Source organism: Dunckerocampus dactyliophorus, chromosome 3, assembly GCF_027744805.1.
Source record: "Dunckerocampus dactyliophorus isolate RoL2022-P2 chromosome 3, RoL_Ddac_1.1, whole genome shotgun sequence".
NCBI classification, from domain to species: Eukaryota; Metazoa; Chordata; class Actinopteri; order Syngnathiformes; family Syngnathidae; genus Dunckerocampus; species Dunckerocampus dactyliophorus.
The window spans coordinates 19,202,398-19,346,576 of record NC_072821.1 but is presented as its reverse complement, the minus strand read 5'-3'; the positions used below and the strand labels follow the sequence as shown (position 1 = coordinate 19,346,576).

The following is a 144,179-nucleotide window of genomic DNA, read 5'->3' as shown; positions in this document are numbered from 1 at the left end:
AGGTAGCTTTTAACCCAATTCAAAACTAATCCTCTAATTCCGTACCTTTCTAATTTTGAAATTAAGATATTGTGATTAATTGTATCGAAGGCTTTTGTCAGATCCATGAATACAGCTGCTGCGCATCTACTATTGTCTATAGCAGTAGTGATTTCCTCCGTGATTTCGATCAGTGCCATAGAAGTTGAAATGTTGGCTCTGTATCCATATTGACTGCTAGCAAATAATTCATTCTTATTAAGTACTATTAAGTATTAAGTTCTTATTAAGTATGACCTCAGTACGCAGTACTGAGGTCATTAAATGAGACAAAGTTGTTTCCTTTTATGATATTTTTCATGGAATTTCCTTTTCCTTTTTGTGCCATGTCGGCAAATACAATGGTTTCTTTTTAAGCAAGATGTCAGGATTATTCCAGATGGGAGTGTATTGGCAAGGAGTGAGCGAGGACCTAGTTATTTTTTTTTAATTCCCACTATGCTGTGAGAGTGGTGCTTATATTTATACATTTAAAACAAATATTTTTTTGAGGATTTGGCTAATGAGGACCAAGTTAAAAATGGGGATTTCTTGGCTAAGTGATTATTCAATATGTAGCCATAAATAATCCAATGGGTTAGGTTTGATCTATTTTAAAGATATACTGTAGCCTGTTTGCAAGGAAGTAGTTGGAGAAATTTGGGAGTTGGGCTTGTTTTTCCAAAGAAATTTATTTATATATGAATCTAATGCCTTGAACCATGTTAAAGAGGGTTTGGTGGGGATCATGGAAAACAGATAAAAAACCCTTGGTAAGATCATCATTTTCATGGTGGATACTCTGCCCATAAGTGAGATGGGCAAGGTTCTCCAACGCACAAGATCATCCAGATCAGGTCTGACAGGTTGGAGGAAATGTTAATACCCAAATACTTTATGTTCCCTGAACACAGTAGTATGTGCTCTGGAAACCAAAATTAATGGGCAATACTGTGGATTTAGACCAGTTAATGTAGTAGTCTGAGAAGGTGCTAAAATTGTTGATGAGTGAGATAGATTCGCCAGCATAAAGGCTTATCTTATGATGAACATTTATTGTGTGGAACCCTTTAATATTTACATGTTGTCAAATTGCGGCAGTCCAATGAAGATAGGAAACAGTGAGGGAGAGAGTGGACAACCTTGCCTAGTACTTCTTTGCAAAGTAAATTCTGGAGAGATCTGATTATTGGTCCGAACAGAGGCCTTCGGGGTGCTATATAGTATTTTGATCCATGTTCTAAATGAGTCTCCAAAGCCAAATTTTTGTATGGTTGCGAGGAGAAATTTCCAGTTTACTTTATCAAATGCTTTTTCAGAATCTAATGAGACAGTTGTGGTTTCTGAATTATGGATGATAGAATGATCAATCAGATTGATTAAACAGTGTACATTGCTAGTTGAGAGTCTCCCCTTGATAAATCCTGATTGATCAGGGTGTATAAAATGGGGGGTAACTTTTTCCAGTCTTCTAGCTAATACTTTGCATATTATTTTAAGATCTGCATTAATTAGTGAAATTGGATGATAACTGGAAGGTAGTGTTTGGTCCTAATCCGGTTTCAGCAGGAGACTGATTATGGCAGAGTTCATGTTTTGGGGCAGGCGTGCACTTTCTGTAATTTCCAAAACCATTCTAAGAAATATTGGGGCTAGTAATGACCAGAATGCTTTATAAAATTCAGCAGACCCGTCAGGTCCTGGTGCTTTCTTATTTGGCGTCCACTGTATAGCATCATGAAGTTCTGTTAATTAAATCTAAGTTTGTCACCTGTTCTTTATTTAATTTGGGTAATCTTATGGTATTGAGAAATGGTTCAATGTTTGGGAGAGATGGGTTAATCTGAGGTGTATATACATTTTATATATACAGTCCCTAAAGACAGAATTAATTTGCTCCGGGAAGTGAGCGATTACCTCTGATTACCTCTCCTCAAATGAATGAGATAGAGCTTTTTTCCTTTTTAAGTTTTAGTTGGTTAGCTAAGTATTTTTAGTTGGTTGGCTAAGTATTTTAGTTGGTTAGAGAATTATTTACTATACTTACTATACACAATTTGGCTTAGGCTGTGACATTTGTTTTAAAAGTCAAGAGTACCCATTTACATATTTTTGATCATCAAAAAGTCCAGGGAAGATAATCAACTGTCATAATTTATTACATTTCTTAAAAGTGAAATTATATCCTACATACTTTTTATTTTGTACTTACTTTTTATCGTTATGTGTTTGAAAGGCTTAATGTTGGACTTAACATTTGAAGCCGTCGTATGAGTTGATGTGGTCCAACACTCGTGTAAATCTGATAAAAAATTGAAGAGGAAGAAGTAATCTACCTAACAAGGCATAAAAAAATGGATGGATGGAATAGAAGGAGCGAGCTAGCTAGCTTGCTGCTAGCTTTCACTACGCAATACTTACCAGAAACGCAATCGGTTCTGCGCATGTGCAGAACGTGTTTTTTCGGCAGTCACATGTTAGGCATGTGCAATGTAAACCATCCATCGATCTATTTTACGGCAGCAATATACGACCCGCGCACTCCCAAAACATTATTAAGATTTGAGAAATTACAAAATAATCTTTTTTTTCTTGTATCATATCCATGGTGTACGTGGATAATTTATAAGCCCTCATTTCTTGGTTCTTAGTCTTGGTTGGATTTTATGTTTTATGATATAGATATCGACCGATATTATATTTTTTATGACAATATCGGGCCGATAATATCGGTGGGCCGATATTATGGGACTTCCCTATTTAATATAGTTGATTAGGCAAACAAAAATTGAAACAGAGGACGACAATGCACATTACAGTCCGAGCTGCACCACGGATATGAGGGAACAATTGATGGGCACAAAAGAGTAGCAAAACACTACCTGAAAGTCAGGCGGCCTACTGGATGAGCAGTTAGTTTGGCAGGAGGCAAACAGATGTCTTGGAAGACGAGGTAGAATGAAGCGTGGCCAGAAGCGTCCAAACAAAGGAATAATCCCTTTGCTGCCGCAGCTGAGGTGAATAAGAAGAGGAGTTGATGGAAGGCAGCTGAACAACCACTAACAATACAGAAAAATAAGAAAGAGGCAAACAGGTGTCACTGCAGAGCATGACGCAAGGTACTCAAATTACGTGAGGAATCATTTCATCCCTAAATACTACTAATACTTTCAAGACTGATTATCGATTGTTGCTTTTTGTTGCCAGACAACCTATAAACATGTGATGAACACTATGCATAGTCTTATCCTTGGCTTCTGTGAGGAATTCTATTCAGTTTTGTAAATGATTTTTGCACAATACCACAACTTTAGTGGGTGATTTTTCACAGATGAGGAAGAAGCTATATAGCAAGAGATCACTAACAATAGTGGCTATCTCAAATACTGACTCAAACACTGTGTCCACCAAGTGTTTGAGGAGAGATTTTATTGATGATGTTGACGACATCGTGGCCAAAACACTTGATCAGGATGCACCGAATTGGAGTTGCGCATACATTTCCTAGCCAAGCTCTAATGGGTACAGTTCTCCTCAACCAATCTGCTTTCAGGGATGACTTCTCCAGTCAAGCACACAACAGATTATGAATGATACCTAGAAAAGACATACAGTACGTAGCTGACATAAACTGTGAAATCACTACATTTTTCTGCAGTGTGACATTTAGAACTGATGTGTTAATAACGTGCAGCATATCCAGTGCATAGAAACTACAGAACTGACAGTTTAGCTAATGACTTTAATGTTTATGAGTTAACAAAAGGATAATTTCTGCTTAGATGAGAAATAAATCTGTATATTTTTCTGTGCCAGTGAAAAATTGCTTCCAGTTTAGATTTGTCAGTTATCAGTTGCATTGGGAGGCAAGAGTGTGCGCTGCATGCAAATCACCAGGATGCCACTGCCTGGGCTCCAAGGAATGGTAATGTGAGCATTTATTTTGAATGCAATTCAGATTTGAGAGAAGCCCACACAAGCATAAACTCACACCTAGTGAGGTGAGGGCTGTCATTCAGATGCATCTAAACCAATCAGCATCTGACAGGATTGGAAACTTTGCCCTTGCAAAGTCAGGTCCTACTGTATGTCTCTCTCAGGTAGATTTGCAAAAATGTTTTCTTATAATTTATTTTGCCCTAAGAGACAGCTCATTTCAATAATGGTACATAGGTTTTCTGCAAGCCATCCTAACACTATTTTGAATTGATCATATCTGCAAATTACACAGATATTTGAGATACCTTTTGATTTCATTCCTTGCTTGACTTTTTTTCATTTCCTTTACCTCCATTGAAATACAACCATTACCATTATCATTACTTTTGGGGGAAGCTGGAGCCTAGTCCAGCTTATATTTTGTGAGGCACACCATGGACTGCTCACCAGTTAATCATGAAGAAAACACGATGGGAACTAAAGTTACTTAAAATTATTTGTATTGTAATATCCGGGCAGTGTGTGCGTGGGCTTACCATTATGCCTTCGTGTCGAACGTCACCGTGAGTGAGATAGTGGTTCGAGTTGATTACCCTCTGTTCTTTTGTGCTGTGTGGGTGAGTGTTTGCTAAGCTGTTATTAGTAAATAAACTCCCTTAAGCAAGTTAAGTTTGCCTCTGACCATTTCCTGTATGACTCAAGCTCACCACAGAATGTTTTGTTATTATAAATTACATGACCAGAAAACCCTATGAATAAACACAAGAAGAGGAGCCACGCCTCTCTTGGGCATTGGACACTCAGGCCTCTCCCTGGATGCAGGCCCGGGGGAGGGTCTTGCAGGCCAGCGCCTGGTGTTCGGGCCTTCACCCATGAGGCTCGGCCGGGCCCAGCCCAAAGAAGCCACACGGGATCTCCCCCCTGTAGACCCACCACCTGCAGGGGCAACCATAAGGGTCCGGTGCAATGTGCTTTGCGTGGCGGTCGAGGGCGGATGCCTGGGCGACCTGGTGATTGGCCGCCAAATCTGGTTCTTGGGACATGAAATGTCACTTTTCTGGTGGGGAAGAAGCTGGAACTTGTGCGAGAGGTTAAGACATTCTTACTAAACATAATCGGACTCACCTCGACCCACAGTTTGGGTTTTGGAACCCAACTCTTTGAGAGGGGCTAGACTTTGTTCTACTCTGAAGTTGCTTCAGGGGAGAGGAGACAAGCTAGTGTGGGCTTATTAGAAGCCCCCGGCTCAGTGTCTCCATGTTGGAGTCATCCCCGGTGAACCAGAGTGTCATTTCCGTACACCTTCTGGTTGGGTAAAGGGTCCTGACTGTTATACAGCAGTTCAGAATACTCAGCCTTCTTGGAGTCTATCAGAGGGGGTGCTGGAGAGCACCACAGCTGGTGACTCCGTAGTTTTACTGGGAGACTTCAACGCCCATGTGGAGAAAGAGAATGTGTGACCTGAAGGGGCGTGATTGAGAGGAACGGCCTCCCCAATCTGAACCCATGCGGTGTAATGTTATTCGACTTCTGTGTGAACCACAGTTTGTCCATAACAAACACCATGTGCGAACATAAGGATGTCCAGAAGTGCACTTGGCACCAGGACACCCTAGGCAGCAGGTCTATGATCGACTTTGCAGTCGTGTCATCAGACCTATGTCCGCATGTTTTGGACTCGCAGGTGAAGAATACCAGCAGGCCAAGCGGCACGCAGCTGCGGCGGTGGTGGAAGCAAAACCTCAGGTGTGGGAAGAGTTCGGTGAGGCCATGGAGGACGACTTTCGTTCCGCTTTGAGGAGGTTCTGGCCGAGGTCTGACGCCTCACAAAGGGGAAGCAGTCCTCGGTCCACACTGTTTACAGTGGAGAGGCTGATGACACAAACGTGCAAACACTCCCCGGTGGAAAAGCTCCAGGAGTGGACGAGTTTCTCCCTGAATTCCTCAAGTCTCTGGATGTTGAGGGACTGTCTTGGCTGACACGTCTCTTCAACATTGCGTGGAAGTCGGGAATAGTACCTCTGGATTGGCAGACCAGGGTGGTGGTGGTGCCCCTTTTCAAGAAGGGTGACCAGAGGGTGTGTTCCAACTATAGGGTGAACACACGCCTCAGCCTCCCTGGGAAAGTCTTTTCCGTTAGACCTCAGCTACAGGTGGTGCATTGTGGTTTCCGTCCCGATCTTGCAAGGGGACTGGAGGGTACATGGGAGTTTGCCCAACCGGTCTACATGTGCTTTGTGGACTTGGAAAAGGCCATATCCCTAGTGGTGTCCTGTGGGGGGTGCTCCGGGAGTACAGTATTGGTGCCATTTGGTCCTTGTACAACAGGAGCAGGAGCCTGGTTTGCATTGCCAGCAAAACAGACTCCTGCATTGCCAGCAGTAAGTCAAGCATGTTTCCGGTGAACATTGGGCTCTGCCAAGGCTGCCCTTTGTCACTGTTCTGTTCAGAATTTTCATGGACAGAATTTCTAGCCACAGCCAAGGCGTCGAGGGAGTCTAGTATGGGGGGGTTAGGATTTCGTCTCTGCTGTTTACAGGTCCTGATGTCCTCATCAGGCTGTTGACCTTAAGCGTTTACTGTGGCGGTTCGCAACTGAGTGTGAAGCATCTGGCATGAGACTCAGCACCTTCAAATCTGAGGCCAAGGTTCTCCATAGGCAGATCGGTGCAGCGTTTGTGGTCAAGAAAAAGCTAAGCCGGAAGGCAAACCTCTCAATTTACCGGTCGATCTATCTTCCCACCCTCACCTATGGTCAGGGCAAAACTCAGATGGCAGGGATTAAATCAGAAAAATCAGTTTTTAGCATAATAACAATAATAAAATAAGCATCATTGTTAGTCAATACTAGACCATAATACTGTATCATAAATATCTGTGCTAATTTATTACTATGCAGTTGTCGACACAGATTAATAGCATACCATGTACAGCAAACCCTTGTTTATCACAGTTAATTGGTTCCAGAACCAACCTTGATAAGTGAATTTCCACAAAGTATTGTGTAATTATTTATAAACTGAATATTTTCGTAGAACATAGAATACCTATTTTACAATCTTCTCTAACATTGTTAGAGTCCTCTACACATGAGCTAACACCCCTATAACCACCTTTACACCTGTATTACCTTATATAGTGGACATAATAAGAGTAAATGAGCCATTTAAGACATAAATTACACTTGTGGTCATGTTTCCTAGGGGCATTGAATGATGGACAGAAAGTGATGTTGGCGGTTCAGAGTTGAAATTTTAGCTTGGCATGGGTTACGGCCGCAACGGTAGACCGTGTTTTTATTACACATTTTTATGAGGGATGTTGTGAGATAATTCAAACCTGTAATAAAAGCCTGTTGTTCCGGTGATCTAGGTTGGCTTTTGTGTGTGTTACCAGTGACATGTATTACAGTGACATTACTGACACCTAGTGACCAGTGTAGAATACTACATATCATTCACAGCGTCTTTGAATGTCTTATACTAGTATTCGTATTTTTGTACAGATAGCCATTGGTATGCTTGAAAATGCTTAATTTTAGGCAAACAATACGTAAAATGTACTTCAGTATGCACATTTTTTGGCAAATTAATATATTTTTGAAAAACAATGTTATTGTAATGCAATAACAATGGCTTGCACACACCAAATTAGGTAAAAATCACAATGGTCAAGTTTTTTCATTGTCAGTCCAAATGAGTGTTACATGAAAGAACTAGAAGAAAGAAAATTCTGTTGCTCTGGTACTGTTGAGCCGCATGCTCTCTTTTGGTGATCTTCAAAAAGTAAATAAATTCTAAAATTAAGTATTGTAACACCATTGCACACATCAATATAATATTGCATAAACTGTACCGTTTATCAATCTGATAGCTTCAGGGAAAAAGGTGGACATAAGGGATCCCTCGTGATGGTGGAAACCCTGCTCCTGCACTGGCTGGTGTAAATGTCACACATGAATGGCAGGGTACAATCAATAGTTTTCTTTGTGGCTTTCACCACCCTCTGCAGTGCCTTTCTGTGTGGTACAAAATATTGAGCTTTTGGAGTTACAAAGTAAATATTTGACTGCTACCTAATAAAAGGTGCTATCTGTTCTTAGCTTCTTAGCTTCTTAGCTCTTTCAACCAAAAACTATAAGAGCATGTGTTATTATAGCATTCTTATAGTGTTCACTTATAGTGTTCACTATTGTTAACATATGTCACCAATGGTGGTTTCGGAGAATGGAAAGAATTTGTTTTTCACAATTAAGGGTTAAACTAAACTGAACTGAACTGAGATTTGTCCTTCGGCCCGAAAAGGGGTGTGGCATGACTCATATACACAAACAGTCTTAGCGAAGCTATCAACAACTGGATGCCGAGGAAGAACGTACAAGAGAAAGCAACCAATTTATAACGAGTAGACAAAGCGAGACATAAACTAGAGTAAATATTGAAGCTGCTTTGTAGGTGGAGACATGTTACATGTACTATATTGTTGAATTGTTAAGGAAAATCATAAGCTTTTCCAAATACTGCTTTTGTAGCATAACGTTATGTTGCTACTGATCCATATTATTACTAAATAATCTTTTTGTGGATTCCACAAATACGAGTCTTTGCTGTTGTTATGATAGGACATGCATTCAATGATAGCTAACGTTAGTAGCTTAACAATTTGCTATCATTAGCTGAGAAAAATGTTGTGACATTGCTGGCGTTGCATAGTGTACCTAAAACTGAATAATAACAGACGTTGTAAGAATTTAGGAATTTGTTAACATTTCCCTTTTGCTTTCCTTGCCAGTCAAACTGACACCTTTTTCTTGGCTTGAATCTGTGCGGATTGAGTGTGTTCATGTGCTAAGTTTTCTTATGTTGTTTATCCATTACACGCGCTAACATTGTAGCTGAGTTTAAAGATGTTAAAACACAAACAGCCACAGAGTCAGTGGGATACAGCTAGAGTAAAACCACTGCGCTAAAGCCTTGAAGTAGGAGAAGATTGGCAGCTGGTGCAGTGGGACTTTAAAAGATGTTTTTGGTCTTTGAGTATGATCAAATACTTATCTTGTCAACTGTCAATATAAGCATTGGAGTGGTGGGTAGTCTGAGATGATGTGGTAAGTGCCAGTATTCTGAACATAGTAGTGAGTTGTAAACACAACATGAAAAATATAAGGGATGTTAAAAACGGCAGAGTGCTGAGTGAGTTGAGACCCAAAATATCAGTGTATTTCTTTTCATGTAGGACCACTAAAATGAATGATAACTGTTGTAATCCCATTGAAAAAAACAAAAAACAACCCTATGTTCACACTGCAGGGTATGATGCCCAATTCAGATTTTTTTTGCAACAATCCAATCTTTTACGTGGTCGCTCACATTATCAAAAAAAAATGTGACTTGTAAGTGACACGGATGCGCAAAACATGATGGAATGACATGCTTACGGAAGTAAACATTGCCTCACTTTGTGCTCTCTTTAGCGCATTTGTGGCAATTTCAAGGATTTTGTGCATTTTTTAACCAAAAAATTCACGTAGCAGATAAAGAAGAAAGAGGGCAAGACTTTTGGCTACGGCAGTTCATGGAGAACTTGCTACATTGCCTGTTCCGAAAAGCGTGTGAGTGGATGTCGCAGCCAGGAGTGGTGGGACATTGACCTGAGCAGCTTCATTGACAGATTTTAAAAATAATTTTTGGATGACAAGAAGAACGTTTGCCTACATCTGTGAGTAACTTTATTCAAGTCTCTCACGGCAAAACACGCCTTTTGATGACATGTAGGTCAGATATATGCAACCTGAACGTTCAGACTGCAGTAGATTGGATACATGGTGGATTCATATCTACATAAAAACGAGTTGCATTGGAAAAAATCAGAATTGTACTGTTCACACTGACATGAAAAAAATCTAATACAGGTAACATACAGTATGAGCAAAAGTTTGGAATTGACCTGTAATGTGAACGTAGCCTTGGTATCTGTAAGTGAAACATACAAATGCCAGACTTGATCGCCGGAACAACAGTCTTTTATTGCGGGTTTGAACCATCTCACAACAGGCATAAAACTCCCCAATGAAAACACGGGCTACTGTTGTAGCCGTAACCCAAGAAAAGTTAAAACTCAACTCTGAACCCCCGACGTAATTTCCTGTCTGCTCGCCCGACACTCAGCTCCCCTAGGGAACACATTATAGCAACACCCCTGAGCACAAGTCTTATTTTTGTCTAAAATTGCTTATTTACTCTTATTATGTCTACTATATCGGGTAATACAAGTGTAAAGGTGACTATAGAGGCTTTAGTTCATATCTAGAGGCCTCTAATAATGTTAAAAAACGTATTTACAAGGTCGTAAACAGGTTTGCTCTCACTCCGAAAATATTCCATTTAGGAAATCCTACTTTGGGGAAATTCATTTATCACGGCCGAGTCCAGAACCAATTAACCGCGATAAAAGAGGGTCAACTGTATTACAATTCTTCTACTGACTGACTTTTACAAAAGACAAGATATCTATCTATATATGAGAGAGTCACATTTGAAAAAATCTGAATTGGTTTCTTCACGCTGACATAAAAAAATCGGAACTGACCTGCAGTGTGAACGTAGCCTCTGAGTCTCAAGGTCAGTTTATAATTTAATTTAAATAGGAGTCGATACAAACAATTGCAATACCAGCTCTGGATTGAGCGATTAGGCCAACAAAGATTGTTTGAGATATTAAACTGGCTCCAGTCAGTATCAGTTTGGACAGCTAATCGCACCTTAGACAGAGATGAAAAAAGTGGCACATCTCGGAACTGTGTGTGCGTGAAAAAAACAACAGGGTGCATCTTTTCCAGGTGAAAGGTCTTCTGAATGTGTGATCTCTCTGTGGTGCATACAGTAAGCATATTGCCTTACTTTGTCGACAACAGAGTGGAAAATGTTCCATTCCTAGCAGCCTCCCTGTACTGAGGTGCCCGTTAGTCACTCAAAGCTCGTGACCAGTGTGCACTGAGTTACAAGAGCTTCCAAAAACACTGAGACATTACACCTTTAATCCAAAAGGCTTCTTCAATTGTAAACTGTAGGTGTGGAGTTCCCTCTTTATATGTCCCTGGTGGGTGTGTCCTCTGGGGGTGGTCATCACACAGTGTTGTTGTGGTGGTCGGTGAGGCCTGTCAGCGACCCTCTTGCATAGCAATATGTTGTTCACCTAGCTGGTGGCAAAACAACTTGTTAGTGACAATTGTTCCCCTAGAATGTGACAATCTTTGGGGGAGAGATGTCAGGACATGATTGTACGCAGACGATAGGTGATGGAGCAATCCTTCTCCTCTTTTGAGAGATGGCCTTTCAAGTCTTCAAACAACAAGTCCAGCTGCCTCGATTCAACCTTTTAGAGACAAACAGCAATGATTATAAAACACATAATGAGTGAAGCGTGGGATTTTGGAGGAATAACGCATCTCTTATGTCATGGGTTGTAAAAGAGAGATTCACATGTAGTGCTTTTCAATAAAAATTGGTGGTTATAGATGGTGCTGTTATGAAAGAGAAGGGGGGTTCAGGATAAACCTGCTCACTTGCTTGGGCTTTGCTCTCCATTACCATAGTGGTGCAGTGTTCACAGCAGCACCCACATTTACCTCGAACATCAAAGAAAGGACTCTTTTCCCTCTCTTTTACAAGAGATGGGAGGAAACAAAGCTTGCGTTGCGGTGTATGAAGAAGTTTGTTTGTGGGCTGGGGTGGTAATGTGTAGGATATACTGTTTTCAGTTGCTAAGTAACTGTCAGAAAAAACATCACAACAGAGAGGGCATACAGAAAAAAAAATAAAACTCCAAACTCTCCACAAAATATAAATGTATATGAAACAGAGAGAACACATTCTGCGACCATCATTTTTTTCCAGTTCAGGAGCCATTTATGTACAATGTACAATACTGTACCACATTGCAACTAAATATTTTTAATACACTTTACGATGATGTCCTTCTGATTCAGGGAGAGAAATGGGGTACACATGTACTGTATGTGTTTGTGTCTTGTTATGTTCTTTGATTGCTGGATTATTGTGTTCCGATTATTAGATTATATATACTTGAAAAATAGATGAAAAATAGCCTTTTGGGTAATTCTGGCATATTGACAGAAATGTCTATTAACATTCAGTGTCCCTGTAAATAAATAAATGAAATAAACACCTTCAATGCTAGTCAGTCACAGGGCTGATACAGGCACAGTACTATTCACAATGACAAGCTATTTAGAGTCCTTCATCACTTTAACGTACTTTTTTTTTTAAAACTGTGGGGAAGCATGAGTATGTGGATGTGAGTCCACTCAAGTACAGGAGTACATAATGTCAACACTAAGAAATTAACTATACAGTCGTCCCTCAGTACATTGCGGTTCGAACATCGAGCCCTCACTCTATTGTGGTTTTGCACAAAGTAATTAATAAATGATCACTGTTTTGTGGTTGAATACGGCCTGTGAACAGTAAAAAAATAAATAAATAAATGCACATTTAAGCAAATTGGTTTGGTTTGGTTTGGTTTGGTTTAGTTTATTTGAACATGAAGGTTACAATGGAATGCATCTCATGAAACATTCTTTCACAGTTCCACAGTTCCATGTCCAAAAGGAGTAGGAAGAAGCAAGGCTTATTTAATCCTACCCCCCGTCTATTCCACATCTAGTACAGCACCTGTTGTTCACTTCTTGCATTCCATGTCATGTTTTCTATGATAATCAGAATAATAATACACAATAACAGTAAGAAGACAAAAAATGTATATATATAAAATAAATATACTGTAAATGATAAAAAACACACTTAAAAAAAAATGAACCTGACAGAACAATCATTGTGATGATCAAGACTCTTCTGATTGTATTTAGTAAACACCAACTGTTTGTATTTTTTTTTGAATTTGCTCATCTCTGTACATTGTTTGAGTTCCTTACTCAATCCGTTCCATAGTCTAATTCCATATACGGAAATGTTGTGGGTTTTCAATGTATGTGGAGTGATTTTTGGTCAAGACCAAATTTTGCTTTATTCAATATAGAGATATTTCTCGCCACCTTTTGTTGTATATATTTAATATGAGATTTCCAACTCATTTTTTTGTCTATTATGACCCCCAGGAATTTATATTCTTCCACTTTTTCAATGCCCACTCCGTTAATTTGTATTTGGTCGTATATCCCCCTTCTGCTATTTCCAAATAGCATTATTTTAGTTTTACTTAAATTCAAGGATAATCTGTTCGTGTCAAAACCATGACTTTAATATGACCATTTTATCCTTGACCTTTTTAATGAGTTCTTGTGTGCTTTTGCCAGAACAAAAAGCAGTAGTATCATCAGCAAATAAGACCAACTTTAAGTCCTTTGTCACTTGTCGTTGATATACAAATTGAACAGTTTTGGTCCCAATATGGACCCCTGGGGTACTCCACACGTGGTGTATAAACTCCCAGATGTGGATTCTCCTAGTTTTACAAATTGTTTCCTCTTTGCTAGATAGCTTTTAAACCAATTCACAACTAATCTCCTAATTCCGTGCCTTTCTAATTTTGAAATTAAAATATTGTAATTAATTGTATCGAAAGCTTTTGTCAGATCCACGAATACAGCAGCAATTGTACTTATTCTTGGCCTAAATCAAACATTTCCAAGCATAAAAATGCCTAAGCGAACTAAAATACACATACAAGACAGAAGAAGAATTGTAATTGTGAACGTAGTACTGTATTTTACATTGGCCACTAGGTGTCGGTGTTCGGTGAGACGAGGGCCAGATTTGCCCGCCAGAAAAGGTTTAACTTATCTGACAACTAATCTCAGCTCAACTAATCTCACAATTATAATAACAACACGGGCTACTGTTGGGGCCATATTTACGCCTTAAATGGCTTATTTACTCTTATTATATGTATTTTATTGGATAGTACGAGAATAACGCCATTTAAAACCTCCATTACAATACATTGATGATGAATAGCCACCGCAAGAAGAACGCTGTCCAGGAAAAAACAAGGAACTTCTAGCGTGTGCGTCTATGTTATCTTATTCATGCTTAATGTCTTATATTCTGATTATATCTACTGCATTGGGTAATACAAATGTAAAGGCGACTATATGGATGTTGTTTCATGTCTAGAGGGCTCTAATAACGTTAAAAAAAATATTTAGAAGATGGTGAACAGTATGGTAAGATGGTTTTCTATGTCATAACTATGCAGATGTTTATATTATTTATATTGTATTTATTTTGCGGCCAATTAATTAACTGCGATAAAGGTTTTGGTTTATGTATGGTACAAAAAATATGCACAGCTATTTTCATGAATTTTATGTACCTTTTTATTCTATTTTATTCTATTCTAACCTTTTTTCCAGCAGCATAATAAGTAGAACACTGATGTGTGTGTGTGTGTACAGGGCATAACTCACAGTTGGAACATGATAAGTAATAGAATTTTAGTGAATCAAAAATTGTATTTAATTAAATTCTGACAAATTTAAAATTTGGATGGTTTAATTAGAACTGGCGTTCACGCAGTCCTCTTCATCATGCCACACAGATCTCAACACTATGTGACCAAGATGACACCCAACAATCAACCATCAGTAGTTCGCCATTGTGAGGTTCCAAACAAGATGCTCCCAGAAGAAAGCAGTCACAGTGCCCAGTGCGCCACCATCAGGCTGTTGAACAGCAAACTATGCAAAAAACACTGAAACACCGTACAACCAGACATGTACACCCAAAAGGCCAAGCCAAGCCCACCCACAGAGGCCATCATGAAATTCCAGCCAAAAGCCAACATCCCAAACCCACGGCGTTCAGTGATTTGACTAGTTTTGGTGCATAAAAATAAAAACTAGCAAAGAAAAAATTATAGTTGTAACATACTTAGTGTGATTTGTACAAGTATTTGCCACATACAGACACAGGTTTGCACCATTGGTGATACAGTATATGTTACATACAGCAGGCAGTTCTTTGAGCACACATAATAACAGATTACTTTGTACGTTATCACTTCTTTCCACTTAACTTGTCAGGATGACTCGCGTACAGATGCTGCTTTAAGTTGCATTTTTAGAGGTGATAATCGCTCACATGGTTTACACAGTGTGTTGTTCTTTGTCTAGCGTCAAAATGTGTCCATATTTCGACTCTTTTTGTTCTCCCAGCCGTAGCCATACTGCAGTGTGTAACTTGGTTTTAAGGTGAAAACTACAACAGCCCTACCTCATAAACTCAGTGGTTCTGATTGCATCTCCTCCATAACGCACTCCTGCTCCCTCTTCCACATGTAGCTAAAATAGCCGTTCCTAACTTGTCCTTACCATCTGCAAGATAGAATTATGATTAGAGTGCATTTTTGTCAACATTTTCATCTCTGTCAGTTGAGTTTGTTTTGTCATAGTTTTTACCAACATGCATTTGTTTCGATTAGTTATTGTCTCATTTTTCATCAGGGGAAAAAAAGTTTGCCGAAAATGATTATGAAAATTATTCGTCAACAAAATTAACACTGGTTGGCAGGGCGACCTCAACGAGCCAGGGCTCCCCCAGGTCTGGTGTGGATACTATGTCGCAGGAACGTGAATGGGCGAGGTGATGGTTGTATGGTTTAGTGTGTATGTTTGTTGTCATAATGTGGGAAGTTAAGTAAATGGTGTTAACCATACAACACCTTGTGGTTATTGACATAAACACACACACACACACACACACACACACACACACGCAGAGATTAGTCGCCACTAGATGGTGTTAATGTTTCTTCTCTCAGTTTCACTGGATTTCTTTAACCATTTAAGATTATTAGCGCATTCGTTAATAGAAGAAATTTTTTTTATCAAGGTATCAGATGCTCTGAAAAAAAAATCATAAAATACACTGTATGTCTAATTAAAGCAACATGTTGTCTCTGTAGTTGCACAAAGAACAACAGTTGTGTGTTGTTGCTATGGACAACCACATATTAAAATATGGTGTAAAGGGTAGAGAGTTCACGTTTTACTACAATTGATTGGTCCCGTGGAGATCTACGAACACTGGGAATAGGTGTAGGAATAGCGTGAATTGAATACAATATATCACTGTAAATAAGCAATTATGTCATTCATTTCTCAGTAAAAATCAGTGTGAGTAACACCGGCATGCACGTCACATAGTGAGATGGGTTGTGTCCTGCTGTTGTGTACGATAATGATGAACACATCTCATATGTGTATATGCCTCTGAGAGCCTACAAACATGCAGCTCTGATGAAACCGGGTCTCCATTCTTTCTGATTCACTGCTGAGCGAAAACATGGCATCCATCCGGGAAGAAGGGTGCATTTTTTTCAGCTCCTTTGATATCACCTGGAGGCACGGTGGGGTGGGGGTCATATTTTTCAAGTGGAAAATAAAAAATACCTTCTTCAAGGGTAAGAAAAAGAGTGTTAAGAACACATGCACAGAAAAAGTGTGTTTATTTTTATCTGAAGGAAAGCAAATAAATAAAAGTATATATATTTGGTTTACCTGTTCTCAGTAGTACCATCCTAATGAGATAGTGGCCTCTATGTCATACTGCATGTTACCAGACATTTTTGCTGGGTTTTTTTGTAAGGAAACATCGTGAGGTCACACGATAAGCTTCTTGGCCTTTTGTGGATTGCAATAGTAGAGCTAGAGTACTGCAAAAGTCCCCTCCTAGCTGTCAATCAACAGTCATACCCTAACACAGTATGCAACCTTGTTTTTTTCAAATGATTCAGTTGTCAACGAAAATTTTTGCCAAAATTTTGCCTTCGTTCTCATACACTGTCTCAATTGTCATACAACATTGCTTGTAAAAAAAAAAAAAAAAAAAAACAGTTGTAAAAAAACTGAAACTTGCGGTTTTAATAACGTGAATGGAGGACTCCCAGCTATGTTTGTTTATTCAGCCATCTTGCATCACACAACCAACACCAAGTCCTGCAATAGAGTCGTCTGTCATGTTCCGCAGGAAAGGAGCGAGCACTTCCTGTCCTGCGCTCTTACTTTGGCGGGCTGCACTTCCTGCTGGGAGGAAACTGCAGCCGCTTCACTTCAGGTGTGTGCTGCGCAGCTGGCAGCGATTAACATCAGTGGGGTTTAAAAGCCCAGCCCCGCTGGTTCATTGCTTCTATTCATCTCGCCTGTGCTGTTGCGTGAGAGGTTTACCTACCTGCTACTACTACCATTTTTGTTGATTTCGCAGAGCCTTTTCCTCTGTCACCCTTTTTTAGTTCCTGCATAATTGTGAGTACCTGCACCTGCTTGTGCATCATCAAAGATTTTTATTTGACGTCAGCCTCCCTCCGAGAACTGAGCTCTGGGATCCTCTGTCTCCCTCTGGTGGCCAGAGTCAGCATATGCTGCTTGTCCTCCAATGAAATGCTTGTAACAAACACATGCATTATGGGAAAACTATAAACTGGTATTAGTACATGTTTGTATATTTCGTGAGTCAGACTGTTATAGTTATACTGTTGTATATACTGACTTCCTGCGATTTCCAGTGGGTTGACAAGCTTGTTGTGAGTGTCAAATAAAGAGCTGCCTGGTCCTCACGGTCTTGTGTGCGCCACAGTATGCCATTACATGACGTGGACTCGTACAGCTTATATACCGATGGCTTACATATGTGCAAATTTGTTTTTTCCTCTAAATTTAGTGGTTGCAGCTTATACACCAGAATTTATGGTAGATTGCAATATATTGTCATATATTTTTAAAATATTTTTTCATTCTATTTTTCTTAAAAGTTATGTTAAAATCTCGTCTTGTCTTGTATACTCAGTCTCCTGTATCGTCTAATCTTGTGAACTGACTGGCTTGTGACACACCTCGCTACTGTCGATGCACACTGTACGGAGCTGAAGACGAGTGACGGCGATTGTTGTTTAGCAGGCAATTTGGCATTAAAAACCAATATAATTATTCCAAGATTTGTAGAGACGCTGCATGCAAAGACAACCTTTTGAATTTATTGTTGCACGCTACAACAAATAGCACAATAGACACCTAGGTAGCGCGTCATAACCAAGCCAGTTAGGAATTAGGAAAAAGCACTAGGCTGGCTACTATTGACAATATTAGAAGAAATGTGGATTTACTTACTGAAATCTTGTCATGCTGGTCCTACCTCTTGGGGGTTTTGGACTTTTTTATACATATGCGGGGCAGTATTTAAACATTTCTCCCATGAAGTTTGCCGATCTGACGAGGCGAATGGTGTCTTTAAGAAATGTTAACAAGCTTACTCCGTCTTCTCAAGCGTTCCAGCAAAAGCCTTCAACACAACAAGCAGGCATAATATAAAAATATATACAAGGTTACATGTAATTGATAGTGCTAGCCCCCCACTACAAAATAACAAATATATAAATATATAAATATTTTTAAAAACTGAATTGACGATAGGTCGTCACAAGCGAAGCCAGCGTGTGTGATCGCTGACGTTTCAGTCTCATTCGACTTTGTGGCATCTTTGTTTACATTTGACTCTCACTGCTTCTCTGAGCTAGCTAGTCGCCGGAATTCACTGAGAACTGGAGCAGGGACTGCATTAGTGAATGGGCACTTCAGTGTGGGACGGTCCAGTGTAGACGTCACTCGCTCCGCCTCCTCCAAACCTGCAAAAAGTGCCAACATTTTAAAAAAATGGTAAATATTTCATTATTTGAGCACACATCTAACACAGAAAACTTGCCTTTCAGTGTTATTTTTCACGGCGGAAATAACAAGATTAACAGTGTTTTACTGTCATGACCACTGTAATAAAGTCTGTTGTTCTGGCAATGAAGTCTGATGCTTGTCTCACCAAACAATTACTGACACCTAGTGACCAATGCAGAATATTACATTCACAATTTGAATTGTCTTCTTAATGGCTTATATTTGTATTTTAGTTAATTTAGCAAGTTTTATGCTTTAAAATGCTTATGGTACAAAATACATATAATTTGCTTAAATATGCATTTTTAAGTATGCACTAATAATAGGCTGTACTCAACCACGAAACAGCATGATTTATTAATTAATATATTTTGAAAAAAACATAATAGAGTGAAGCCGCAAAATTTGAACTACAATGTGGCAAGGGTGTCACGTTCCGTGTCTGTCGCTTCGCTGCCGCCTGTCTGCTATCTCTTGCAGCACACTGCTGACTTGCGTGGGAGGAGCTACCGGTACATACCTGCAGACAATTACTCTCCTGGCTCATTTAAGCTGTGGTGTTTGGCATTGTTGTTGCCAGATTGTTCCCTGCTCATCGCCTGCTTCCTGCTCCTCCCAGCCTCATGTATTCTTCCTTGTTCCTTAGCTTTCTGGATTGTGAGTACACTCGGTCCCCAACGTACGAACATCAGACTAGCGAACATTCGCGGATACGAACACAAGCCGACTGGTCTATACTTTATTTCATTTTGCCTTGTACTCGCTCAACCAGTATTTATACTGCTACTGTACATGCTTGACCAGTAGAGGGCACTGTGACACTGCTAATGCAGCCTTAGAGCTAATTAGCCCAACAGAGGAAGAGTTAGACGCTGGGGAGATACAGTGTAAAGCTAAATGGAAAGCTAAATTATACAACCCGGACAGAGCGTGTGATTAAAGTTTATGAAGAGTTAATAGGCCTGCTTAATTCTACACCACCCACAGAACACTACCTCTTTTAGAAGAGTCTAACGACGATGACGATTTATCGTTTTTTTCAATAACTCCTCCTCCAACTCCACCACGACGACATATGCTCGACCACTCCTCTTCAAAGGTAAATAACATTTATCATTACGTATTATTATATCATTTTTATTATTGTTTTTTTCATTAATTATCCTCGTTTAATATCACTACTGCATCCAAACTCATATTTACATACATACACATATGCTGTATATGTATACACGTACATGTAGTACCTATATCATTGGCAATATTACCTTTTCCCCTACTTAAGAACGATTTGACATAAGAATGGTCGTCTGGAACCAATTGTGTTCGTAAATTGGGGACCTAGTCTGTGTAGGCTCTCAGTCGTACAGGAGTTGTCCATCGAGGAAAAGGCTTCTTGAGACGTCATCTGTACTTCTGTGTAGAAGGTGTCGGACGTTTCGCTCCTCATCCGAAGAGCTTCGTCAGCAAACTAATAAGTGCTGGTAGCTTAGGCCTTAAATACAGTAAGAGTGGGCGGAATTGGTGTGCCAACACCCTCCTCCTATTGGTTCGTTACACTAAGCCTGGGCGGAGCAGTGGTATAATCCGAATCTGTACATGGAAGAGATGGAGAAACAGGCTCTCACATCCTTCTCAGGGACAAAACCAAGGCACTGGTTTCGATACGTGGATGACACCTTTGTCATAATCAAAAAACAAGAAATTCAGTCTTTCACAGATCACATCAATGCGGTGGACACCAATATCAAATTTACTCGCGAGGACACTAAAGAAAACCAACTAGCCTTCTTAGACTGCAAGGTAATTATAGGAAAGGACAGACAGCTACTTACAGAGGTCTTTAGAAAGGCCACACACACTGACCAATACCTGCTTTTTGAATCAAACCATCCACTACAACATAAACTAGGGGTTATTAGGACCCTCCAACATAGAGCGGAACAAATACCAACTAGTGCTGAGGGAAAGAAAAAGGAGACACAACATGTCCAGAGAGCGCTCTCAACCTGTGGGTACCCACGGTGGGCTTTTAACAAATGTCAAAAGAAGAGAGTAGGGAAAGAAACCCAAAAGCCCACAGAAGCAAAAAGGAGAGGAGTGGTAGTCCCTTATGTAGCGGGGGTCTCCGAAAAACTCCAGAGGATCTTATGGCAACACAAAATTCCTACCTATTTCAAACCAGTAAATACCCTGAGACAAAAATTAGTGCATCCTAAAGACAAGGCTCCAAACCAGAAACAGAGCAATGTGGTCTATTCCATCCACTGTAAAGATGAGGAATGCAAAGAGCACTACATTGGGGAAACTAAGCAAATGCTCCAAAAAAGGCTTTATCAACATCGCAGGGACAATGCTAGTGGTCCTCAATCAGCAGTACATCTACACCTGAAAGCTACCAATCACTCTTTTCAGGACAGCGAGGTAAAGATTTTGGCCAAAGAAAACAGATGGTTTGAAAGAGGAGTAAAGGAAGCTATTTTTGTCAAACAACAGAACCCATCATTGAATCGGAATGGTGGTTTGAGGTTTAATTTGGACCCTGTGTTCAGCAGGTTACTGAGACCAAAACCCACAGCTCTTAGTCTTGCAAATGAGGTGAAGGCAGGGCCGAGCCAGAACAATAGATGCTAACAAGCCAGTATCAGAGTCGTTCATACCCAATTCAGGGAGCGACACTTCCCTTTTATCGTAGGTGTGAATAACAGGATAGGATTATACCACTGCTCCGCCCAGGCTTAGTGTAACGAACCAATAGGAGGAGGGTGTTGGCACACCAATTCCGCCCACTCTTACTGTATTTAAGGCCTAAGCTACCAGCACTTATTAGTTTGCTGACGAAGCTCTTCGGATGAGGAGCGAAACGTCCGACACCTTCTACACAGAAGTACAGATGACGTCTCAAGAAGCCTTTTCCTCGTTGGGGACCTAGTGTATTTTCCCTGCTTGGCTACCTCGAGCAGCGGTTTACTTTGAACTTTGGGTATTGCTTATTCCTGCTTAGGTTTCAACAGTGCTTTTTGTTATTTGCTATTGTTCTCTTGCTTGGTTCTCAGCAGCATTTTTTGTTCTTGTCAGATTTGTACCCGCTATTTCCGTGTCTAGCAGCGCTTTGTGTTTTTTTATATTTTTTTCTCTGGCGTGGCCCAGTGTGCTTGTGTTGTACTTTTACCTTTTTGTTATTTTTGTATTCTGTCTTTTAACTCCGTGGGAGGAGTTTTTTTTGTAATAAACTTTTGTTACACAGATTGTCTCGTCTCTGCATCTTGGAATGCTAATAACTGGCTTTGGCCACTCATGACAGAGGGACGACAAATACTAATCCAATTATTTGGACTGTAACGTGTGTGATGAAGTGAGCAGAGTTATCGATGTTTTATATCAAGTTCACTGATAAAATTAATCCCAGGTGTACAAAGACAGTACCACAGGACTGTAACTCACCTCACCTTTAATGTGTGTGTCTAAGAGAAGTGGTGAGGGATAGGAGGGGCTTTGGTTGAGATCTGTCTGTCTCCATGACATCCAAGCTGACCAGAGTCACCACTGACCAGATGTGGATGGCTTGATCAAGTGGAGCACGATCAGACCACCCACTTGGGCTGACATAAGCTGTAACGTCTAAGCGTATTAGGAGGCAGGGGGCCGACTGGGATCATGTAGACACTTCAGAGTAATAAACTCATCAGGGGAGAGACAGATACACCTGTTCTCTATAGAGTGACTGTGGTAGAGGGTGCAGCAAAGAGGGGAGTCAAGAAATAGACAGGATGACTGGTCTGTAGAACAAAAGTACAATGGGAGTGAACCAAAGAATGAGGAGACAAATCATCTCCCTCCACATATAGCAAGAGCTCACGTCAAATATAGACACCTTACTAGGTCACCCATATAAAAATATTAGCAATCCTATAAAACGTCTTTCTGAATTACCAGAACTAATGCAGTGACCTATATGATTTCATTGTTTTGATCTATTTCTATGTTAAGTAGTTCACATTCTTTTTTTTCTACATAACCAAATTAATTACTCAAAACAAGTAGCAAGTAGTGCATACATACCTTTGCATTGTAGATGCAATTCAATGCTCTCATACAAAATAATACATTCATCTTACTGGAAGTCAGTCATAAACTAAGTGAAGTATCAACTTTCATGTCATGTACGCACATGAAGACATTATGTTGTGATTGCACTGTGTTATGTCAGTGACCTTCAGTCGAGGTAGGCAGCCTTTTATTTTGAGAGCAATGATGGGGAAGAATCACTGTCCTAAGACATTCATTTGTGCCATATCCCATCAATTGTTTTACAACTGCTATAACTGCCTTTCGTGCTTGAATCAAATCAAACAGCCTAATTAACATGGAAAAATAAAAATTTAATAGAGCAGATAGTTTTACATTGTTAGTCTAATAATGGATGTATTATGCGGTTAATAAACAATAATGAACTCCACCGTCTGTGCATTGTTTCTCAAAGGGCCTCCTCTGTCATTCTGTTTTGTCATTTTTGCTATCTAATAAAAACATGGTCGTTCATTTAATTAATCTCACAAGGAAACAACAACAAAGTAAAGGGAATTTATAACTATACAATATATTATCCTTGTTAATTATAACTCAGATATTCAGTGATCACTTCAGTCATCATCTGTTAGGAGATTAGTATTTTTAATCACCTGATTCAGTAAAAGGAATTTTTTTTTTTCAAGCAGAAGGCACTTTGAAGAGAGCAACAATTGGTATCTGACATCATAAAAACAATACTGCTTTGACGTTATAATGCTATAATGTGTTGATGTGTATAACCACCAGCAGGAAAAAAAACTGCAAAGGCTGAATACCTGTGTCCTACAGATGGTGTTAATGTGCACCATCTTCGATTGATAAGCTTTCCTCAAAATTAATGGTATATACCCATTCCAGGGTTCTCTGGTTGCTTGGAGCATACCAGTATGACCTGGCACCAGATCCAAACTGCTAAGAAGGATAAAAGAGACCTCCATGTAACCTTCCTCGACTTGGCTAATGCCTTTAGATCAGTTCCCCACAACCTCCTCTGTGAATCCTTCAACTTCTTCAATGTTCCATTATCCATCACTGCTCTAGTGAAAGCCTACTTTGAAGACCTGCAACTGTGCTTCACAACAGCCGACTACACAACATCATGGCAGCGTCTAGAAGTAGGCATCATGGCAGGCTGCACAGTCTCACCCCTAGCATTCACAATGGCCATGGAAGTCATCATCAGGGCCTTTACATCGGTAGTGGGAGGTGAGCAAACAAAAAATGGAACCCGCCTTCCACCTGTCCGAGTATTCGTGGATGACATGACCACGCTGACCACTACTGCAGCATGCACCAGGCGACTACTTGGAAAGCTGCAGGAGAACATCAAATAGGCCTGGATGAACATCAAGCCAAATAACTCATGAAGCATTTCAATAGTCAAGGGAGAGCTTAAGAACGTGAGGTTCTGCTTTGGTGACGACCCAGTACCGATGGTGTCAGAGAAAACCGTCAAAAGCCTGGGCAGATGGTAGAATGTAAGCCTCAGGGACCAGGTGCAGGTATTAAGGCAGGACATCACCACCAGTCAGGACACTATCAACAAGACAATTCTGCCACAGAAGCTCAAACTCTGGTGCCAACAATTCGGACTACTCCTTAGGGTAATGTGGCCACTCACAATCTACGAAGTTCCAATAACAACGTATGTGAAGAAGTGGCTTGGGGTCCCATGCTGTCTGACCAACATTAGCAAAGGAGTCCTTGAACTACCTATCACGAGCCTCACTGAAGAATACAAGTACTCTAAAGTGACGTTGAAGGACTCCAGAGATCAGACCATTAGCAATGCTGTACCACCTCTGTTAACGGGACAGAAATGGATACCATCAGACGCAGTACAGCATGCTATGTCAGCCCTGAAGCACGATATTGTCGGACATGTCCAGCTGGGAAGAGAAGGATTTGGCGTTGCAGTGACTAAACCAACTTGGCACAAAGCTTCAGCTTCACAAAGGAGAAAAATGGTGGTAGAGGAAGTGCACCGTCAGGAGTTGGCTGAAAGAAGCACAAAGGCTGTGTCTCTTGCCAAGCAGGGACAATGGATGACGTGGGAAGGCGTGGAGAAGAGAAAGCTCACCTGGAGGCAGCTCTGGGAAATGGAAGCAAATAAAATCAGCTTCATCATAAGAGATACATATGATCTGCTCCCCACCCCAAAAAACCTTCACCAGTGGTATGGCGAGGACCCAACCTGCGCACTCTGCCCAAATTCAGCGACTCTCAAACACATCTTGACCAGTTGTAGGACCAGCCTCACACAAGGCCACTATACCTGGAGGCACAATCAGGTCCTCAAGAGTCTGGCAGCAGCCCTTCAGAGCAAGAAGAACATCATCAACTCCTTGCCCTTGAGAGCTGCCAATTCCATCTCTTTGCCACATTCGTTTGAGAGGGACAGAAACAGCCTAACCACCCAGCTACCAAACTAGAAACTTGACAGCTGATTGGCCATGGGACACAGGCTCCTGCTTGATCACCCTGTAGTTGGCCGCTTTTGATGTGTTGAAAGGCCGAAACAGTCACTGATTCAAAGGTACACTACTAATGATGTGTCCCAAAATTTACATCCTTCCCTTGGCTGAGATAAAGTTCCCACACCCACTCTCAATATTCTCGCCTCATGTGATTACCATCTATTGACACAAAGGAAATTTTTCATCAACTGGAAGAACGTACTAACTCCACACAGTTTGTTTTTTTTTTTTACTTTATTTACACGAGACAAGTTATCCCCAAGGGATGGCCACAAGTCAACCAAAGCCTCCACACCTTGGAAATTAGAGGGTGGAAGACCACCCTGTGTCTTGATTGTTTTTTTTTTACGTAAAAACAATGTAAAGTAATACAGTGTATGATTGGACATATAAGCTATATCAGGGGTGTCCATTACGTCGATCGCAAAGGTAGTGTTAGTCACGTGTCACCTACATCATAACTGTCACTTCATAGATGTCATATGACATCAGTCAGCTGACATTAAGCCCTCTCCTGATTCGCTTTGTGCCACGGCGGCAGCATAAAAAAGTGGAGAACAGACGTCGGCAGGCATAATGCAACTTTCATTGTTATTATTCCGATTACGGATGAACTAGCTCAGCGGTCAGATGCTATCTATAACTAAATTTATCCGTTCACTTGTAACTGCTACTTATCTAAAAAAAAAAAAAAGTCAATTGTTTCATGGCTGGGCTGTGTCATGAACTCTACTAGTATAGAAATGTGTTTCCATGTTCGTTTGTTAAATGGCTATTTCATGATGAATTGGAAAATGTGTCCATTGCTGAAAGCTTTTTAATACGTTGCCTTGACTACGGCTGCATTGTCTTTTCCATAATCCTTTTAATTTCTCGTATACAGTATCTGTCATATTGTATAGCAAATGCTAACTGGACGTAAAACATGATGAACGCTGAGCTTCTCAGAGCCCGAGATGGTTTATGTGGCTCTAACATGTCAGAGATGTACTTTGGTGCAAGACCATGAAAAGACTTGTACACAAGTAGAGCTGTTTTAAAGTCTGTTCTCTGATCGACAGGAAGCCAGTGCAGAGATGTGAGTATTGGACTAACATGCTCATATTTCCTGGTTCTAGTCAGGACTCGAACAGTAGCATTCTGGATGTACTGCAGCTGTTTACAGCCCGGTGAGAAGGCCGTTACAGAAGTCTAGCATGCTGGAGACAAAGGAACCCCACAGGTCATAGCCATTTGGTCTGAGACACAGTTACCAATTGCAACAAATTACTTCTTGTCCTCCAAATAGGACTTGAACCAGTTTAGAGCAGTACCAGAGATTCCCATCCAGTTTTCCGACCTCTGTAATAAGATCACATGGTCAACTGTGTCGAAAGCAGCGCTCAGGTCTCGCAGAACTAAAGGTGAGACTTTGCCTGCATCTGTGTTCAGACGGATACCATTTGTCACCTTGATCAGCGCTGTCTCAGTGCTGTGGTAGGGCATCATGCCTGATTGGAAAGTATCAAACACATTGTTAGAGAGGAGAAAGTCAGTAAGCTGCTGGTATACAACCTTTTCTAAGACTTTTCCCAAAAATAGCAGGTTTGATATGGGCCAATAGTTGTTCAGTACTGTGGCATCAAGACTGCTTTTCTTCAGAAGAGGCTTAATGACAGAAGGTTTTAGGGCCTTTGGAAATGTTCCAGTCTGAAGTGAAATGTTACCTAGATGAGTGAGTTGTGGTAGCAAACTGATCAGCACAGACTTTAGAAATCTTGTTGGTAATTCATGAAGGAAGCACGTTGATGGACTGACACTGCAGATGATCTCTTCGACTGTTTTGTCAATGACAAGTGTGAAATGTGTCAGCTCGAGGTGTCTAGCTGGCTGCAGAATAGTTATTTATGTTGTGGAAATTATTGCATTTTTGATACCTTGAACTTTGTCGTGAAAGCAAACTCATTGCACTTAGATGTATAAATGAGTTGTAAGGGCAGTGAAATTGGAGGGTTTGTTAATCTGTTAACTGTAGCAAATATTACACAAGAGTTATCACTACAGTTGGTGATGTTACATGCCGATGTACGTGCTACTACATGCTGGCTACATGCAAAAATGGGGATAATCGGAAGAGACAAACCCGCAGACAGCCCGCATAGCCCGTAGGAAGAAAACTGGTATGCAAATCATTTTGTGCGTACACGCAGAAAAACCTTGCACGCAGCCAGGTCGCTAGAGCAAGGCAAATGAGGAGGTCAAACAGGTCAAAGAAAACACATAAGTTATCAAAAAAAGCAACATCCACAACATTCACATTTGAAATAGCAACACCCTTAGTAATGATCAAATCAAGAGTGTGCCCTCTACTATGGGTGGGCTGAGTCACGTGCTGAGTTGGACCAAGCATGTTACGGACAGCAGTGCATTCTTTAGCATGCCTGTCATGAGTTACATCCACATGCACATTCAAGTCCCCTGTAATGATCAAACAGTCAAAATTAGTGCATACAACTGAAAGTAATTTAGTTACATTGTCAATAAAACAAATCTGTGGTGGTTTGTAAATGGTAATATAAAATATGGAAGTATGTTTTAACACCATTTTGAATGACAGATACTCAAAAGAAGAAAAAAGCCCAAATGACAATTTTTCAATCAGGATAGCATTAACTGTGTTTTTGTTGAGCCATGTCTCAGTTGAAAACATACAAGATTGTAAAAAGAAATAAAATCCATCCTTTTTTTATACCGCTTATCCTCACTAGGGTCGCGAGAGCATGCTGGAGCCTATCCTAGCTGACTTCGGGCAACAGGCGGGGTACACCCTGGACTGGTCGCCAGCCAATCGCAGGGCACATATAGACAAACAACCATTCACACTCACATTCATACCTATGGACAAAGAAATAAAATTCTTAATTACAAATTATTTATTACTTAAAGATCTGACATTGAGTACAGCATGTTTAAGATTAGCTACAGTTGAACTGGGCGCTGTGTCCTTGCAAGGGATGTGGATTAGATTGCTTTGATCAGACAGTCTAACTGTCCGTCTGTAGTTACTGTATTGTTTTAGACGATAACTACTGTCAAACCACCTGTCTGTCAAACCTGGGCCTCTGGTTGATATAGGTTTAGCAACGCAGAGGCCCTTAGTGTCCTAGACAACAGCATTGGCGCTGTTGGGAATAACAGCTATGGGCAACAATGGTGAGGGCTGAGCTCGGGGAGCTATGGTTGGTGGAGTGAGCTGAGGAGAGGGGCCCGTTTCTTTTTTGAGGCTGGAATCATTCATCTTGCCATGTCTGGAGTGAGTGGAACCATTTTAATCTCTCATTTTACTAAGCTTTCAAGACAGTCAGAACATTTCATGGGTGATGGTAGAGACAGGAACAGTAGTGAAGCATTTCTGGAGAGTGTAGATGCAGCATGTCGGTCACAGGCCTGTGGTTAAGGTGAAGGAGGGGCCGCTGCATCTGAAACCGGAGGTCTGGATTCTGGAGGAGCAGCTGTGGTTGCTGTGGCTGAATCCTTTGCTGGGTCCTTGGGTGGCGAGGCAAGAGTTCTTCTCCCGCTCTTCTTCTCATTTCTCGGTGGCAGCACAGGATCTGGTCCAGGCTCACTGCGATGCATCAAAGCGTGGAGGAGGTTATCCGTCAGTCGTCTCACTCCACCTCTGTTCAGATGCGGGCCTTTTCCTTTAAACAGATCCTCTCTTTGCCAGAACAGATTGAAAGTCTCAATGCAGTGCAGTCCTCTGCACTTACAGACTTTGGAAAACCATGTGTTCACCTGAAGCAGCCGGCTGAATTTGTTCATCCTCCTCTCGATGTTTGGGAGAGGTCCACTGATGAACGCTGGTATTGCCACTTTATCAAGACTCTATCTGTTTATGTTTACATTAGATATGGTTCCATCTCCAAGTACTTAAACAGCTCATTTTATAATAAGTGTAAAATACTTCCAGTCAAACAGTTTCTAAAGAACAATAGATGGAGAAGAGAACAAGAGAAATGTTGGTCTTCCTCTATGACAATGGATTTCAAAAGCACTACAGAGTGTTGTCGCCACCTATAAGAGTATTAACAGGATAAATCATACTGCGAGTGGTTTTAAATAGCGGTGCTCCGATCTATTGGCCACTGATCAGTATCGGTCGATTTCCGTGAAAAATCACGTTATCGGCATATGCCGATAAATGCCAAATGCCAAAACAACAAGACATCCTATTTCAGTTTAATTGTGGTTTTCAATAAATTACTTTTTCAAAAGGCTTTTTGTCTCACTCCCACTTCTTGTTTTTGCATATTGTAGCTCTACTTAAAACCTCATTAAGTCCAAATGTGCAAAATGCTAATTATAGCAATTTTTTAACTGGTCTTAAGATTTTGATCAGGAGTGTATATTGAGACCGAGTATTTGACTCGTTGCCGGGTGATTGCAAAAATGTTGTAATAATTGCCACATATAGGCATCCAATTATTCTGTCTCTTATCCTTTGCTGGGCTGCAGATAGCCTCTGCCACCCATTGTTGGACAGGAGAAGAGTGAACATCCTGAATGAAGGGTTGACATCAACACTGTATATAGAGATGCAGGATCTCATATAATTTCAAACCAGAGATAGCAGTGCATATTTTCACTCCTAGAAAAAATATTCCTGGTTTTTCTTGCAGCTCTTCATGTGAAATGTGTCATAAAAATGTGTTTCAGGAATTTTAAAAAAAGCTACCGTCGACCAGCTTTCAAGAGGTAGGAATACAAACAGGGCATCAAATGTCCTTTCCATCCTTTTCACCCATTGCAGAATTATTTAATTTTCACATGTACAGCCAGTCATAACTATGAATGCCTTTTCTGGGAAGAACTGTGTAAAAATATACGTCATTATCCCTATATTTGACATTTGTGCCTACTATGTCTGTGACAGGCACTATTTGACTCCCACTTTCAAGCGTGAGCAAAATATATATCCATCCATTTTCTATACCACTTGTCCTCATTAGGGTTACGAGTGAGCTAGAACCTATCCCAGCTGACTTTGGGTGTGAGGCGGGGCACACCCTGGACAGGTCGTCAACCAATCACAGGGTAGATATAGACAAAAAAAACAGCATTCACACTCTCATTCACACCTATGGACAATTTAGAGTCTCCAAATAACCTAACATGCATATTTTTGGAATGTGGGAGGACATGCAAACTCCGCACAGAAAATGTTGCACTTTTCTCATTGTAAATATATGGTGTTGTTCATTAATGGCATGGTAACAATACATTTGGAACACTCACAGACATTCACAGCCAGATAAAGAATAAAATACAAATAATACAACACATTTATCTCAACCAACAATGCAAAAAGCAATCTCTGAAGAATGCTCTGAAGATGTCAAGCTTTTTCAATTGTTCCATCATTAGTTGATTAATAATGGTAAATTCTGTTGTGGATTTAAGCTCACTTGACAGTGTTCACCTCTTCTTATTTAACCTTTTTCACAGTGACACAGTAAAACATATTAAACATACAGTAATAAATACAGTCGTAAAGATGCTATTGAGGTTGAAATTGCAATGGCATTGAAGGCACTTGCCTAAAAAAAAAATAGACTTGTCTTTCAAGCTCTATTTATATTCGACACACAACTACTTCCCTTCCGTACCTTTTCATGTGAACAGTGCAACGCCACGACTGTCTTTGAGAGAAACTGTCACAATGGGAGCAGCGATGTTCACATTTCATGATTCTTTATAGCCTTTCTGGAAGAAATACTGTTTTGTGCCATACTTCAGGATGGATTTTATTTTTGAACTTTAGCTGAGTATCATTTTTGCCAATAGGCATGTTTGCGCAACACTATATACTTGTACACACTCTTGGCTTTACTTTTTGCATCAAATATCACAGCCGGCCTCATCAGTCCATGCTCAATGACAAGGTGGGACAAACACTAGTCTGACTAGATAGGCAGAGGTGGGAGAAAGTCAACATTTTGCAAGACTCAAGTAAGTTTCAAGTCTTTAATCTCAAGTCAAGTCTCAAGTAAAGACACAACAGGTCAAGTGAAGTCTGAAATCAAAGGCTTGAATTTTTTTTTAAATCCTTACAAGTCATAAGCACGGTTTAGTGTTGACCAAATAAAATGCCACTTTAATAATTAAAAAATGTATTTCATTTGACAAGTGCAATGAATGTATTTTGAAGTATTTTATTCTTTTAATAAGACCAGTGTGACAAGACGTCACGGAAAAAGAGTGCTGACAGCAATCAGGATTTAGCCACTGTAAACCACACCTTCGTTGTTTGTTCTTAATGCTGATTGGACATTAACAGATGCATTAAATGAGGCAGTTCGTGTGGGAAAATGTGTTGTTTCGACATAACGATTACATTAGTTGAATACTTTGAATGGGAACACACTTTACACGCTCACTAAAAATCTCAGGTATTTTGAAGTCATCAGACTTAAGTCTGATCTAAGTTCCGAGTCATTGATGTCAAAGTCGAAGTCGAAGTCGAAGTCTTGATTTTGTCAAAGTTATCAAAGTCAAAGTCAAAGTTATCAAAATTGTGAATCGATTCTCGAGTCCAAGTCCCATGACTGGACAAGACAAGAATGGTTTCACTCTTTTGTGGTGTTAAATGTCATTATGATACAATGGAGTGGGGCCTCTGCCAACCAACGACGACCGTTTGGGTGGTATCACCCTCGTTAGCATTCCACTCAGGTGGGATGATGGTCATGGACCCACCTGAAACCAAGGTGGTTCTTTGTTCTTTGTTTGTTAGAGGCTAAAACACTGAATCTTTTAGGAAGGGATGAAAGAGCAGCGCTGCATCTGGGGTATGTTGGCTTTTCTGGACTGTGACGTACACATTGGAGATGACAGGGGCCTTCATGTTGGTGTTTTTTACAGATAACCCACACACACTGACCAATACCTACTTTTTGACTCACACCACCCACTGGAACACAAAATGAACACAAACTTATCAACAACACAGAGCTGATAATGTTCCCACCAGCCCACAGGCCAAACAAAAAGAGCACAAGCACCTGAGGGATGGGTTAACCCAGCTGGTCGTTTGTAAAAAGTGCATCTTGTTCCAGAGAGAACAAAAGCGGATGAGGAAGAAAAGACGAGCTGACCCAATAACATTGTCATCCTGTCTCAGGACTATCTGAGAAGCTCAAAAGGAGTATAACCAACACAACATACCCGTACACTTCAAGCCTGGTAACACTTTGAGACAAAGGCTGGTACACCCCAGGACATCCCACACTAAAAAAAACAATCTGGTGTATGCTGTCCAGTGCAGTGAGGAATGCACCAATTTTTATATTGCCGAAACCAAGCAGTCAGAGAGCAGGCGCATGTCACAACACCGATGGGCTAACTCTTCAGGTCAAGACAGAGCTGACTACCTGCACCTTAAAGAGAAACAACACTCTTCTGAGGACAAAAATGTGCACATTCTAGACAGAGAAGACAGATGTTTTGAAATAGGAGTCAGAAAGGCCATCTAAGTCAAAGTTGAGAAACCATCTCAGAACAGAGAGGGAGTCTGCGGAACCATCTTTCCCCCACATACAATCCTGTCCTTTCATCCCTTCCTAAAAGATTCAGTAATTTAGCCTCTGACAAATACGGCACAGCCACATTGGTTTCAGGTAGGGCCATTACCATCATTACATCTGAATGGAACGCTAACACACGTGCACGAATCTCGCCACTTCTGCAACCACAAATGCAAATACGGCTGACAGACACCCCTACTCTATTGTATCCTCACGACTGTCGTTTGACACCACAAAAGGGCAAAACCATTCTTGTCTGGAAATGCCTCCTCTTTTAGAGGATACATATTCTGGATCCTGCAAAAACCCCTCAGACTAGTGTTGTCCTATCTAGTCAAACTAGGGCTAATGGCTAGTCCAGTCTAGCCGTTGAGCATGAATTTATGAAGCCTGCTCGAATGAGAGGCACACACATGCCTGTAGACAAAAGAGAAGCAACATTGGCTTAAATGTTTGCACCAGAGACATTTCTTTAAGGTTCCAGTCCTTGTTGAAACGTACTCCACAATATTTTGATCAATAAGGCAAACAGGTCATCTCGACATATTTTGTGAAAATGTGGTTACGACGAAATTGGACTGCATTCAAGGTTAAATTGACTGATTTCCCATACGTGATGCTAATCATATTTTAAAACCATGTTGGAGCGTTGCATCTCATCTTTGCTTATGCTATTCTGGAAATTCCCAAAAGACTTGCAGAGGGCGTCAGGTACATGCGGTGAAAAAAAACATTATGCATAATTTTCAACAGATTCACACACAGGCAAGACAAAACACCCACATTATATGCAGATAGAGACAGTGATGTGACATTTACCTTCATCACTTATCAACATCTTGACATTTGTACATCAGACATGCTGTTTAATAATGAGCTGGAGTCACCATCACACTAATGAATGCTTCTGACACTTGTCACTAGCTCATGTCAGACAGGGAGGTCAGAAAGGTTGAGTCCCATGTATATACATGCGAAGACTACAAGATTAACACTGTACAAAGATGACTTGTTGAAAGAGCAATATCAAATGAAGGGTGTTGGTAAACTCGTTTTAAACCACATCTTACTAAATAGATTGAGCATGATTTATGATCCCTAAGCAACTTAAAATGTAATGACAAAATCTCCTAGTGGCATTAACAAAGGCCATGCAGGAGAAGGCACGCCATATTGACAACGGTTTTGGGACACCTCGTCAGTCAATTAATTAATCAGTTAATCAGGGGTTGGGCTAGAAACCATTGTTTCCTCTCATTCTTCTTGTAAGTCTTATCAAGACATTTTGGATTCTATGCTGTTCACTGATGAGCTAGTGGTTGACTCACCTCTATGTTGTGTATGTGTATGTTCCCTGTGATTGACTGGTGACCAATTCGGGGTGTAGTCTGCCTTTTGTCCATAGTCAGCTCTGACCCTGAACAGGACAAGGGGTAGAAAATGAATGGATGCATGACTGGATTTTATGATTGCGTCTAACATTTGAGGAAGACTCTTTCTGTTCTCGCCTGACTGTACACCAGTACACAAAGAAAGGTTCATAAAGGCATGCTTGGATGAGTTTGTTGTGGAATCCTACGAAATAAACTAAAACAGAGATTGTGAGCCAGACCCGTCCAACATCAGTGACCTCTGACTTCACAAATGATATTTTGCATGAATGGACAAAAATACATACATACTGAGACATACCAAAATATTCTAGAAAGTATTGCCAGAAGAGTTGCAGCTGTTGTAGGCGTAAAGGAGGGAACAGCTCTGTATTTTCCCATTTTACTTTCTGAATGTAATGGCCAGGGGTCCCAAAACTTTTGTCTAAATATGTGTGGACCAAATATAGAAAAACACAGACGTTATCATAATACACAACGGAATCAATGGGTCCGTTAAGCACTTCAGTGTAATATTTTTTAATGAAAACTTAACATTTTAAAAATTATATTAAATTAAAAAAGATCTCTACTGTAGAGGATGACCACAACGTTTCATTAGAGCTTATTAACTCCCCCAAGCACAAAGTCTGAGGAAGGTGGTTATGGTACCAGCATAACTCAGGGGCTGGGGCGTATGTTGTCCGGAACAAAACATAAACATAACATAAACTTGCTTAGCTTTTAAGCTTTACCGATTTTTTCAATTCTTCAATAAATACAATTATCAAATAAAAAAACATCATATATATATATATATATATATATATATATATATATATATATATATATATATATATATATATATATACAGTGTGTAGATAGATAGATACATACATAGATAGACAGATAGACAGACAGAAAAATTGAGGGGCACTTTGATACACAAAGATACTAAAACTAATCCAATGTAGGTCAACATACGGTATTATATGCTCTATAAGCTTGTTTAATAGGTGACAAAGCAAATTAGTACAATACCTAATAATATGTCTGGTTAATATATCATTTTATTTTTCGAATAAGCCATGGGCTAACAAAAAGCTGTGAGTCAAAAATGGCTCTCCTTGGTCATACTTTGTGTAAGTGTAAGTGTGAATTATTTTTATTTTTAATAATTGAAAGTTCCTTTGGTAATTGAAGTGCATTAATAGTTCTAACTTGTAACACTCTTTTTGATCAACAATGGCGGCACACTGCTTTCATCTTATGAACTCATCTTTGTCAGTTTACGTAATTCACCGGGAGGCGAAGTGTTTAAAACCAAGAGACTTTAACGACGGAAGAGTGTCTCCCGGTTCTGGATTCTTCTTGACACTATCGTGAGCCATGACTCCCTCTCTCCAAAGGCTGGGCTGCACTGTTTTCTTTCTTTTAGAGCTCTGCCTCCACGGCGAATGCCTCGTCTTTTCGTCCGCTTTCAGGCACACTAACCAGGCTCATGAAGCTGCATTGCAATTCCAAATGTACACTTGCTATCTCTGACTTTTAATGTGTATCGTATGGGAAATTGGTATGCAGCTGTACCAAACCGAAGACTTTGTGGTGAAAACCTGATGTCTAAAACATGTACCGTTACACTCCTGAACAGTATAGGTACTATTTAACATCTACAATTCTAACAGTTCTACAGTTGCTCCAGTCAGGGTTTTATGCTGCCGACTTCGATCATCCAGGACTGAAATTGGCAGATACCGATCACATAGATTAATTATACATTTTCTATTTATTTATGAGTGCAATTGGCCAGGGGAACTGTATAAAAGGGAAAAGTCAGGACAATTCCCAGGTCCCTTGACTGCCAGGGGACACAAAAAATAGGTAATTACTAATGAAATTAGTAATTAATTAATAAAGGGCGGGGGGCAACGTGATTTTTTTGGGAACCAGAATTCCTGGCTGCACCCCTGCTACTGGCTATATAATATGAAAAAAGGAACCATAAAAAAATCACCTTAATTTAGACAAAAACATAGTTGACTTACTTTTTGAAGAGAACATATATTACTGGTGAAACTTGCAGAGGATGAGATGCCTTCTTCAAGGAGACTTTGGATGTGAGAGTACATTGGTGGAAATTCCAGGTATGTGAAAAAGCACTCGGCGAACTCGATGTCTTCCACTGCTGAGAAAGGCTCGTCATCTCGTACAATGAATGCAATTATTTTTCTGGTTATTAGCTTAGCTTTCCGACTGTCAAGCACATAGTGAGTGCCACATGGCTACGGTAGCTGCCTTTTGCATGATGATCACACCGTGAGCCTCGAAAACTCACCATACTTGGTCTTCAAATGTCATATTAAGGCTTTTTAAAGATGCGAGCACCGCAAGATAGTTTTCGTGGCATGGTGTTGTTAGCATTTAAGTTCAACAAGGGAGACACGTTTGTTGTTTGTGAGAGGGGAAAGTGAGAGGCCGCTGCCAAAGATGTTAGCTAGGTTACGACACTACACTGCATGAAAGGTGATAGGCTTTTGTGATCGGCTTTGAAAAGCATTTATCGGCATTTGTCGATCTCGTGGTTTTTGATGGCAATCGTCCGATACTGTCTGGTGGCCAATCGATCGGAGCACTCCTAAACAGTTCACTTGAAATTGTTTATCTTACTTTAGCTGTAAAAGTGTCATACAATCAGCTGTATGTGCTTGGGTCCCTTTTTCAGCAATACAGTAAGCATTTGGCAGTTGTTTTGCAGAAAGTGTATCAAGGAATAATGATGGACCAACTCAAAAACTGATTTGAATTTTACTGAATAGGACATCCAGAATGTACATGAATCAATGATTTGGGATGTGAACTATAATACATTGAACATCAAGAGCATGTCAACGTCTTTCCTCGACATGTTTTGCAATCAAGCAAAATTACAGCACAAAAGCGACGAAGAGTTTCTGCAGAACATTGTCATAGAACGATTGCCTCTGTCTCTTTCCATCACTTTCCATGATGACCCCAAAGACTTGTACTGTATATCACTGGAAAGCACAGTCTCCAGTTTAAGAAATCAGTGGAATTATTTCGATAGTTCAAGATTTACGGTAATTTAAAAATAGCATTGCAAATCCTATTGCTTGCTAGAACTTCGAAGTTATAGGTTTAAAAAAAGAATTCAGAAACATTCAGCAGTCTGGATTAAATACTTAAACAGGCCGTAAACTGAGGATTTGACCAGTGATCATGTGTCAAGGAGGAATTCATCGACAGACTTGTCATAAATCAGACACGGCCCTGCCTGCACTCACTAGCTCCCATTTAGCTCTCAATCTGTGAGACAAGATTACATGACAGCAACATAACAATCATTCATCTGCTCTCTACCAATCACGCTTTGGACTGAAGTTATCTGTAGGTCACACAGTTTGCATGGCTTTGATGATAATATCGAAATGAGTGCAATACAGAAATCTCTGTGCCAGCACTTGGTCATGACCCCTAAATTGAAATGTGTGTTAATAAACTGTAGAGAATGTAATCAAAGTATTCTAAAAAGAGTTTATTCACTCCTTGGATCCAAATGATACCTTTTTACTAGGGGTGTAACGATTCATCCACTACATCAATTTATATTCCTACGATTCAACTACATTGAACTGTGTTTAGCAAATTTCCATTCCAGACAACATATATTGATCTAACATCGTTTAAAAGGTAATCAATCTATTGAATCGATACTAGGAAATAAAGAATTGGATTTAAGTATGGCAGTCTTTATATGGATGTCTGTTTTTTTTAGCACTTTTAATGATAAAGACGTTAAATGTTACGATTCAGTCTGCCTGTCTGTGACGTCGTCATCTTCCGGGTATGTGTTGGTCATGGGAGTTGTAGTGGACCTGTGAAATACAGTTGATTCGCTTCTTCTTATTTTCGTCAGTTGATTCACTTCATTCAGTATTCCTATTTAACTCATCTTTCCTTATTTGAAACACCTTTTAATTGACATTTATGGGGACGTTTTGTAGCCTCTAGACCGGTGGTCACCAACCTTTTTATGTACACTCAACAAAAATATAAATGTTTTTGCTTCCCTTTTTTTTATGAGATGAAAGATGTAAAACTTTTTCCACATGCACAATATCAACATTTCTCTCAAATATTGTTCACAAATCTGTCTAAATCTGTGATAGTGAGCACTTCTCCTTTGCTGAGATAATCCGTCCCACCTCACAGGTGTGCCATATCAAGATGCTGATTAGCCACCATGATTAGTGCACAGGTGTGCCTTAGACCGTCCACAATACAAGGACACTTTGAAGTGTGCAGTTTTGTTTTATTGGGGTGGTGGTCTGGGGACTTTATCTTGTGTGACCACCATTTGCCTCATGCAGTGCAACACATCTCCTTTGCATAGAGTTGATCAGGTTGTCAATTGTGGCCTATGAAAATACAAAGCTTTGTGTTATTATTGGTTGTGTCAACATTTCTGCTTTTTCTCATTGTGCCTTTTGCTCTAGTTTTACCATTTGTTTCTGCAGTGATGCATTGACAAATTAGCCACCGCCCGCAGATGGCCCCTGGGCCGTATTTTGGGTACCGCTCTACTTCTATGGATCTTCGTCGGAGTCGGGTTTGTGGCGTCGGCTCTATGAGCAAACTACAAATCTATTTGGCTTGTTGGCTCAGTGTAGTGGGCAAGCAAAGCGATGGTGGTTGAGGAGAGAGGGGCTGCATTGCAACAGTCAGTCCTAAGGAGCAGTGTTTTTTGGAGGTGCACATGTATGGCGTTATATTTGTGCCTTAATTTTGAGTTGGCTAAGGCTTTTGAGCCACAACGTGCAATAATTACTGTTGCGTGAGTAGGCACATCGCTGCGCGCTGACACTCGCGCTGACACTCTCTCTCTCTCCTTGTCGCTCGTCTGGAGAGCGGAAAGTCATACAGGCGTGTTCAGTGGTCAATGCGTGCTTGCTGGTCACTCTCCGGGAAGAGAGGGCACTGATGTTTGATATAATGATATGATATAATAATTAGCTATGAAAAATAGCGCATTAACGGCGGTAACTAATATATTTCATTAATTAATTTTGTTATATTTTTTACTTTAACGCACATGCATCATGGCAAGCCACGGCTCTCTATTATGACGACAGACGGCGGCACAGTGTAGGGTCCCAACAGAGTCATACAGTGTCTGTCGCTCTTTTAAAACTTTATTGTTACCTGAACACATCAACAGCAGTGAAATCCAACAGCATATATGCATCCCCAACTCTAAACAAACACGTCGCTAGTCCATTCATTGCAACAAAACTTCCTCATTGTCACGAGACAGACCACGAGATGCATTCACGGACACTCCCAACATCACAACAACGTCTTTATCATGCGTGTATATGGTCTAAATAAACAGAAATGCAATGAAAATCATCCATCTATCAATTGCCTATGCCGCTTATCCTATGCTGGAGCCTATCCCAGGTGACTTCGGGCGAGAGGCGGGGTACACCTTGGACTGGTCGCCAGTCAATCTCAGGGCACATATAGACAAACAATCATTCACATTCGCATTCATACCTATGGACAATTTAGAGTCACCAATTAACCTAACATGCATGTTTTTGGAATGTGGGAGAAAACCCATGCAAGCACAGGGAAAACATGCAAACTCTACACGGAGATGCCCAATGGAGAGTCAAACCCAGATCTTCCCGATCTCCTGACTGTGTGGCCAACATGCTAACCACTAGGCCACCGTGCGGCCCGCAATGAAATTCTTATGACTCCCGTTGTAACTCTTAATGCAGAAGTACAATTCAGTGCATTTAAGTGTGTTCGGAAATCCCAGAAAATTCACTCAAAACATGTGAATTCAACTTAAATGACGTGGTGTCTTTGAACGCCACTCCTCATTGCTCATAATAACACTGTCTGATTTAAATAGTCTGCTATTGAAGAAACCGGTGTTAGTTAAATAGATTTTCAGACATGTGTGCCATCTCTTAACTTCATTTAAATTTTAAGTTAATTTGGCTCTGTTAATAGATACAAATATATATAATCCTGCCCTGTTATTTATCTTTCTTTCAATAAAATACAGTAAAAATGGGCATATTTCAGACATAATAATGGTAATGATTTAATTTATATATAAATTATAAAAGTTGTATATAAGCATAAAAGTTACATTGGAATACATCACATAGTACAATTCACAGTTCTACATGGCCAAAAAGGAGTAAGAAGAAGCAAAGTTTATTTAATCCGACCCACCCCATCTGTTTCACATCAATTGCAATACATTTGTTCACTTCCTGTATTCCAAATGTACTCTTTACGACTTTAAAATACATAGGAAAATGCTAAGGTAATATGATAATATGATGACGTAATATAAGGTAACATTGTGTGACATGGTGATTAATCATGATTAATTCAATTTATTTCTAATATTCTCGCGATCGCCCGGCAAAGTCCCAAAGATCGACTCGTAGTTTGCCATCGATGGGTTGGTGACCCCTGGTTTAGACGGTAGTTTACGGTCCAGTAGCAGTGACGCGTCATCATCTGAGCATGTCCAGGTCGAAACGCATACTATATGTGCGCTGCAAAACCTCTGTCATTTGTGTATTCTTGCCAGTTGTTGCACCGTTCCTTCAAATGGCTGCTCTGATCAGGAGGATTATCAGCACAAAAAAAGCCAGTTCTCGTTCATGTTTATTTTCACAAATATCCAAGTGTTTTAAATGTGTTGTTCAAAAATACAGTATTATATTTATACAGTGTATTGTTATATTGTTTACAAACCCAAGGAATAAGGAATATTGGACACAGGAGGGCTTTGGGGCAAAAAGCCAAGGTTTTTTTGTTTTGTTTTATTTCTACAATGTGCCGCAGGCCAATAAAAAATGAGCCACAGGCACACTTTGGACACTGCTGCTTTTATAGCTGCTCGTCAACGTGACATGACGTCAACTCTGTGAGCAACCACATCTCTCGTCAACTTTTTAGCTTATTAGCAAGTGAACAATAGTAATTAAAGAGACGAGGGGTGGGCTGTGTTATTGCAGTTATCGCAGAGGTGTGCCGTCAGTCCTTTTGAACGAGTCATATACATAAATAATGTTCTACAAGCCGACCAGTCACAGCCTTAACGGTCAGCATCGACGCATCTGGAGGATCTTTTTTTGATAATATAAATCACATAATATAACATAATATTCGGTGGTACACAGCAGTCAACGTGTATATAAAACACAACTACAACAGTTCAGGGTTCGATGTAAAATATACAAATTATAAACCGGCTAGAGCCACAGCAGAAAGATGAAAGCACTGCATGCAGCTCGGGAGCCGCGGATTGCTGACCCCTGCACTAGACTATTGGTGACCGTTTTCAGGATGTTTTAGGTTCCTACCAACACTTCAAGTTTTCAAATGAACCTTTGTTTGTCATAGTCACAAAGTCAATAGAGTCAAACTATAAGAGCTGGTCTCTGTTTTAAACACAAGGCTGACTGGTGCGCTGATGTCACACAATCCAGTGCATCTGGCGCAAGTAAGATTAAATGCTTAATTTTTTTTTTTTTACATGTAATTAACGTGCTCTAATACAGTGATTTTCAACTTTTGGTTCGCAGAGCCGTTATCAGTGGGTCGTCGGCCTTGCCATCCGCCACACAGCTAGACCACCTTTATATCTTATACACCGGAATTTACGGTATTATTAATTTTACTTGCTAAAGTCATCAGAAAAAAGTTACATTTTAAACATTAAAATCTTTTTGAATTGCACATTTTGTTTGTCTGAGGAGCCGAATCAGAGCAACTCGATCAGCTTGATTTTCTTAAAGATGTTTCTCCTCTCATCAAAGTCCAAGTCCGTCAGGCTGCCCCAGGGCAGCTGTGGCTACAGATGTAGATCACCACTACCAGTGTGTGAATGAATAATGGGTTCACTTCATTCTGAAGCGCTTTGGGTGCCTTGAAAAACACGATAAAAAATGGAATCCATTATTATTATTATTTTAATCTTTCAAATGTTGTTAAGGTAATCATCTTTCGTTCAAAGATTAGCTTGCATTGCTGTAATTTAGCTTATAAATGTCACGATCCTTGAGTTAACCCGTGTGACACTTTCGTTAATTTTTTCCGTTGTGGGCTTTCTTTTGTTTTCCGTGCCCTTAGTTCATTTGCGGATGCCTTAGTTTGACGGAGCATTGTCTTCGTCACTGCTCATTTGTTGGTATCCTGTCGCTGCAGGGCAGCAATAATTAATACATATACATTTTTACCTGCAATCCGGTCTCATCTCTCGCATCAAGGGGTCGCAGCCACAACGCCAACATGCCAAGACGTGACAATTAAATCTGCAAAGAAAGAAATATGATTTGAGCTGTTAAAGAAACACCCTCGGTATGTTGCATAAGTGTACACTAGAATGTGTTCTGGTGACAGTCTATTCAAGAATACTACCAAAACCATGTAAGATACTGTATATGGGTGCCGTAGAAGTCCATTTTGTTAAAGTTTTCACAAATGAATGCATCCCAACATACTGGTACTATTTGTACTGTTTCCAGGTGCAAGTTAGTAGCGTTGTACATCCATGTCACAAGGATACCTTATAAATACTTTTCACAGGAAATGTTTGTATGAACAACCCCTGACTCCTGTCAGCTCTAGGGTTCTTTGTTTTTTTTAAAACTTCTTGTCACTTGGATGGTGGTTGTTTACTTCGAGAGGTGCGCGGATGCTGGCATAATAGCAAACTAAACAGCTTTCTCCCAAGATTCAGTTCCTTTCATTGACATTAGTTTATTACAGTACATTTCAGCATAAAGTCCCAAAATCATTGTCCCTTCAGATTTACCAGTGCACTCATTACATCTCATCTCATTTCACATCATTTTCACCTACCGTTCCACAGTTCACTCTATGTATGTGAATATAACACTCACAGATTAACACACAACCTGTGCAATACAAAATATATCTTAACTTTTGGCAATTGGGAGTTTTTTTAATGCAATAATTTAATTACAATAACGTAAATCCAGCGGAATGCGTAACATGAATACAACTGCATTGCATTTATTCATGTGCTTTGAGTGCATTGTGATGTTTTCAAATAAAGGGGAGGGTGGGGGGGGTGAACGACCTAACGGACATTTCCTTTTTGGGCCACACATCTGCTGGCTTTCTGTGTTGTAAACAACAATGAAGTGTGGTTTTTTTTTTTGAAAAATAACACGCAGTGTTGGTGGCCAACGAGTGCCGCCCATCATTTGTAGTCTGGGTCGGTTGTTGCTTTTGAATCCCTCCTTTTTCCCCACCTCCTCAAAGCGATTGGCTGTCACAGGAGCGCAGACAATGTTTTAATGCAGCGTGTTCGTGCACAGAGTTCATTCTGTACAAGGAAGCGCTCTTCTACTCAGGACCCGTCCAAATGTGCACAACACTTTGTAAGAGCTTGCTTTTGACAGCCAAAAAACTCACCGTTTATAACGGAGCTGCACAGAGTTGATCGAGAATGCAGACGCACTGTTGCCTCTCCTCTCCTCCGTGGCACTTTGGATAAGGACGCCGGCAAGGACACCACGCCACTGCTGCTGATTCGAACGGGATAGAACCCACTGACCGGTCGCTCTTTTTAAACGGCCACTTTGGATCTTCTTACCTTGTCACGCATCTGGATGTTTCGCTTTGCTTGAACAAGGGTGACTCACTGCAAGCAGAAGGCGAGCCTCTGCATCCTAATCACACAGTGGAGAGGACTTCAGCTCATTGACATTACAGTCAGACTTTTCTGGAGCCTTTTTATTTATTTATGTATTTCCACTGCGCTGCATTGTAGCCTGCAAAGAAAAGGGATACACATTTTACGTTTTTAAATTCACCAGAACCCCATTTGGAACTATTTTATGGACTAGTATGTCATCTGTATAGGTAAGTTCACTTTTGTTATTATTATCTCCTGTTTGTTTTCTTTAGCTTTACAATTAATTTCAAAGGGAGCACTGAGGATGCAACAGCTTTTATAGTTGAGTCTTGCAGGGAAAGACACAGAGAGCACCAGTGGAGAGAATTATATGGCTCTGCTGTGATGTTGGCAGCTCATTTGTGAGTTTTTCAAAGGTTCATTTTAAATATCCGGATTATGCGGATTGGTTAATGCGTGTAAGAGGCTCATTTCATAGCACTTATTCAAAGGGTGTCTCAATAGCCCATTTCCTGTTGTATGCCTGCAGTGTTGCCTTGGCATTAAAGTTAGACAGTGAATGGACAGAGACTGGACCATTCATTATCAACCTCTGATTTGCATATGACAGAAGCATATTTAGAAATTATATATTTGTCATGATGCAAATGGTAAATACGATAGAAGGAGAATCATTATTTGCCAATGCACTGTGTTGTATCTTCACAATGTTAACTTAATTGACGACAAGCTCCTCCATAATTGTTGAGATGAATTTCACATGAGCCGTATTGCAATTTTGGCTCAGTGGTGGATCTTATTTGTTCCTGGTAGAATTTTGGTCTGTTGTCGTGATTAGGCAACAATATGACAAACACATAATGTATATATTTTTGTGCTTTTTTCTAGGTGGTATCAATTTGCATTCACAATGACTATTCAGTTTGGAGAGTGGATCACGATTATTGCTCAGATGACTTTGAGTGCGCCGCTGAATATAAATTAGGTGTTCAGCACCACCGATTGCTGGGAGAGGCAGTGGGGGAGTGCGACAGATAAAATACAATCCACTAAGGCAAATGTCAAGACCTCACATGATGAACAGGACTCTTTTTTTTTAATCCTAAGTAATAATACCCAGTTGTCAGAAAATATCAACAGGTCAAAGGCAACACAGCGACTAGACAACTTGTAGCCACTTTTAAAGAGAGGGGATGTATCTGTCTATTTTCTTTTTCCTCCTCTTATGGGCTCAAGCCCTGACATTGAAAAACTTGAATTACTCTGTCCCGGAGGAGCAAGGACCGGGGACAGTAATTGGAAACATCGCCAAAGATGCCAGACTTGGCTTGGAACAGATTGGGCAGGGAGGGCAGGGGAAGAAAGCCAACTTCAGAGTGCTGGAAAATTCAGCACCGCATCTCATTGACGTGGACCCCCAGAGTGGACTGCTCTATACAAAGCAACGCATTGACAGAGAAACATTGTGTAAGAGAAACCCCAAGTGCCAGCTCTCTATGGAGGTGTTTGCCAATGACAAGGAGATCTGCATGATTAAAATAGACATCCAAGACATTAATGACAACTCACCTAGTTTCCCATCAGATCAGATTGATATTGACATATCTGAAAATGCAGTTCCAGGGACCCGTTTTCCCTTGACCAGCGCACATGATCCGGATGCAGGGGAAAATGGTCTGAAAACTTATCAGATAACACGTGACGACTACAATCTCTTTTCCTTGGAGGTAAAATCACGTGGGGATGGATCCAAGTTCCCAGAACTGGTTATTCAAAGGCCGCTTGACCGGGAAGAAAGAAACCATCACACCCTTATTTTGTCAGCTACTGATGGCGGGGAATATCCAAGGTCTGGTACCATGCAGATAAATGTTAAAGTTATTGATTCAAATGACAACAGCCCTGTGTTTGACCAGCCCTCCTATGTTGTTGAAATTCCTGAAAATTCACCTCCTGGTAAAGTGTTGATCGATTTAAATGCCACTGATCCTGATGAGGGCAACAATGGACAAGTAGTCTATTCTTTTAGTGGCTATGCCCCAGAGAGAATCCGGGAGCTGTTCTCCATAGATTCCAGAACAGGGGTCATAAAGATTCAGGGTGAAATTGACTACGAAGAGAGCCCAGTTATTGAGATTGACGTACAGGCAAAAGACCTCGGCCCCAATCCGATCCCAGGCCATTGTAAAGTCACCGTTAAAGTGCTTGACAGGAATGATAACTGGCCTTCTATTGGCTTTGTGTCCGTAAGACAGGGAGCTATCAGCGAGGCAGCACCCCCAGGCACTGTTATTGCGCTGGTTCGTGTCACAGACAAGGATTCCGGCAGGAACGGGCAACTTCAATGCAGAGTACTGGGTAATGTCCCTTTTAAACTAGAAGAGAACTATGATAACTTCTACACAGTAGTGACTGACAGACCATTGGACAGAGAGGCACAAGATGAGTACAATGTCACCATTGTGGCAAAAGACAATGGCATTCCCCCTCTAAACTCCACAAAATCCTTCACCGTAAAGATTCTGGATGAGAATGACAATGTCCCCCGCTTTACAAAGTCAGTTTACCTTCTGCAGATACCAGAGAACAACATCCCGGGAGAATTCCTGGGTTCAGTCCTTGCTCATGACCCAGATCTTGGACAGAATGGTACTGTGTACTACAGCATTATTAACTCCAATGTGAGTGGGGGTGATGTCAACACGTATGTAAATGTGAATGCTGCCAATGGAGCCATATACGCAGTCAGATCGTTCAACTATGAGCAAATTAAATATTTTGATTTCAAGGTTCTTGCTCGAGATGCTGGATCACCACACCTGGAGAGCAATGCAACAGTGCGCATCAGTGTTCTGGATGTTAATGATAACATACCTGTCATTGTTCTACCCCTTCTACAAAATGACACAGCTGAAATCCATGTGCCGCGAAATGTTGGTGTTGGCTACATTGTCACCACAGTGAGAGCAGTTGACAATGACTATGGTGAGAGCGGGAGGCTCACCTACGAGATCTCTGATGGGAATGAGGAACATCTTTTTGATATAGATCCAGTGACTGGTGAGGTGAGAACAGCCCATCCTTTCTGGGACAGTGTTAGTCCCACTGTCGAGCTGATCATCCACGTTTCAGACCACGGCAAGCCAACCCTCACTGCTGCCGCTAGGCTTATCGTCAAAGCCTCCAATGGACATCCTGCTGATGGACTGCTGCATATAGACGACAATCAGAACTGGGACATGTCCCTGCCTCTCATTGTGACTCTGAGTATAATCTCAATCATGCTTCTGGCTGCTATGGTCACCATAGCAGTCAAGTGCAAGAGAGAAAACAAGGAGATACGAACCTATAATTGTCGAATCGCAGAATACTCACATCCTCAGCTGGGGAAAGGAAAGAAAAAGAAGATTAACAAGAACGACATCATGCTGGTGCAGAGCGAGGTGGAGGAGCGGGATGCCATGAATGTGATGAATGTGGTAAGCAGTCCTTCCTTGGCCACCTCTCCCATGTACTTTGACTACCAGACACGCCTGCCACTCAGCTCACCAAGATCAGAGGTCATGTACCTTAAGCCCACTGCCAATAACCTCAGCGTGCCCCAAGGCCACGTGGGATGCCACACCAGCTTCACAGGCCCAGTCACCAGCACTACAGACACACCTACTAACCGCATGTCCATCATACAGGTAAGGGGAATTGCCCTACTCTCCTACACTGTTATGCGCACTCCCATGTGAGAACCTTCATGAGGTATCCACGTCCAATGTCTACATTATTTGCCTTGTAAAATGAAAGAGACAAAGGGCAGGGAGAGACGGAGAGGCGCTGGAGCACAGAGAGAAAAGAAGGAAGGGAGTAGAGAGCATTAGAAGGATTAAATATTCGTGTGCCCTCTTAGAGCTGGTCTAGTGACATCCACACAAATTATTTGCATTTGAAATGTGTCACAGCTGGCTTCTAAAAGCAGTTGTTTATCAATAATCAATCAATTCCTGGAATCTGCATTGCTGTGAAGTAAGCACAATAACTCACGGCCCAGTTGTAAGTAGGTGTTTGTATTTTTTTTTTTAATGTCAAGTAGTAAACTTGCTCATAACTATAATTCAGTTATAATTAGAGCCCGATTGATATATTGCTGAACATGACATATCACCGATTAATCAATATTGGTGAAAATGCAGCAGATATATAACTTTTTTTTGCTGCGCCGCAATTCAGTTGCTCCCTCCCTATGTCTCTCTGCTGCTCCCTGCGTGAGTACCTGGCCCCTCCCCCTCACATACAGAGCAGCGTTCTCCCTGCTGCCGCTCTCTCACTCAGTCTGCAGTAGGGAGAGACTGAAATGCAAAAAGAAACTGCATTATTTTACACCATGGTAAGCTGTGACAAAAACAATATAACGCTACACTTCATTGCCACGCTGTCATGGCCCGTCAAGGATAACATTCTAGTTTTCACGCAAGTTTCAGAGAGCATATTACAGTGCTTTAACATCAAATAAGTATCATCTCCGTGAGATAAACATAGATGCAGCTTTTAATTCATCTACCCACCATTATCTAAGACTATTATACATTTTAAAGCGAAACAAAGATATATGCACATATACACAGCGTCCCATTTCACTTTATACTTCCATGCAGGATTTTCAGGTGCTCATACATTCACAAGTTAATGTCTTCATGCAAATCATTTTGAAAATGTTCCAAGTAGTTATCATTTGATATATTGCATGTTTTGAAAGCAACTACATTGTTACATAAAATGTAGTTTAGTCCCTTGTATTAAGTCTAGTCATGTGATGCATGTTTTGATTATTTCTTATTTTGTTTGCAGTCAACATTTTTTTTTTCACTTTTTAATGTTTGCGTCAGCATTTGTTTTTCAGCTGTTTGCAAATACTCAGTGGCTGCAGATGGAACTTTACAATAGCTAGTAAATATGACTAATTGATTTTGGTAAAATGTTTTTGTGAATATCCCCCCATCCATTTTCTATGCGTGTAGCCTTTTATAAACACATCATGTATTAGTTGAAAAACACCTGACATTAGCCCATGTATTATCACTTTCAGCACAATGCAGCCACTTGTTTTTATTTTAAAATGCTCAACTATAGTATCAAATTCTAGGCTAATGAGCAAAATGCGCTAACACTAGAAGTCCCACAACCCAGCCGTTTGGCTTTTCTAACTTTCATGCCCAAAGGACAGCCAAGTGGCATCCTAATATATTCACAGAATCAGTCATTATCTGTGAACCGCAAATCTGGCACATCAGATTTACAAAACAAAGGTGGGTAACTGTAGGCCATTAAGTTATACATTTTAAACCACAGAGCCTTTCGGCTGTCGTATGGTCATGGGAGCAGGCGTAAGAAAACCCTGTGGCTTCTAAATGTATATATTTACATTAGACAGGCAGAGGGGAAGAGTAAGGTGTGGAGGTGTTACATTAGATGCAAAATGTGCGGTGTGCAACTTGGCCAGGGCTCCAGCACCAGCAAATCAAAGAACACTACACATTTGTGGCAACACCTAAAAGTAAATCACAAAGAGGCATGTCCTTAAGTTGATAGTCTTACTAATTCAACTTCCTTATTTTAATTTGGTAGTCTTCTCCTTCTTTGCGTTGAATCGTATTTGGGGTATTATAAGAATTTATGTTCATGTACAGTAGCCTATATATCCCGTGTAGATGGATGCTCTTTTTTTTCATATATTGGCTGATACTGTATATCGGTTATCCGACGATATATGGGATATCGGCTTTTTTTCAGCACATCGCCATTGGCCCCAAAAATCCCATATCGGTCAGATTTATGATATATTCCAATAAAACAAATTAGGGCTGGGAATCTCAGGGTACCTAATGATACGATACGATTTGCGATACATGGCTCACGATAACGATGAAAGCTCAATACTGTGATAGAGTGGAACAAAACAAAAAACATGAATTTCATAGTTGCAGCCTTCAGCTGGGATAGGCTCCAGTTTACCCGTGACTCTAATGAGGACAAGTGGTATAGAAAATTAATGGATATTTTCCAGCATATTTGAACCAGAATAGAACCAGCAATGGTGCAAAACCATTGAGGCTGTTTTAGTGCAACATAACTGTTTTTTATTTTAGGTGTCTGACAAACAGTGACACTTTTTAAAAGTCATTCTAACTAACTCATAGACAAAATCCATAATGTAGACGCATAACAAAAATTTTAAATTAGTGTAGTAGTAGTAGTAATGTAATCACCTGACGTAGCACGAGCGGGATAGGGATGTCTCCATCCGATTGGAATCGCCTGCCGATCCGCTGTATTTTAAAGATCGGATAATATCCGCTTCCGCCACGAGATTGGGCCGATCTGGTTGCCGTATGCTAGGTGCGGTAATGCGCCCCAAAACTGGGTGCCACTCAACTCCCGCCACCTGCAAGAAGAAGAAAACACAACACCACCATGTAGACATGTTCGCGGTGTACCGTGGTGAAGTTAGTTTCACGTTGGATGTCGAATGTTTGACTGTCGGATATTTTCACCACACCCCTAAAATATATGCAAAGTAGTACAGTTGTTCCTCGCTACATCGTGGTTCGAACATCGCTCCCACATCACCTCACTTAGGTAATACGAGTATAAACGCGTCTATAGGCGTTTTATTTAATGCGTACAGGGCTCTAATGTTAAAAAATGTTTTTAGAAGGTCATAAACTATGCTCTAACTACTTTGCTAAAATTCAGTTATTGTGGTCTGGTCTGGAACCACGTAACTGCGATAAATGACGGATGACTGTAAATTTGAAACGAATACATTGTCATCCTAAAAGCTTCCATTACATGCCGTTAGACATTATGACCGAGACTTGTTTTTACTCTTTTTAAAGCAATTTCCATTCATCAAAGTAGTACAGACTTGTTTTTTAATTCTACCCATTTTAATTCCAAGAGATTAGCAGATTGAAGGTATTTTTACAGCTATTTAAGCATCTTTGTGAAGAGTACTTGGGTATATACGTCTCTAATGTGATAACTTCTCTGTGTCTTTAGCCTTAAGCTCATTAAAGGTCTGTTGTGCCAGACTAGGATTAAGGACTGCAGCAGTACATAATTGTAGGACAATGGTCAGTTGAAGCCGATCAAGTCCTTCTGATGTTTCCGTTCTTCTTGTCTGATATTGTCATTTTTTTATGTTGTTGACATGGACAGTTCCTGTTTGTTTTTTGTTTTTGTTTTTTACCAGTTTTACGGAATAGAAACTTGAGATGTACCCTACAGTATTACTGTTCTGTTTGTTCAGATTTTCTCCAAGTTAGCCCAAGTTGATAATTGTATCCTTTGGTATTATGTCCAGTTAACCATGACTGTTTGTCTCTGCCATTTGTACCCCCTTTTTGAGGTGGACATTCATGTGACGATGAATATGATCAGATGTGACGCATTCCCACCAGGGAGGAAAGCCACTGTCTGTAGTTCTCATTCTCAACCGTGCTTCTATTATGAGCCAGCTGCAAAGGGCAAAGGCTAGCACAAAGAGCGTTAGGACTTCTTAATCAGAGGGGCAGGATAATTGCTGGTTCATTTTGCATGCTGTTTCTTTGCTAATATAGTGATGATGAATTACGCGGCATGAGACTTCCGCACACGCATTGTGTGCGCTCTCTTTTCTGTACCGTCTTTCCGACTGTCAAAGGAAAAACTAGCAGGGGCAGCAACAAGGCACTCCTTAGTGTCTTGTTTTAAGTGGGTCCCATGGAAGTGTGAGGCATGTAGGGTGCTCTATTGTATTATTCAACAGAAACCAATGTAGAGGGAGATGTCTTGAGGCATTACGTTTCTTCAGAAGCTGTACAGAAGCATATCATTTTCCATTCCACCCTGCCACTGCTCTCTTTTTATGTGGACAGTAAGTAACCCGAGTCACAGGAAAGTGGCTATGGGGAAAGATGTCAGGAAACAAAGACAAAATTCCCTGTCCATCGATCCAAAGACTCCTCAGCCCATCTGTCACTACAGTCGTCTAGTGAAGGAGAGACTAAATAGGAAAAACAAATAAAGAGATAGAGCTGGTGATATGCTCTTCCACTCCATCAGCTTCACAAGGGCACCTTAGTATGGCTGCTTTCACATGCACCTGCATGGCTACTATCAGCATGTAAGTTTGCAAAGCTCTCTTCACACTGCTCTCGGCCCTCCTAATGATGCTTTATAGTAGCGTATTGGCATACAGGGACAGCTCGGTCTACTGCTGAGTGAGAGGAATAACATGAACATATCAGCAGAGCTCGGCTGGCCTTATCATTGTCACCACTGTGCCAGCAACCAGCCCAGTGGAGAGCTTCATTTTATTTGCAAGGGGAATTCCTGGGATAAGGAGATGGATGATACGTAATGACGCTTAATTCTGCTTAAGGCATTGAAGGGAATTACTTACTGGAGAATGAAGGTTAAACCCAATCTGTTGAAAAATTCCTCAATGCTCAGAAGGATTTTTGTGTCCTCTGTCCGGTACGATACCGTTTTAAAATTGTGTTGCACATTAAGTTTCTGCACGTGCTGTCTCTTTAAGAAAGTTGCCCTCACTGTCACCAAAAATCTTCAGTAGTTTCTTTTAAGTGACCAGCAATTTAGTTGTTTCAATACATTCTAACGAACTATACGTGAATCTGAAATGTGCCCTGTTAATGGGGTGCAGGGGATATGGAAGCCAAGTGGGAGACGGTGACAGCTGCCACTTAAAGGCACTAAATGCTGCCTTTAGGTGGCAGCATTCTGCCTTCAGTTGAAGAGAGGGTGTCAAGGATAAAGGGGTGTTTCATCATTTGTCATTGCTGCTTAGCAAACGCCTATTTTAGTTTTAAATATACCTAACAGTCATGCCGCTATTCAAGTAAATCATCAGTTAACATGAATCCAGGATGTTTCACTCCATCTAATTGAAACGACTGTGTACAGTTACAGTATATCAATCTTTTTTTTTTTTCCAAATAAGTGGCAGTGATGTGGTGCCTTTAAAGAAATCTTTAAAAGAAAATGCCATCAAGAGGTGAGGATATAATCATTTGAGCAGTGTGAATTTGCGATATTATTTGCTTCCTCCTTGATCTGTTCAAGTTGCACATATGCATACCAACTAGGTATATAGCTGGAGCGGATGTTTAAAATGACTTCTTCCAGGAATGGTCTCAGTCTGCATAATTCAGGCAGATTTATGTGTGTGGGCGGGTGGGTGTAATTTCATTGTGTATTCCAAGCATAGGATTTAGTCTTTTCGAGCCAGAGCCTCTTCTCTTTTATGAGCGTGACAATCTTGCATTTGTCCGAACCTTGAAACACCCTTCCTCCGAGATAGGCACACACACTCAAGCACGCAAACACACTGATGCCCATAACTGGGCTGTCTGTGTCTTATCACATCCTCTGCCGTATATTATATTGAAATTGCTCCCACACTTGAGAGACCACTGAGGCAATGGATTAGAAAAACACTCTTTATTTAATTTCTCTTTTCCCCTTCATCTTAAGATAGCCGCTCTCTTCCGGAGCCTTCTGTGGGATTGGATGTGATGGGATGGAAGAGGGGGTTGTACCTGGCAAAGCTAAGCCCATTTTTAGAACAGACACAGCAACTATTTCAAAGTTACTTGTGTACTCCCACTGTTGAGCTGTTCGTAACTACAACGCCAATGTGCTTGTTTTCACTGGTTGTCTCCTGCCATTGGCTGGCGAACAGGCCAGGGTGTAAACCGCCTCTCGCCCAAAGTCAGCTGGAATAGGCTTCAGCATACCCATGACCCTAATGAGGACAAGCGGCATAGAAAATAAATGAATGAATGTCTCCTTGTTTATTCTCACAATTCCCAAAATTACTAGCCTCTGTATAGTACCTGTATAGTAATTCTATGTCTGAATTTGTACAACTTTATTCATTAATTTATTTATTTTCTTGTCTTGATGTTCAGCAAGTCTTCAGGATAGATCTAACATACATTTCAGTGAGTACTGCTGAATGTTTCTTTAGGGACAAGATGAAAAATTACCTCATTGCTAATACAACAAAACAGCATAATTTCTTCAGTTCATGTTATGTTTATTATGTGTCATTACGGGCATTTTTTTCTGTCACTGTACCACAGGAGCTTGTTTCAGAGCATAATAGGCGTCTGTAACAGCAGCATAATTCACAGCACAAAACAGCAGAGCTCTATATTTACATCGTCCTTCATTAATAAATCATGGCGTTTAACAAATCAGGGGAAGGCAGTGGATGTCAGGATAAACATTGGAAGTCTCTGACTAAATATTTGTGAAAATGCAGAAGGCAACAAAAGACGGGAGCAGTATGAAACAACACACACTTAAAGAAACAACACCGGTGCCCATCTTACCCAGAGAACAACTGTGAGATCACATAGCTTTAGAATTCATCCAAACCCACTCTTGTAATGTTTGTTTTTTTGTTTTACCTTCATGAAAAACAAGTTAAACTTGAATAATTGTACATCTTACATATTCCCAAAAAAGTAGTGATTATGTCTGCAAGTGGACCGGGTTTTTAAGATACATATTGTTTTGTACTCTTCACACATTTTGAAGCTTCGCTGCTTTCCACGTACGCATGGTGGTGCATTTCGCTGTTTTCAGCTTTCAGTTCAATCTGTGAAACCTGAATAATGCTCTTGTGTTGAGGCGCCTGCAGACTCACTTGCGTTGCGTGATGTGCACCTCCCAAAAAAACCTAATCTCGTGGACCGCAAAAGGCTGTGGTTGGTTGACTTGTGCTACATTTCCTGTGTGTATACGACTCGTTCAGAGTGTGTACAGCCCATCTCCGCGGATGCTGGATCAACATTTTCACTAAAAATGAATGTTGTAAGGCAGGGGGCCCTCGGCACATTCTAAGAACAGAATTAAACAAGAAAAATAAAAAATGGGGAAAAAGTTACATATAACAAATCAAAGAATAAAGTTGCAATTTTGGGAAAATTTAGGTTGGGGAAAAAGTTATAATATTAATACAATAAAGTCAAAATATTATAAGAATAAAGTCATAATATTACAAGAAAAAAGTAAAAATATTTCTAAAAATTTTGAAAATGTAGCAAAAAAGTATCATTTAAACAGAAAAAGTTAACACTAATAATACGCTTTGTCATCAATAACAAAGCTGATATTCAGCGTGTTTTTTTTCCCCCTTCAAAATATAAAAACCATCTCTGTATATCTACATGGGTTGGTTTAAAAATGTCCCTGACAAGCCAAATACGAGAGTTGTGGGTCGTCACTGAGTTGACGTTACAGCACATGCTCAAACCTCATAAGAACAGTGCAAAGAGCAGTAAAAGCAATGGTGTCCAAAGGGTGACCCAGGGGCCATTTGCACCCTGTGGCGCATTATAGAAAAATATTGACTTTTGAATGTCATTTTGATAATAATAGTAACACATACATGTATATCACCTATTTTAAAGCCTTTTTACAAAATTTCATATATATATATATATTATTTCCCCCAGGAGCGGGGGGACTACTATAATAACATTTCTTCAAGGTTGGCAGGTCTGAAAATGGTGGGAATTTTTTTAAATATTCTTGCTAATCTCAAGTCACAAAATGAGTAAATTAAACATAACATAATACCATGTGGATTGCAGATGCAGTGGTGGACAATGTTTGCTATTATAAAACTTTGGGGGGATAAAACAAACACATTTTCAGTCACCCAAAAGGCAGCAACTTCAGTGAATCCCGAGGTTGTATGTCCCTTTATCTTCCGTTATGAGATTGCTTTGTAAAATGACGTCTTCCGACTGCCATTGATTAGTTTTGTAATTCCATTAAAATGAAAGACCTCCTGATCTGGCAAAGGGTGGAAACAAAGGCATTTTGTGTCCTACAATTGTCAAGAAACACACAGGATATGAGAACACAAGTTGGCCTCTGTGTTAGTCAGACAGGCCGGACACATTAAAGCAATTAGCTTGGTTCAAAGGGAAGCAGCCTATTGGAGATGACATGGCCATGATACTAACTGCATTGGCAGTGCATCAGTGGTGGAGGGGAAGTGGATATTCAGGGCTGTGCTGCCTAAATTATTGACACCAGAGCTTCTATTCAAAGTCATCATCAATGATATTGGGTCATTTTTAATTGGCTTCTGAAGTGTGATTTAGAAATGTTTCTTTTCCCACATAGTTGCACATCGTGCCATTTCTGTTTGCCGTGGTGTTCTTTAAAGACATTACTTGTTTTTGTGACCCGTCAACTTGCTCCTTTTTCTGCTGCCTTGCAAGCGCACTCCTACACCTGATGTGTCTGTGTACTTTGTACCTGCTGATCTTTCACTGTGTTTTCTTATTTAATACAAACACCCCCCAGCCCCTTCTATTTCTGCTATTTCATACAAAAAGTACAAGATTGTGACGAAATGAAATCCGTTCATGTCCCCAGTAGACCTGAGGCATTTACAGCTGGCATTTTGCTCGAATAAGTCAGCCAAGAAGTCAATAGCACCAACAAAGGTCACATAAATCAAGAGAACAAAATATAACATTCACTGCGCAAGAATCTTGAAATGTGCTGCCATGTGCAGGAGTGTCGACATGCAACCGCATACACATGCACGCATGCTATCACTCACTATCCTTTGAAGGGCCTGTCTCGCGGGTCTTGCGATCGGAATGAACTTCCCAGTAGGAACCTGAGGATTCTTAGATCCCTCTCCAGCAGGGTGCTGGTGGTGCACAATTACACTGTAGCTTGGTATAGACGGGCTAAACTTGCGGTAATTGTGCAATGAGGTGTACAGCACACAGAAGGCCAAAATAAGCATACACGTGTGGTGATGTATTCTTTGAACTGGCAGCAGGGCGGTGAGTTGTAAATCAAACACTTTCAAAGTCAAACAAAGTGGATCTCACTCTGCAGTGCTTTGGCGTCGGTCCAACGTGAAAGAGCTTCAGTGTGCCCTCTAGACATGTGCTACCGAAACAACATGCAGCTCGAAGAAGAAGGAATTATGTGGATCTCTTCTCACTTTCTCTCTCATTAGTTTAAAGGAAGTGATTTATCGCTCTTCCACTCTATCTCTCCTTCCTTGTCCTTGTGTTTTACTGCTAAGCACTTCTTCAGCTTCGTCAGTAATGTAATTAATTGATCGGATGGATATACCATGAAAACCATCCCCATTTGCTCTAATTTCAGCTAAGTACACGTCAAAACAAACGGCTGTTAAACAGACGTTTTCGCCCTCATAAAACCACCAGACTCAACTATATTCGACCAATGTTGCAATTAACTGCCATTTGAATAGTATTTGAATCTTGCCAATGTATTTTTCCTTGTTTGTCTATGTCGGTATGCGTGTCTGTGGGGGTATAGAAGCAAGGCCGTTGTTTTCTCTTACATTTGGAGCCCTGTTTGAAATCGGACTCCCGCATCTAAACCCCTGTCTCTGTCCGAAGGGAACTGACAGCCACCATGCTTTGCGGTGACTGTTTTTTGTTTGTGGCAACAAAGGCGGCTGAGTCGGCATTCCAAGATGTTATTGCCAAAAGAAAAGGCCATGGAAGTGTGGTGGCCTTGCAGAATTTGTCGTCTAACATTTTTTTTGGCTTCTCTTCAGGGTTGGAGCAATGATGGCGAGTGCTAATGGTGTATGAAAATGCTATATATGTCTCATTGTTTTCTATTGTATTATACGGATGCGCTCAATTGGTCCCACCCTGGGTTTATGTCTTAGAGAGAAATCTTTTAGGGGCTTTTAACATTGCGATCGATTTCTCATATGGTATTTTTTGTATTGATTTTTTTATGTGTTTTGTAGTGAAATACAACATTTTATTACATATTGCTCACAGCAAAAAAAAAAAAAAAAAAATCTGTCATTTCCCACCTCTTGCCGACCCTTTCCCTTTTCCCTTTCTCTCCCCATGTGCTTGCCATTGCTGATAAGCGTTGCAATTGCTCATGTTAGTGACGACCGGAGCCAAATTCATAATGATGAGATTATCTTGTCAACAGTACAGTGTGTATATGTCTACCGTATTGATCTCTGCACACAGTTTTAATGAATAAAGTACTATGGTGGAAGCTCTGACTCAGTGATAACTCTGAGCACATCTTGCTATTTATACTGTACATTCTCAACACTGCAATGATGACTGGAAGTGTGTTGTGTGTCTATCTCTTTTTTCTTTCTCCTCGCTGGGACTCTCCTTCCCTTCCTTTACAGATTAGTGGGCTAAAACTGCTCCTTCACACATTGTTGGAAATGTGTCACACTGACATCTTCAGTCTGTGTACTCCCAGGTGGAGAGACATGGGTGCTAGCGTGTGAGTGCAGAGTGGGACACAATTACGAGACAGGCAGCCCAGGCCTGTGTGTCTTTAAATGACAAATGAGGTTTGAGGGCAGGATATTTGTGAATTTCAAGAGCAGGTCACCAGGCTTTAGAGCCCGAGATTATCTATGATTGTTTCTTCTGTGGGCTTGCCGATTAATGTTAAAGCTGCTCTGACAGATTCTTAATGCACCATAGACACACTTAAAAGAGTCAGGGAGGAATGTGCCATCTTACAGTTGGACAACAAAGCATTACCCCTTGAACCTTCTCTGAGAGAGTAGAAGGGAACTGCCACCCTGTAGTACTTCATTTCCCATTCGTGGAGATGCCTCATCACCGCTGACCCAATACAAATACACTGGAAAGGTCACCTTGCACTGAAACAAGACATTCGGTGGATATGTGTTTGGTTATGGAGGGGGAGAAATAAGAACCCAGGTGGATGGTGCATGTGCGTATAAGCTTATGTGCATGTATTCATATTAAACATGTGTGCACGCATTGTGTGGTCATAACTGTATCTGGCCTTGGCTGAGGGCTTTGGGGAGATAGAAAAAAAATCCTTTCATCGCAGAATGGCTCCTACCATCATTTCAAAGCGAATAATTTAGTTCTTTTAATGTTTGTTTTTTTCATCATCTTTCTTTCTTGTTAACATGCAAACTGGTCCATATTTAGTGAACGGTGGATTTTACCACCCTGTTAACAAACTTTGCATTAAAAAAATAAGTCTACATTGGCAAGGTTAGTAATCCTGTGTCAGTTTTAAACTGATTGACATTTTCAAACCAAGGCCTCAAACTGAATACAAATCGCTAATTTGATATGTAAGCTTTAAGTTGAGCAATCTAAGCTCTGACTCCTCAGTAGAGATATGTATGCTAGAGTCATTGTAGGCTCAGTATTTAACTTTACTAAAACAATTCTAAGAAATGCGACTTTTCAACATTATTTGTATGTTTATTCTTTGCTGAATGGTTGCAGTCATTGATGTATGAAGAACTTGATCATTCTGTTCCTTCTAAAGCAGCCTTGGATTTTTTTTGGGCTGAGTTAGCGATGGTTTAATGAGGGCAAAGCAAGGACAGTGCTGACTCAAGACTTAAGTTAACGGCAAAGGTGCACTAAGTATTGATGAGGAAGTAGAGAATGATTAGTAGCCTCCACACCAAGATTGCAAAGTGCACCCGTTACTCCTTTTCTCGACACGTGTAGTTGAATAATTAAGCATCAAGTCAAGTTTTTTTTGTCTTTAAATCATCTTTACTGTTCTCAGTTTGCATACTTGACTTTATAAGAAGCCATTTAACCACTCCCTGCTGTCCAAACCAAACTTGTTGAATATGTCACAAAAGTGCCTTAATGACGAAGTGCAACACCTCCGCTATGTAGTTGAACTGCCAACTGCCAACTGCTATGTTTTGTGTTTTAGTTTGTTTGAGTAAACATCTATGCCAAAAGCTAGATTCATCATTTACTCCCGGGGCAAAACTGACACAGATGTGGATTGTGTTGGTAAGTGTACAAACACCTGCTCTGAGCAGAAATATTTCCTCTGAGCAAAGTTGGCTGTTGTGTTCTTGTCCTCATATTGCTGTTAAACACAATGATGCCAGAAGGTGTGCACATGCAGAACGCATAGAAGGGAACATGTTTGATCACATAAATATGCCTCATTCCTTTTGTCTGACTATGCTCTTGCACGGGTGTAATTATTTTATAATTAAAGGAATAATGGCACATTTCAAACTATATTTGAATGCTTTTTATCTGTAAAATGTTCTTGGAGTGCTATTAAAAAAAAAAAAAAAAGATAAATATATAAATGAGTTGTTATTTTTGACAGCCGATAAAAAACCCTAAAAACAATCAGCATTCTTTGAGGAAAAACAGCTGCTATGATTTACCTGGGCGTGGTATTGATGTGATGAATGTGAGCTGTTAGGATAATCTTGTAAATAATGGTGGCCCACTGAAAGAGATTATTGAGAATGATGCCACAGCAGTAACTTTATCAAAATTGGACAACATGACTTCATTAACAAAGAGCAAACAACAGCATCAAAGGCTTCTCTTGATAGTTAATCTTGTTGTTGTTGATGTGGTTGACTCTCAATACTACTGGTACTGGTACTGGTACTACTACTACTACTACTACTACTACTACTACTACTAGTGTGACGACGACTGATAATAATATGGCAATAATAAACCCTGTGGTAAAATTCAGTTTTACATACGTTCTAATTACAACACAAAATCGAGTGTTTCTGTGCCTTGCTCAGGGGCGCCTCAACAATCCTTTTAAAGGGGACTGCAGTCTTTTCGATAAGCAATCCAGATCGCTATATTATCAGTCCCTCCAGGGTTGCGTCTTTTTTCTGTGATTGTTTCAACCTAAAGTCCCTGATTTTTACGGCAGCTTTTTCAAAAAGGTGGCAAAAGTTGCAATTTTATGAATTTGTTCTTTGGTTCTTCTTTCAAAAGCACGGGATTTCAACAAATCCACCAACATATGCTTTATTTGCACACCACTGTGTGCATAGTTTGGAAAACAAATATTGATGTTTCTCTTGTATTATTACCACACAGAGTAACAAAACCTAACATACAAGTAGATTATAGCAGCAGTAAAAGCATTCTCTGAACCCACTGACAAATTACTGTAGGCCTATTATAAAAACAAACACCATTTCCTTATTGACCACTGCCTGCTCTGTCGTCCATAAGTTGCATTCGTGTTCCAACACTTTGCATGTAGTTTACCCCCGCTTTAGTTGAGAACATTGGGGAACTGTTGAGTGATCTGTAGCCATGATTTTTGTTGGTAAATGATGTCGACATCTCGTTTAAGCAAGGAAGGGAGGACTTGTGTGTGTTGGTCAGTAGCATAGCTACTGTACGTGGTGGAGGCCACCGTTGGTCTCTCTCCGGCCACCTCACTGGCCATGCAGACTTTTCAGGTATCAACTTATTGCCACCCCTATGTGAGTATTGGTCTCACCTCGGCCACCGCAATGAAAAATTTCTGGCTCCGTCAGTGGTGTTGGTAAATGTTTATATACTACATTACCCAGAAGGCATAGCGCTGTAGACTAGAACCGGTACGAGAGTTGTGCCTTCAGAGCAATGAAAGGTTGAGTTAATGTTCCCCGTTCCGGTTAGAGCACCTGTGTCAAATTCGAGGCCCTGGGGCCAGATGTGGCGTGCCTCAAGTCTCAAAGCCCTAAGGTTAGTCTTTGGAAGTCACGATGCTTAATTAGTGTTTAAAACTGTGTTACATGATTTGCACCACCTCCACACTTTTGAAACACAAATTGTGGGCTGTGATAAAATGTGCCTAAATACACATTACAGCAACTGGTGAGCTGACAGTAGTGTAAAGTTACAATAATGAATTCCTTTTGCTTGTTTTCTCCTGCAAGAAAGAAATAGAAAAATGTTAAAATAAAAATATTCATTCAAAAAGAACAGTGAAGACAACAAATGTCTCACAGCAGGAGCTGTGTCTTTTGTGGTTTGAATGTGACAGTGCATTACAGTCTTGAACTGAGAATGTGTTGATCATCTCAGTTGGCAGTGTTGGTTTTTGTCGGGCAGATTAGTATGATTCATTATTTAGCCCTTGAATAAATGCCGTGGAGTTAAAAAAGATTATTCAAATGTGATTTTGTCATTTCTGGTAAACACACTTAAATATACTGAATGCTTATTAAGTCAAGCCTTCTGAGCCATTTTGTTTCATGCAAAATTCAGTTTAGCCCATCATTAGATTTTTCATGGAACATAAAATCGACACATGTGCCTATGTGTGCGTTTCTACTGCATAAGTGGAAGAGAACAATCTAGAGGCAAAGAACAAGTTCAAGGATATGCACTCTCAGGAGGTTTGCATTTCATTATTTCTACGTGAGTTGATTCTCAAGAGAATAATGACAGGCTTTGTTGACCAACTCTCAGGTTCAGTTCTGTTTATCCCTTAAGTGTTTTCTTTTCATATACTTGAAAGATCCTTTAGACTGCAAAATTAAATGACAAACATTATTATGAAGGATGGATGCACTCTACAAAAGCACCTCTCAGGAAAAAAGTTTAATAATGGACTCTTTTGTAGCACTTAAAATCAAACATAGCTATTACTGCCTCTTTTGCTTCAAGATACCTTAAATGTGACCAAAGTAGCAATTTATCATCATAGGAAAAATCAGAATTTTCACCATGAGTATTCCTCAAAGGGACTATTTATGTAGCAGTAAATGTGGCTTGAAGGATATAAGTAAGGCATGTTTTCCATGCCCCTATTAATGCTGGTGCATATGTATACAAAATCATGTAACTATCCACAGGTAGATGCCTGGCTACCCTCATCTTTCAACATATGGGTGGATGATTTGTCAAGTCAGTGTCTGGCAATGTTTTGTAAACTTTCATTTGCATATTGTTTATGTAAATGGTTCATGATCAGCAACAGCCTGGAGCCATTTATACTCCAGTTGTCCCCTCATGTATGTATGAATGTACTTTATTTATCCCACAGTGGGGAAATTAACTTGTTACAGCAGCAAGCAAGCAAGATACGCAAGTAAAGAGTACAGTGTAAAGAATGCATAGTGACTACAACATGGTGCAGGTGGTGCAGGTGTTGTACAGCCTGCCTCCATAACTGCACACTCGACCAAATGCAACCAAAAGAAAAAGTAAGAAGAAGACTAAAATACTATAAAAACACTAAAAGGTGGAAGAAAAGTACAGAGCTGCTGTAACCGGCAGCCACTCACACGGCGCCATTTTGAAAAAAAAAAAAAAATCATCCGTTCTATAGCACACCTGCCAACTTATAAGTGTTTTCCATACACAGGATACGTACTTAAACACGCATGTCGTTGCATTTCGCCGGTTTCAGTTTGATTGTTCAGTCTGCGCGTAGCGTAACATACATCTCCAATAAAATCCTCAAACTGCTACAACGCTGGCCTTTCAGGCTGTAATTAGTCAGCCTGTAGTACATTATTTCCTGCCTGTACAGTGTATGGCTCATTCAGAGCGTGGATCGCCCACCTCCGAGAATGGCTTCTCTTCTGATTTCAGATCTACTGACTGTTGCCACGCATCAATTAATTAGTTGCAAGAACACTCCCCTTCTCTCTTTAATTACTGTCGTTCGATCGTTCATAGCTAAGGCTATGTCCACATAAACATGGGTATTTTCAAAAACACACCACTCCCCCACTCTAGTGTTAAAAAATGTCCATCCACAGAAGTGGAGTTTTAAAAAAAAAAAAAAAAGAGAGAAGCGTCAAAAATCAACCACAGCACATGTATTAGATGTACAATGACATGTACATTATGTTTAAAATCAGCGCACACTTACATGGAGCCCAGGAACTATCATGAATGTTTTTGTTTTTATTCACCCCTGTGTGTTATAAGGCACATGCATGCACATCTAAAGCTGCGCAAAATGGAACTAACACGATAAGTCAATAGCTTCATTTTCTATTGCTACAAAAGGCTTAAAAACACAAGATAATGCTGTACGTTTCTTATGAACAAACCAAAAGGCTCCGTGTCCATAAAAGCAGAATTAGTGCGGTCCAGGGGCCAGTTGCGGATGTGGCTCAGCTGTTTGTTGTTGTTGTTTTTTTTTTTTGGCCTGCTGCACATTGTAGAAATAAAATTTAACCAAAAAAAAAACAGCAAACATGGGGAAAATGCAGAAAAAGGCATAATGTAACAAGAAAAATATGTACCACTTTGTACCACACTCTTTTACAAAATCACAAAAAAATACATAAATGTCACACCCTGGCCCGCTCAATCCTTACATTTTTCAAGTTGGGGGTGGTAATCATAAAATGTCTTCAAGGTTTACAGGTCTGCTATGGTAGACATTATTATATCAACAAGACCATGAAGGCCAGAAAAGGGTACACATCATACCTTTTTATTTGCCACGTAACCAAATATATCATGGATTGTACTCAAGTCATCCCATAGAAGCCCCATGGAATGTCATTGTAGTATTTAATTGGTGGCAATCACAGTATTCTGACTGTTTAATTAAACACAAATCCTTAGGTTTGGAAAACATATCAGTTTAAAGCCGGCTTGTATGATTAAATATTCTGAGGGATTTGCTATGTTTCCATCTGGATTATAAATTTATTTCCATTTACCTTTCATCAGCAACCTGAACGAATTCAGTGTCAGCGTATTGGGCCGGACTTCTATGAGGTTATTTTGGAAGCTAGGCTGACAGTAGACTCGGTTGCCTTTAGGTTCACTTAAGCCTATTGATTGATATGTCTTTTATCTCCCGGAAGATGTATACGACCAGCTAATTAGATTTGATCACTTACAATTGCTCCAAAGTCACCAGGCAATCAATGTAGTCTAATTATTGTCCAATGTCTCCACCCAGTTTTTCAGTAAATGCTTTGGTATCCTCTGACTTTGCTGTTTCTTGCTCATTATTTATTTTTTATTTTGCTTTTTCTCTTCACCACTGTGGTTTACTTTCTGCTAACCTCAATTTCTCTGTGTTTTATCCTTTACCAAGTCTGCCTCATTTGGCTTGTTTGCTTACTTTGACCGTTTTCCAAAAGGAATAAACAACCGTTCCCTTGGTAGAAACATCACAGACACACATACATTTTTGTTTGGCTAAATAACGCAGCTATGGTTTGATTTGGAACCTCTTCCAAATGATCTGTTGTTGGCGGTAAATAACAAACAGACGTATACCCGATAGAATCGAAGTGAAGGTATACTCTTACTTCTGTGAATAAATGACTGCGGTTCAGTTGTGTGAAAGAGAAGCTGCCATTTTCTCTGTTCACACTCCATTCCTCCGATAGCTAAAACACACACACACACACACACACACACACACACACACACACACACACTCCTGTATACACTCAAATAGCTCTGTGAAAATGAACAGAATGCAGCAACAAGGCCTGAGAGTGAAATAACTGTCTGATGTACTTGTCCCATTTGTCTCAATTGGTCCACTGTCTGCTTGGTCAGTCTTAGAGCCTCAATGGGAATAGAGAATGGAGTGCAGCTTTTTACACTTACTAAGCCTCACTGTACTCAGTATCCCTCTGACCTCTGTGCCCTTGCTGCATACACTAGATACCACACACCATTCAAGGCAACACGCTTTTGCAATTCTCAACCATGGCTGCAAACAAACTTAAGCTCTCCTGATACCCATGTGAAGTACAAGAACCCAAGAAACAAGAAGTACGCAGAATCATTTTTGTTTAACTAAATAGGTTTCAGCTTTTTGCAATTTTAAAAAAATGCTATAATGCCATTTAGCAAGACCTAAAACCTTTAAAGTGTACATGTTTATATGTTGCATGGATGCAAGATTTTACACTCAAAGATGCTTAAGACAGAAGACAGAAATTAACCACTTTGTCATTTATTGTGTGATCTTTGCCAACGTGGACAGTAGTCCAAAGCAGGCGGTCCTGGTTGATATTGATCCATTCATTCGAAAATGGCCTATTGCAGTTAAAAGCTTGGCCAGTATAGACCAACAGTAAGAGATGGAGGCTTAAGATCAACCTGGGCTCTAATTATCAGGAAATTATTGTGACGATGTGTGCATTTTATTGGCTTTTGTTGGAGGAAAAGCAGGTCATTAACAGATGGAGAGGCTAAATCTTTGTTTTTCTTTTTGTTCTCAAAAGCTCAAAACAGGAGAACCTGATGATTTTTAATTTTGCTGTTTGGATGCTTCAAACCAGCCATTGAAATCTAAATCAAATTTATAAAATAGGTATAGGGGCTATGCTGTAATTAAAATCTAACATCATTTACAAACCACAGGCATCCAATTTCTGTCAACGTCCTTCCATCCTGTTCAGATTCAGGTTGAGCAGTGTCACACTGATTGAAAACACTGTCCAAGGATGAGTCCCTGGATGGCAACAAAAAGAATTTCATCTCCATTTTTTTCCAAAGCCTACCACTGTTGTCATGTCAATGCCAAATAATTTCAAATACCCATTTTTCCCTTTGTGTCCAACCTTTCATATATTTCATGAGTGTTTCCTTTGACTAATGCCTGTGAAGGAATGGAGAGTTCAGGGTAACGGTAAAGGTGCTACAGTGCGCATGGAAAATTCAGTATTGAGGTTTACTTTCTGACCTTCACCTGCTCTTTTTCATATGGAGCCACCACAGAGCACAGATGACATTGAAATACTCCATCGACTGTGAGCCAAGCTGTGCATATGAAAAACCTTAGCAACAGGGACATTCATTACTCTCAATTCAGAGTTGTAGCTATTTGTGTTACTGTGATGAATGCTATTACTATACTTAAATAATTACACCCTTTTTTAAACCTATAATCAAATTTTTCCTGTGCTCTTCCAAGTGAGAAATGCACTGTGCATCTTGACTGTTCAAAACCTTAGTTGTTTTCATTTGATTTGAAGATAGCTGACGGGTATTTCTGGAAAGGTCATTCACCACTTAGTGATGATAGTGACCTTTTTATGTCAATTGACATGATTAAAACATTCGCATAGCACACTTTCTTGTAATTAACGACGACGGAGAGTGAGAGCAGTTGCAGTTGCTGCCGAGATCAAGTCTATAGTGTACTGCCTCATGCTGTACAATAATGAGGACTGAGTTTAGAGTTTATGATGTATGAGTTCAAAGTACTGCACATCACAACACGGTATTTCAACAGTGTTTCTATGTATGAATGTATTCAATATAGTAAGGGCTTATTGTATGGGTGCACATATTATTTCTTTTGATTCCTGCAGCAAGATTCCGTTGGACATGATCAGGTTGCCTTGTATCCAACAAATCAAAACACTGCACGTTTCTCAACATACACGTCACATGTACCTAATTTTGTGCTAATCAATGAAAAACATGGTATGTGAACAGTTTTTGTCAAGTTGTACTGTGGTTATTATTTGTGGTCAATAAGATCAACAGCCTACCAATTTCTGGTGTCATACTGCCTGCTACATTTGATGTTCTACACAGCAGTGTAGCTTATTAATGCTAATTTGCCAATGATTGGGGTAATGAATTGTTCAAACCTGAGCAGCTTAAGGCCATGTCCACACGAAAACGCAAATCTGCCCCTCTCCGGTGTCAAAAAAATCTCCAAGCACATAGTTTAGAACGTTTTAAAATTATTTCTATCCACATGAATATGCATATGCAGGCTGTCAAGCGCATGCCAAAGTAAGGGGGCACAGCAGCCATGGACTGTTGAGGCAATTTAAACCGAGTCCCTGATGATGTTTATGTAGTTTATTTCACATTGGTCTGCAAAATTTATTGAATATAAAAGTGAAAATGGATGAAACATGTTCTTTATTAAAATGTAGTAGATGTTGATTATCACTACAATGCTGTTCATTTTATCAATCAAGAAAGAACTCCATCGGCTGTGACGCTATCATTGCTGAACTAATCGTGTGTCTGGCAAATTGTCCTTATTTAATTGCCTCCATGACAGTAGTTATGCAGAACAAGGCAGGGAAGCTTTAGTGTGCAGGTGAAGCAACTCAGTCAAATGCAATCACAAGCTTCTTCCCATGCTAACATTCCCACGCCATTCTTCCAAAATAATGGCATGCTTGTGAAAGTTGTCCCACCAGCTAGAGGTCCGATCGGGTCTTGTTGCAAATCGATAGATACTTTTTTTAGATACGTTTTGGTGTCATAGCCGTAGCGAGTAAAACAGCAGCAGTGTCCTCCGAAGCCAACAGTGGCGCCTTTATTCGTCAACGTAAAGTGAAAGTAGGCCTATGTTTACTCTTACACACACAAAAAGTCATTTCAGCATGCTTGAAAGCAACAATGTTATGTGTGCCATTGCACACATTAAATTATAGTTATCTAATGTGGAAATAATGGCACATAATTGTTACATCGTCTGTCAGCCAGAAGCCAAAAGCTCAGTTTTCTCCATCCACACGAATACGCTGAAGCTGGAGTTTTGAAAAATCTTCACCCTGGCCAGAGTTTTCCAAAAGCTCAATTTTTAAGGACAAAAACCTCCATGTGCATGTGGATGAGAGGCCAAATCACATAGAAAAATATGTTTTAAAATAGGTTTTAAAATATGCGTATTTGTGTGGACAGTGCCTAAATTGTCATTATTATACTCACCCAGTGTGTGTTCTTTACCCTATTTTCCTACATAATTAATCACCTGGAGATCTTGCTCCATAGTATACATGGTTTTTGACACGTCCAGTACATACTTTTTATTCTCGCTTTCTTCCACAGACGGACAGTTTCCCCACTGAGCCTAATTACATGGGAAGCAGACAACAGTTTGTTCAAAGGTAGGAATTGGGTTCTGTAACCATCACTGCATTTCAGACCTTAGTTTCCTTCTCTGTCTTTTTAACACCACAGCACAACAAACATAGAATGTCTTGTTTTGAGTCATAAATGGGACTGCGCTCTTAGAAATGTAATTAAAGTGTGAGTTATTCACCAATTAACTCAGGACGAACAAATATGTAGCCTAGAAGTACTCATGCTTGTTTGTCATTTTTATTTCTGTAGTAGTTCGACATTCAAAGACCCAGAGCGAGCCAGCCTTAGAGACAGTGGCCATGGTGACAGCGACCAGGCTGACAGTGACCAGGACACCAACAAAGGCTCCTGCTGTGACATGTCTGCAAAGGAAGCGCTCAAGTTAAAGGCTTCGGGTGTTAGGCCGCCTCCGTTGGAGCAAGGTGAGCCTTTGTGTAACTAATTTTCTTCCCAAATTCTTCTTAAACGTGAAAAATTCCCTGCAACCACATGACTTATAACCCATCGTCTCAGTTTATTTGTAATAACTGAGCTTCCAGTCTGTACAGTCAGCTTCATAATTTTCCCCTGTTTTTTCTGCACTTTTCCCCATTAAGTGTGTGTGATGAGAGCGTTCTATACACATCTCCATTTTATCAAAGACGACAAGCCCATTATGTTTTTATAAGCCCAACTACTTCAGCCTCTCCATTTAGTCCTTCCACCCTGAGCGCTTGTCTCTGAAATTTTGATAATGGAACATGGAAAATAACTTAGTGAGCTGCGAGGAATATGCCACTGTGGTGTGGTGATGAAATATGAATAATTATTCTAAGCGCTGTGGGTCGGGCAGATTACACATGACATGTGTTGAACAATAACTCCCTAGATATGAATTGTTGCAGTCCTCCTCACCCCAGCCAGCCCAGCTAGGATACTCAGAGTAAAAAGGCATACAGAGCCTCAATAGCACAGGTGGTATGCTAAAGTCTGTACCTCAGTGTAAGTCTTTACCTGTTCTGCAGAATATACAGTATATTTCCAGAAAATTCACTAATGTCTTAATGGTAAGCCGTTATCTTACTAACTGGATCCCAAAGTACAGTACAGCATAGTGAACATGGATTCTCTTTAATGGTGCTATTAATCCAAGGAACAGAAGGGCCGTTTTACTCCTTGCAGAAGGGCAATGACAATTTGTGCAACACTCTGTTTTGCAATATGCATGCTTGCGTATATAGCATTTTTTCTTCCTTTCCATTGGCTTCACAATTAAAATCAAAACCCACACGCTGGCAAGAGAAATTGGCCAATTAAAAAGCTCCATATGTTTAACATTGTCAGTGTGTTGTTCCTATTTGATTGACCATGAGGAACCAGAATAATCAGATTTATACACATTGCACATATGACAAAATGAGTGTTTCGGAAAGTACTTGAGTAGTTGGTCAATAAAATCTGGTCCAGGCTGATGCGACTGCGTGCAAGTGCCAACTGCAGCTTGCTCATCCAACTTTTTTTGTGTTCTACTGAATCCTCCTGGGCTGCTTGAATAAGACTTTGCTCACCTCATGCACCAATCAAGCACACACGCGTGCTACAAGACTATAACCTGCCTTCTGTTGCCTGCTTTTCACTCTTCACTCTTTTATTCTCCTCCTCTGCTGCGCCTTCACCGGTTCCTCTATATGACTTTCATTCGTTGTGTAGGGAAATTGTTTGATGTGAGATTAGACAGTTAACATGCTGCAGCTAGATCTGTTTAGCCAATAACACAAGAGTTTATCCAAACTGTGGGGGAGGGTAGAAGCAGAAGGAGTTGCGAACAGCAAGGTGTGGCAAACTGCACAATGTTTCAGTGCATTTTATTTCATGAGTTAATCAACAATATAATCTTCCGAGAGAGGTCTGCCTTTATGTGTACATCCTCCTGTTTAGGCCGACTACCAAAATGATCACCTCAAGCCTCCATCCATTTATTTTCTATGCCGCTTATCCTCACTAGGGTCGCGGGTATGCTGGAGCCTATCCCAGCTGACTTCGGGGAGAGGCGGGGTACATACAGGGCACATACAGACAAACAATCATTCACACTCACATTCATACCTATGGACAATTTAGAGTCGCCAATTAACCTAACATGCATGTTTTTGGAATGTGGGAGGAAAACGGAGTACCCGGAGAAAACCCACGCACGGGTAGAACATGCAAACTCCACACAGAGATGACCAACGGAGATTCAAACTCAGATCTTCCCAATCTCCCGACTGTGTGGCCAACATGTACAGAGAATGCCATCAAAACCGATGCAATGTTACATGTTAAGCATTCAGCTTCAGTGAAGACTAATGAGTGCACAGTAACATGCACATCAGCAAGTACAGGTGCATCAACTGTGAGATGGAAAATAGATAAAGGGGGCTTGTAATTGACCCCTGGCTAAAAAACATTGCTATAAGCATATTTCCTACACATATAGCCCTTTAAGCACCCAAGTCGCAGAATTGCGACAAGCAACTGCTGAATTTAACAAACGATTTCTGCAAATATGGTGCCTCATGTAGTTAGTACTTTATACCAGGAGATGGCGGACATCTGTAACTTCAATCTGAGCAACATTTGTGCCCGTGTTCTATGCAAAGTTACAGTATAGACTTTGAAGCCCCTTGTGCGTGCGGCAGCTAGTCCGCTCGCCATGACAATCCACATGCAGCATACTTGCCGATGCTTTGCTAAACCGTGTTCGGGGTGGCAGGAGGTGACGTGGTGGGTTGTCAAAACACAGCTAATGGTGAGGGGAGTAGCGGGAATGTAAAAAAACGCGGACATAGCGGCATACGTTGTACGATACGTGGGAGACTCCACTGCTAATGGATCAATATGACCTGAGAATACAATGACCTGAGTGAATGACAATATTCACAGGTATGATAGGTAGGTAGGTAGGTAGATCGATAGATCGATACTTCATATCTATCTATGTAATAATAGTGGTTGAGGCAGCAGTGGTGTTCAAGATCCCGCTGTAAATAAGGATGATGATGGCTGGGTTTGCTTGAGAGACAAGAAAGAGTATCACAAGTGGATCAGACATTTTGATGAGCCTGTTGATGAGCAGGTAGCGTGGAGACAGGGATCTGACAAATTCTGAGCCTGGTGATGTCATAATTTGCAAATTAGATGAGTAAATTTACCCCCATCAAAAGCTTTGGGTCATGCTGATGATTTTTCTAATTTACAGTATGCCTTTATCTCTAACCATTTTCATGCTACAGACGTTTGAAAAGGGTTAATACACTAAGTGAAAAACAATATTAGGGCACTTGGCTATGGCAACAGGAAGAAAAAATGGGAGGTTGATCAGAACCACCAGTCATGACCACAACCAACCCACGCACCCCTCAAGCTTGTGTTTTATTGGCCCGCGGCACATTGTAGAAATAAAATTAAACCAAAAAACCCAGCGGAAATAGAGCAAAAAGGCAAAATGGTAAAGAGCAGAAGCTGAAATGTTGATATTAATAACTAATAATAACACAAAGCGCTGTCTTTAAATATTTATCTAAAGGTTTTTTTGTAGCCTTTTTACAAAATAAAAAAATACATAAAAACATCAAACTGGCCTCCTGTATCCTTTGATTTTCAGTATGCTGCCCTCAGTGGCAAAAGTTTCAACAGCCCCTGTTTCTCACAATAGTGCTCATTACCTGTGTGTCTCAAGACTTTTGTCCATGCAGCGTATTATACGCCCTCTTGTTGTGTGATATCTTGCCAGCCCAGGATACTGTGGTCTTGTTTAACTTCTCAGTATAAACACAACTACAAGTATGCCAAACCATGTTAAAAACACCCAAGCAGATTTTTGCTTTTAGCCATAGCCATTACATTGCCTTTGATGACTGTGTCGCTATTTTCTTCCAGGCATTCCCTTATAATCTGGAGATCTTCACATCACGCCTCATTTTCAAAATTGATTAATTAGCACTGCAAAATTGGAAGCAATGTATTAATTAAGCCCAAGTATATCAGATACATTTTTTTGCCAGTAATAATCAGAGGATAACTGATGATCCAACATGCTTGCAACAGACATGGATACGGGCTTGTCTGGCTCCAATGGAGTGGCTGCCAGCATTTTGCTCGCCTCTGTGGAAATGTCTGCCTAAGACGCTATCGCAAACAGACAGGCAGCAGTGGTTTAGTGAGATGTTACCCGCTGATAGCGCTCTTCAAGGAAATGATGAGAGAGGGATGAGGGAAGAGGACTAGGGAGGTTCAGAGGAGGCGTGACTGTAGCAGATGACCTACCCTAATTAGCCGTGATCGGAGTATGATAATCAAACTGCCTATGGCTTTGTTTTAAAAGCATGTCTGAGTAGGAGAATGGAGGATGGGAGGTGATAAAACAAGGACTCAGTGAATACAGTAAGCAGACAGTGTGATGCCTATAACAGTGCAAAGGAAGTGCAATTAAATATACTTTTTCACTGTTACCTGTAGCAGGGTGAAGATTCATGCTTTACCAATTGCTTTCACATGCAGCAATACACAATTATGTAAAGGCATACACAATATTGAATGCATGCTGTAGGCAGAAAAAAAGTTAGTCATAATTGTAATTTTAGATGCACTGATTCTATTTATTTTTCATTTGCTGCAAGCCATCTTGTGAGGCGTTAGTAATTTATGGTGTGAAGTTCTCTGAAGCTTGATGCATGTGTGATATATTGTATATAACGTTTATTGTAATGTGTGAACATCTTAAAGCATGTTGCAAGAAGACAACCATAAGAATATAAGATCTCTTAAATTTGACTATCATAACGCATGACTGTTGTGTGGTAGTGTATGGTATGAGGAGCAAGTCTATAAAGGGGTGGTGTGGCTGACGACAATGCAGTCAGATTTGCAAGGCATACATATACTAATTAGCAACATTAGAATTCCATTGAAACCTTATTTTGGCACTGGATGAATGGTTGCTCTTAATGCCATGCTGTGATGTATCAGACTCTAGACAGAAGTGGTGTGCCAGTGTTTCTGCATTGTAAAGATAGAACTACAAGCACTGACTCAGTGATGCAGCTTGCAAATGAAAATATGTTCCCTCAAGAAGCCAGCATTAGCATACACTGTCAGGTGCAGTAGAGTCAATAAACCCAGTAAATAAGTCACATATGTGACAGATGGGTTGGCTCTTAAACATCACTTCATTCAGTTTGGTTTGTGAATGTTGTATTGTTAAGGCAACACACATTATCTAAGTGTATTGAGCATATTTTTACCTTTATGTCATGTGTTGCGACCCTGATATGGGGAGAAATGATCACAAGTCAACTTGTGGTGTTTCCTCCACTGTGAACGCCAGTGCAATGTTTAATACACAAGACAGCATATAAAACAACATTCCTACAGGACATACAGTAAGTAGCTTGGGAGAGTATAAACCCTTTTCAAGTTTTAGCTTTACAAATGCAAACTTTTCCTACTTAATTAACATATTTGTACAATGTTTAAGTGCATTAAACATTGTACATATGGCACTACAAATACAGCACAACTGTTTATGCTAACACACACATTCAATTCAAATTGCATGTAATGTTACAACAATGCACTTCCTGTTAACGAGCAGGCCTAGAAAAAGGAGTTATAGAACTCCTCAAACTTTGTCTTTTTTCCCGCTGAAAATACAGCTCAAATACCCTGTTCACACCGTTTATATGTCTACAGTCAGTTACATTACAGTCATGACAGTCAGTTACATTACAGTCATGTTACCGACCTTTAACCATGACAACATACCTGATGTGAGGAGAAATGGCAATGAAATCCACTGCACTGGCGTTCACAGTGGAGGAAAGCTACATGTGCTCCCCAGGTATGTGGCCGTTCTCTGTGGAATTTGGGAACGTCCCAATGCAGCTTTTTCACTTTTTCACACGATACGATTTTGCAGTCTTGAGTATTGGCGGTATCGATCCGATATCGCAGAAATCATACATACTTTTATTGCATTTTTTTCATTATGTGGAATGTTAGAAAAGGCTTGATCAAGTGTTGTTAACAGAGAACAATAGTCAGCAACAGTACATATGTTAAAAAAAACATCCATTTACTTCTGTATGCATCTAGGGGATAGTTTTATCCACAATGTAGTGGCTGCTAGGTATAATGTACCGAGGCTCGCGGTGCTCAATGAAGCATTTAAACCTGACATCACTGGCCAGTAACAGGGGCTGGCTCTTTTCAGTTACAGCTAATGATTTTTTGCCATCCCGTGGGAGTTTCTCACGCTTACCAAATGTTTGTGTAAGGCAGTCGTTGCTTTGTCAAAGTCCTCATGCCGTTTTCTGTGATGCTGCTTCAAATGCGCAATGAGGTTGGTTATATTAAACTTCGCCGGTTCTGTGCCACCACGGGAAAAATGGGCATGACAAGATTTACACTCTGTAATGTTTTTTTTTTGGATGTCAACGTAAAATACTGCCACATGACCAAGATCACGTCTGCTCTTTGCTAAACACGCTAGTACAGTATGCTGTGATCACGTGGGCTCTGCATGCTGGATCCAGTGCTCTGGTGGAGTCTGGAATGGACTGCTTGTATCAGTGCCAGTGTCAGAGATTTTAATCTGATACTTGTGTTTTTGCTGATATTGTGCTGATGCCAATGGCGATATTGGATCAAGACACCCCAAGTGAAGGTTGCATGATTTCCCACTCACTTGAGATGGTTCTCTTTGGGTACTCCAGCTTCAAAATCATCTGTATTTGCCATATAAAGTATAAACTGTTAATCCACTGGCAGATAGCAGGAGGCTTCTTGTGAGAAGAGATCAAGATGATAGTGTTGAAGGCAAAGCTGAAGTACCACAAACTGGACGCTTGCGTAGAAGTCCCTCACTGCCGAGGTGTTCCTAGATGCAGTACACTCTCATGTTTGTTTAGTAGACAAACTGCAGGTAGGGTGGGGCAGGTGGTGGTCCAACATGATCTCAGGTGCCACACTGACGTGGCCGAGATACCAGTTTTTTTGGGGACTGGGATGATGGTAGAGCGTTTGGAGCAATCCTTTCATTTGCTGTATGTGCAAACTGCACTGTTCATACACAGTTTTTGCATGCAATGTTTCTGCAAACTTTTTTAAAGTGGCTAAGTTTTCACTTTTTGACCCATTCTGATTAAATCTAGAGCACTCAAATTTGTGGATTTACATAAAAGAAGTAAAATCAATGTATACGGTAATTGTTTTTGTAATAAGGTATGTAGTATGGTCTGTGCAGCTCCAAATACCCCATGAACTATTTATTTATACAGTAATCAATTTTAAATAGCACTCAACCCCCTTTCGCTTTTTTTCTATTTATGTTTTGCTTTTTAAGTTTAAACTGATCGAACCTTTCATAAAAATGTAATTTCCCGATTAATTGACTTAAGTTGGATCAGATGCTCCTATTACTGAGGTAGCCATGGCAACCTGTTCCCTGCTCTCTGCTCTTGTCTGTCGGAAAAGGGCATTCCATTCAACAGCATTCATCATCATTTGTATTTCATGGACAAATACTGATTTTTTTTTTTAATGTTGTATTAGTCGATGCGGATTGCATGTGTAAATGAAATGTTTCCGTATTAGTAATCAAATCACAAATGCTTGACCTCCCATGAGCAGAAAACTGATGTCAAAATCAAAATGTAGTTCCGATCTATCTAATGTTGGAGCTCCATTTAGATACCTTGTATATTTCTTTGATTTAAAAAAAAAAAAAAAAAAAAAACGTTTTTCGATCATTGTACTCTCACTTCCTCACCGATTGTATTGCTTATTATGTGAAGGACAGATAAACAAGTGAGTCAGCCACAATATAATGGATGCTCAGCAAATGAACAAGGAAAAACAAAATCTTGCCAGTGAAAGACAGGCTGTTTGACAACACTTTCACTCGGCATTGGAGTTGTGATGGAGCCGCGGTGACTCAACAAATGTCTTGTGGGATGGGGAAATGGCTTCGCATAATCACTTATGACTGTACTTCAGGGCATTAGTGAATGTTTGGATTAGAAAATAAATGTAGGAATTGTGATTCATCATTGTTCATTATCCCTTAGTTGTTCCTTATTTGTGATAATTCATAAACACTGCAGTAGGAGCGTCACGAAACACTCACTTGAGACAAGACTATCGTAGATTGGGTCTCGGAAAACGAGACAAGAAATGGTTTTAACATGACTTTTCAAAAAAGTACAATGAAGAAATCTACAAAATATATCACAATATACTGCAATCTACTAATTTTATTAGAGATTTTTTGACACAGGATCTTGTGATACTCGTAGTAAACACTAGGACACTTTGTGCGTGCTGCTCATATGTTTCCCGTTAGTCATTTGGTGACACTCATTATTGTAATTCTGATACAATAACTAAATCATTCATTCATTCATTCATTCATTTTCTATGTCACTTAATCCTCATTAGGGTCTCGGGGGGATGCTGGAGCCTATCCCAGCTAACTTTAGGAAGGAGGTGGGGTACACCCTGGACTACTGGTCACCAGCCAATCGCAGATAACTAAAAGGAGATATCGGTAAATGTGTATACATATACGCTGTGCAGTGGTCCAAATCTCCCATTATCAACTATCAACATCTTGGAGAAAGATTAATGCAAGTCTGGACATTGTGACATTACAGAAACTTGTAGAAACAATGCCATGGCAAATGTGTGCCATAATCATAGCTAAAGGTGGTCCATCAAAATATTAGTGTGTGACCTTTTTTCTGGCCTCGCAGTGTATGATGCGTGACAACAACAAAAGCAGCGCAATCGTTTTCAGACAAATTTACATGTATTTGAAAAATATTGATTTTCTCTTCCATGAAACACCAGTATAATTTTATTTTTAAAAATGAAAATAACAGCCCGTTATTGTGCACAAAGGGCATTGTTGACGTGTGATCCGTTGTTCAGGTGAATGGATAAACGTCATAATTAGTCAGTTTACAAACATTGCTTTAAACAGGTAGCATATGGAGTTGTCAAGCTTTTATGAGATTCTATTGCATCTGTCAGTTTAAAACATGATTAATTGAGGAGTGTTGTTGAAGCACAAGCAGAGATGCTATTGCAGTCACTTAGCACAATGCCTCACCAACTGCTCCATCACGTTTTTTTATTTTTTATTTTTATTTAAGTGTGACAGTTCTGGTTTTGGAAATCGTTTATATTGAAATCTCTGACTTTGCTGAAGAATCAGTGTAAAACTCAGCTGAAGTGCTTTGGAGAGTAGATGAGAAAAACAATCAGCTTCTAAAAAACAGCAGCCAGATGCTCAGTTTCTTCTTGCAGTTTGTGCGAGCCATTGGACTGAGGATTTGTGTCTGAGCCCTTCATCTGTCCGTGCTGGCCCTTATCTTCTCAGCCGTCTATGGCCTGTCCCTGGCTAGGCTGATCACCAGCGTCTTTCATGGGTGGGGGAAAATGGGAACCACTTACAGTACAATCTTGACCTCCCCAAGATGCGTCACTCATAGCCAAATGTGTGCCCACACGCATGTGCCAGATCGTGTGCTCACCCCTCTCTTAGAGGATATGGTGGTATCACACTGCAGTGAGGCGATTTGCGGCTAAGCTAGTTGAATCCTGTGGAAAGCCTAAAATCTTGTGGGGTGAAGGGATGGGAGATATCACAGTCTTAGGATTCCTTCTCTCTCATTATGGAAGATTTGGACGGATTAGTCTACTTTTATGAAATACACAAAGATGTTTTAAATCCATTGTTGTGATTGTGGTCCATGAAGGCTAATGTCCAGTCTTGTGCATTTATTTCTGTTACGCTGTGTGCGTGTGTGTTTTTGGCCTTGGCTGTGTCGTGGGGGTGCTATTTTAACCTTTGAGCCTCAGCCAGCCTGTTTGGAGGCTCACCCTGTGACTCAAATACTGTGGTACTGTTCGGAACAATTAATGGATCTCTTAGACGCTTACTACTTGGACTATAAATCTCTGGCATTACTCCTCCTACGGAAGCGATGAGTCAAAAATTAAAAAATTATTTATTATTTCATCGTATGCGTCATTACACTTTCATCATTGTATGATTGTGCTACTCACCCACAGTATCTCACAAAAGTAAGTACACCGCTCACATTTCTGCAAATATTTAATTACATATTTTAATGAGACACCATTTTGAAACAATGTAACTTAGTCAGTGTAGGGCTAGCATGACAGTAGCTGTCCCTTCAAAATAACTCAACAGATAAATTTATGTCGACCCCGCTGGTAATAAAACTCAGTACACCCCAAAATAAAATGTGTAAATTGTGTCAATATTTTGTGTGCATACCTTTTATTTTACAAACACTGCCTTAACTTTCTTGGGTATGGAGTTCACTAGAACATCACAGGTTGCCTCTGGAATCCTCTTCCGCTCTTCCATGACGATATCACGAAGCTGGCGGATGTTAGAGACCTTGCACTACTCTCCCTTCCGTTTGAAGATGCCCTACGGATGCTCAGTAGGGTTCAGGTCCATCACTTTTACCCTCATCTTCTTGAGCAAGGCAGTGAACATCTCGGAGATGTGTTTGAGGTCCTTATGTTGGAATACTGTCCTGTGACCCAGTTTAGGAAGGGAGGGCATCATGCTCTGATGTCAGGGTAAATGTTGGCATTCATGTTTCTATCAATGAACTGTGCTCCCCAGTGCCGGCAGCCCCAGACAATGACACTCCCACCACCATGCTTGATTGTAGGAGAAACAAACTTGTCTTTGTAATCCTCACCTGGTTGCCACCACACACACTTGACAGCATCTGAACCAAATAAGTTTATCTTGGTCTGATCAGAGCGCAGTACCTGGTTCCAGTAATCCATGTCCTGTTTGATTGTCTTCAGCAAGATGTTTTGGGGCTTTCTTGTGCATTATCTTTAAAAGAGGCTTCCTTTTCGGATGACACCCATGCAGACCAATTTGATGCAGTGTTCAGCGTATGGTTTGAGCACTGGCAGGCTGACCCCTGACCCCTTCAACCTCTACAGCAATGCCGGCAGCACTCATACGTAGGGTTGGGCATCAAGTCTCGAGCATTGCTTATGTCTATTTTCCAAGCACAACCTCTGGATAGGACGGTGAGCACATGCACTCAAGTTCCTTGGTGAACCATGGCATGGCCTGTTTTGAAGGGAACCTGTCCTGTTAAAGTGCAGTATGGTCTTGGCCACTATGCCGCAGCCCAGTTTCAGGGAGTTGGCAATTTTCCGATAGCCGAGAACACCTTTATGAAGATCAACAATTATGTTTTTCACGTCCTGTGTTCTTTGCCAGGAAGTGCCGTATTGAACTTCCAATTGCCAGAATGAGAGTGTGAGAACTCAAACCAAACACCAAATTTAACACGCCTGCTTAACACACTTTGTAACACTAACGAGTCTCATGACACCAGGGAGAGAAAATGGCTAGTTGAGCCCAATTAGCACCATTCAACGTAAAGGTGTACTCTTTTGGTGCCAGCGGTTTAGGCATTAATGCTTGTGTGTTGAGTTATTTTGAGGGCACAGCAAATTTGCAGTCATCCACGCTGTGTTACAGTACTGTACATTATATCAAAGTGTTGTGTCTTTAATGTAGAGAATAACTATTTGCAGAAATGTGTGCACTCACTACTGGTGTCATCTGATTCCCAAATCTTTTTTTCTCAAATGGCACCATCATTGGAACATCCATCCATCCATTTTCTATATCGCTTCATCCTCATTAGGGTCGCGGGGGCATGCTGGAGCCTATCCCAGCTGACTTCGGGCGACAGGCGGGGTACACCCTGGACTGGTCGCCAGCCAATCGCAGGGCACATATAGACAAACAACCATTCACACTCACATTCATACCTATGGACAATTTAGAGTCGCAAATTAACCTCACCTGCATGTTTTTTGGGAATGTGGGAGGAAGCCGGAGTGCCCGGAGAAAACCCACGCGCACACGGGGAGAACATGCAAACTCCACACAGAAATGCCCAACGGAGAATCGAACCCAGGTCTTCCCGATCTCCAGGCTGTTCCTGTATTGGCCAACGTGCTAACCACTAGACCTCATTGGAACATTACGGGCTAATATAAATTATGACATTTTGAAGTTCCACTATAGCATACAGTGTTACAATGGTCAAACACCGCCAGTGGTGTGCGGACGTGAAAGTAAACTACTGGCAGCGGACAATTCCAATACATAATCAATTTTGTCAGTCTTGCAGTTTTAAATCAATGTTCACTGTTGGCAGAAAAGTTTGCCTTTTCATCTCTTTAAATCTAATCTAAGTAAAGCCTCTTGCAGTTGTTTCCTGCAGTTGAGTCTGCATCTTTTTCCTTTATTTTGTTTTTTGGTTTTGGTTTCTGCAGTGGGTATTTGTTGGAAAAACTGCTATTGTTCATTGACAGACATTGCAATTAAAATATACAATAAAAGTGCTTTTATGTTACCCATGAATATTTCCAAAATTAAACAATTAGTTGAGGTACGTTATGGGTGGCTGACTAACACCACCACAAACATGCGCACACATTGATGTACGCACGCGTTGCCGACTGTATTGTGTTCTCTCCTCAACGGTTACCTTTTATTTAATTAACAATCACCAAAGCATTAAGTTTTGTACAAACTCACTAACAGTCTAAACAACGTATAAAACTGACAGAAGCAACAATGCTAAGCATCCATAATTAATTAGTAAAGGGCTGAGTGGTTGGGATTTAAAGCGCAATGCCCTTGTGCATTTTGTGTCCTTTGCAATCACTGTTAGATATTCTATTTCGGTTTTCTCCGGGTTGGTTGTAGGAGCACTTGAATAACTATTTAGCTTGTTGTCACGGGTCTTCACAAAAAAAAAAAAAAGAGAACAGCAGAAGAGCTGTTCTAGTTTCTGCTCTCAGTGGGTGAAACATGTTGTCCAGCTCAGCAGTAGGGATACTATGGGAGAGATTATAATGATACAGAACATCGTCACTTCCTGGACCCGGGCCACTCCATCGCCATCTGTCCTCTGTCCAAAGACAGCTGGGCATTTGTGCAAGTGCATGTTTGTGTGTGTGGAGTGTGAATTTTTGAGGTTATTCTAGAAACTTACCGCAATGTTTTACACGTACTCTAATTTGCTATTTATTTTTCAATTAAGTATTATAATAATCTATTCTTTTGTACCTCCTTTTTAGATTTGTGTTTCTGTTTTTGTCAAATAATTACATTGTAGGATAAGTTTTTAGTCACGGTTGTTTAAGCAGCTTATTGTATAAAACATGAAACACTGCTTTGGGATTGTTGACGTTGCAACAATGACACAAATACAAAAAGCTGCTTTAGTTACTCCACTTAATGATCAGTGAAGTGAGGAATTGAAAATGTGGAAAGTTGCACAATTCACTGATTGCTCACAACTTACAGCTCTCTCTGTTTATGTTCATAAAAGATGGATGGAAACACAAATGTTAGGAGTTCCAAGAAAAGTGTGCTTAGGGATTTCTTTTGATATTGTAGTGTCATGATTACTTGTGGAATGAAGAGATATTGTTTCTTTTCCTAATAAAATAAAATGTAAGGTCGGGTTGCAATATTCACAGTTTCATATTTTCATTTGTATGTATTTACTTTTCATACCTGTGCAGTTGCACGCGATCTACATGTGTTAAGTCTTGCTATTTGGACACAGATTTGGTCTGGCCAGATTTTGAGCTAAAGTAGATTATAATAAATGAAGTAACTCCCTTAATTACAAAGACTGATTGTTTGATCAATTCTGTGCCGACAGTTACAAACTAGCAGCATTGGTTAGGTTTGATTATGTGAACGCACAATGTAAAAAATAAGTCTAGAAACTGAATTCAGCACAACTTCCATCATTAGGAAGTGAAGGGGCTCTTTGTGTCACGATTTCATTGGAATGCAAATGATTATCTGTGGTACCCTAGGGTGTTGTTTCCCCTTGTTACACCTTATCAAGAATCAGGGAGATCAATGGGCCTGGCCTGTCCAACTTTTATGTTCAACCATAATAAGTAATGTTCTTTTATGTACACCTTGCGGAGGTATACTGTACATAATAAAGAAAAACAATTAAAAAAGGGAGGTAACTGACAGCACAGTATATAATAAACAGATGTTAAATGATAACAATCATGGCTGGCTGGATGGACAGGCAGCAGGCAGCAGGCAGGTTCCATGAGGAGGTACTTTATGTAGCAGGGCGCAAAACTCCCTGCTGTCCCTCAGCAACCAGTACAAGTTCAAAAGAAAAGCCTGCCAATGTAAACACATAGGCTGAGAAGACATCCGGTCTAATGCTCACTGGCATAAAAAGACAAAATAAGCTACCCCCTGAAGCTAGGTTTAAGGAGCATTTTGGCATTTGCTCAATATACAGTATGGGAGGATTAGACATGACAGATGCTGATTTGAATGTTATTAACATCAGTGATATACTGCACATTACACCCCTCATCAAGACAGTACTATAAGGAATAATGTGTGTTGCATTATGGAGGATGCAAAGATATCAGCAGGGAATGTTTTTCTCTGATAACCTCAGTTGGTTACTTTTTGATCCTGCTAAATTAAGATAAGGGACTTGGTTAATTAAACTGTCACAAGGCAATCCCTTGAGAAATTGCGAGGCCAACACAACTTTAATTGGGTGACTCCTATTGTCCCTGTGCTACCTCCTTTCTCAGGGTAGCAGCCCCAGAGAGGGGGAAAGACACAATCATCGCTACTGGCAAAGGCTGAAGGGAATGTCAGTTGTGAACATTTTGAACAGAGAAGGCTCAGGCCACCATCTTGACAGCATTGGTGCTTCATTCCACAATGAGATTCAATATGTATTTATTTTTGTACATTTGGGTAATCTCAGTGGCGCATTAGTTGCAGGATTGGTCTCCAAAGCCCCTCGGACATTGTTAGCCAATTTAAGATGCATCTGTAATTACCAGCAGCCAATTAAAACATGACCTCACCACCCCACCTCAAACCACAATTTAGATCTGTTATGGAGATTAAGGAGACGGGCTGCTCCAACAGCCATGTGCAAGGGATCCTAGTGTTATGATTTTGGTAATGCTTCTTGTTAAAATCCTTGTGTTCAAATCCTCAAGTGTATTTACATGTGACACAGGCAGTCCCTTTTTTCAGAAGTACAGTAATGTCTCACCACTTTGTGCTTTGAATTTTGCGTCTTCACACTATTATGGTTTTTAAAAAATATATGAATGATTAATCATGCTGTTTTGTGGTTGAATAAGGCCAGTAAGTCATTCAGAAAACACATTCAACGATGCTGTGATGATATGTAGTATTCAACACTGGTCACTAGGTGTCAGTCATGTTTCTGTAATGTTTGGTTAGACACACAAGCAGCAGACTTGATCGAGGAATCAGTCTTTTATTTGCAGGTTTGAATGATCTCACAACAGGCACAATAATCTCTTAACACGAACTACTGTTGCGGCCATAACCCACGCCTAGCTAAAACTCAACTATATAACCCTAACCTCACAGCTCCCCTAGCATCGGAACACATTTATAGCAACACACACCAATCTTATTTATGTCTTAAGTGTCTTATTTTCTGTTACTGTGTCGACTATATTGGTTAATATGAGCGTAAATGTGACTATACAGCTTGCCATGTTTACAGGGTTGTAAACAGGTTGTCTATGCTCTAAGTACGACATAGGAATCCCACTTTGCAGAAATTCACTGATCACAGTCAGGTCTGGAACCAATTAACCGCAATAATCCAGGGATTACTGCATGTATTGTTTGCTTACTATTTCTGCAATTATTTATTTACATTATTGGTTAAATGCAGTACCAATGTGTGTCTTACATTTATATAATATATAAATATATAATTATATAATTATATAATATATATAAATATAATATAATACTCAATTGAGTATATCTGATATAGTTTTTAAAGAGGCTTGAAATTAAAATTGGTTCCTGAATACAGTAGTGTTGTTGTTGCTGGAGTGTACATCCTCGATGGCATCGTCTGTGATGGGGGTTTCAAAACAGTTGTCCATCTGCCCCCAAAGGTGATCGAAATCTCTCTTGATTAACATGTAGGAAATCTGGGTGATGGTGCCCTTGCCTCTTATCAGCTCCCAAGTGGGGATCAACTAGGATGAAGTTTTGAGCCGAGGGATAATCTAGTTCCCTGGATTGCGATAATGCTGCTCAGGATGATCAGGAGGATGAGATTGGGTTTGGGTGTATTGGCTGAAGTGTCACACATGCCTGTGGAAGCGTTGGCCTTTGTGCTTGCAAGTTGGTGAGAAGATATCACCGTTAAGAGCATGAATTAGTATTAAAATGGGATGGAGAGCACATGCACTCTTGTGCTTGTTGTATCCAGGCAACCGCATCAGAATTCAGGATACATGAAGAACAGGTAATTGCCTCCATCTTCTTGATCACTTTCAGCTGCAAAACTATGGCTCATTAATTCACATATATCCATTTAAAGTACATTTGGAAAAAGAGTATACACTGATGCCTCAGGTGGCATAATTCAGAAGTTCAGTCATAACATCCACGCTTACAATTCAAAATGTATGCCCAGTAAAGTGCTAGTCTATGTTCTTTATCACTGAAAGTTCCTGAAGTGACTGTGATCTTAAGCTTCTAATTCTCATTTTAGTGTTTTATGTCCCTGCTGTTCCTCGTGGTCTCGTCCCACCCTGATCTTTGTCTGGTGTTGGTGTCCAGCTGTTCCATCAACATGACAAGTAGTTCAGGAAACTCCCTCATTGTTCATTGACCGATTGCAAACACACCAGAATGCTGTCAACAGGCATTTTCCACACAGTGGTTTGCATTTGTCCACACCTGTGGTTTGAGCCCATGGGGCAGGGTATGTGAGGCAGGGTGGGGTATGGGTGGTGGAGTGAAAAGGCAGTCATCATTGGGATTAGGCAGTCTCTCAGTGTGTGTCGCGATTAAACGGACTGGAGTCAGTGAGTTTTTCGTATTTGTGCAAAATCCAATCAGCGGACAGCTGAGCCTTAGCTGCAGAATTTGTTATTGCCTCCACCGAGGAATGTTATGTTGTTAGCAACAAGCCAAAAACTTTGTGTACGAGTGTACTGGCTAAAGAATCATTGCATTTTTGATCAAATCTTCATTTCCCTGCAATATAATGTGTATGCATTCTTTGAATAAATACATTTGGTGATACTTTATAGTTATTTGTATCAACTTGTTTGATCTTCGAGGCAAACCTCAATTGTGTAGCACTGGCTGGAAGGAGGCCATGTGGATTATTGGTATTGTAGTGGTTAAAAAAGATAACTTTCATGTAGCTGATGAGGGCTCCATTTCTGGTCTGTGTCACAATCACTATCACTATTGTTATTGACTGGCAAACAGTCCAGGATTTGGTACACCTGTTGCCTTAAATCAACTTGAATAGGCCTCCCAAAACGAAACGGCATAAGCAGTCTACAATGGGATGGATAGATGAAGGCAATGCTGCTCTGTCTGAAGACGTTACATTGCCTTATTTAAAGTAACATAGCATCATGACGTAGTATGCATATGCTGAGTTACTAGAAACTAGAATATATTTACTCTGCTTTGCTATCCTGGGTTATGAATCTTATCAGGCAGAGTTGTGGCAGTGGATTTTGTTTGTGTGTGTGTGTGTGTGTGTGTGTGTTCTAGGCCCCTCTGGAGTCCATTAATCCCAAATCTAACAGATTTACTGCATCAGCATCCTTTGAAGTGTTCCCAGCCCCTCTCTGGAATATTGGATGTGGATTTCGGAATATTCACTTCCCTTTCTCATGTCAGGAATACATTGACTATTCCCCACGCTCGCACTGTAATGCTGTGATTGTCCAGCAGGCAGGACATGCATCTGCCATGTTATGATTTTACAATCCAGGTGTGTTTTCGCCACTGCTTCTGTGATCTGTAATTTTACATCACTGATCTCTTTTAATCCTATTCTTATCTTGTGTAAGCCTTATAATCTTTGACCCTAATCTTAAACCACCACATAGAATTGGGCAGCTTGAAAGGAGGAGAGTTGTTTTTCTCACCTGCAGATTCCATGCATACATTACATCACAGAAGTTAAGGTTCTATTTTCTTTTTACAGTGCAGATCTGTGAAGTACCTGCTATTATATATCTATTCCAATTTATTGGTATTTTTATTGCAGCAGCCAGGACTTGAACCCTGCCTATTTTAAAGCCACTACTCTCAGGAGTCAAGTAGATGGAGAGGCAGAGAAAGTATACAGTATATTAGACATTAAGATGGAAAATACATTTCTATTTGAAATGATTATACCCCCTCCTGGGTAGACTAATAGAGCATTATTGCATTCCTGTGCGTTTCTTTTAATCTAATCACACTTCTAAGCAGATGGGTGTAAGTGTGTAAGTGTTTTATGTTTATCCATCCAAGACACAAGCAACCAGTGTCTAGACAGCAAACACCAATTTGGCTGGGGCACAGAGCAACATCAATGCTAAAGCAATGTTACTAAAATACGAGGCATGTTCCACAGTCTTGCACAAGAGAGTGGCGAGTGCAGTGACAGACAGATGGCGATAGGCGGAAGGAGAGCAGAAAAAAAAGACAGGTTGGCAGAGCTCACTGTGGCTAATACATCTAAAGTGTGTCAGTTAGCTCTCTAAATGTGTTAGGCCCCGGGGTTGAGAAAGCCAACACCATCGACTCGACCTTCCTCTCTTCACCTTTTCACTTAGCCTCTGTTCTAAATCAGCCAATAGCCTTAAGGGAGCCACACTGCCTTTCGGCACATCGGCACAATTGATCAAATGCCAACATGTTAAAGTGTACTCTTTCCTTATTGCTCATAGTGATCTCATGAACAAGTGGGCTGAATTTTTTGTTATACACTTTTTACTACACTCTGTGGCAGGTCAGCTTTTCAGCGTGGTGTACTACCTAAAAGGATATGTTGATGAATATACAGCAGGGTCCATCCATTTTCTATGCCGCTTGTCCTCATAGGGTCGCGGGGGTATGCTGGCCCCTATCCCAGCCGACTTTCAGGAAAGAGGCAGGGTACACCCTGGACTGGTTGCCAGCCATTTGCAGGGTACATTTTGACAAACAACCATTCACATTCATACCTATGGACAATTTAGAGTCTCCAATGAACCTATGTTTTGGGAATGTGGGAGGAAACCGGAGTACCCGGAGAAAACCCACCCACGCACGCACGGGGAGAACATGCAAACTCCACACAGAGATGCCCAACGGAGATTCGTCACACTCCACCGTGCGGCATATTCAGCAGGATGTACATTGAATTTCTCTTCAGGGAATTCAGTGAGTACAGTATGTTATTTGCCAATATTGGCATAAAAATTAGATATTGGCTCATATTGATATTGTTTATGTTTATTCCCTAGTTTGGCCTTTGGGTGTTAAATATGTATAACCGAGGTTATATAATAAGATGTCTGCTGACGTTGTGCAAGCCCAACACGAGGGAATGGCATCAGCCATGAAGCTCGGGGGCATTTTTTATTAGCTCGCAGCTTCGCCTCATCATCACACCGCATAGCCGTCAAAAGACAAAGACAAAACAGCACAATTCAAGCCTTCACAATAAAAACACTGCACGTTACATCCTGTCAGACAGCGTCTGACAAAATAAGGGTCTCAGAAAGATAACCTCAAGTCGCAATAAAAGCGCTGGTTATGCGAGGGGGAGGCATCTTTGTTTAGTCAAGATTTTTTTTGATGGCTTTTGTTGAGACAAAATGTTTAAAACAAAAACGGCACTTTTTTTTATAACTTACGTTGCAGTATTTGTTTTATTTGTTTGTGTGAAATGCATCCAGTGGCATCGCAGTAAAAGAAGCAGAATGTGTTTATTCATTACACATGATGTGACCTGACATTTTGTTTGAGAGAAGAGCTGCTGCCAATGACTGTATCGGTTGATATCGGAATTGGCAGTGAAGTGCTGGAAAATAACGGTATGTCAGTGAAAAGCCAATATCAGGCATCTCTAATATAATACATTTGATATTGAGGAATAAAACTAAATTCACTTTTGCAAATGTAGCGGCATGGTCCAGGAATTGAAATAATTAAAAGGTTACCAGTTACAAACCTGGTTCTCCTAATGTTCGTGCATCTGCATAAGAGCATATTCTGTTGTTCAGTTATGGCACAGCCACACTGCTGCTTTTCTTCATGTGAGGAATAATAATATTGTTAAAGATATCGGGGCCAAACAAGTGGCTTATCATTAGTCTTTCAACTTTTGGATGCTCGACAAAGTGACTGCAAAGTAACAAAAGAAAAAAATCTAATATTGCATCTTCATGCACTGCTAAGCACGCAGTCAGATTAGACGGGATTCACCTGCCTGGTGTCAAATCAGGTATGCATTTAAATTGACTTACAGTGGCATGTTCGGACTTTTTGACGGTGTGTAAGGCAGGTACATGTGGGGAATCTTTGCCCTTGTAGAAGTATCACTTCGTATACAGAGTTGTTTTCATTCAGTTGGTGGTTTTAAAAATCCCTACTATCACACAGAATACTTTATCTGTTTAATTCTTAAAAGGAGAGCTGAATTTATCCAGTGCTGAAGGTCATTTATGATACAGAGCAATATTAATGTTTTGCCACGCTGCAGTATACTATACTAGTATTGCATGTATGTGATGTTGCATTACAGTGATGCTTCTAGTGAGACTGAGAATGTGAAGCACTCCTCCTAATCCTGCTAAAGCAGTACACACGGGGATGATTACTTGCACAAAGCCACGGCACCCCGAGTTGTTCAAATCCTTTTGTTCAAAAGAGAGCGACAAACAGAGAGGCAGACAGGGAGCGAGCATAAAAGAAAATAATTTATTTCACTAAATGTGACAGGATTGAATGTCATTTGGTGGAGCTTGGTTTTGTATGGGTTGGCTGAATGAAAGCCCATGCAGATTGTAAAACAGACAGATGGCTGATCAGTCTGTATGGCTTCTTGTTTCATGGCTGGTCTGGTCCAAACTGAGCTCTATGTCCCTTGAGTATTTCCAGTTTTTTAGTTGAGTGTCTCTGTTTGATGGAAAAAGGCTGCTATATGACTGACAGCATATTTCATTTTGACAAATATACGAGCTACTGTACATATACACTGAGTATCACGTAAAAGATCAAAGCAGCAAAAAAACATGCTCTCCCAATCACACCTGTAAACAGTAAGTAGTTGTGGAAGAAATAAGAACCGATGCATGCAAGTTGTGCCTGTTTATGTTGCTGACAAGTGAACACGCTACGGTGCATGCAATAAAGGAAAGGCACACACATGCGTACTAAATTTAGATAACAAACTGCCATAAACTCACGCTGAAGGGGCGAGGAATAGACAAAAAAGGGTGGAAAAAAGAGCAAGGCGGTCCAGAATCGTCCCCTGTCATGGTGCAATCCCCCATGTCCTAATTACACAGGCTTAGAGGAAGCGGAGGATTAGCTACTGATTCGACACACTTCTTGCCTCATCTTTTAATAAGTCCCCTTCTTGTCCTCTCCTTGCCACTCTTTGTGCCACCCCCCATGTCTCTCCCCAGGTATAGTCTCAGGTTAGTCTTGACCTGTGTTTATTTTCATCAGCGCCCTTCTGTTTAATATTTACACATGCCTATCTTTGCATAAACAGACTTCCAAAAACATAAGCATAAAAGCAAAATGTCTTGTCAACATATTTATAATAGGGGTAGTGAAATAAATCACCGAGGGGAACATTAACCCAAACGATTGTTTACCTTTTGGAAGAGAGTGCAGCCTCTGAACATGCTGGTCTACCAGCTTGTTTGCAGTTTTTCCCGTTAGAAATAATAAAAACCAAAATAATAGTTCAGGGTCATGATTTATCATAAAATATTCATGAACTGTTCAAGCAATGTTTCAACATTTTAGCATTCCTAACTGTCATAGTGCAAAGTGTAAAAATAAATGTACTATGCTAAAACTATCCTAAAAGCAGTGGTTTGCAAAGCCTTCTCTGCTGGCCTAACCATAACCATAAGCACTGACCTAAATTAAAAAAAAAAAAAAACCTTAAATTGTAGTATTTGTTCTATTAAATGATATAAATTTATTCCCCAACAGTCTATTATCTACATTTGTGGTGTGTTTCTTGGCTGCAGTGCTTCCATTAGTGTAGGTGTATGATTTTGTTTTTTTTTTTTCCAATCAGATTTCAGCTTCTGTGTGTTGCCATATCAATGTAATCTGCCATTGGCGTTCAGAATCCTGTTCCCGGACGTCATGGTGAGATTGACAGGTCACTATCACATGTGCACTATTAGCAATGATAAGATAAGATAACATAACATAAGCTATGCCTTTATTAGTCCCACAAGGGGAAATTCCAGGTTTACAGCAGCAAAAGCCGAGTACTAAAGTACACAAGCATAGAAATTGCAAAATCAAGGCAATCAACTCAAGAAGTTTCAAGATTCAAGAGTTTTATTGTAATATGCACAGTAAACAGGTAGTTCTGCTATGCAATGAAATTCGTGTTCTGTTCATTCTCCCAAAAAAAGAAAGAAAAACCCAAGAAAATGAATAAGAACATCAGAAACATAAATACCAATAAATTAAGCAACAGCAACAGAAGAGACATTAATACCAATAAATAAATATATAGTGCTGTGAGTGTGTGCGTGTGTTGCGTGTGTGAGTGCTTCATTGAGAAGCCTGATGGCCTGTGGGTAAAAGCTGTTCGCCAGTCTTGTGGTCCTGGACAAGTCGTATACACTTTAGTTTACAGCTATGTACATGTTGATCAGCATGTGGGTGTCACGAATCACTTGCTCCATAAGTACGACACATCTGCAACCCCTCTGATACCCTACTTCCTCTACATCCACGACCAACAAATTTCCCAAAAATTGCGGAGCCCGTGCATGTGATAACATGTATTTCAGGATGTAAGGCCCACTTTACCGCGATTGCGGCTACCTTAATAATGTGCTGGAGTTCCCCTGTCTCTCAACGCCTGTATGACACATCGCTAGCGAGGCTATTGCTCTAAACGCGTGATCGTGGTTTGTAACCCCGCCGTGACACAAAATTACTATCAGTACTGTAGTGTTTTTTTAATACCAGCTCTCACGATGTCTGGCAAAGGCCCACTGAAGGCCCAGGTACCAGGTACCACCGCCCGCCACCGACTGAAAGAGCAAATAACTTGTTGAATGATGATTCACTTCAGATGTATCTCACACATCTCACTTGTTGACATTCTTGGCACACTAGTGGTAACCACTGTAAAGACATAAAATGACACAACGCTCTATTGTGATAGTGACTGAACAAGAAACAATGCCTGGAATGTCACTTTATAGCGTTTTAAAGTGAAATACAGATACATGCTGATAAACACAATGTCCCACGTCATACTTCCATGCAGGATTTACAGGGGCTCATACATTCACACGTTAATGTCTTCACTAAAATCATTTTGAAAATGTTCCTAATAATGTATTTAGTTGTAATTTTATGTATTGGATGTTTTGAAAGCAGCTACGTTGTGACATAAAATGTAGTTTAGTTCCTTGTATTAAGTCTAGTAACGTGATGCATGTTTTCATTACTTCTTATTTTGTTTGTAGTCAACTTTCTTTTCCCGTTTTTAATGTTTGCTTCAGCTGTTTGCAAATACCCAGTGGCTGCAGATGGAACTTTTCAACAGCTAGTAGATATGACTAATTCATAATGATAAGATGTTTTTGTGAATAAGCCTTATACAAACACAATGTATTAGTTTAATAACGCCTCACATTAGCCTATGTATTATCACTTTGAGCCAAATGCAACCACTTGTTTTTTGTTTTTTTTTTACATTTTATATTTCCCCAAATGCACTAAATGTATATATTTTCATTTCACAGGCAGAGGGGAAGAGTAAGGTGTGGAGCCACATCACAAAACACTCAACAGGCGTTACATTAGATGCAACAGCTGCAGTGCGCAAGTTAGCCAGGGCTCCAGCACCAGCAAAGCAAAAAACACGACAAATTTGTGGCAAGACCTACAGTTAAATCCCAAAGAGGCATGTCCTTATGTTGACAGCCTTACTAATTAAAGTTCCTTATTTTAATTTAGTAGACTTTTGTGTTGTGTTGAATCGTATTTTGGGTATTGTAAGAATTTATGTTAATGTCCGGTATACATCCTGTGTATGACAATGCTCTTATTTCACCTATCGGCCGATATATTGGTTATCGGCCAATATATCGGATAGCAGCTTTTTTCATCGGTTGGGCTCTAATGCATTCTTACTCACATTTCCCATTCTAGAGGCACCTGACTTATTTTGCAATTGTATCTTTGCATATCAAAGTATATAGTTTGATCATTTTTGATATGACTGTAGGAGAAACCTTTGGTCCTTTAGACATCTATCACTAATAGCTTGCCTGTGGCCACTCTGCTGAAATTGCTCCATCATTAAAACACTCAAGCAGTGAGGCAAAGATGAGTTGAAAAGTGAGCTGTAGCCTGAGGAAATGTGAATAATAGAAGGTATTCAGCCACACGATGGGGGGGAAAAAACGCTATTGGATTGGCTGAAGTAACAACCTTGCTTGACCTTGCAACATCCCTTAACTATACTATACCTGTTTTCACTGTGACTGGTGAAAGTAATAAGATGCTGCATGTGCTTGAATAGTTCATTTTTATTCTGTCAGGGTTTTTTCCCGCTCTCGTGTTCTTGTTGGTGAAGCACCTGGTTCCCCTTGTTCACACAACAGTGTTGGAAATTTCCAATGTGTTGTCACACATCACTGACATAGTTTTGGATAAAAACACAGATAGGGTGACTGTTCTCAGCCCTCATTTAGCCTTGGATGCTTTCCCATGGCCATTCCTTACTGTCAAACCAGTTTAGGATTTCTGTTTGTCCGTGTTTGATTGTCAACAGATAAGAAACAAACCACCACGTTCCCCACTTTTTTCATCCAAGTGTTTCATCATTTATTTGCAATGCAAAGAGAAATTGTTGATAAATAGTATTATAGCTGTGATTATGATTTAGGTTGCAGCTTAATATGTAAAGATGCATTCAATTTAAGGCTCATAAACAATAAATGCAAGACACAAATGCATGTAAATTAAATATTATTTAACAAAATACCTTTAATCATTATATACAAGTAAAAAACAATTTATCAACTTATAAATAACAATAAAAACTCAATTTATCAGGAGGTATCGCTGGAAGTAGAAACTGGGTGAGGTTGGGCCAAGTATTCCACAAAAAAAGGTTTGAAGTATTAAAAGAAAAAAAAAAGTACAACTGATCCAATCGTCAAGAACGGTTCTTCAGAACATAAGCCTCTGTTGGCTACTCGTTGCTGCCAGAGACAGGCAGCGCTTCCTGTCACACACTGTTGCTGGGAGTACTTCCGGCTTCCCAGCATGCGTTTGTAACAAGTTGTTATTTAAGACCTTCTTCCTTCAAGCAAGCTGAAGGACCTGTGGACCTCTTGTGGGACTCAATTTCACCACAATGTATAAAATGAATGTAAATGTGTTCTGTGTTTCCTGTAAACACAGCACTGACAGGAAAACCTCACAATCATTCTATCTCTATTCAGACGATGACACACACCAGACTTACACCTGCTCCAGTTTTTATACAATGTAGTAGGTCACACGGAAACAGTATTTTATTTACAAAGACCACATTGTGCTTTGAGGGCTGCCATTTGTGGTTTTTGAAAAAGGGAAGGTGCTGTTGTATGGCAATACGCCCCCTCATCTCCACAACCCACAGACCTTTCTCGCCACCCACAGCACACAGCACTGCTTGCTCATCATTGATTAGGTTTTGTGTGTTTGTTGTGTTTGAATATGAGCTCGCGCTCCCTGTCCTCCTCCTCTTGAGTTTGTATCCCTTTCTCTGCTCTGCATAAATGCTATCTCCTCGGGGTGTTCTTTGAACAACTTAGCCGGGCATTAGCTGATGGAGGGCCCTGTGGTTTGTGATGGAACGCCTGAGGAGAGGACATGTTTGATCCTGAGATATATGTCTTTGGTGGAATCTCAGTATCACCAACCACCAAGCTCCCCTACTGCTGCTGCCAAGCATTCCTTGCTATGTATTGCCATTCTCTTGCCTCCCACTGTGATAAAAGCTATTAAACTGAAAAAATGTATCCCCTTCTAAGCCGCCCACAGTCTTATTCTCCCAATACGTGACCACACGCTCGAGGACTTTGGAATTAGCAATTATATCATGCTAACCACCAATTTATCATGCTGCATTTCACAGTTATTGTTTTGATACAGCTACATTCCCTGCATTTTTGCGTTAAACTAAAAAAATAAAAATCCACTGTTGTGTATGCTAAAAGTCCAATTCTGTGCTCCTCTTTCAGACAGAATAATGCTGATTGGAGATATTGTGCTGTATGAGGTTGTCTCGATTTCCCAACTCTACATCTCCCTAACTAGCTTAAAGTAAATCAACAGCCCCTCTGCTGGTTGAAGCCTAAAGGGCACTCAATTTCGCCTCCAAATGGCTACAGCACTTGCAGGGTTGCACGTGACATCACGTGCGGTTGCAGTCGACACAAGCTCAAGCATATGGGGGGCAAACAAGTGCAGTGGTTGTGAGAGGTCAAGTCAAATCAGAGCGAAAATGCCACATACATTCATCCAAATATAGATTTCGGAAAAAGATATTGCAGAGTTCCTGAAATAGTCCATCATAAAGGCCAAACAGTTCAAGAAACAACCAAAAATGCAGAGAAAAAAAACCATAACAAAAACCATAAACCCGCTTTGTATGACAGCAAAAAAAAAAATGCTTGTTAGCCACAAAGCAACTGAAGACTTGTTTGTGAATGCTTCTAATCAACTCATCTTAGAAGGACAACACGGAAACAAGTGAAAAATCTAACTAAACATTGAGGCAAAACATTAACTTCACACCAGTAAATCAAGTGCAAAAAGCCAAATTATATATGACAGCTGATGACATATTTGAGAAGAAGATTACAGAGAAAGTCATAAGCAAATTGTTTGACACCACAGAAACCAACTCCAATAAACAAAGATTGCACGCATGCGCCAACATCTATCAAATACGGTACTCACCCATGCAAAAATAAGTGCAGCATTTTTTATGGCCTTAAAACTAGCTGTAAAGAAATGTTGTGCCTTCATGCTTTTGTAGTTCTTCTATTCCTTACGAGTGTAGGAGGAAGGGCGGACCACCAGATTGTTTGAAAGGTCAACGTCGGTGATGTTGAGAAAACTCTTTCGTCTTAAAAGTGCATGCATCCACTCCCACATCACATTCAGTCCTTTTTTGATTGTATCTGGTTTTGCATTCAGCTCCAAACCTTTAAAATATCACCTAAAATGACATCTGCGCAGCCGGTGGTCTCCGTAATTGAGGCGGATTTTCTCTCGGTCACGTGGTTGCAACTCAGAAATGAATCAACTTGGTCTTGAGACAGGTCATGTCCCAAAATTGAGATATTGAACAAGATAATTCAATATTTACTTGTGTCATAGTTTCCCGCTTTAATATAAAAAAAGGCAGGTGTCAGATGAAAACACAAAAAACCGCAGTTCCATTGAAGTATATTTGTATGGCCACAAACAAAAGAAGAGAACAGCCCTTATTTAGAGTCTGGTGCTGAAAAATAATGGCACTATCAATGTGGTAAATACTTTTGAGTAATGTCTTGACTTTATCTCTGTTAACTAGAAGTATGATCATTAAGTGTTTGGTCTGTGTCGTCATCATCACACTGGAGTAGGTGTATGTACATTAAATGTAATTAAAGTAGTCCATGTCAGCGATTGCCGTTGTTGTTGTTTCTTGTTTCTTTAGTTTCTTGTTCATTTTAATGCCTGATACAACAAAAGGTACCTTTTTGTTTGGACAAATATAACAATGACAACCAAAATAGCTCACAATAGTTACATTTTTTGGCAGTGCAATCCCTTAGCTATTCATGTATGAACTTAAGTGATTTGGTTATTACCAAGAAAAGCTAGAGTTGTTAGATATCAGCTCTTAAATTAAACTCTTATGCACTATATTTGTTATCATCATTATATTTGTCTAAACAAATGTACCTTTAGTTGTACCAGGCATTAAAATGGATCAATAAACTGAAGAAACAAGGGTGGTCTAATCATTTTTTCCATGACTGTATATTGAATAAACTTGAATATAAGAAACTAAATATGCTCAATAAGAAGACAAAATGAGCCTATTTGAGCTGTTTAAAATACCGTTTGCAATGCACCGTTTCAAATGTACCATTTCATCAACTAGTGACCTGAGAGCTGTTATCTACTGAATGTTTGGCTTATTTAGAGTGGAGACTCTTTCATCTGTGCAGTTCAAATATTTAGCCAATCTGATTGGTGGGAGCACTTGGGCTGCATGGCTCAGCTGTGTTAAACAGCAGTAGGCGAGGAGATTAAAAACACAATAACACACACACACACACATGCACACGCACACACTGTGGGCTCCCTCAGGTGAGCAGGTGCATCCGTGGTCTGTCACAGATGCTCTGTGCAATTTGTCAGCTGCCACTCCTCCTGTCCACTTCGGATTGTTGGATGGGGGATTTACACAAGACAAGACAACAACTCTGTGTGGACGCATCCTCCATTTTCATACTCTACTTCAACTAAGCGTTGTTGCATTATTACACTGAAGTCACATCTGAGTTTAGCTAATCTAATGACTAATTACTAATTGAAAGCTTAAAAATAAAAAAAAAAAAAAATTAAAAAAACACCAACCACCTTCCTGGCAAAACACACATAAGTGTCCAAAGTGTGGCATTGGGTCCATTTGTGGAACATGGCTCATTCCAGAAATAAAAGTAGTGTAACAGCAAAAAGGCATTGATATAGTTTATATACTGTATAGTTTTATTTATTTTATAGATACTGTATATCTATATAATAATTATACATATGTTTTGTTATTATAACTATCAAAAGCTGAACAGCCCTGATGTAAAGACAAGTAAACAAGAGAAAAAGAGTGAGCTGTATGATTATTATTACTATTATTATTAATATATATATTATCATAACATCAGTTCCTGTCATCTACCACCAGAACCCAGAAGAGTATGAGACTTATGTCTTAAATGGCTTATTTTCTGTTGTCGATTATATTGGGTTGTATGAGGTGTTATTTCACGTTTAGAGGCCTCTAAACTGCATTTACAAGGTTGTGAACACATTTTCTATGCTCTAACTACGAAAATATTCTATTTATAAATGAGGAATCCTATTTTGCGTAAATTCTCTTATCACGGTCAGGTCTGGAACCAATTAACTGCACTGAACGAGGAATTACTGGTATTAGTAAAATGTAGCGTTCACTGCGTGGGATTGCATACGCAGCTCGGAGCTCGTGCAGTCATAACTATGCTCATAGTGCTGGAAAACAGTCAGTTTGAAGATATTAAGATATTAGCCTTTCATACAATTTCCTACACTAAATGCTAGTGAGAACATCAGTTTGCCCCATGCTCAGATTGTTGCAACACAGTGTAAACAGTTTCCTCCCACCCCACTGCACAGGGAGCACAGTGTGTGACAGAGGGACATTAATCACAGGCATAGGTAATAACGCGAGGAGGTTTGGGTAGGAAGGGCCATGGGGGCAAAAAGTGTGGTTAGGGAAATCACACGTTGCTTTATGACACACACTGATACACAAACAGATTGATACCTTCACTGGCCGATGTGCACAACCTCCCTGCATTACGCTGAGAGCGTCAGCTGTGAAAGTTTAACATTTTACTGTAAATCAAGGAAAGGAGAAAAAAAAAAAACTTTGTGGGATAATGCGAATGGTGAGCAGCTTTTCACTATTAGTTGAGGGAACATGGCCTGTGGCCCCTGTTAATTAAGCTTTGATTTCAAAAAAGATATTTTCTGGAAGGGAAATTTGGTATAATTTGAAGAGAGATAAGAGGCATTATATGGCTCAGTGGAAGAATAGCTGTAATACTGAGATATCTGCCCGAGTTTTCCCCCCTGATACTGATAATCTTATAATGAAAATCTCAGTATCCGAATCTAAACTGTGGATGTTATACAGCATGATTTAACAGTAAATTACCCCACCAACACGAAATTCAGTAGCTTTTCATGGGGGCAGGACAGTGAAATGCGGTTAGGTTCTGTGTTCAAGAGTTTTTTCCGGGGTTCACTCAGAATTCCTCCCACAGTTCAATTACAGTGGAACCTTGGTTAGCGTCATTAATCCATTCTCTAACAGCACATACTCTAACCAAATACGCTTTCCCCATAAGAAATCCAATTAATCCGTTCCAGAAAGCCAAAAATGTTTTGTTATTTTTTCTTGAATTCAATCGTGTTTCTCACCTCAAGTCTCTTTTATGTTGGTCATGCCTGCAAAAAAAACAACTAAATAGAGCCAAAGAAAGTTGCAAGTGGCAACATTTTGATAAAGAAGCTGAGAAACACTATTGATTTTAAGAAATAACTCCTAGTAAAACGCAAAGGTGGTGTCTGTATTGATCTCATTGCCACATCATGTCAACAATCAGGTCTTCAATAAAGGTAACGGTAACCTGAAATGTTCATTTATCCCTTTCATTCATCATGTATACGCATTTAGAATTGTTCATTCATGTAAAATGACAAACATTTCATTTTACAATATAAAAAAAACAAATTATAAAACATGTTAGAACTGTTAGAACTACAGAGTCAACCGCTGATGATGTCATAGATGGGCAACGGAGCCGACTTCTGGTTCCTGTTCCCATGTAGTAGCAAGCTGCTAACAAGGACATTTTCTAGTTAAAAATACATGAAGAACACAGTTGGACTCACACGGTGTGTTAATAACACGACATGGTGTGCGCCAACTGGAAATTTTTGGCGTACATTTTCAACATTAACCGAAAACCATACTGTACGCTACCCGAGGTTCCACTGTATCTTATTTTGACTTCGTAACTGCCATAGCTGCGACCGTGAGTGTGAATGTTGTCTTGCCGCGCCTTGCCTTGTCTTTAGCGCCACCATTCCTCCTAATTTTTGTTACTTTTGTAATGCAGCTGCGTATGCATGTAAACTTACAAGAATGACTAGAAAGCGACAGCAATATGAAAGCCGCAACATAGCTCCTCTGTGTTCTTTAAAATTCAGCAGGACTGCAAAATAGTCTCAGGTTTTATATTGAAAAGGTACAGAAATATTACTAACTATACCATGTGATATCTACAATATGTGCTCATATGCTGTGTTATTTGTTATGCATATTTGATGTCTCAAGGTTGAACGTGGAGCTGAGACATTAATAATCTATAGTAGTTTTTTCCCCCCAACTAAATAGAGTGAGATATGTCTCTATGGATTATTTATGATTTAATATGCACTTGGACAGTCACCTCCAAGCACATGAAGGTTTTGTTAGGGGCAAAGTTAATTATCCCTGACTGAAATGCATGTGAGCTTTTTTGTGACATACAGTATTTGCATTGTGTTGTCTTGCTGGTCCAGGTCTGGTTTTTCTTCTCTATTTTGTGGCTACCTGAGGGATTTACAGTAATAGTGTTTTCTGGTTGGATTGTATTACCGGCAAGCGTTTACAACATCGTGTATTGGTATTTATTTTACAAGTTATTATGTTCTGGCTGAAATCAAGTGCTCGTAAACACAGGTGCACACACATATATGAGCAGCATGTGCAGATCCATGTGCTCACCCCCGTAACATTTAACTGTAGCCATCTCAAACTGCCCTGACCTTTACTTTTCAGCCCACCTTGTTTCCTCCTCAGATGACTGCTTCAACATGGGAAATGTCAGGCTCCCTTTGCCAGGACTGTTTGGCTTCTTCAAACATTTGCAAAGTGTTAAGCTCATCTCTAGCTTAGGAAGCCAGTCTCTCAGGACTGTAGACTGCTGACCCGCTACACAGCAAAGACAAGCCTACCAAGTGCTCTCAAGCATGTACACCTGGCATCGTGCCAATAAAAGATTGTATGAGTCCCAAGTATGTGTTTGTTAAGGCAGCATTCTCCTTGTGCTGTAGACACCCATACATTGCGTAATTTAATTGTGATAGCTGAACAATACAGTAGTGTCTTACATGTGTTTCACATATCCGAGAAAGCAATACTAGGCTCTGAATAACCACATTCGTATTGGCTCACAATTTCTAACACTTAAACTCTTGAGGACAACTTGCACGCCACTCACAAGGGACCCAAAGAGGCTTTTCATTGAGATTGATAATATGTTACAATGGTGTGCATTATTGCTATTGTCATTCTGATCAGTATCATAGTTAATAATTTCATTACTATACGTGACTGTATGTGATTATATGTGACTGTTTCAATGCAGTATTGTCACTGTGGTTGTTATTATTTTGCCCCTTCCGTCAGGGTCTTTACAGTCGTCACAGCCATTTGCTGATGTAGTCCTGTTTGTTTCTGTTGCTCTGGTATTGTTGTCGCAATTGTTGTTGCTGCTGTTGTCCTTGTCTCTGTCTTTTTTGTCCCCCTCAATTCTATCTGCCTTAAAGGCTGGACAGGACGGGGGGGGAGAGAGAGATTGGAAGCAAAACTCTAAACCAGGGGTCACCACCTGGTGCCCGTGGGCACCAGGTAGCCCCCCACGACCACATGAGGTGCCCCCAAGCCTGCTTTTCATTCAGGTTTTCAGTTAATAATGAAAGAACAGTAGAAAGAAATGCATTCTGAAATACAAAATGTGGGTTGTGGACACCAGCATTTTGTTAATGTTCTGGTAAAACAAGCATATTCGCTTTGTTTGGGTTTAAAATAAGCTCTGAAAAGAAATGTTACAAAAGTGAGTAGCCATTTTGCATATCATGGAGGGGTTGATTTTGTCAAGAAGCTGTTCTGTTAGGCCGTGGAAACTGATTTGCTGCGTTGATGATGTTTCATGATTGTTTTCTTCAAAAATTGTATGTACGTGTGGCAGTGGCAAACAGCAAATTACACACCTTGATCGATGCATCTTCAGCATAAGCCTCATTTAGGTTGTCAGTAATCCACCTTTGTAGAAATGTAAAAAAAAATAAAATAAAAAAGCTCCATCCCGCATGGTTAAAAGTTGAAAATTGGTTATGTACACTTATCTGGATCCACACCAAATGTAGATTTTTGGCTTATGCACGACCCCCATTACTGAGGGAGATCTAGTAGATCTATATAGTAGATCTAATGGTAAAATTGATAAAGGCCTTACAATAATAGCAAACTAAGATGTTTGAACCTGTCTCCATAACAGAATAAATTACAGAATTTTACAGTCTGATCATATGACGACACACTGATTCATTCATTTATTTACAACCTGTGTGATGCTGTCTTTCTGTTCGTCTCCCTCTCGTTTGTTTATCCAACTCGACTGACGGAGAGGGAAAAAAAAAACGTGTTTATAATGTATTTATTTAATTTGTTTATTTATTTTTGGATTTGTCACTTTATGCCCGGGAGGAGAAAAAGAGTGTTTCTATTTCATGACACTTTTTTAAAGTATTGGATTCATTTTACACAGGCATGAACACTCCTATAATCAGCCAAAGTGTGCATCCTTCTGATAGAGATGAAAGAAGGGAATACACACTCATACACACCTACACTACCAATGAGAAGCACACAAATAAACAGGCAAACACACAGGGAAAAAACACAAGCCATTTGGCATAGAGTGTTTGTTTGGGAAGGCTTCAAAGCCCACTGACATGAATTTATGATAACGCTACGATGCCTTTTGCCAAACCTCAACTGTTGTTGTTTTTCTCTCACTCCATCGCTGTCTCGTCTGAATGCAATGCCATATTGTTGAGTTTTGGGAAAAAACGAACAGGTGCCTCCCTCCAAGTCCATTGGACATGTGTGTGTGTGTGGGGGAAATCTGTTGCTAAAACTTTTACTTTTATACATTTAGCCTCCAACAGTTTGTGTCCATTTCAGTTTCCTAAGAACACTGTCGCAATGTTGGTGGTCGCAACATCCATTCATTCATTGTTCTCCGCTTTCTTTTTGCAGACGAGGACTGTTTGAATTGTACAGAAGAGTGCCGAGTACTGGGTCATTCTGACCGCTGCTGGATGCCCCAATTCCCAGCTGGAGGAAACCAGGCAGAGGGTGTTGATTACCGCAGCAATATGTTCGTGCCAGCAGGGATGGAGAGCGTGCCTGAGACAGAGACCTACGAGACTATCAATCCCAATGGCAAAAAAACATTCTGTACATTTGGCAAAGAGCGCCGTGATCACACTATTCTCATAGCAAACGTCAAGCCCTACTTAAAAGCGAAACGGGCCCTCAGCCCACTGCTCCAAGAGGTTCCCTCAGCATCAGGCAGTCCAGTGAAGAGCTGCTCCACCACGTCTCCTTGCTCCTCACTTAAGAGTCCGGCTGATGGGGCTGAAGGCAAGCCTCCTCCAGCCACCTGCTCTGGCTACTATGGACCTCCTGATGGTCAGTACCTGTCACCCACCAAACAAACCAGAGAGCAAGGGGTCTACCCGCCGTTGCCTCCATCAGACCCAGTGGCCAAGGTACTCGCCGAGGCACGTTCCAGAATCAGCCAAGAGACAAGAGGAGAAATGGAGTGTGTGCTTGAGCAGATGGAGCCTGACGAGGGCCGTGATGGCATGGATGCCGACCAGGTGGTGAGAGACATCGACAAGCTTTTGCAGGACTGCAGAGGAGGAGATGCCACCAGCACACTTAGGAAGTGATGCGGAGAACTTAAAAAGAGGAAAGGACGTCGAGTGAGGAATAGGAATCTATTCCAAAAACTCTCATGCCAAAACTGTCACCAAAAGTAACACAACCATTTAAATTGCTCTTTAGAAGGAGCTCTTCCCAAGGTATTCAAAAGTACCAACACTGGGCAGACGATGAGAACATTTACTCAGTCATTTTGAAGCAGTTGCAATGACAAAATCACTATCAACAAAGATACCGGAACTTCTTTATTCTGCTGAATTTATAAATTGCTTGTGTTTTGGATTTTCAACCAAACACCTCGCAAGCTGTTTAAGTGCCCACCAGCTCATGAGTTTGTTTTTCATGGTCTCTTGTGAAATCCTACATATCCAAATGTGTGTAGGGGGATTTCTGTTATGTGTAATGGCCATAGACGACGAACGGGCGGACTTTTAATGGTCAGGCATGACAATCTATGTATTGACAGTCAATCTGAATCTATTGGGACAGAAACGGTTGGATTACAGAAAAAAAAACAACCTTGCGTTTGGTGACTTTAATGTAGGTGTTTAACATGTGATGCATTATGTGTGTGAACTGGGAAGAATTGGTAATCGGGGCTTTGATGGAAGGGGTTATTTTTTGACTGGTTGGTAACGGAGGGGACTAATGCGCCGGCGAAGGAGAATTTCAATGTAACCATGTTTTTCACCTGTCATTTGTAGCCACTTGTGTAAGCTGTGTCTGTCTCACGCTTCTATTCAAACATTCATGATGCGAACTAGTGCTGCCACACGCACCACTTCTACACACGGGCACAACACGGCAACACACTCACAAGCACTGATGACCTCTCTGCACTACACACACTAATGCATATACACTACTGGCCATCTGTGTAGTTGTCGTATACATGTACATCATCAGCTTTCAGTCTCTTGTGTACAGTGAATTTCCATGTGTGGTAATGCCTTAAGGCAATCACAAGTTGTATAAAAAGGGACATTTTTCCTCAACTGTGAAAAAAAAATTATATCTATATAATTATATAGATGCCTATATGTAAGAATCCGTGTAACACAACATTTATACCTTTTTATATATATATATATATATTAAAAAAAAGAAGGAATCTCAGTGAAAAGTGTCCTTGAGTTAAGACCAAGAGTAGGGAAATAACTCAAAGAACTACAAAGGACACTGTCTCTGTTTTGATGACAAATATCCAAAAATGCTAAAGAAAATGTCCCTTCACATTATCACGATACATATTATCATTATGTGTGTAAATGTATTGAATTTAGACGTGTCCACATTCAAAACAATATATTTTTTTTTTATTTTACTGCAATTTCTGTGCATTTGAGCCAAATTGTTATGTGTACAAAAGCTATATTGTGTATTTTATTAAATTAATATATTGTTGTGTTGCAATATACATGGGCTTATATTGTATTTGGCAAAAGTTGCCTTAGTAGCTGTCGAACTCTGTGAGTTTGCTTTAGTTTGTTTTGTTTTTTTTGTTTTTTTTCCTCTAGTTTCTGCATCTCTGCCGAGTGGCTTCAATGCTTTTGAGACGTTTTCCCCGAGATCCAGCCGGATCTAACACAATAACTGTTGAAAGCTTAATGAGCCAGCTAGATGATTTACAATACAAGTCAAAAACCACCACCTACAAAAAAAAAACAAAAAAAAAAAGCGACAACCACAAGATATCAATTTGGGTATTTTTACAGAGCTGATTTTTACAGGGCAGCTATTTTCTTTTACAAGAGCTAGTATGCACATTTTTTTTTGTTCATTATGTTTTTACTTTTATTCCAAAAGAAAAAAAAAAAAACTTGCCATATGGAAAGTGGAGTGATTTTCTTGGTGATCATCAAACTGCCTTACTGTCTCTGCGGAGAGCTTACTGTATCTGTGGAGCTTGTGACTGCTTATGAGACCCCGGTCCACCAGAATGTGCATTTTCTATAAAGGACCAAAGGAGGTCCCCTTTCAGCAGTCCCTGTTATTTATGTATGTACTGCTTCTCAACACATGCTAAGTAGAATTCTCCTCAAAACTGGACATCTGAAATTCTGTCTGCTTTGAACTTGATGTCTTAGCTGTTTAGGTACACCATAGTATATTCGCATTGAGGCTTTCTTAAAATATTGACACAGACATTTATTTTTTCAAATCTTGGCACATTTTGGCCACTCTGTGAAATAATAAAGGGAGGTGCTTTTTCTAATATTCTTTGACTGCAGCAAAAAGAATCAGCCAAACAGTAGGGTTTAGATGAGATGTGTCTGGAAAATGTGATCATATGATGCATCCATAAGAGGGAACAGTGACTTACTACACATTCATTATGGCTCCCGGTGTATTTTGCGGCAAAACGTGTCATGTAGGTTTTGACAGCAAGAATAATACATTCCATCCTGCAGACATGTCACATCTGAGTATAATTCTTTGTGTGTGTGTCACATTCTTAATCGAGTTACTGGTATTGGACATCCTCCTGTCAATCTGCCTAGCTCCCATTATTTGTTATTTCTCTCTTTGTTTGCCTACTTTTTCTTCATCTTTCTGTGTTTGCTTTGTCGCCTCTGAGGAGCAAAGTAACAGTTTGCCTTCCCCACTCATTTTAGTCTGTGAAGTATTTGATTTCTGATTTACCTTACTATTTTCCTCAGAGATGGCAGCGACTGTTTTTAGAGAAGGCTTGGAGGATTTGACTTAAGAGGAAAGTATTTATGGTTATTTTTAAATGGGAGTTTTTGTCACCTCTCTGGATAACTCAAGCGAGCCTGACACGCGCTGCAAACATACAGTAGAAATTGTTCAAATGTGCTGCTCAAAATACCCCACCCACAGAAAGCCACCACTTCAGCAAAACACTGCCTTTCATTTAAATGCAAAGGCCCTTAAAGGTAAACTAAAGGGTGAAAAGGAGAGTAAAGCACTACCTAGACAACTGTGACACATCTGAACTTCATGTTCGTTCTTCTCTTTTATCTCATCGAGCTCCGTCTTCATGCCGGATCAAGCATTCCCTTCACCATATTCATATGCTTTATTTACTTCCACAACATTTCCTTTCTTGCTGTTCAGCTTATTTCACACGTGTAATATAGGTTTAATTGGAACGCAAATAAATGGTGTTTTTCTGCAAGTCTTGTTTTATTTGACTACATTTTGTACTCTTAGTCCTGCTGCCACGAGTGCTGTCCCCTCTGATGGTGTTCACTTGGCCGGCCACTGTCTGTTCATGTGCAAAGTGCAGGTTGAAAAGGAGCTGGTTCGTGTTCATGGAAGGTTTCTTTAAAGCCATGGCCCCAGCTCTCTCGGCCTATTTGCTGTCTAATAGAGCAAAGCCTGATGCTGAGGTCAACACATAGTTGTTGATGGAGCATTATGTGAAACCTAATAATATGCTATATAATATGCTATCATTCACAGGCGGCAGTGCATTGCTCAAATCTAAAATGATCTATTTTTGGACACTGTTTGGTATTAGCAAGATTCAAGGAGAAGGCCTTGTTGAATGTGGCTCACCGCCATTGTCTCTGACTCACACTGATACAGGTACACACACACACACACACATTTACAAAAACATATTTGCAGCAACAGTACCACAAGCATCACGTTTGTCAGCGTCATCTTCTCCCCTCCCCCTTCGACCTACACTGCACAGCATAGGGCTCACACTAACAGGCAACTGGTGAAGACCAGAGAAAATAATTTATATGGATTATTTCAACTGCTATTGTCAAAAGGCTTTGCTCATTGTGATCTTTATCTGAAAAAAAATGAACAATTCAAATAAAAAAGCAATTACTAATAACGTTCTCTTGTCTTTTTATCAGTTGATGAAAAAATCTAAATAATTAGCTGTTTTACATGTTTTTTGACTGTGCATACTGTCCTATCTCGCCACATAAATGACAATTTATGTAGTAAGCCCTCATTTATCGCGGTTAATTGGTTCCAGACCCGGCCATGATAAATGAATTTCAGTGAAGTACGATTCCATTTTTATAAATAGTTTATTTCATAGTTAGAGAATAGAAAACATGTTTGCTACCTTCTAAATATGGCTTTTAACATTATCAGAGCCCTCTACACATGAAATAACACCCCTATTGTCTCCTTTACATTAGTGTTACTCAATATAGTAGACATACACTACCCGTCAAAAGTTTTAGAACACCCCAATTTTTCCAGTTATTTATTGCAATTCAAGTAATTCATGTCCAATGGATAGCTTGGAGCCACACGGTTAGCATGTTGGCGACACAGTCACGAGATTGGGAAGATCTGGGTTTGAATCTCCGTTGGCATCTCTGTGTGGAGTTTGCATGTTCTCCCCGGGCGTGGGTTTTCTCCAGGTATTCCGGTTTCTTCCCACATTCCAAAAACATGCATGTTAGGTTGATTATAAACTCTAAATTGTTCATCGGTATGAATGTGAGTGTGAATGATTATAAGTCTATATGTGCCCTGCGATTGGCTGGCAATCAGTCCAGGGTGTACCCCGCCTCTTGCCCGAAGTCAGCTGGGATAGGCTCCAGCATACCCACAATCCTAGTGAGGATAAGCGGCATAGAAGATGGATGGATGGATGGATAGCTTGGAGTGTTAGAAATGTAAGTGGTGAACTGCCAGAGGTAAAAAAAACTGAAAAGACTTGAGAATTGTACAAGAAGGCATTTTTTTATGGACCACAAAATGGGTCAACAATTTGAAGCTGATCTGCAGATTGATCAAGCCTTGACAGTTGGTGCTACTAATTCCTACAGCTGTTCGTCCTCTGTCTGCTTAAAGTAGGGTTTGGAACACACTGTGGTACTATACCTTCGTGAGCATTACCTGAGCAGGATTGTACTTTGGAAAGTTTTTTTTTTTTCTACAAAAATGGCAAGAAAAAGAGAATTAACAATAGAATCGAGACAGACCATCTTTAACACAGAACAATTTGGGTGTTTTAAAACTTTTGACCGAGAGTGTAACTGAAGTAAAGCAGTTCAAGACATAATAAGCTAGAGGATGTGAGTCGGGGATGTACAGGAAGTGACGTTGCGGATTCAGAGCTAAGTTTCAGCTTGCCGTCTGTTACGGCCACAACAGTAGCATGTGTTCTTATTGGGGATTATCGTGCCTGTTTTGAGCTAATTCAAATTTGTCATAAAAGCCTGTTCTGGAGATCGATTTTGTCGCTTGTGTGACTCACCGAACATTACTGCCACCTAGTGACCATTGTAGAGTACCACATATCACATCTTTCAATGTCTTCTGAATGCCTTATATTTGTGTTTTAGTTTTGAGCTATTATTATGCTTGAAAATGTAAAAACACATTAAATGTCCTACAATATGCATATTTTTTAATTAATAACAGGCCGTAGTCAACCACAAAACAGCAATGATGTATTAATTAATAAATTCCAAGGGTAATGTGGCAAGGTTTGTAGTTTTACAAGCAATGGTATGTATCGAGGCTGTATTCTGTCTACCACGAGCACAACATTACTCTGCAAGAGCATGGCAGAAAATGCTGTCGTACAAGCTCATTTGCACAAGTAGGCAGGAACATCAAAAAAATTAAAATAAAAAAAACATCCACAGTAGGTCTTTTTGGCAAATAGCCGCATGTCCACTTGTAGTCACCTTCAATCATACTATGACATATTAAAATGTATATTTTTGTAGTAGTTGAGTGCAGCATTCAATGAAATGAAAGACAAAACACAACCAAATGATTCATAATGGAATTAATCATATTCACTCTGATTTATATTGAATACATTGATAGAATGAATAGACATTACATTTTGGTTGGATGTTTGTGTCATCTATAATCGGATTGGAAAATTGACAGTAACAATGGCTAATGAAATACAACACATGCCTTTTAACGAGGGTCCTGGATCCAAATATTGAAACTAAAGGGATTTATGAACATTTTGTTTTCTTAGAAGGACAAAAAGAGAGATCTATTCAACACGAAGGACGTAGATCTTTTTACATGTGATTCGTTTTTAGAAGGTATACGTCTAATTAAATTATACATGTGCTAATGTGAATGAATGTGTGCGTGTGTGTGTGTGTCTAAATAAGAATGGTCATGAGTGAATAAATGTGATAGCCAAAACACCATCGGTATCTATGGTCACACTGGATGAGTGGGTCCAGAGAAACTAAGGTCCAGGGAGCTACAGTACAGGTCAGGTGTAGGTCAAAACCTACTAAATAAATTATGTTATGGCATATCTTTAAAAAGTGCCTAACTATGAATAGGGACCATTAAGCCAATAAAACAAACATTCTGAGCCAATAACTCTCACTTATATTTGACTTTGTGAATTTAAAACTCTGACACACCAGATAAAACCCTTACTTCGCTCGGGACACACGGTGTTGCCAACTTGGCGACTTTGTTGCTAAATCTGGCAACTTTCCAAGCCCAAATCTAGCTATTTTTTCTGGTGTCGTTAGAGACTTTCAAAAGTGAAGTATGTATTGTTCTGCAGTTTCTGATCTCACTGAGCAGCAGCGGTTGCTGCTGAGAGGTCCGCCCCGCCCCAAAGCAGTCACAACCGGTCAGTGCACAGTCAGCTCCCGCAGCACACCGAGACCATCGTGGAGCTCTACGAATCCAAACAGCAAATGCGCGTGGGGTGTATCTTGCCATTTTACAGAGAGGGATCTAAAATGTAAATGTTTCTTAATCTTCATTAAATTACGACCTATTACAGTCAAGCCTCGTTCAGAGTCGGTCAATTACCTGTCAGTGTGTCAGAACGTGTGATTACTACTTAAACAAGTAGGCCCAACTTCAAGATAAACGGTAGAGGCTGGAGGCGAGTCCAGATGTAATTATTACGCTGTCTAGACTTTGAGAGGCGCTGGACGAGATAACATTCGTTATTTTATTTTGATGAAGTGATTTCCAATTTGAAATGAACAAACTAAGAGTCAAGTTTATTTAATTAAGGTCTTTTTACTCACTTTTTTGTCTCTCCTACGAGGTTATGCTTTTTTTTTCCTAGAGCATCTGTTATATGCAAATAATATGCTAATAAGTTAATGACATCATCTAGCGACTTTTAGGACAGACAATAGCTATTTTTCTTACTGACGAGTTGGCAACAGAGAGCACAAAGTGCTCAACCGCTGCTGCTGATTTAAACAATACAATAGACATATTTATATTATATAATATTTTAGGACATCCACCTCATCTGCAAACTTTTGTGCACTCCCCTTTTAATCAAATGACAGAAATGGTAACACAAAAGGTTAATACTTAATGAATTTAAAAAATTGTTACCATGTTGTGTAATTAAACAGAAATATTTCTGTTTTAATGATTGAAAAGCACTATTTTTTTGTACTGGCAACATGCAGAAAACAATTCAAAATGCATATAAATGATGAATGAAAGGGATAAATGAACAGTCCTTGTGTGGGCGACCCTAGAGACATTTGTGCTTGAAGTGTGAAGGACACAACAGCAGTGACTGGGATGGAGGAAGCGGGATTCAAACCGAAAACCCCGCGGTTACTGGATGACCGCTCTACCTCCTGCGAATTAGAATAGCAGGTTATCTTCCTGAATATTTGCATTAAGGGAAATTAATGACAACAACAGTAGTTTCAGCACATGATTATTTTACATACTGTAGGTCCAAAAATAAGTAATGATCTTCCAAACTGTATATACGTTTTTATTATCCATTTCTTTTTGGCCAGTTGTCCTTCAAATTGCCCCTTTACTCCTGGAGTGTTTTAAACCGAAAAGTAAAGTAAGCACAAGATCACATTAATAACAGTGATGTGAACATTCTTTCTAACATTTGCAAATAAAACGATGTTCACAAACAAAAACAAAAAAAAACCTGCATAACTCTGGTCTGTAATCATGTACCTAAAATTGAAATTCATAAATAGTTTATAAATCTACTGAAAGTGGTAAAAGCAGCACAAAAGATCATCAGCTGCCCTCTCCCCTCCCTGATGGACATCTCCACCTCCTGTCCTCAGCTCACACCCTGGCTTTGAGCTGTTGACCTGTTGTTCTCAGGAAGGCGCTATACAGTAGGTGCATCAGAACCAGGAGAAGCAGACTCAGGAACAGTTTCTCGTACTTCCCTCTACCCAGAAAATGTGCAATATCTGATATAACTGCAATACTGACTGAAATACTGTGCAATATCTGTCTACCGCGCAATATCATATCGCTACTCATACTGAACCACATATCACGCCATTATTTTAATCATTCTTGAACTAATACTTTAGTCTATGTTGTAAATATTCGCATATATATACGTTTTTTGTTTTTTATATTTCTATGGAGAAGGGGCAATATCGCGGTTCGAGTAACGCTCCCTCGCACTATTGCGGTTTTTAAAAAATGTATTAATTAATTAATTATCACTGTTTCGTGGTTGACTGTGGTGTATTATTAGTAAAAAAATTCTGGCCACTAGGCGTCAGTATATAATTTCCCATTATTGCAGTGGTTTTCATGGTTCTGTCATCCCACAAATGGGGGACAGAAAGGTCCCCCCCCCCATTTTAAATACTATTGAGTAACTGATAACATCTATTGACTTATCTGTACTGTACAGACTGAACTTGAAAGTGAAACCAGCGAAATGCAACAACATGGAGAGCAGTGAAGCATACAAGCGTATTCAAGAGTCAAATTGCATGCTGAGTACGACTTGGAAGGTCTGCGCTAATATTGAAAGTCCTTCCCTCTCACGACCCCCGACAGTTCACCGCCCACCCCCCGCCCCACTATTTGAGAAGCCCTGCATTTTTGAGACATGGCATTAGATTACCGTCACACTGCACTGTCAGCCGTGGCATGTCTGACATAATAGAGTGAAGTTCTCCTCCCATTCCGTGTGGTAGTGGCTTCTTTGTCCTTCTTCCACACTTCGTTTTACAGTTTTTCTCCATTGGTTTAGCTTATTTCTTGAAACAGAAATTACATTCTCAATATAACATGGTCTAAAACATGTCGCCACCATTTCATTGTATAAGTCCTCACATGCACAATAGTGTACAGAGACCAGGGAAGACGTGTCAGATGTGAAACCTCAGCTTTATTTACAGCACTGTATGCGGCGTAGTTTTCCTAGTTTTTTGTTTATGTGTTTATATATTTATGTGTTTATATATATTATGCGTTTTTTTAAAAATGTATTAATTAATTAATTATCGCTGTTTCGTGGTTGACTGTGGTGTATTATTAGTAAAAAATAACGAAAGACAAAGGTGTATGTAGGATTTTGTTGTTACAGTAAAATCTAAAATCCTATTTTTTTTTCAGTTTTATACACAATTGTATTAAATTAGCTAGACAAAAATAAACAAGCACAGTAGCCATTGTCAATGAAGGACTGGGCCAAGACTGAGAGGTGGACATGAGTGATATTTCAATGGTCCTCTGCTATAGTGACAAAAAATCCAAACATTTGACTTGCAGTGTTTACACAATGCCACTCACAATTTATATGGGATAGAAATTTAGTTTTGACACGAGTGAAATGTTTTGGGAGAGATATGAGCTTTTGCAGGTGAACCATGGTGTTGTGCTGAACCATCCAAGTTTATTTTGCTAAAAAAATTAAGCGTGTTGAGAAAGTGCATTCTATTTCAGGAAATGAGCCAAAGCAATCGAGAAAGCTCTTTGCATTTTGGTGGCACTGACTATTAAAATGGGAAAGGAATTAAAGCATGAATGAACGGTTTTGGGATAGATATGAGCTTTTTGCAGGTGATCTGTGGTGTTGTGCTCAACTGTAAGACTGTTTGGCCAAATGATCTTAGAGTTTTGAGAATGTAATTTCTGTTCCAGGAAATACAAGAAATGAGCCAAACCAATGGAGAAAAACTGTTAAACATTTCTTAAATTTCTACAGTAAATAATTGGAGGCTAAGTAGTTAGTTCGCTATCTTGCTAATGATTAATGCCATGGCCGTCTCTTGTGTCCCTGCAGTTACCCAGTAGCCTGCACATTACAGTTGAGCAATGTGATGTAAACAAAGAATAATAGGAGTGTAAAGGTGACTACAGGGGTGTTACTTCATGTCTATGGTTTTCCATGTTCTAACTACAAAAATGTTCAATTTGTTAATATTGAAAGCTACTTTGCGGAAATTAATTTATCACAGTTGGGTCTGAAATCAATTAACCTCGATAAACAAGGTATGACTGTATAGTACTGTAGGTGTGGACGTCACAAGGTCTTGTGTGACAATCGGCGCATTTGTTCCATAGAACAGCATGAAGGGAGTGAGCCCTTTTGTCAGTCATACAGTTTGTCTCAGTGGGTGGAGGCGGGGCCGGTTGCATCTGTAACATACAGTACACACACAGTGAAGAAGAGTGTATCGCAGTAGAAATGAAATTAGTTGATTGAAATATATTGTCATATACTTTTGAAATATTTTTTAATTTTACTTTTCTTAACAGTAATGTTAAAATCTTGTTCTTGTGGATTCAATTTCGTGTCTCCTCTCGTCTCTTGAGCTGAGTGTCTCGTGATACTCGTACTGTATTATATTCTAAATAACAATAAACTATTCCAGAGTCACATATATTTGTTTTATGCTAGTCCGCCACTTATAACCATTAAGAGTGGACGGTTGTATACGTATTTGCTCACTCAAACGTTATTTACAACTTCTGCAGCATGTAGGTCTCTTCCTGTACTGTGTCACACACAAAAGTCAAACGTCACACTAAGCTTTACATATCTGGCGTTAGATGGAGTAAAAAAACTATCCTCACAGTATTGCTGCCATGTTGAAAGATTTTTCAGCCAGCTGTGCAGCTGTGGGTGGAAGTTGACCAACACGAAAATAAAGTTTGCAACCGAAACTTCCAGACAGGTAATTGTTCCAGATTTTCAAACGCAACTTTCAGAAATGCAAATATAATTTAAGGAAACGTAAACAAAATGTACAGTTTCATGGAAACAATTTTTAGATTTGTGAAGAAAAACAATTGTGGTAAAAAATAATTTTGTTTGCAAACCTTTTTTTTGTTTGATTGGATGAAAGACACAAATTTCTCTCCATAAATAAAACACACTAATTGGGGCGGACGCTGACCGTGCTTCCACTGTAGTTCCAAAATGCTGCATTAGTCTCAATCAGTCTGGTTTCCTGATTGATAATGTTTATAAATCAACGCAAAATGACAAAAACAGCATTAAAACTGCATGAATTGTACCTAATTATAGTATCTGTGACATTTATGGCAACATTTATGACTTCAGACTGGGAGTTCTCATGAGTCAAACTCTTCCTGCCAGTCACTTCCATGAGCAGCAGTGTCAGTTGTTCATGCGTTTCTCACCCGAAGCAGAATAAAACGCAGCAAAATAATGTAGCCTATCTTGACAGCACGTGTGAAGGGCCAGCTCACAACAGTGAGGAAAAATGCTAGATGAAAAGGTCAATAAGCAAGACGGGGACTTAATATGAAGTAGATGCATGAATTCCTTAGTATGGATTAGTGCCCCTGGCAAAGTGCAGGAATGACTGACGCTACTGAATCAATTAATAATCGCCAGTGTCTGAGTGGTTGGACACATAAGAGCTAAAACGACATTTCACTAAATGCCAGCAAGACTTTTAAACCAATCCAATCCACCTGCTATGTTTCCTGTTACCAGTGAACTTTCTAATCAATTCTAGGTGTATCAGTCTGATCACTTAGACGTGACTAATCAAGATTTTACACTAAAATGGTCAGTCGTCATTCATACTGAACATTTGTTTAATGTTACCCGTATATATATATATGCGGTCGTCTGTTCTATGTGTTACATCTTGCCTTACATCTCCATCATAATGTAAAAATTAGACTTTATGCAACAGAAATTTGCAGGTCAAAGCATTAGGGGTTCTGAATTGGAATCACTACAAATGCATATAAAGCCAAAATACTGTCACATGAACAATACATAATTGCTGGTAAAATTTTTAAAAATTTGTACAGTATGGATGGTGATGATAAATGAAAAGCAACGGGTCTATACAATGAAACCTAAGCTGAGAGCGATGGTAAGCATACAACATCTCCACAGTGTTTTGATAAACTACAACACATAATTGTGTACTCATGCTAAATGAAAAACACCATGACATGAGAAATAAATAACTGGGGCATATTATGAAATTTACAAACATAAGGGATTGTAGTATTCGACACTGGTCACTATGTGTCAGTAATGTAATGTTTGGTGAGACACGATTTCCGGGTTAGAAAAGGAGTAAGCCAGGGGTGATATTCGGGTTTTTCAAAAGGGTTATTAGTGTTTACATGGCCGTGCGCAACCGGGTTATTACTAATATTCCGGTTGCGATAGGGTTATTTGACTGCATGTAAACGTACTCATTGTCTAATATTTAAATGATCTGAATTAAGTGTGACAAACATGCAAAAAAAAAAGAAATCACACCACTGTAGATCTATAGTTACAGCATTTCCGTGTACTCTTGTTCATTATTAAACTGGCTGTTCTCTAGTCATGTTTTGTTTTTGTCATCTGTAGTAATCACAGCACACTAAGATGCTTCTTGCTTGGAGAATTCTTCCACTGGGATAATAAGTCACTTTAATGGCTGATGGCTTGTGTGTTCGTTGGCCACATAGAATATCTGTGAGCAATTTGTCCTTTGGCAGCAGTTCAAAGACACAGCCTTGGTCAAACTGTGGAATTTTGTAAATCGTTGCATGTACATCAGTGGCTACCGCTAACTTTTAGTCGGATCAAAGTGTGGTGCATTCGCTTTCTATCCTTTGTGTTTACAGACGCATAGCATGCAGGGTCGTCGGTTCTGCTCTGAACTCAGACATGGCTGACAAAGGCAATTAAAGCCTCTGACTGGGTGATCGCATATAATTAGACAATACATTAGAGCTTTGAACCCCTTCCCCTAAGAAAGAAGTCCTTCCATTCAAGAGTGAGAATGATCAAACAGCAATCGCAAGGGAAAATCAGCCATCCATTTTCTATGCCGCTTCTCCTCATTAGGGTCGCGGGGGCATGCTGGAGCCTATCCCAGCTGACTTCGGGCGACAGGCGGGGTACAACCTGGACTGGTCGCCAGCCAATCTCAGGGCACATATAGACAAACAACCATTCACACTCACATTCATACCTATGGACAATTCAGAGTTGCCAATTAACCTCACCTGCATGTTTTTGGAATGTGGGAGGAAACCGGAGTACCCGCAGAAAACCCACACACGCACGGGGAGAACATGCAAACTCCACACAGAAATGCCCAAGGGAGAATCAAACCCAGGTCTTCCCAATCTCCAGACTGTGACTGTGTGGCAAAACATGCTAACCACTAGGCTACCATGCGGCCCAAGAGAAATTGCTAAAAAATGTGTCCGACAAAACGAAGACCCCTTTCCTCCTGCTAATGGTGAGTGCAAATACAGTGGACCTTAAGGGATTTAAAAAGGTTTGGCTGACAGTTAACGCAGTCTGGGTCTGACACCAAAGCGAGTTTCACATATCTGCACACCTCCGACGTAGACACAATAAGAGGGTGCAAATAACAGAAATTCCCTTGAGATGTGTGCCATATAACAGTTTCCTCGGTTTGAGTCATTCGATTTTTATTTTTTATTATTTATTATTAACCATCTCCTTTAATATTGTAGTCATTTATATTTTTGCCTTTTCTGTTTCAATACGACAAGCCACTTCTCATAACACATTTCTGAATATATACTGTATAGACGACCTTCCGTTTGACTCCAACCTGTACAAATGTATTAACTTTAACGTTGTAGATGAGCTTTTGGAGTCACTGTGAAATCATGTTGGCCTTAGGTTATACAGGAGAATAATGGTGTTCCATTTCCATTTATGTCTCTTTCTGTTTCTCTTTTCATGTTTCTGCCCTTCAGACATCTTGCTCTCGTTCAGCCTCTCCTCCCCTTTCTTCTGGACCACCCAGCCTATCAGCACACAAGTGTGTGAGCGTGTGTGTTGGCGTGCATGTGTTGTGCGTCTTGGCCCGTGTCATAGAGTATATCACAGCCCAGTGCACATCTGAACACCCTTTTCAAGTGTCAGTTCCGTGGCAGAGGGACAGTGACAGTGCTGTGTCAGATCATGTGCCTGACACCATTTGACAATAAGCTTTCACTTTGCCACGGAAGAATGTGAAGTCGGGCTCAGTCACAGAGCCTTTTTCTGGAAACGATGCATGCTCTTATTTATTCACCAATTTATTGATCTCTTTCCCGCTCAACACATCAAGCAACTGACTGTACTGATGCCCCTGTCACCTGTTTCAAGGACTGAAGACACACACGTTGTTTCATGTCAAGGTGAATTATTTGTGATTACATTTGCAATCTATAAAAATCTAATTTGAATTATTTTATTTGATGTTCTAGTAATCTATGTCTGGCACTCTTCTCACAAAAACAAAAATGGAAACAAGTAACTATTGAGTAGCAATGGTACTATACCAGTTTATAACAGAGATATACCGACATACACACACATACAGTATACAGTACATACAAACAGTGTACCAGCAATGTTGAAGAGCTAGAATCAACAATCCAAATGATATCACAAGTTTATCACTATTGTTGCTATGTTTTTACATGAGACCAATATGTTTACAGTACATAAATGGTACAAACACAAAATATGAATTGATCTTTCTGTTCTCAGTGTTCATCTGAAGCCATAAGACCACACAGCTTGGGCTAAAGTTTTCACGTGGTAGAGGATGTGAATACTAATGAGAATGGGGAAAATAATTAGTTAATTAGTTGAGCCAATAAAAAGAACATTAAAGAAAGGGTATACAGCCATCCCTCATTTATTGCGTTTAGTTAGTTCCAGACCCGACCGCGATAAGTGAAAGTAGGATTCGATATTAATACGTAAAACATTGTTTTAGTTAGAGTCGAGAAAACCTGTTTATGACTTTCTAAATACAGTCATTGTTGGAGCCCTGTAAACATTGAATAACACCTCTGTAGTCACCTTTACGTGCCTGTTATTCTTTGTTTACACCACATTGCTCAACTGTAATGTGCAGGCTACGGGATCACTGCACGGTTTAAAACAAAGTGGGGAAAGAGGACAACGATGGCAAAAACTTACCGCTTCCACACGGAATGGGAGGAGAGCTTCTTTCCACTCGATCATGTCGGACATGCCGTGGCTGACTGCATGCAGTGTGACGGTAATCCAATGTCGTGTCTCAATAATGCCTAGTGGCCAGAATAGTACATACACACAGTACCTTTGTTTTTCAATATTTTTTGAGTAATAGTATGCCATAGTCAACCACGAAACAGCGATCATTTATTAATAATTATTTTTTGAAAAAACGTGAGGGAGCGATAATCAAACCGCAATATTACGAGGGACAGCATTCATTTACATTTGATTGAGTGAAATAAATATTTGATCCCCAAGCCATTGATGGCAAGCACAGAGGTCAGATGTCTCTTCTTGTTGTATCTTTCTTTTTGGATTTTTTTGGTTGCTATTCTATCTCTCTATTAAAATTGTTTAAAAAATTACTGTAATACTCTAAATGACTCTAAATTTTCCATAGGTGTGAATGTGACTGTGAATGGTTGTTGCTTATATGTGCCCGACGACCAGTCCAGTGTGACTGGCAACGCCAGAGTGGAATAGACAGCTGGGATAGGCACTATCATGCCTGCGACTAGTGGTAGAAAATGGAAGGATGGAAACAATGATAGACTCTTCATTCTTAAAAAATCACGTCAACTTAAAAAATCAATAGATGATCAAATAAAAATGTTATTAATTTTGACAGAATGGAGTTTTCTCATGTGCAATAACCTCTTATAGTGTATTTATTATAATATACTGTATGATGGTTGTGTCTTATATGGTGTGTCTTATATAATATTCGACGATTCGATTCGGGGGAGTCTGATTTGACTATCAGTCTCGCAGTCGAATTGTATAACAATGTCATTTGTCTTTGTTTTTTGCTATACATGCCTATTTTGATACAAAATCAGTCTAATTTGTGTTCATAAATAACTGAAAATGACATATCTTTAACTTTAAACAGAAGACCTACAGTATACTTATTACGGGTGTCATGAGACACTCAACTCACGAGACAAGGCGATGCACAAGATTGGGTCCACGAGAAAGAGACAAGACAAGATTTAACATTGATTTTAAGAAAAATACAATGGACAAAATATGACTGGACAAACAAACGTTTTTATTTAACCGAGTCACAAAACAATGCAGCTGCATTTTTAAATGATTATTGTCCCACAAATTGACACTAAACAATATTTTTGTCAACATTGTTTTAGATCAAGTAAACTACTGTTATGATGATATGTAATGATAATAATAACTAATATATTGTAATGCAATACTTCCTTTAATATGTCATCTTTCAATCTATAAAGTTGTGGAGTTGGCATTTTTGACATGTATTTTCTCACAGGCAATTCGTACTGTCTGTCAAACCTTTGCAGCATTTCTTGAAACGCTGGCTTTTCAATAGGGGTGTCAGCACTAATACAGTAGTTCCAGCATGTTAGTGAACAATGCCAGCTCACTGTTTTTGTCTTATCCTCTTGTCTTCGTCTATTTACAAAAAGGGCTGTAAAAAGTTATACATGTTTTCTAGTTACATTATGCCTTTTTGCTCTATTTTCCCACTTTTGCTGGATTTTTGTTTATTTCTGCAACAAGCCACGTTTCACAGATGGGCTCTACGTCACACTTTGGATACCCATGCATGTTTCCCCAGGAAGGCAAGGAACTGCCAGGTGACAGAGGACTGTGTCCAAGCTCTGCCTTCTTGGCTCTGTCGCTGGTAAGGGGCTGGGTTGCATGGTGGTGGCGATCCACTCCCGCTCACCTGCGCGGAGGATACTTTACCTTTATTGACGATGTTTAATTACTGAATAAATGCATGACTCAAGAAACACTTCCTGTCTTTTCACTTTTAATGGGCACCCATTGTTGATAAATCGTCAATATGGATCTCCTCTACGTATGAGGTGTGTAATGAAGTTGGTGCTCAGCCAAACATATGAGGGAAAGTAATAGGGATGAGGGAGTACACCACTATCTCTATCTGTTCACCCATCTAAATGATCCAAATCCTTATCTGTACTTGGAATGGGTGGGGCATAAACCGGAAGTGGGTGTGGTTAAATCAGAAATGGGCGGGTCTTGCTTAAATTGGTTGTTAAAAAGTTGCTATATTTATTGTTTATTATTGATCTGTATGTGTATTGTGTATGTGTGTAAGTGATCTGTAAGACTTTATTATTTTTTAATGATCTGTGTAAAGTTGGTGATTCATGCAAACATCCAGTGATGGCAAACAGGGAAATAATCTGTCAGCCTTGTTTACTGTAGTTTTCTCAAACACACCGCGTTCAGTACTATGAGCAAAGTTTTCCAACTGACTTTATATCACCAACCAAATTAAAAGCAAGCAAACAAAAAAAACTCACCAGTAGTGACCAACGTAACATCTCAGCTCTATTTTGCCAAATGCACCGCGTAGGTAACGAAACAAATTTACCAAGTAACTTTAGATACGAGCTGAGCAGAGGAAAACCTAAAAAAACCCGTCCAAAGTGACCAACACGACACAAGCCGTTGTCAAATGCACCACGTACGTAACAAAACAAGTCTATCAACTAACTCTTAATATCGTACGAAGGGAAATAGAGGACGTGAGCTGGAGTCAAGCCAAGCATGCAGAGACTCACTGCCTGTATTGTGTCTGCGTGTTAAAGAGTGAGAGGCCTCGCTCCTCTCTCTGACTGTAGCGAGTCTGTCTAGGGAGGGGCGGTCGCTGATGTTGACACTGGATTGAAAGGTCTATATTGTGCGTAAAGCACTTAATGTGGGGTTCCAATAATGCCTCACCCACTGCCCCTTCCATATTACTGTATTATCATTCATAGTAACGATGCCATAGTTCACAGTCTGATCGGCTTCTGACTGCCCTGTTCTCGCAAGACAGCTTTTGTCCAATTTCTCCATTTTGATCTCACAAGATCTATCTTGTATCTAAGGACACCCCTACTTACTACGCATTAATAAAATCACCTTCTGCAGTGGCACAATCCAAAGGAGCTGAGGTGAACGCTAGGAAGACCGTGAACATCGCCAAATTTTGTTGCTCATAATGGCGACTAAAACGTCATCTAAAGTGTGAAAGTATTTTACCTATTTTAGGTAAGGTTAAAGATGAACCCAAGAAAGTGAAGTGCAACTTGTGTCAGCTGTTTCTTACATATCATGCGACAACAACCGACATGGCGTATCATTTAAAATGGGTAAGGCTGTTACTCTTCAACTTCAATTTTGTATCCCAAATTTTTGTCCAATAAATAAAGCTGCTAAGTGAGAGTTTTGGCAACTTGTTGTTTTTCAAGCCATGTTGTTCCTATTCTGTGTGCACTTGTGTCACTAAATAAATAAAGGTACTACACCCATCATGTTTGTTTATCTGAGTTTTGCAGCTTTTTCCTTTGAAGTGGACAAAGTCGCAAATGAGATCTGTTTATTTGAAGGGATCCCCATTACAGTCATCCCTTGATACATCACGGTTCGAACATCGCTCCCTCACTTTATCATGGCGTGGCTTTTAAAAATTAATTATTTAATTATCATTGTTTTATGGTGGACTATGGCCTATCATTAGTTAAAACATATTTACAGACAAGTTATATGTAGTATTCTGGTCACTAGCGTTATATTACATTACCTCACACTACACGTAGTCAGCCATGGCATGTCCGACATGATAGAGTGAAAAAAAGTTATCCTCCCATTTCGTGTGGAAGTGGTAGCTTTTGGGCTTTTTACTTCTTCACCACTCCACTTCACACTTAAGTTAAGAATAAGTAAATTGGAGTGGTTAACTAGTTAGCTTGGGAGCTTGCTATGCTAGTGGGGACTGTCTTTTATGTCCTTGCAGTGATCCTGTAGCCTGGGCAATGCGGTGTAAACAAAGAATAATAGGAGGTGTTATTTCATGTCTACAGGGCTCTAATAATGCTTTAAAAAGTACTTTGAAAGTCATCAACAGGTTTTCTTTCCTCTAACTACGAAAATATTCAGTTTATTCATATTGAATCCTAATTCATTTATTGCGGCTGGGTCTGGAACCAATTAACCGCAATAAACAAGGGACAACTATAATGACTTTTTTGTTGCAATCCGAAGCCATATAAACAATAAGCATTTGATATAATTATATTTTTACACTACAAAATCATTTTACGTGTTGGTAATAAATCAACGTTGGCCCAGCAACAAAAGGAGGCAAAAGCGCCAGCTCTTTTGAGGGAAGGGAGCCAAAACTGTCTCCCTTCATCCCTAGTGGCATCAACCAACACTACAAACATAAAGATTGATGCCCATTGACACAACAAAAAAAGAAACAGAGGTTAGAATTTATTTAAAAAAACATCAACAGCAAATGCTATAAGCAGATGTCATGATAGATAGATACTTTATTTATCTCCAAATGAAATTCACATTTCCAGCAGCTTTGCAAAAGTGTTGAAATAAACGTAATCACTCAAAAATAACACAAACAAGGCAAGATAAGCGAGATAAGAAAAATAAAAAAAATTGAATGCGAATAAATAAATAAATCACTTCAAATTCAATAATATATAATAAGTTAATAGGTCCAGTCCTGTGTGTGTACTCTATGACATAATTGTCTCTCTCATTACACATTGCTATAGTTAAAGCATTGTTGGTCTTCATGAGTTAGACAACATTCAGAAAGATTTCATTTTCATTATTAATAGAGTAAATATTGATAGATTACGGCAACAATCGTATTTGTGCTATTATTCAAGAACGACATTCATTTCAAATTCCCCAAAATTCCATTAAAATATTCTCATTTGTCATTGTAACAAGGGAAAGGAGTAGAACAATATGTTTACTCCTTTGGGTAGCATACTTATGCAAATGTGTTGACCTATATTCAGTGTTGAGGTCTTCAAGCACTTCTGGAGCACCAGTGGATTATCATCACACGTCCCATGGCAGTTACTTACAGGGATGTGTTTTTTTAATGATTTAGGAAGAAGAACCATTCAGCAGACTACTAAACCTTTCCAAAGAAAATTGAGGCTTTGACAGGAAATCCCATTTCACATAGCAGAATTTTCGCTGGTCACAGTCTAAAAGGCTTGATGCATGTGATATATTATGTCCGCTGATAGACAAAACATTGGAAAATGCAGATAGCAAAAGTTTATTTGTAATTAGAGTAAGTTTACCTGTTTTTCATCATTTAGTGAGTGTGTACTGTATTCCAATGAATCAACTACAAGTCATTTTAACAAGACGAAAGTGCTGCAAAAGGAAAACAGGCCTTCCCTTTGGAGAGCAGACTCAACAGACGACTGCTAGTTGTCACATATAAGTTATGTAGGCCAGGATATGCAGACTGGCAAATACAAAGGAGAGCACTCAGTGCCACCACTCTAAAAAATGTTCATAAATACTGCAAAGTGATGCTTTGTCTTTCTGCTGCATTGAACCTACTCTAGCTTACAAGACAGCTGTGCTTTGGTGATGTGTTCCTAAGACCTACCTTGAGCATCCGCCATGACAACTCCCATATATTCGGGTATATTGGTGTTAATGTTTAAATGCTTTTACTGCCAATAAAAACACAGTGTTGTACTTCCCCGCATGCAAGATGGCAATTAAATGTTTTAGGCATATTCATGTTAAGACCGGAATGCAAAAATGAACAAATGTGACATATTTATGTGTTAAATTTCAGCATTTAGCAACTTAAAAATATATCTAATCTCTAAAGCTAAGGGTGTAAGAACTTTGTACAGTTAAGTAGGGCTCTGCATGGGTAGGGATGGTTGCGTGCTAAGCGCTTTAAGGTCCCATTTTCAACAAGTACAGCAGGTGACTCACTCACCAGACACACCTGATTAAAAACTAAACTCCTTCAGAAGATGAGACTTCATTAGAAAAGTCCTAGTTTAAAAAATGTCTGTTTATGACAGGAAATTGTCACTGGGGTCTCAGCAAACAGCACACGGCCTGACACTTGTTTACATCATACGCTCAAAGCTGTCCAGCTTACCACCTGATGCAGCTTCTTATTCGGATGACGCTAAGAGCCCATAACAACCTTTATTTGCATAAAACCTTTCATTTTAAGAGAAAGCGCCAGGCTCCGTGTTGAGATTAGAGGAATTTATTTGTCCCATTAGTCAGAATTAGCTATGTGGTGTCATTTGAGAGGGGTTGGAAAAGAGTCTGAAGCATGCAGAGAGGAAAGGCCAAACACTCCAGAGTGTGTAATGACAAAACAAGAAACAAAATATGTGAAGATTCAAATGGCACCTTATTCCCCCATAAAGTAATGAGATGAAGTGTGAATGCATGTGTCTGGGTACTACCCCCTCCAAGCAGTAATAACCAGGCACAGTGAGATATGACACTGAAAAAACTATGCTCCTTTTTTTATCCTTACAGTGGGGGGTTGCTGCACCAAGGGAAGGCCAAGCAGCGCTGTTGGACTGAACCCTTTCTTCCTTCAGATCACTAGCTGGAAGGATCTACTGACAGCTGGAGGTCTGTTGTGACTAAGTAGGATTGCGGGATTGGATATACTGCCAACTGATGGCTTCTTTTGAGGGGGCCGTGATCTGTGATACAGGCACTCTTACAAAAAGACTAAATTCCCAATCATGGGGAACGTATGCTTTCTCTATGCCTTCTAGTGACTGGATGTCTTACTCTCTAACAAACCAAAATCACAAAAGTCATATTTCAGCCAATCTGCAAGTCTTTCGCATGGGTTCAATGACTTGTTTCTCAAATTCTCAATGTTTTGTATTTCTCTGCATCCTGGCCTATCATTTACACATACACTGCATTTAAGGTGGGGTTTTTTTTGTACCTCAGATATTCCAAAACTTTGTTTTCAGCATCTTCATGCCAAAAAATATTAGGTTTTTGGTCTGTAATATTTTTGTACAGTAATTTCTCGTTTATCGTGTTGAATTGGTGATAAGTGAATTTCCACCAAATAGTATTCCTTCCTTATAAATGGAATATTTATGTAGTTATGGCATAGAAAATCTGTTTAGGGTCTTCGAAATCCGTTTTTAAAAATGATTAGAGCCCTCTAGACATAAAATAACACCCTTAGAGCCACCTTTGCATTTGTGTTATCCAATATAGTAGATAAAATCAGAGAAAATAAGCCATTTAAGACATAAATGATTATTGTAATTATGATTATTATTGTGTGGGAGATCATTTAAGCCTGCAATAAAAGCCCGTTGTTCCGTGGTCAAATCTGGCGCTTGTCTCACCGAACAATTACTGACACATAGCGACCCATGTACTGTAGAATACTACATTCACAAACTGTATGCATCTTGGTAATCCCTTGTATTTTTTAGTTTATTTAGTCAGTTTTATACTTGACAATGCTTAATTTAGTATGTATTTCCTTATCAAATATATGGCAGAAACTTGAGATGAGGCTACAGTGCAATGGTTTTTGTTTTTTTTGACAGCAACACGAGCTAAGATATTTTTATAATCTGCTGAATGAATAAATGAATGACTGCCAAGACGGAGGATTATATGTCCAAGCTCAACAGAAGGTAATCAGACTTACAACAACGTATCAGAGCTTTTCTTGGAAAAGGATAGGGAACGTGTATGTCCTATTGACTCGTCCCTCGCCACATCACACATAAAATTTCACAGCTTGACTCTATCACAATTTTTCAAAATATATTAATAAATCATGCTCTTTTGTGGTAAATTAAGCATTTCCAAGCATAAAAATCACTGAATGGACTACAGTACAAATATAAAGCATTCAGAAAATGCATTAAAAGACACGTTGTCATATGTAGTATTCCACACTGGTCACCAGGGGTGGGCAATGTTATCAGTTATGTTATATTAATCAGTGGTTCTCAGTTATTTTCTGTCAGAAATGTTTGCACGCCCCCCCTGATTTGAAACACTATTGAGAAACTGGTAATATCCATTTATTTAGCTGTACTCTACACACGTTTTCAAAAGTCCAATGGCATGTTGAGTACATTAAATTTGTATATGTTGGCAGGTCTGCACGAACAGATCCCCCACGACAGTTCACCATGCCCCCTCAGGGGGGACCTGCCCCACTATTTGAGAAGCACTGTGTTACATTGATGAAACAATAGCTACCACAGCAGGAAGCACTGTACAGAAACTGGAAGTAAAAATGAATAACAAGGAACTCTCTCAATGTTAACATGCTTAAGTCTATATCATGTATTATTTTGTTATGTCTACTAAATTGGGTAATACGAGTGTAAAGGTGACTATTTTTTCATGTCAAGAGGGCTAATAATGTTAACAATTGTATTTAAAAGGTGGTAAACAGGTATTTCTATGCTCTAACTACAAAAAGATTCTATTTACAAATAAAGAATGTACAAATGCCTCACCAGCCATGAACTTCACCACATCATCACTAACCCATACTGTACACATCTGTTCGTCAAAGATAGCCAATAACACATTCACACAAATATCTCTGCCGCAAGTGTTATTAAACAAACAAAAACACTAAAAACACATTTTTCTTCATCAGCTAAATTCATCAGTCAATTTGTCAGAAATAGGTGTTGCAGGAGTGAATTCTCCTCTTTTTTATGGCTGTGTCTATCCAATACTAGTGGCTGAGCGGCTTCAGATGAGAAAATATCACAAGATCAAGTGGGTCTTGTAGAAACATTGAATGGAAAAGGCTAAAATGCACATTAGCAGTCATCTGTAGTGGTCAGCTTCAATCCTCTTCCCCTCACTTCATTATTCTCTCTGTACTGCACACACACACACACACACACACACACACACACAAGAGGGTGCAGGAGCTTCTTTCGCTGGCTGTCAATTATATGCATTACCAAATTATAAGGTGACCTACATCTATCACATCCCTCGGCACCTAATAGACCACAATGTACTAGGCTAAGCCATAATTTATTATCTTTTTCAGTGCAAGAGCCAGCAATGGTTGATTCAACATCTTGTCTGCATGTTACCCCTTTTTCAAACATTCACCAAATACAAATGGCACCTCATGGTGCGGTGCATGGTGCGTATTAGTTATTTGTACTACAGGCAATTTTCACATTGTAGGTCTGCTCCTCTTGACTTCACATTCTTCTCTCCCCTCACACTACTGTTGCCCTTTTTATAATTTTCCTTTCCTCACACAACCCAATAACCACGTACGCTTGTGCTTCATGGATTGCTGTTTTCTGAGCCAAATCACATGCCACCTCTCTTCCAAACATAAGTATGTGGCAAGCATCCACATTTTGTTGTCAGTCAAAGCTACAAGATTCCACTCATCACAGGTGTTGATGAGAAAGGTTCTGTTGTGTCTATTCTTATGCAAGCATCCAGAAACCCCACCAATCCCCCTCCATCAACCTCACAGAGCTGTTGTAACACAAACCGTTGTGACTTTCAAATGAAACATGGAGTTAAATCAGTAGTCTGCTCACATCATCCTCCGTTCGCACAATGATACAAAAAAGAGGCAAGGTGATGTTATGAATAATAAATCATTTTTGCATGGTTGTCATATATTTTCTTGAGCAGATGCACATGTAGTACTATTTTGTGTTACCTCAGTATACAGTAATAACACTGATTTGCGTGGCGTCAGAATATTTTTGTTCTTATGCCAGTTATTGGTTCCTGTTGAAAGCTTGACACTAGGGATGTCCGATTTTGGCATTTTTGACGATAATCGATCTATCAATCTATCGATCTATTGATCTGCCATGAGAGAAAAATCCAGCATCGGTGTGATCTCGTCAATCCATTGATATCGAGGCAACACTCAGTACAGTGGCCAGAGCCTGTGGAAAGCGCAAAGGAGGTGGGCTTGCACTGTATGTGAACAAACTGTGCTGTCATCCTGGCCATGAGAACACTAAAATGTCCATCTATACAGCATTTTTAAAATATCGGTTTTCATTATTGGGGAAAAAACCCGATTCTGATGTTTACCGATATAACATTTTTATGCAATATCGGGACGATATTATCGTTGGGCCGATATTATCGCACATCCCTACGTGACACCCAAACAAGGTTTTTTATTCTTCACATTTGCACAGTTTGTTGGCAACAGTGCTATACACCTGGAACAAATGATAGTTCAGCACTTTGCTCAACTGCTCTCTTGATCATAGACCATTGAGGATAGGATTGTTACTCACCCACCGTTTTGTCGTCCGTCCAGAACTGCAGAATCTTCTCCCTTCTTTACACTTCATGCTGCCACACAAGTCAAGAGTGCAAATCCAAGACAACTATCAAACCTTGTTTTGAAAACCACTTTAGGGTGCCAAGTAATAGAAGATCAGGTCACCAACTTGGCTGGACTCAGCTGTCCTGACAAAGCAGGCCTATTTGTTAGCTTTTAAGCATTGTGTCATGTTTTTATTTAATGAGTTCCAAAGGGTCAGACAAAAACCAAATACATTTTTCCATTAAGAAATAATGCAAATCCAAATAATCTCTTCTAGACACGCCATAATATTAAGATAAAACATATTTGATTAAGAACAACTATAGTTTTACATGCAGAAAATCATGCAAAATAATCAAAATTACAAATTAAATGGATAATTGAACATTTAACATCACTTTTATCTTAGTGAAGACTTGTTTGTGAACTCAGTGATGAGTGTAGGAAGGAGGGAAGGGGACAGAAGAGCCAAGGAGATGTTGTTCGCTCTCGTCTGTTGAAGAGAGGTTAGAGCTCTAACAGTCCACTTGTTAAAGTTAAGTTTGTAACTTTGTAAGTGGATAACTAATTGTGATTTTAGAACTCTTGTACACTTTGGGGAGCTCATACAAATAGGGGAGGAAGGTAAGGTAAGGCAATTTTATTTATCATTCGTCATCGTTCCATAAAACATAAAATAATTCTAAAATCATTCCATAAAATATAAATGTAATAATTAATTAAAAGTTTAATTAATAATTAATTAAGTTTAAAAGTTTTTTCTTTTAAAACAATACTAGCATTCCTCTACTTTTGATATGAGTACAAATGGAATAAATCATTATCATTATTTGTGGCTCCTACACAAAGAGTTTCTGTTTCCTGTTGTAAAAGCACAATAAACCATACAAGCTCACAGAAAATGGGGTTGTTTCTGGGCTAGGACAGCCAAGCACAGCTGCTGATTGTGCGGCAGCTCAAATGTTAAAAGATCTAACTGGTCTATTACTAAATTCTTATAAAAATATTTGTTTATGTTTTAATGTAGTGGCTCCCACTACATTATACATGCTTTCCAAACAGTAATTACAATATTTATCATAATTCTAATTGAGAATGACACATAGTGTTCCTATTGCTCAACTTTTTTATTGGAATAATAAGATGATTGAATAAATGATTGTATGTCTCTTTGGGGTTTGCTGTTCTGTAGAACAGGATGGGAATCCTAAAATTATCCCATTGTTTTCAAGCTGACAAGGGACTTGCCTCACTGAAGTCGCTGCATGGGTATGCAGAGTGTACTGCAATAGGCGTCTGGATGATGCATTCTCTATCTGCAGAAATAAACCCACCTCTCTTTCCATAATACGGCAACGTCTCATACTACATACTTTGCCTTACTTGTCAACACATCCCATAATGTAAGCATCAGGTTGTTGTACTGAGAGGGGGTTGCATGTTTTAACTTCAATAAAGAGTGACAACCTTGTGACTGCTAGCATGCGTCTAATTAAAATGTCTGAAAACCTAAAAACATATTCCCCAAGATAGATACTATAAATCCTTGGGATTCCAGGAAATGAATGTATGACAACAACTGCATGTGTTATAGGATTGGATGAATAAGAAATAAAATGAGAATGAATCATCTTTTACCACTTAGGATTTTGTTGGAGGGAGCATCTACTCACAAGGTCTAAATTGTTGGTACCCTTACGGCAAGTAAGGAAAAACCTACCAAAATCACTGAAATCATTGTAAAATGACAAGTGATAATACAGAAAAAAACAAATAAAAAAACAAAACAAATGAAAATCAGACATTGCTTTCGAATTGTGACTCAAAACCTTTAAAAAAAACAGAATGGCCTGGACAAAATTCATAACATTGCGATAGTCCCGTGATCGTTCCCATTTTTTTAAATTTCGGTTTCTCGTTTTCAGTAAATAAAAAATAGCTGCCGTTCTGGCCGGACTACAGGCACTTACTGGCGGAACACCTCGCTATCATGACCGTGCTGCACGCACCATTTCCAGGCTGCATGAAGCCCTTCCCCCGCTGCACTTCCCCGTCTCTCCTGGAGCCTAGCTAGATGTACTCCAAGCAGAACACCTAACCACTCTGGCCGACCCCCAGGCACCATTCCCGGGTTGCAGGAGGCTCCTTTTGCCTTCTCCACACTTCTGCATTCACTGCATAACAGCCTGCACTTGCTGCCCAAGCTCAAGCAACGCTTTTCAACGCGTTCACACATGAGGTTTTCAAAAATAAACATCTTTTGTGGAAGTGTACTGCTGTGGAAAGAAACCATTCATATTGTATTCATAAGAATGATATTCAAGTTCAATGGTTTGATATTTGTATAATGGTTGTAAATAGCCTTGTGAGAAATTCATAGTAAAGTTAATTAAAAGTTTATGTAATTAAATAAATGATGTAGAAGTTCAGACATTTTGTTCAAAAAGAGCTGTGGTTAGTACCTTCATTTAAAAGAATCAGAAATGAGAATCGGAAGTGGAATCAAAATGACAACTTGGAATCGGACTGGAATAATTAAAATTCAAGTGATGGCCAACCCTACTCTTAATGTAATATTTTGTTGTACAACCTTTTGATGTTATTATTGCAAGCATGCACTTCTTGTAAGCAGTGTTGGGCAAAATACTTCAAAGTAATTAGTTATAGTTACTGGGTATTTGAATGTACCTCACGTGGTGGACGCAGAGACGTGTGCAAGATGAAGTTGATGAAAAGTTGATGAAAAAAGAGTGTCCGACTCTGCTACAAAAAAATGCACCACACTTTATTGTCGGTAACGACATTGTTACGTTTGTAATAGTCATTAATTAAATTACCCGTTACTGGAAATAATAACGGTATCACTAACGCCAACACTCCCTGTCACTCTGCATGACACTCCTGCACTTGTCAACAAGTATTTTTGTCCCACTCCTCATGAGCAAACTGCTCCAGCTCTTTCAGGTTTTATGGGTGCGTTCTCCAAACTGCATGTTTCAGCTCTTTCAACAGATGTTCAATTGGATTTAAATCAGGGCTCATAGAAGGGCACTTCAGAATAATCCAGTGTTTCGTCTTAGCCATTCTTGAGTGTTTTTATCTGTGTGTTTTGGGTCATTGTCTGGTTGGAGGACCCATGACCTGCAACCGAGACCAAGCTTTCTTACACTGGGAAACACACTTCGCTCCCAAATGCCTTGATACTCTTGCGATTTGATTGTAAAAAAATCAACCTGTGCACTAAAGCAGCATTTTTTTACCCTGCTCAGTAACTTGCAAGCAATTGGGCGGCAGTGGCTCAGGAGGTAGAGCAGATCATCCAGAAACCTCAAGGTTGGCTGTTTTTTTCTCGCTCCCTTCACGCAGTCACTGTCGTTGTGTCCCTGTGCAAGACACTTCACCCACCTTGCCTCCACTGCTGCCCACACTGGTGTAAGAATGTGAATGAATGTTTGGTGGTCGTCGCAGAGGCCGTAGGCGAGAATTGGTACCCAAGGTTTCTGTCAGACTACCCCAGGGCAGATGTGGCTACAGATTGACTTTACCACCACCACTGTGTGACTGAGGAGTGAATGAGTAATGCTTTCGCTTCATTGTGAAGAATAAGAGAAGATTACATGGAACTTCTTGCCTAGTGATTTGGTCTTCACAGTAAGAATTACATCTATAAAAGGTTAATCTGTTTCGCCCATATTTATGTAGGCATTAGATACGGAACATTGATCTTTATCACGGCCATGTTTGGGCTCTTATTTTTTGTGGGTCTTTTAGTTTATCACTGTGCTTTTGTATTTACGCAGCGTGCTGCCCAATGTCTTTCACCTAATCCGTTTTGCCCTCTTGTGTCTGTTAAGTCCATTACCGTCAAATCGCATGTGTATAAGCACTGTCTGTCGTAGTTTTGGTTGGCTTTCTTTTTTTTGCCCCCTTCCCTCTTTTCAGTTCTTTACTTCCCTTGAGTCCAGCTATGGACAGCTATGGATATGAACAAAAACAAGAGGAGGGGCCGCACCTCGCCCGGAGCCAGGCCTGGGGGAAGGGGCTCGCAGGCGAGCGCCTGGTGGTCGGGCTTTCATCAGTGGGGCCGGACCAGGCCCAGCCCAAAGAAGCCACACAGGATCTCCCCCCCATAGACCCACCACCTGCAGGGGCAAGCATAAGGGTCCGGTGCAATGTGCTTTGGGTGGTGGTCGAGGGAGGGCACCTGAGCGACCTGGTGTTCGGCGGTCAAATCTGGTTCTTGGGACATGGAACGTCACTTCTCTGGTGAGGAAGGAGCCCGAGCTTGTGCAAGAGGTTGAGACATTCCAACAGGACATAGCCTGACTAACCTCGACCCACAGTTTTGTTTGGTTTGGTTTGGTTTGGTTTAATTTTATTTCGAACATGCATATGTCCGAAAAGGAGTAGGAAGAAGCAGAGCTTATTTAATCATACCCCCTTTTCGTAGCATATCAGTTGCTAAGACATACATGTGTATACATCCAAACACGTGCATACATATACGTATATACACAAACATCTGCACCTACACAAGTACACAGTACACAAGTACACACATAAATACATATATAGTGTACACATATACAGTATACAGGTACACAAATGTTAAAAAAAAAAATCCTTCCTCCTTTTCCTTTCCTTTTTCCCTTACTGTTAATCCTGTCCTTTCTCTTCTGTTGATATCCACATCCTCTTTACTGTAGTATTTCACTGCTAGTGACGCTGGGTTTGTATACAAGAGTTCCTTTTATTAATTATGTCGAGGTTATTGCTATGGAATGTAGTCCTTCTCGTTGCATGGGTCTGTCTTATAGGGTGTTTCCTCCATCATCCTTATTATCATAGTGATATGATCTTTAATATGCATCCAGATCACTGATATCTTGGACAACAAGCACGCTTGCAACTCCTGGACTTCCTTTTAGTTTGATGTAGATTTTCCCATTAGTGCTCCAAGTGTTTTGAATCTTTCCTTGCTTCCTCAGGTCTCGTGCCTTCTTGGCGATGTCGGAATTGTGTTTTGTGAGATGCTCATTCATGTAGACGTTGGTGCCTCTTAGCTTCTTTCCCTGTTTCAGCAGTGCAGTTTTGAATTCCCTGTTGGTGAACTTAATGATGACAGGTGCGGTGTTGTTCCTGTTGTGGAGTGGGACGCAAGTGTCAATACTGTTGACATCGACCTCCACCTCCTTCGAGTGTAGGAAGTTAGCAATCTGCTGCTTTATTGAAGGAACATCCCTTGACTTGGGTGTGATTTGGAGCCCTGTGAGGACCACATCATTCATTCGTGCCATCTGTTCCATCTCGTCAATGAAGTTTTTAATTTGCTCCTTGATATTCTCCTTTGCTTCTTTCTCTTCCTCAAGGGTGGTGCGGAAGTCAGCGTTATCCTTCAATAGTGCCTTGATGTCATCTTGTAGGATGTTGATATCATTGCATAATGCTCTATTTTCTTCCCTCGGGTCTTTAGCGTCCTTAAGATCAGTACGTGAGGTGGCTTCCATAGGGTTTATAGCCGCGAGAGCAGTGCGCAAGGCAGCGTTATCTTCCAATAATGCCCTGATATCATCCTGCAGAACCCTAACATCCTTGCAAAATGCTGTATTTTCTTTACGGTTTATCGCTTCCTGAAGAGCAGGGCGCAAGGCAGCATTGTCATTCAACAGTTCCTTAATGTCGTCCTGCAGGGCCTTGATATCTTCCATAGGGTATTTAACCTCCTGAAGAGCAGCCCTCAAGTCTGCATTTTCATCTTGCAACTTCTTGACTTCTTTTCTTAGTTTGTTGACATACTTGCTCTGTGCTCTATTTTCTTCCATAATGTTTGTGATACCATTCCTGACATCCATTGTGACTTCAAGGAGGTTAGTGTAATTACTCTGAACATCTATTTCCAGAGACGATATAGCCCTCCTTATAGCTACATTTGAAGCTGAATGTTTCTCTGCCATTGAATGCAGTTTCTCAATTGCACGCATTATTTGTGGTAGAGTGATCTCTCTACAATCTGAGGTTTCTGTTAACTTATCGAAATGATTATGAAACCATATGTATCCTGGCGATTTTTTTATGTCTTCCACTGATGTTTCAGAGCCAGAATCATTTCCCTCTACAATTTCAGAGCCACAATCATTTTCCTTTGTGTTTGACATTGTTGCTAAGCAACCTCTTTGAACTTTAGCAGTTCTCTAGTTAGCTAGACTTGCTAGCAGGTATCGATACTTGTATCTGTACCTCTCGACTATTCCAGTTAAAGTTGGGGGATTCAGCAAGCAGCCTGTGTTCTTGTGTTCTTGAAATGTAGTCAGGAAAGCACCAAAATAGTTAAAATTTCCAGTATCATCAACAGAGCTCCTGCCATACACGTCCTTCCCCATTAAGGAAAAAAAAAAAAGTTTGGTTCTGGAACCAAACTCCTCGAGAGAGGCTGGACCCGGTGCTACTCTGGAGTTGCTGCACGCAAGAGGCGGCAAGCTGGTGTGGACTTATTAATAGCACCAAGGCTCGGTGCCTCGATGTTGGAGTCATGGAGAGGGTTACTTCCCCACGCCTTCGGGTTGGGGAAAGGGTCCTGACTAAGGATGAGCAAGTACACGATTATCTGTGTCCGTATCTGTTCACGGATCTAAATTATCCGTATCTGTACATCTGGACATAAACAGGAAGTGGATAAACCGGAAATGGATGGGGCTTCAATCAGTACATCAAGGTAATCAGTAAATGCCACGCCACCCATATATTATTATTTCTGGCCAGTACTGCAAATCACTGTGGGGAACAAACAAAATACCTCATGCCAGTTTTGTTTCTTATCAGTCTCTGGGTGTTATTTTCTTTCAAAAGACAAGAGACTAATTTGATTGCTGATTCACAAGAACAATTTACATTTAAATTAAACATACTGCAGTAATATTGGTTATCCTGCTTATTTAAATCCAACCCAGGATCTTTGGTCAAGCATGGGTTTATTAAACTAGACCAGAGATGGCATAATACATTTTTATACATAGTGTCAACATTGGGACAAGAAGAGAAGATGATCGGCCATGTGTTAGCCATCAGTATCATTCTCTATTTTACTCTATATGGAGAACATAATGTGCGATGTAAGATTTACTCATCATTTACTCATCACTCAATCATATTTAATAAAGTTCATTTGTTTATTTTCACGTCATGGTGCCAAAGGTAATACAGAAAGTTTACCCGTCAAAGCTTTTGTAATTAATTTGAACAATATACACTGACACATTGCACAACTAAGAACATCTAGCAAGTGTTCTTAGATCGCTGATGTGAATAATAGGATGACAAAATACCAACCTTTGTCACTTTGAACATAAGGGATGTTAGCATTAATTCAACACCAGAAATTTATGTACCACAGGATAGCAGCTGTATGAATACAAATCCTTGATTATTATCAATACCATCTGATGTTTCTATTTAGGGCTAAGATAATTTGCTTTATTATATTACTCTTATTTGTTAGAATCTTAACACGCGACATCGTATTCAGAAGAGGAAAAACTAAAAAGTTTATTCCACACTCTATCCCACACTGACTATAACGGGCCACCCATTAGTGATTCTGTATCTCATTCATTTATATTCTACCCCTTGTCCTTTTCCCCTGTGACCCGCACAAGTAAGCTGGAACCTATCAATAAATAAATACTAATATCGGCCCCTATTTGTCAGAAGGCCAGACACATTAACATGCTTTTGTATAAATTACACTATGCATGTTGTGTCGTGATCTCTTTACAGAATCTACACCCACCCGCGCCAAAAAAATAAACTAAGTCATTCTAGCCACCCATCACCTCTTCCACTTTAACCATACTCTAGTGGGCTTCAAATCAACAGGCCATCTGTGGTTAGATGGAAAGCAGCAATAATTCTCCACTCCAGATGTGACCCCACAGCAGCTTGGCTGGACAAGGGCAGTTATCCATGTGGGAGGGATCAGGGGGAAGGTTATGGGCTGTGAGGACTGGGCCTGTGTAGAAACAAAATCAAGAATGGTTCAGGGAATGACTACACTGCTGCATTTAGGTGCGATGTGGCAACATGATAAGCACTCTGAAGCGACCCAATTTGGTTTAGAAAAACAAACTATGGGGACGAAGATGGGGAGGCAGATGGAGATGAAGCCTGAGCTGAGCAGGGACTGCCATATGTGAGAGGCAGCTGATGTGTGAAGCATTACACCGAGCAGTCACCCTCTCCACTCACTGCTGCGTGTTAGGGCACCTTGGCCCTCTCGGAGCCACATAGATAAACACTATCTATACCTCCTCGTTTATAGCCTCTCATTACTTAAAGTGGGGATAAGAGGGGGGAGGAGGAAGGGGCTACCCCTGGCATTAGAATATGCAAGGTTGTGTGTTAAGGTGATATTTAGTTGTAGAGCTTCCACATCACCAGCATTTTCATTGACTGATTCAATGGTTTTCAGACAGACCGAGTTCATGTCATGTCTATCAATCTGCTTCATTAAAATTTATGCATTCAGTATTTGTACTTTGTAAAAATGACCTTGGGATCCATCTCTTTACAAAATGTTTGCCAGCTGAGCTCGACTTTCATTTTTGTGTATAATACTTTTGACATTTCTGAGCATGTGAAATAACCTTTCGAAAAATGTTCATTCTGTTTTAAGGCTATACTACATCTCCAACTATAATGATTGACAAATCTCTAATAGGACTTATTCAAACTAAAATGAATAATGAGTCTGTGATTTAACAGTACATTATGAGAAACAATGAGGAATAACATGATACACAAAAAGAGATTGAACACATGGTCTCATGATGAAAGTTCACAAATGCTCAGTCTGTCAGTCTCTAAGTCCAGAAAATGTCTGCAACAATCAATATGCATCACCATGTCAACTCTTAACCACAGACTACAGTGACACTTGAACTTGCCAGGTAGTTCATTCGTTATAACTACACAATCTGTGACGCGGGGTGCGTCTGAAAACAGTTTATTCTGGATCCCAAGATGCGGCAGACAATTGTAGTAATGGAACAGGCTTTTAAAAGTCTCTGTTGCATGCAAGAACAAAAAACAACGGTGCCAGCAGAAAACAAAAAGGGCACCGCGACAAAATGGACAAACACCTAGGAATAACTATACCAGGCTTGAAGGAGCTACGGGACGTGTAGCAGGACTGCTCGGGAGATGACCTTGGAAGCAGAGGCTGGAAGCGTGGCTTGGCGTAGTGATCGTGAGGAATAGCTGAGTGCCGAAAACAGCAACAGATGAGTTTAAATAGGTATGATAATGACAAGCAGCTGCAGCACATCCCGCAGCTTCGCCCAGGACAGGAGTGGCCAGGGTCTCGGTGCAAGACAGCAGAATAAGTAAATACACCATAAACTGAGTAACAGTACAAAATAGCCCAAACATAGCACCAGTGTCACAGCAGGGTGTGACACAATCTACAATACATAGGTGATTAAAAAAATATTCTTCTACCTTTACAAAGATAATACATAACATAAATATATCCTAATTTGTTCTTGAGAAGGGTTTGACCTTTAACAGATCAAAGCATATTGTTAAAGTACCATTGACAGAGCATCAATGTAGGAAGAATTTGTGATAGAGCTCTCATAATCAGACAGGTTATTTTTATAGTGTTTTTCGGCCTGTACCTGTGCTCCTGGATTGAATAATCCAGCACAAAAATACTTTGAATAGTATACAATAGAGACCTGCTTTTTGGCGCCTAACAGCATATGGCGAACATTTGCAAGTAATTGGCGCATAAGCGTAAACAACAGTCAGGACCTGTCCCACCACGCAAAGGCGGAGGGAAAGTACCCTCTCGTCCACCAGGTTAAACTCCAAAATAAAAATGTCCCTGCCCAAAGCCTCTCACTGCCAGCAATGCCAGGGTGGAATAAAGTCCAGCCCCTCTCGAGAGGACTGGTTCCAGAGCCCTCGCTGTGCATTGAGGTAAGTCCAACTATATGTAGCCGGAACTTATCCACCTCAGGCTCCTTCTCCACCAGAGAGGTGACATTCCACGTGCCAAGAGCCTAGCTTCTGCAGCCCAGGATCAGACCGTCAAGCTCTCCACTTTCAGCTGCCACCGATCTCACTCTGCACCCGACGGCTTTGGCCCCTCCCATGAGTGGTGAGTTCATTGGAGGGGGACCCATGTTTTCTCTTCGGGCTGTGCCCAGCTGGACCCCATGGGTGTAGGCCTGGCTACCAGACACTCGCCATTGTGCTGCACATCCAGGGGTTCCTGAACCCCAGTTTGAGAATCCCTGCTCTAAACAACATATTGGCCACCTCTTTGGGAAGTTTGAGTAAACCAAAAAAAAATATCAGGGACATAAGTTTTGGAATTTGAAGAAGAAGCACAATATTTAAACAGAAATGAAAACCCAACACAACTAATAATAATTGTGAGTTGATCCCAAGTAATCAAATTTGGGGCCTTTTGATTAATCTGATCAAAAACATTCATCTTTTGGCAGCCCCTGTGTTTCATGTTTGGCCATTGCCACAGCAACTGTGGCTCTGCTTTTTCTTTTTTTATAATGTGTTTTTTTATTATTATTTGTCATCACACCTCATTGTTTTGTATACAGCTGTTCATTGGACTTCTGCCAGGAGCAAGTGCCACTTTATTGCAGTAAACATGTATTACTGAGCAAGGGTTCACCTTGGAACAGCAACACGGGAAGCAAATGTGTTATCCTTCACTAAGCCCATTAATTAAGGTGCTGTACATTCACCCAGGGCTTGTATGCTTGGGAAAAACTCAATGATGTGTATTTACCTTTTATTTGAAACAAGTCATGATGACCCGCCGTGACTATACATTTTTGCATGTGGCCACTCTGGTTCAAAACAGAATATCTTGTTTTCTGAAATGCTATTTTTTTCATATAGATTCAAAACGGATATCAGCACATTGGCATAAGATGGCGACTGCTGGGAGCACAGCTCTAAACATCACTTTTTATGCACGTCGCTGTGTGTGCGGTGGAGCAGTTTAGCATTACAACTTGATAGAATGGCTAGATGTTGTATTTAAATCGCATACTCACATGTTGGTATTCTGGGTCAGTAGCCTACTGATGCAGAGTTCTTAACAACAGCAATCCTTTCAGAACAGTCAGTACACAGCACTGATGTACGGATGTAACAAATTCAATCTGATCAGTAGCAAATGACAGACATCAGAGTTTGGGGATATTCGCAGTAGAAATCTCAGATAAGAAAACATTGGTAAATGTCACAACATTAATAAAAACAATCTTCTGAACAGGTGATGAATTATGGTAAATATCCCATTCAGAGAACACAATATTTTGGAATCATTTTCATTTGGTTTTTCATCCATCCATCTTCTATGGCGTTTATCCTCACTAGGGTCGTGGGTATGCTGGAGTCTATCCCAGATGACTTTGAGCGAGAGGCGGGGTACACCCTGGACTGGTCGCCAGCCAATCGCAGGGCACATATAGACAAACGACCATTCACACTCACATTCATACCTATGGACAATTTAGACTCGCCAATTAACCTAAAATGCATGTTTTTGGGGGGGGAATGTGGGAGGAAACCGTAGTACCTGGAGAAAATTCATTTGGTTATGTTTCAGTTTTTCAACTAAAAACATCTATCCTATGAGAACAAAAAGTAAGACGCTCATTGCCAAATAAATTAGGTGCATAACCCAGTTTGTAATCTTTGTGTGAGTAAAGTGCTTTGTGAAAGAAAACTCACTCCCAGAGCGACTACAGTTGATTCCCACTTTGCCATTTTCCCTCACCACACCATCCAGGTTTAAGCCCTTAGCATGCCTCACACACTTAAATGCATTTAAAGTATACTGTACACTCCTGATCAAAATTTTAAGACCAGTAGAAAAATTGCAGGAATTTACGTTTTGCACTGTTGGAACTTAAGGAGATTCTAAGTAGAGCTTCAAAAGAAGAAATGGGAGTGTGACAAAAACATTTTTGATTAAGCAATTTATTGCAAACAACCATCCATCCATCCTAGACCTAACCCATTTTCTTCCGCTTATCCTGGTCCGGGTCGCAGGGGCAGCAGTCTCAGTAGGGAAGTCCAGACTTCCCGGTCTCTGGGCCACTTCTTCCAGTTGCACTGGAAGGACACCAAGGCGTTCCTAGGCCAGCTGTGAGACATGATCCCTCCAGCGTGTCCTAGGAGTGCCCCAGGGCGTCTTCTCAGCTGGGCATGCTTGGAACACCTCGCCAGGGACGCATCCGGGAGGCTCAGGACTAGACGCCGAGGCCACCTCAAGTGGCTTACTCTCGATGTGAAGGAGCAGCGGCTCTACCCTGAGCCCTGAGATGATCCAGCTCCTCACCCTATTGCTTAGGGGGAGTTCATTTGCCCTACGGGAGAAATTCATTCATTGTTCGTTGTTGCAATCTCATTGTTTTGGTCCCAAACTAAAGCTCATACAATAGGTGAGGGTGGGAACATAGATCAACCGGTAAATTGAGAGCTATAGAGCCACATTATGTAGTAATGGTGCAATATGTAATGATGTAATACATTATGTAATAAAATTGAACACATTTTGTAATACATTTTGCCACATTTTGTTATCATTTTGCAATATGTAATAGGTTAATACAAAATGCGGCAAAATATATTATAAAATGCATTCAAGAATTTTATTACAAAATTATTATTTATATTAGTATTAATTACAAACGGCGTTATTACACAATGATACATACATACAGTACATACATACATACATAGGCTAATGTGAGATGTTTTTAAACTAATACATTATGCGTTTATAAAAGGCTTATTCACAAAAACATCATATTATAGGTAGTCATATTTACTACTATATCTTTATTTCACTTTAAAATGCTGTATAATAGTCTTCGATAATGGTGGACATGTGGATAAAGAATTGCATCTATCATTGTTTATCTCACAGAGATGCAACTTACACGACGTTAAAACGCTGTAATACGCTCTAAACTAGAATGTTCTCCTTGTTTTTGCAAGGACGATATTCTCATGGGGCACTGAAGTGTACTGTCATATTGTTCCACAAACTCACAGCTTACCATGGTGTAAAAAAATGCAGTTTCTTTTGCCGTTTCTCTGCTGCTGCCAAGTGAATGCGACAGGAATAGCTGCACCTCGCTGGTCTGTGTGTTTGTGTGTGAGGGGGAGGGACCAGGTACTCAGGCAGGGTGCAGCAGAGAGACACAGGAACGGAGCAACAGAAAAGCAAGAAAAGTTAATATATTGGTTACATATTCACCAATGTTGATTAATTGGTAATACGTCATAATCAGCCTGATGCCAATTAATCGGTCGGGCTCTACTTAGAACTTCTTTAAGTTCCAACAATGCAAAATGTAAATTCTTTCAATTGTTCAACTGGCCTTAACATTTTGATCAAGAGTCTTTATAGGTACCCACCACTAATGAATTATAATGCAAGATGATTGGTGAACAGATGGAATCAGAGTCACAGTGTAGCCTTTAACCTGGTCGGCAGGCTAGTGATACGGGCTAGCAGGCTAGAGAAGGTGTTTCTCCAAGTGACAGCTACATAATCCACATTGCTTGCTTATTGCAATTCCAGTGATGACTTAAGAGATTAGACGGCAAACAAACTTTGCGTCACACGGCGCACAACTATTTGAAGTAGCGATGTCCCGATCCGATCTTCAGAATGCTCTACATGTTACCTGTATCATCACATATTAATACATAAGAAGGACTTATGGTTGTGTTTTGAACTTATGAGATGTGTTTTGAGATGTGTTTTCTGCTAAAATAAATAAATAAATAATTTTAATTACTGTAAATCTGCAGATTTTTCAGGGTTGCAAATGCTGAATCGCAGATGTGCAGCAATCCAATGGTTTAATTTTGTACAAGCCAATTGAAGTTCTTGTTGTTTGCTGCTCTTTCAAAATGAACTATTGTAAAATGTTATGTTAACACTGTGTTTTCACAAACAAAAGTGTGCTATGTGTTTTTAATATTACTCATGCAGTTTACTCCATTGTTCTTTAGTTAGCAGCACCTCACAAAATGTCCCGCGTACTCATGATTGCTTCCACCAGTTTGATGATGGCCATTTCTCACCTCCTGTCATTCAAGCCTTGCTCCTAAATGATTAATCTCAGATCATTCTCACCTGCAAATAATCACAGCCAACATCATTAACCTGGCTGACCTCCTTGTTCCTTGTCCAGCTCATTTTCCTCCGCTGCCAAGCTTGTTCTCCAGCTATTCATCACTCCGTTCTGACAACATCCCCAAACGCAGTATGAGGAGAGCAGCATGTCTTATTGATCCCCTGTCAATGCCTGGAACTGACTGAGAGGAACGTGACGTAATCGTCCTTGCTTGGCACTTTAGTGAACAAGAAGAAACAATAAAAGAGAAACTGACTTCTTATTCTCAGCTTTTTTATTATCACCCTCAGAAAGATAGGCAGATATCTGTGACACTGAGTTTAGCACAAATTATTAGATAACGTTAGAAATTTAACAAAGTTAAAAATGCACTGTATTTATTATTTTCACATGTGAGTTTTTTTTTATTGTTCAATAATTCCTCAATTGTATCTCAATAGGTTTTTTATTTTTGTTCTTCACAATGTGGTTGGTATTGATGGGTAGGGTGAAAAAGAGAACGGAGAAGAAGACACTTATTTTATTTTCCTGTTATTTTCCTCCTTTCCTTCCTTAAATAAATCCAGAAAATTGTCAATTTAGTGGTCTTCTTTTGGTCTACACACCCACTACATCTTCAAGTCTGTTACACTGGTGCCGAGACCACATAAATACACTTGCTCTACACATATGTTCTTTAAAATCATTCACAAACCAACTATTCCATAAATATGGCCCCGGGTATTTTGGAGACAATTTTCCAGTAGAAAACCCATTTAAAATAGTGACTTTCCTCGAAAAACAGATGAAATTACTTTCCAGTCTTGTTTATCATTTATTGATCGCATGATTCTTTAGTGTTAAGGATTTTTTACACTTTTTTATTTTGCCTTGTGTTCGATTCCAGCATGCTGGTCAGGTGTCTGCTGCTTCAGAAAATTAAACATGAGAGACCATTCTCAGTTTGACTTGAAAAAAAGTACTTTGTGTGTTAATGTACATTTTAAAAATAAGGATTTAAAAAAACAAACTGTCAAACTGGACATCACTTTTAAGATTTCTCACGAGGACTTGTCATAATTTTCCAGACAGAATTTCCTCAGAAAGGTGGAGTGAATGTTTCATGCAGAGGCTCAACAGACTGCTCTTATACATCTCTGAGCCAGTCCAGTGGTGATGTTTTTCAGTTCATCCCAGTCATTGTCAAGCCTGTTGATGGGGCATTGCTTCACCGAGTGGTCCACGGTTTGCTGGCTGACATCAGTGTCTGACAACTTCTACTAGTGCATACATGATTTGAAAAATCCCTCTCCTGTGCGAAGACGGTTGAAGCGCATCCATTCCTTGCAAGAGAGGAAGCTCCCCAGTGGGGTAGTGAAATAGC

General features: G+C 40.0%; 1 protein-coding gene across 2 annotated transcripts; it reads left to right on the top strand.

Moving 5' to 3' along the window:
• The first annotated feature begins 43,531 nt into the window (after window positions 1–43,531).
• pcdh17 (protocadherin 17) lies at window positions 43,532–107,567 on the top strand. Of its 2 annotated transcripts, none has more exons than XM_054769715.1 (5): window positions 43,532–44,083; window positions 44,745–47,335; window positions 68,486–68,544; window positions 68,771–68,943; window positions 102,601–107,567. In XM_054769715.1, exons 2-5 carry the CDS (start codon window positions 45,050–45,052, stop codon window positions 103,296–103,298), a joined length of 3,216 nt encoding a protein of 1,071 aa, XP_054625690.1. In that variant the 5' UTR covers window positions 43,532–44,083; window positions 44,745–45,049; the 3' UTR covers window positions 103,299–107,567. The 2 variants fall into 2 exon arrangements, with proteins under 2 accessions (XP_054625690.1, XP_054625689.1); XM_054769714.1 differs by having other exon boundaries at window positions 44,745–47,545; window positions 102,601–107,566.
• The last annotated feature ends 36,612 nt before the right edge of the window (window positions 107,568–144,179 follow it).

Bases quoted from the DNA above. Each gene is read 5' to 3' on its own strand.
- pcdh17 (XM_054769714.1), top strand. From the start codon at position 45,050: ATGTATCTGTCTATTTTCTTTTTCCTCCTCTTATGGGCTCAAGCCCTG. The intron at 47,546-68,485 runs GTAAGGGGAATT...TTTCTTCCACAG, and splicing joins ACCGCATGTCCATCATACAG to ACGGACAGTTTCCCCACTGA. The intron at 68,545-68,770 runs GTAGGAATTGGG...TTATTTCTGTAG, and splicing joins AGACAACAGTTTGTTCAAAG to TAGTTCGACATTCAAAGACC.